Source organism: Vitis riparia, chromosome 17 (genome assembly GCF_004353265.1).
Source record: "Vitis riparia cultivar Riparia Gloire de Montpellier isolate 1030 chromosome 17, EGFV_Vit.rip_1.0, whole genome shotgun sequence".
NCBI lineage: Eukaryota > Viridiplantae > Streptophyta > Magnoliopsida > Vitales > Vitaceae > Vitis > Vitis riparia.
This window is the reverse complement of record NC_048447.1, coordinates 8,846,365-8,977,551: the sequence shown is the minus strand read 5'-3', so window position 1 is coordinate 8,977,551 and position 131,187 is coordinate 8,846,365. Positions and strand designations below refer to the sequence as shown.

General features: G+C 34.7%; 9 protein-coding genes and 3 pseudogenes across 9 annotated transcripts; 6 read left to right on the top strand and 6 right to left on the bottom strand.

The window, feature by feature from the left end:
* Window positions 1-14,690: 14,690 nt before the first annotated feature.
* On the bottom strand, window positions 14,691-17,491 carry LOC117903975. The gene is made up of 4 exons (XM_034816502.1): window positions 17,009-17,491; window positions 16,084-16,202; window positions 15,837-15,955; window positions 14,691-15,545 (listed from the first exon to the last, which is right to left on the bottom strand). Exons 1-4 carry the CDS (start codon window positions 17,268-17,270, stop codon window positions 15,323-15,325), a joined length of 723 nt encoding a protein of 240 aa, XP_034672393.1. The 5' UTR covers window positions 17,271-17,491; the 3' UTR covers window positions 14,691-15,322.
* A 10,829-nt stretch (window positions 17,492-28,320) lies between these two features.
* Window positions 28,321-31,474, top strand: LOC117934403 (ferric reduction oxidase 8, mitochondrial). Its single transcript, XM_034856062.1, has 8 exons — window positions 28,321-28,515; window positions 28,700-28,793; window positions 28,868-29,110; window positions 29,187-29,424; window positions 29,512-29,839; window positions 29,942-30,200; window positions 30,320-30,996; window positions 31,095-31,474. The coding sequence occupies exons 1-8, from the start codon at window positions 28,362-28,364 to the stop codon at window positions 31,277-31,279; spliced, it is 2,178 nt and encodes a 725-aa protein (XP_034711953.1). The 5' UTR covers window positions 28,321-28,361; the 3' UTR covers window positions 31,280-31,474.
* Window positions 31,475-32,470: 996 nt separating this feature from the next.
* On the bottom strand, window positions 32,471-34,725 carry LOC117904831 (L-type lectin-domain containing receptor kinase S.1). The gene has a single exon (XM_034817602.1). The coding sequence runs from the start codon at window positions 34,499-34,501 to the stop codon at window positions 32,522-32,524; it is 1,980 nt and encodes a 659-aa protein (XP_034673493.1). The 5' UTR covers window positions 34,502-34,725; the 3' UTR covers window positions 32,471-32,521.
* A 15,637-nt stretch (window positions 34,726-50,362) lies between these two features.
* Window positions 50,363-51,400, top strand: LOC117903933. The gene is made up of 2 exons (XM_034816442.1): window positions 50,363-50,602; window positions 50,703-51,400. The coding sequence occupies exons 1-2, from the start codon at window positions 50,449-50,451 to the stop codon at window positions 51,173-51,175; spliced, it is 627 nt and encodes a 208-aa protein (XP_034672333.1). The 5' UTR covers window positions 50,363-50,448; the 3' UTR covers window positions 51,176-51,400.
* Window positions 51,401-53,330: 1,930 nt separating this feature from the next.
* On the bottom strand, window positions 53,331-55,566 carry LOC117904284 (anaphase-promoting complex subunit 15). The gene is made up of 2 exons (XM_034816810.1): window positions 55,367-55,566; window positions 53,331-53,764 (listed from the first exon to the last, which is right to left on the bottom strand). The coding sequence occupies exons 1-2, from the start codon at window positions 55,508-55,510 to the stop codon at window positions 53,609-53,611; spliced, it is 300 nt and encodes a 99-aa protein (XP_034672701.1). The 5' UTR covers window positions 55,511-55,566; the 3' UTR covers window positions 53,331-53,608.
* A 15,523-nt stretch (window positions 55,567-71,089) lies between these two features.
* On the bottom strand, window positions 71,090-73,173 carry LOC117904068 (annotated as a pseudogene).
* A 7,116-nt stretch (window positions 73,174-80,289) lies between these two features.
* Window positions 80,290-81,720, bottom strand: LOC117904067. The gene has a single exon (XM_034816591.1). The coding sequence runs from the start codon at window positions 81,718-81,720 to the stop codon at window positions 80,290-80,292; it is 1,431 nt and encodes a 476-aa protein (XP_034672482.1).
* A 3,920-nt stretch (window positions 81,721-85,640) lies between these two features.
* Window positions 85,641-87,724, bottom strand: LOC117904066 (annotated as a pseudogene).
* Window positions 87,725-91,539: 3,815 nt separating this feature from the next.
* On the top strand, window positions 91,540-97,950 carry LOC117903998 (C2 and GRAM domain-containing protein At5g50170). Its single transcript, XM_034816530.1, has 9 exons — window positions 91,540-92,367; window positions 93,314-94,522; window positions 94,649-94,831; window positions 94,917-95,200; window positions 95,346-95,462; window positions 95,817-96,079; window positions 96,191-96,365; window positions 97,127-97,399; window positions 97,487-97,950. Exons 1-9 carry the CDS (start codon window positions 92,019-92,021, stop codon window positions 97,697-97,699), a joined length of 3,066 nt encoding a protein of 1,021 aa, XP_034672421.1. The 5' UTR covers window positions 91,540-92,018; the 3' UTR covers window positions 97,700-97,950.
* A 1,510-nt stretch (window positions 97,951-99,460) lies between these two features.
* Window positions 99,461-103,425, top strand: LOC117905233 (protein MAK16 homolog A-like). Its single transcript, XM_034818184.1, has 9 exons — window positions 99,461-99,663; window positions 99,758-99,867; window positions 100,099-100,217; window positions 100,317-100,414; window positions 101,294-101,381; window positions 101,497-101,631; window positions 101,723-101,831; window positions 102,293-102,435; window positions 103,105-103,425. Exons 1-9 carry the CDS (start codon window positions 99,602-99,604, stop codon window positions 103,147-103,149), a joined length of 909 nt encoding a protein of 302 aa, XP_034674075.1. The 5' UTR covers window positions 99,461-99,601; the 3' UTR covers window positions 103,150-103,425.
* An 11,974-nt stretch (window positions 103,426-115,399) lies between these two features.
* Window positions 115,400-119,743, top strand: LOC117904641 (plant intracellular Ras-group-related LRR protein 9-like). Its single transcript, XM_034817341.1, has 3 exons — window positions 115,400-116,314; window positions 118,468-118,634; window positions 118,761-119,743. The coding sequence occupies exons 1-3, from the start codon at window positions 115,568-115,570 to the stop codon at window positions 119,398-119,400; spliced, it is 1,554 nt and encodes a 517-aa protein (XP_034673232.1). The 5' UTR covers window positions 115,400-115,567; the 3' UTR covers window positions 119,401-119,743.
* A 4,402-nt stretch (window positions 119,744-124,145) lies between these two features.
* Window positions 124,146-128,642, top strand: LOC117904065 (annotated as a pseudogene).
* The last annotated feature ends 2,545 nt before the right edge of the window (window positions 128,643-131,187 follow it).

Genomic DNA, 131,187 nt, shown 5'->3' with positions numbered 1-131,187 from the left:
AAAAATTGAAGGGAATTACGTAAATATATTTGTAAAATGACTTAAAAGTCCTCGCTTGGTTTGGTTAATCTCGGTTTTGATGATAACAAAACATTGTTTAGAACTAATTATTATATTTTAAGTGTGATTAGGCAAGATGATTTCCAAAGTGGCAATTACAAAGACATATCAAGCCAAAGAGAAATCATGAAGAAGAAGACCACCTCAAAGAGAAGTGTTTTTCAAGACTCAAGCTTCATAAGATCTCTTTGTAAGGTTGTTGGTGCACTAGGTTTTTTCATGCATTATATTCTTTACTTATGCACCAAAATCATCCAAGAATTAATTCATTTTAAATCCTTTTAAAATTGGATGATTTCATGTTTTCAATTAAAACCTTGTGTCAAATATTTTCCAAACTTGTTTTAAAGGTTTTAAGTTGAAAAAGTTGGGTGTTGAGCCAAAAATGGCTCAACCGGTTGAACCGGTATGAACAGTAACCGGTTGAACCGGATGAACAGTAACCGGTTGACCCCCAGCTCAACCGGTTGAGGGGTATGAACAGTACCCGGTCGACCGTTCGAAAATGCAAAAAATTTTCTCTTTCTTCCGAAACGGTTGTTCAACCGGTCAAGGTTGAACCTCGTCCGGTCGAGGTCCGGTCAAGGTCCGGTCAAGGTCCGGTCGAGGCCCAACGGTCACCTGCCAAGCATTAAATGCTAACGGCTAGTCAACCGGTCGACCCCCAGATCGACCGATCGAACCCCAAACGACTAGTTTGACTTTTTTCTTCTATAAAAAGACTTCAATCTTCATTATTTTAAGAGCTTAACCTTCCTAAACCTTTCTTGAATATATTTGAGCCTTTGAAGAAGTGTTTTGAGTGCATCATTATTCCAAAACTTGCATATCATTAGTGCACCATTCAATCCTAGTTTCTTGTATCATTTGAGCTTAAAGCTTTTGTACTAGAATTTTGTGAGATCTTGTAATTGTAAATCTTTGAGAGGAATTTTTCCAAGAGTGTGGTATCTCTTGAGAAGTGTAAAGGGTGTTTAGAGCCAAAAGTCCAAGAGGGTGGATTGGAACTATAATCCAATTGTATTGCTTGAAGGCTTGGTTTGGAAGCCTTGAATTAGTGGAACCTTAAGCTTGGGATTGAAGTTAGAGGAGAGTGGATGTAGACCGGGTTGCGTCGAACCACTATAAATCTTGTGTTTGCATTCTTTCTTCCTTACTCTTTTAATTTATATGCAATTGTTTTTATATTGTTTATTATATATACTTGCATATAATTATCTCTTACATTCACTTAGTTTAAATTTGCAAAAAGAGACCATCACCCTATTCACCCCCCCTCTAGGGTGATTACCATAGGTTGGATTAGCCTAAAATTCATAACAAATAAAATATTGACAAATTTAAAACCCGAAAAAGCCATTTGGAAGTCCATTTTGGAAAAATTAATCCTCATTTTATACACTAAAATAATAACTCAATTACTAGTCGCAATACCATTTTTACCAATGCTGTATTTTACATTCTTAAACTACCTTCCCTTATTCATTCTCTCTCTCTCCTCTCCCCTTTCTTTTTCTCGAGCACCCATTTTTTATATATATTTTCAAATTTACCCTCCGATTAGTTGAAAATAGGTTCCTTTACTTTTTTTCTTATTTGAACGATGTGAGCCTCCCAATTTTTTTTTTTTTTCGTTTTCTTTTTCTTTCCCCACTTCCAATAGGTTCATTCTCACATTCTCACCAAATTAAATTAATTTTTATATTATAATTAAATAAACTATTTTTTTATACTTAGATTTTAATTAATTTTGTACAATAATTCTCATATTTTTCCTTATTTTTGAAAGTCTACTTAATTAAAAAAAATTAACTTTATTTTTTAAAAGTATAATTCATTTATTCATTAATTTTTTTATTTTCTTTATTAAAATTTTATTTTAATATAAAATAATGCATTAAAATAAATTATTTTTAATATAAAAATATACTCACCTATAATAATTAATAATCTAATAAATAAATAAATAAATACAAATATTTTAAATATATATATAGATAATATTTTATTTTGTTTTGCATTCATAATATTTTTATTTTTATATTTATAATTTTTATATTATGGATCTCATTTTTCATATTTTTATAAAATATTAAACATAAATTTAAAAAATAAAAAAATAAAAAACACCATCTACATGTGTTGAAACTAAATTTTCTATTTTCTTCAAAATAAAAACAAAAAAATATTTAAAAAAAATACTAACTTACCTTTAATTTTATTTAACAAAAAATTAGTAATGATCATTCTTTAAGAATATTTGAAGGTATGTAAAATTAAAATTTTAAAGTGTTTGCATTAAAATTTTAAATATAAATTCACAATTCCCATCATAATAAATTGATATTAAAAAAAAAAAAGGAAAAACTAATATTTTTTATTAAATATGTAAAAAAAAATACATTTTGTTTAATTAAAAATTTAAATCATTAAATTTTTTTATTTTAATAAATAATGTTGGTAAAAAGTAAATTATGTATAATTTTTTTCATATTATTTAATAATTATTGTCAAAGTTATAGCAATGACAATAAAAGACTTAATAACTATTACATCTTGCTATTTACAATGATATTTTTAGTTATTAAAGTTGTTACTTTTGGGTAAAAATAAGATTACTATATGTAGTAGCATATTTGATATAGAAACGGAAATGGTGATGGATGATAAATAAGTTAATATATATTTATATCACTACACTTTTAATTATTAACATTGATACTTTTGGGTAAAAATTATGTTATTATCTCTAATAATTATGTTATTATTAGAGATAATTATGTTAATAAATAAAATAGATTTAAAATTAATAAATTAAATTTACATGTTTGTTGAAATGCATTTCACTTATTTTCCTTCTTGCATAAAGATTAAATAATTTAGAAATACATAGATTTGTAATTATTTTTAATTATACTTGATTTTTTATATTTTTTATAGTAAAAAAATATTAGAAAACTATTTTATTTCTCAAACCAAATATAATCCTAATTTTAGAAATTTTGAGTTATGCAATTAGATTGATGCAAGGAACAATTTTTTTAGTTGATAGACAATGGATACAGATAAGATCCATGGTAGGACCGAACCGACCGAAAGGGCTAACAATTGAGTCGGCAGGGCCATTGAACCGCCATCAAATCGGATGACCTGACGGTGGAGCCGTTGACTCGGTGAACCGGGTCACAAGTTCCAGCCTGAATTCATTTGGTTCCAAGAAGGGCCATAGCCTTGGGCAAAAATCAAGCAAGTGGGTCACTCGCTCACGCGCGAACAGAGTCTGGGCAAGCTAACAATATAAAGATATTTTATTCCCCATGTCATTCCAATGTGGTGGTCGCCCCTCACACGCGAACGCAGCCTGGGCAAGCCAACAATATAAAGATATTTTATTCCCCATATCATTTCAATGTGGATACCTTACGTAAACATTTACATGTCAGCTTAAAAACAGAAGATTCTACCCAATAATTTTTTTAATATTATAAAATAATAAAATATATAACTTTTAATATATGTATAACTTTCAATAAATAACTTCATATTTAAATATTATATATTTTTTATTTAATAAAATATTAAAATATTAACACATCTATATATTAATACGATAATTTAAATATAAAAAATTAAATATTATTTATTTTTAATTTCTTTATATATTTAATTTTTTTTATAAATATTTTTAATTTTAATAGTAAATAAATTACAATGTCATAAGTGTTGCTTTCCTAAATCAATGGATTTATTTGTTAAATTTGCATGATCCATTGAATATCATGTGACTTGACAAGTCAAAAGACCTTACATAAAAGTAAGGGAAACTACCATTGGAAATGACAGTTTAAGCATTATTTTCTCTCTTGTTTCTCTCAAACATTCTTGCCTTGATGCATTATAATAATTTCAAATGAGGGTCGCTTTATCATTCCTATAAATGCCCACTATTAACTAAAAATGACTAGGATAGATGTGGGCACTTGGGTAGCAAGTTAACCAAGTGGACATTCTCGAGCAACAAAGTGATCGGGTAAGTAGTATATCTCAAGCGGTGTCGGTCTAAATGGTCTTGTTTGTGAGTCAATCTAGTAGTCGTTACACATCGTAAAGGAGTGAATGATTGAGTGTTACACATTAAATACATAATAAAAGGGAGTCATGAAAGCAAAAGAAACGTTATAGTTTTCCTTCGATAAAAATGACATCATAACTAGAAGCAAAGGTATGTAATCTGATCCTTGAGGAAGCAATATTGGAAGGGTCTACCTGGATCACATTCGAACACACCTTTTTTGCAAGTTCGTTAAGAACTGCAAGAGTGAGGAAGTTGCTTGAAAAGGGAATTGTAGATCGAGAACCAACAATTGGCGCCATCTATGGGAACTTCGAACAAAGCCATCACCACAAAGGCTGAAAATAACAAACACAACCTTCAAAATTGGTACCAAACCTCAATATATTGTGCAACCTTTGGGACTAGATGAAAGGTTCATTGCCTTTCAAGCAAAGATGGAGAAAAGATAGGAAGAGTATGAGCAACGCATACAATCCCATCTTTAACATGTTGATTAATTAAGAAAGGAAAAAGAACAATTGTGAATACAAGGGATTGGAAAACAATACTTAAATAGGAGAAGTCATTGCTCAATCAGTTGGACCATCCTTGAACCATCCCAAAGCAAAGCAACTAAATTCTACCACTAGGTAGATAACATTCACCTTAAGTAAATGATGACTTATTTACCACTGACTTTCCTTTGTCATTAAAAGTACAAAGATCTTAAATGAAACAACCAATCAACAAAAATCATTTAGATGAAACTACTAGTACCTGTGGACCCCGCATTTTTAATGATGCGTTCCCACTTGATTCGGCGAGACTCGCTTTTTGTTATTTGGGTGAAAAATATGATTTTTAGAAAAGACTTGGAGTCGTCACTTACTTTTATTTATTTTTAAAGGGGAAAACAAGTAAGAATAAAACCCCTAAATAGACTCCTGATTTTTTTTGGAAAAGCTGTCTGCGAAAAACCTGAGTCTGGGTTCGGGGATCAGGTTACTTATTAGGAAGGTACGGTAAATACCGTAACACCCCTCTAAGCCCAAAAAAAAAAATGGGTCTCTACTAAATAAGGTGAACCAGACATGATAATTAACTAGAAGATCAATGGATACCAAAATGATTATAGTTCAAAAATAAGTCATGATGACGAAATGATAAACGAAGTGAGAGTGAGAGTGTACCTTAGTAGTAGGTAATAAAGCGCTGTCATGAAAATAAGGTTAGTGTATAATGACAAGTGTAAAAAATCTCATACAAAACCAAATCAAAATCAAACAAAATGGAGAGCACAACTTACTTGAATTATTTTCGAAAAAAATGTTATGAATGTTGGGCCCCCACCAAAGCCCAATTAATTTTTGCTATGAATTAATTCTCATAAATTCCATCATTTTGGAATTATGAAAACTTATTCATTTTTAAATAGAAAAATTTGAAAAGAGGAATTTTGAAAATCAAATTTGAAATTTCGGAAGTGTGGAATTTTATTTTATTTTTTTAAAAAATAAAAAATAAGTTTGAAAATTTTGGAAATCTCTTTGAGAATGGTATTTCAAAATAAATAAATAAATAAATAATTAAAAATAAAAAAATAAAAAATGAATAAATAAATAAATTTTGAATTTTGGAAAATGGGAATTTCGAGAATGGAATTTTGAAAAATTAAATTAAAAAAAATTGAAAATTTGGAAGGATTATTTTGATAAATGGAATTTCGGAAAATTAAATTTTAAAAATTGGAAATTTGGAAAATTGGGACTTCGAGAATGGAATTTCGAAAAATTAAACTTAAAAAATATGAAAATTTGGAAGATTATTTTGAAAAGAGAAATTTTTGGAAAATTGGAATTTTGGAAAATTATTTTTTTGAAAATCGAAATGTGAAGATCGGAGTTTTGAAAATTATATTTTGACGCACGAGAATAAAAAAAATTAAAAAAAAAAAAAGGATAGTTCGTAGTCGGTGGGATTTGCATGCCAATGATGGTCACGCAAAGTATAGGCCTGGGATGGAACATTTTATAACATAATAATGATAATAATAATAATAATAATAATAATAGATTGATCTCAACCTTACATACTTTAATATTATTTACACATGAAGTATTGAAAACTGACAACTGGAATATTAGAACATAAGAAAATTAATTAAGGGAAACATTAAAATAAATTGACAACTAGGGGTATTAAAAACCTAAATTAATGAGGAACAACCAAACTAATGCTAGAGATAATAAAAAAAACATGAAATAATTTTGGTTCAATTAGAATGAATAATTGGAAAATAATAAAAACTAACATATAAGGATATTCAAATCCCAAACTAATAAGAAGCAAATAAAAACTAAAACCTTAAGATTTAAAGAAAATTATTGACCAACAATGGATCAACTGAAATATCGATTAATAATTCAAAGAGCAATATGTATCAACATGGATCAACCCAAACCAAAAATTCAAGAAGCAATATATACTAACATGAGTTATTAAAATCAACAATTAAAAACTCCTAGGTATATACAAATTATCATAGGCCATCAAATTTAAAAACTAAAAAAATTCAAAGGACTACAAAGAATTAACATGGATCAACCAAAAATAATAACTAATAATTTTAATGACAATGCAAATTAACCCGGATCGATAAAAAATAAGAATAAAAATTTAAGGAGCATTATAAATTAACGTACATATTTAAAAATTAACAACAAATGATTTTATGAAAATGAAAAAAAATACTAATAATAATAATAATATTGAAATAAAATAAAATAAAATAAAAATAAACAAACAACATTTCACGAATATTATAAAGCTACATGGATATTAGTTTTCATTTGTTTCATTTTAAATTTAAAACAATACAAACCAAAACACCATGACCGACCACTTCCACTTTGATTTTTAATTAAATGAAACAAACCACTAACATACTTGAAACATCTCATGGCTGGCCATATATTGTATTCTCCTTGATTTATCAATTTAAGAAAAAATAGAAACCATCAAAGCACTAACTCATGCACACATCCACATATTTATATTCCTTTGATTTATTTAAGATTTAAAAACCTAAAACATCAAAGCACTAACTCATGCACATAGCCACATATTTATATTTCTTTGATTTATTCAAAATTTAAAAACCTAAAACATCAAAGCACTAACTCATGCAAGCCACACATTTATATTCCTTTGATTTATTCAAAATTTAAAAACCTAAAACATCAAAGCACTAACTCATGCATGCAGCCACACGTTTATATTCCTTTGATTCATTCAAAATTTAAAAACCTAAAACATCAAAGCACTAACAACTCCATTAAGTGGTTGTACACTACCTCCAATTCATCTATTGTTTTGTAAAATTCAAAGCAAGCATTACATCATCTCACAACCGACATATATTTTCAATCCATTTCATCGATTTAAAAAGGAAAAAAAAAAAACAAATAACATCAAAGCTTTGCTAACCTCAACACAATCATGAAAACATGCACTAAAGTGGCTGAAATTCCTCCAAAAATCAAGCATCAAAACCACACCAATGTGGCAAAATGGAACAGCACGTCTGCAACTTGTTTCTCCACAGAATTTATTCACTAACACACGACCATTATATGTGTGATTCTCCACAAAAATACAACCATGGAGATTTGACAGAAAGAATCTCTACGCATCCATGAATCCTTCATGCATTAACCATAAAAAAATGTAATAACCAAAACCACTACACATTCATGAATTTTTTATGGAGTCTCATAAAAAATACTCCATTCACCACTACAAAACTAACAACCACAATGTTCCATAATTCAGTTGTGAGAAGAACACTCTATGCATGACCACCATATCCCCATTGTTTCATTTTTAAAAAGCATTAAATATCAAATCCACTAGCATGATCTCCACTCAAACACCAACACGACATGAATTTCAGCCACATAATAACCAATTACACTTGTATTTATTTTCTCCATTAGCGCAGCAAAGCGGGTTCACATGAAAGTGGTTGTATTCTCTTTTAGATCTCCACATGAAAACAATTGCATCCTCCATTAAAATATTAACTCAATGTGCCGCCAATTTCAGCCATAAAAAAATAAAAAATCTACTAACCTACATGCATGGTTTCTAGTAAATCAACACTGTTGAATCATTCTATTTCTCTGTCGCATTCAAACACGAGAACATGCGGCTGCCACTTTCCAAAAAATCATTCCCTCATTAACAGAAAGTATTTCCACCAAAATCATCCAAACACACTCATACCCGAGGCATTGTATCCGGAAAAAACACATGGTGGTAAACCACCTGATGCACACTTTCGATTGACAAATAAACATCCAAGAACAACATGCAATGAATGAGGAATAGGGTAATAACTAAAATGAATAAGATATCTGCAATAGTCATACCTCAAGGTGCTTCTTTGATTCTACTCCTCCTCTGTTTTGCTTCTTCCTTGTTTTACTTCTCAAAACTCACTTTACTGAAACCTCTCTTTCTACCCAAAAAGATCAGAAAATCTCTTCCCCATGTCAGTCATTTCTTCCTTCCTGTGTTGTCTCTCTTTGCCTTTCTCTCACTCTCGTCTCTCTATTTTTCTCATCTTCCAATCTCCTCTTCTTTCTTTCTTTCTTTTTTTCTCTGCTTTTTCCTTCTTTAAATCCGAATGTTTTTTTCTTCAAAACCCTTTCCTCTCCCTTTCCAGACTTCCCTTACAGCTTCCCATGTAGCTCCAATTTACCGCAGCCTCTTCGGGAAACACCCTTCCCACTTTTCCTTTCTCTCCAAGAAATCCCTTTTTCTACTCTTCCTTTCTTTGTTTTAAAAATAACAACTTTTTAATCCCCATGCTTCTTGCTGGCTTCCTAAGTATCAATTTTGACTTTTAATTTTTTCCATAAAATATCTTTTTTTCCTTCTTATTTTTCTTCTTATGTAGTCCATTGACTCTCCTTTTCTATTATTATTTTTATATATATAATAAAAACAAAGTAAATAAGGCAATAAAAAAACATAATACAAAAAAAAAAATGAAAACAAAATGACACAGTAAAAGCATAATATAACTAAATAATAATGGTACTAAGAATAACAAAGGTAAAGATAAAAAATAATAATAATGATTATAATAATAATAAGGATAATAATAATAATAATATTGATAATAATAAAAAAAACTAATAATACTGGTACTAATAATTATAATATAAGATCCCTAGTCACTTGCAATTTTCTGAAAATAAATAAGTGGATCAATGAACAAATAAAGCAGGAAAAAATAAATAAATACCACGCGCACATAACAATAATCTAAATATTAAACTAAAACACAAATGAAAAAAATAAGATAAAATAAAAATAAAAATAGAACATCAAGCTGATACAATTAAACATCGAAAACTCATCTTAGGCAATCCAAATAAAATAATAAAGAATTATCAAGCTAAATACTCACCTAGTCTCAAAAATTCATCAATCAAGAAACTAATTTTAGAGAATTAAACTTACAAAATAATAATAATAATAATAATAATAATAATAATAATAATAATAATAATAATAATAATAAAATAAAATAAAAAATAAAAAAAATCTAAGTGACCTGGGTGACCTAAGTGGAAAGTGCCCAGGTGAATTAGGTGGAAACTAAACCAAGAAGGTGTCCAAGTGATAAATAAAATGTGCTAAGTGACTTAGGAGTGTACCTACCGAGCCAGGTGTATCTAAATGGGCCTAGAGTGCAAAAGTGGGGCCTAAGGTGGTGCCCAATGGGTCATCAGATAATTATTATAAAGTATCAAACGGACACGTAATAGAACATGTGCTAGTAGGACAAAATAGAAGGTCTACAGTACCACCAAGGAAAAGCCCTCTCGAGAGTGTACACAAGGCCCCAACACAACCACTACACCAAGGGTGTGGTCTAATATCCCATGTAGTGACAGTCTTCAAAATCCTACATAAAATGTTTGATCGGAACAATTGCTCAAAGAGATAACACATGAAGCGCCCTTAGAGACAATTTGTAGGCGTCTTGACGACATGTTGTCCACTCCGTTTGGCGCCTACATAATAAACTATGAGTCACCAAGGGGATTCTTAGTCCTAAAGTTCACCATGTATGACGAGACAAGCGACCATTTTGACCACTTAATGCACCATAAGCAGGTGATGACTCTCGATGTTAGGAATGACATGTTATTGTGCGAAATCTTTCCAGTCAGTTTACATGGCCCAATGTTGTCTTTGTTTCATTGGCTGCCTTATACTCCATCTACTCATTTAAAGATATTTCTAAAGCTTTTGTGACACATTATCCATGCTCTACTCGACAAAAACAAAATGTGAGCAAGTTGTAGAGTATAAAGATGATGGAGAACAAATTCCTATATGATTTCATGAAGAGATTTAGGTAAACAATCTTACAAATGGAATCTTATAACATGGACGTGATCCTATAAATCTTCAAGAGAAGTATTAACATGGGCACACCCTTTTTTGAATCAATTGCCAAGAAACCACCGATGACGACGAATGACTTGTTCTGAAGGGTTGATAAGTACCTCCTTTGAGGATTGATAAATACTTTGCAATAAGTGGAAATACTTTATAACAACCTATTTCTTTGATTATTAATTTATTTTGTAATTAAACTCCATAACAAAATGGAGTGGCAGAAATAAGATATTTAACTCTAATTGACATGGTGAGATCTATGATAAGGTCCTCAATACTTTGTGCATCATTTTAGGGATATATCTTGGAAACTATAAGATATCTTGTTAACCTAGTTCCATCTAAATTGGTACATTTGACTTCTATGAAGATGTGGACAAGTCGTAAACCTGTTTTACACCATGTTTGCATATGGGGTCTCTAACACACATGTTGAAACCAAAGGTAGATAAGTTGGAATCAAGGTTAGAAGTTTGCCAGTTTATAGGTTATCCAAAAGGAATGAGAGGTTATTACTTTTACAATTAGGTTGACCAAAAGTGTTTGTGATTACAAATACTAAATTTCTAAAAGATAACTATATGATAAGTAATAAATCTGGGAGTGATGTTGATTAGAAAATGCTAGATGAGACTCCTATAATAGCATAAAATACTATGGATCTAGTACCAACTATTCCTAATATTTCTAGTACACTAATGCCTTATCGTAATAGGAGGGTTGTCATACAACCAAACCAATTGATGTATTTGAGAGTCTTTTAAGACAATTCTAGAGGAACATGAGATCAATCTCATGGGTTATGATGAAGCAATGAGCAATGTGGATGCATATTTTTTGGCAATGAGTTATGGAGGTACATTTATAATCTGTGTATTTCAACAAAGTTTAGGAACTTGTAGAAACACTTGAAGTAATAAAACCCATGGGGTGCAATTGGTTCTATAATAGGAAGAAAAGATAGATGGAAAGATTGAGGCATGTAAGGCTAGTCTTGTAAAAGCACCTGAGAAGACCTTCTTATTGGTAGCCATGCTTAAGTCCATTAGAACACTCTTTTATATGGAAGTTGAATATGTTATAGCTTTTGAAGCAGCCAAGGTAATTGTTTGGCTTAGGAACTTCCTCATGGCACTTGGATTAGTATTCTTGGTTGTATCACCCCATGACATTGTTTTATGACAATAATGGGGCAGTGACACAACCTAAAAGAACCAATAAACCACTAGAAAGGCAAACACATTGAGCGAAAGTACCATTTGATTCGTAAAATAGTGCACAAGATTGATTTAATGGTGGAGAAGACACCTTATGTGGAGAACCTAACAAATCCTTTCACTAAGACTTTGTCAAGCAAAGTCTTTTGTGGTTATAAGGATATATGGGTCAGATGTGTTCCCGATTTGTTTTAATGGTAGTATGCTTTGAGGGCTAGTAGAAGATTATTAGGATAAAACCTTTAAAAGCATGACATAATGTAACATTTATTAGATTTATTATTTATTTAATGAAGATTTCAATTCCCCTTTTAATTTATCTACTCCATGCATTACACTTAGTGAGCATTTTGACCTAACATATTTTGCATTGTACATGACTTGAGTATTTTAGGAATTACACAAAAAAATCTAAGTCATGGGTTCCTTGCAAGTAGATAATTAATTCACAATTTTATCATGGACTTAAGTAATCTATTTGAGGTTATAGTGACTATCTCCAAATCGGAGGGATAAGTAGTCATCGAGATGGGTTTCCTATGGTGAATGCACTAGTGCGTAGGGTTATACATTGAACAAAACCTATGATCAGTCATAATGTTTAGTTATCGGATAGTCATAACCTTACCAAACTACTATATTGCATTATCTCTCAACTTTGAGAGAATACAAAACTTGTGCCAAATTTGTAGTGACTTTGATTTATGAGTAAGACTATAAAGTGGTCATATATTCATATGAATTAGATCACTGTTGATGGAGGATAGTGGCAATATGTATTCTTAATAGAGGTACCATGATATCTCATGGAGATTGAGATAGTGTGTTTGATTTGAGCAATAATATGTGCTCAAATGACACATATAAGATATGATTTATACAATATAAAAAACTCAAATTGATGTTAAGACCTTAGTTATCGATCTAACTTCTATTTTAAGTCTAATTTCAGGTTTAAGGCATGGAAATAATATTAAATGCAAAAGTCATTCTCAACCAATGAAGTAAAAGGGGTTAAATATGTAGTGTCCCCTTAGGTATTTTAAAGAAGTGCATTTAGGAAATCTATGATTGTTGTAGTTACTTAATTACAACTTGACATATGCTTTTTGGGAGTTGGAGTATGTTGATCACACAATATAAGGATCTAAGACATAAGGATTGTAGAGTTAATTTTGAAAAGTTGATAACATTCACCTTGTTAGATTATGAACACCAGTTTATAGCAAGCCTGTATAATATGGATAGTAAGTCATAAACCTGAGCACTTGTGTCTCATTATAATATATATATATATATATATATATATATATGAAGTGTAGTTAACTTTCTATAATTAACTCTCTATAGTAAGATGTTGAGTCAATTTCATAATTGGATTTTGAAAAAGACAATATATGCCTATGGGTCTTAGTGATCCTCACTTAAACTTGTATTCCTTGAAGACATGATTTATGAGGGTTATTTGAGTTTTTTATTCACTTATGTGCATAAGGATATTTTGGTAAATATGTAAGATTGCACATGAGCTTATGAATGATATTTCTAGACTGGATTAATTAATTAATCCAATTAGGCTAGTTGAAGAGGCCCAAGGCCAAGATGAAATAAAGTCACTCAAGCCCATTTGAAGCCTATAGATACCTTTATTAAGGTTAGAGCTTCAGTCTTTTGACAATCTTGCTTCCTATCCACTTTAAAAAAGAAAAGAAAAGAAAACTCTAGCCACCACCAACCCTAGAGAAGATTCCACCCCTCTAATGCTGAGATTCAAGGATAAAGTCATCATGGCACAAGATCAGTGGATTTGCAAGATCTACAATGACTACCCCATCTTGAACACTTTTCTTCATCAACATGATTTTATCTAGGAACATTTAGATCTAAGGTAAAACACTTCTCTACTAAATCCAAAGTTTTTATGTACGTGTACATTTGCTTCCATTGCCAGAATCTAAAGAGCCTATGAAGAATTGCATGCACCCTAACTAGTATAAGGACAAGAATGGAGTAATTTAGATTTCCCTACAAACATCCCAATGAAAAGAGGACTGATTTAGGGTATAGATATAAAGAGTGGAGAAACATGAGATATTTCGAGACATAATAGTTATATCTATCATTTTTATCTTCTACAATATTCTTTATAATATGGTATAACAATTTTATTTTATCCATAGATGTAAGTAATATTGGTCAAACCAAGTTAAAACCTTATATAGGTTTATTCAGTTGATTTTATTTTTATGTTCTTAACACTAATATATTAGAATTCAGCCCACATAATGGAATTAGATTACTGGGAAGCTTTTCCCCATTCTTGATAGTCCTCTCATGCCAGTAGCTTGTGTGCTCAACTGCAAGTAGATGGATTAAGTTTCTGATCTCTCAGTTCTTATACAAGGGAATAGGCAGACAGTGAGACATTGACTTTTTTTTATTGATTCCTAAGGACTAATGGATCTTACTTTGTTATCAAGACATCTAGACAGGCTGGTCTTCATACCATCTCTCCCAATTAGTGCTTTGAATCATGCATTCTCCTCTCTCTTTCTATCTTGAACTCGAAAACTTTGATCTGCAGTGTGGAGTTTGTTGCTATATCTTCCATGCTGGTTTGGGCTTTTGACTGTTGCTCCTTGTATAACAACAATGTCAGTGAAAGGAGGTTGCATCCTTCAATCCATCCCTTCCAAACTTTCTGAATAGTGGCCTTCTCGATGCTAGATGGTTTTTATGCGACTACTGTAAGATTTCATCTTTGGTGGTTGTCTTAGAATCTTTGAAATCTTCAACTTCAGTCCTATACTCGATGAGAAGGAGTGCATAAACAGAATCATTTAAGAACTACAAGGGACAGATGAATCATGAAAAATGTTCCATGCAGAAAATATGTTAGGCTCATTTAAAAAACCATGCCAAAAATTAAGGAATTATTTTGGTTTCACAAATCCTGAAGTCCCCCCTTTGAATGATTTTTTCTGGGAAGAGTTTCTGGGAAAGGTAGAACCATCACAGAAAACACTGATGTTAGTATCACAATGTCAACTAAGAATCGTTCAGAGAAGATTTATTTTCTCATGAGATTAATGGGACTCTTGCACCAGTTATCGATCACTTCCAAGTTCTGATCAACCACCAACCATCAGGACTGAAATCACCCTTCATTGATACTGCAGTTGGGTTTTCATGTTCCGTTGATCCACATATATTGGGGTGTTGCAAATTACTAACAGAAACAGTTCTGGCTTCCGTTCTGTTTACATCATGATGAGCTTTCATTCTCACCAGCTCAGTGTGATGGTTTAAAGTTACGTCTACTTATGGTTTTCATGCAGGTCATTAGCAGAGGCACTCGTGTCTTTGAGCCTCTTGAGATGGCTTTGCCTTCCCTTTCTGCATCTGGTAAATGGTGAGGACTCCTGTGTGATATGTTGTTGCTTCTGTAAACTGTATTATTCTTTTGAACTGTGTTTTTTACAACATCAAGATATGCATTTTCGAGTAACAATTTTCAGTTGAACTTGCCTGAAAAGCAAGCACACTCAAAGAAATTCCTTTCAGAGTTTCGAGTAGTTTCTGGTTTACGGTGACTGGATGCTGGAGATGAATGAACCAGCTCTCCTATCTGCTCACCGTCCAGAACCTTCTTTCCATCAAAAACAATGGTGACCTCACAAAATTCAGGTGCATTCTTCTGGATGAACTCTCCCGTTCCCAGTTTTTTCCAGGATCGCCTAAAAGGAAAAAAGAATTAAACCCTTAGACGGCTAGTTCTACTGATTCTAGAGGTATGATCCAAAATGCAGTGAGAAAAGAGAGCTATACTAGTTAATTGTTCAAGCCCAGGGCTTAACACACCAAACCAAGATCAAATTTCAAACTCAGTATTGGCCTTTTATCTGCTTGCTCAGGTTATATACATTTATAACCTTTTGCTTGATAAGCTTTTCTTGTGATCATTTGCGTTCAGTGACCATGATGTATTTTTCCAGGAACTGACTCGGGAAGAAAACAGGAAATCATACCTTGGGCAAGGCGGCCTTTTGGTTCCTATAACAAGGTTGGTAATGTTTAGGACAGGAATAAGATCAAGAATTGCTTTGGTTGTCGTGTTGCTCTCTAGAAGCATTGTGTCCACAGTCACCTGTAACATGAAAATATCAATCAATCATCAATCCATCCAGCAAAGTTTGTGAGAGAACCGAGAAAAAGAAAAGAAAAGAAAAGAAAAGAAAAGAAAAGAAAAGCCTTCTCACACACACAAACACACACCTTGGCATCAGTACACAATCGAATGTATTTCTGCAAGAGATTTCGCCTCCTGTTATTCTCCTCATTGATATAAACTTTCAGCTGTTCTTTGCTCAATTGGCTTCTAGACAGTCTTCCAACTACATTGAACATTTCAACCCAAAAATCTAGTTAAAAGAACAGTAGTGCAGAAGGTGATTCCAGGCAAGCTAAATAAAGCCCTTTTTTTAATTGGTGGGGATCTAGAACCATGAAAGTATTGCTGGAATTGACTCAAGGAAATGCCCTCAATTCAGATGAAAAACTGTACTAAAGCAGTGGCATCAAGCCGTGGCTTCAAATTTGGGGCAGACAGCATGTAGTTACAGGAGTACCATAAAAAGTCCAAATTTGTAAACAAGAAGTTCCGTGCATATCCTTCTCATTGAAAATTCTTAAATTTCGTTAACGTGCCAACTCAGTGCACTAGGAATTCTGAGACAGTTCTCAGAAATGTTTGGCCAGTTAGGCAATCCACAGGTTTTACACCAGATTAATCCTATTAGTCAATCGACTAATGAAGATGCTGAGGGGAGGTGGCTTGGCCAGCCATAAATCTCATACTTATCACAAAACAGCATATTTTTCTTTGAATTACATGTAGTTCACCTAACATGACCATGTCAATGGATTTCCAGGTGTGTCTGATCTGGAACCAGTATCCAGACCACCACACTAGACTTTAACACCCGTCAATTTTTTCTCTTTTGTTTCAAAGGTCAAATCATCATTACTGTTTCATTAATTTCAAAAGTTTCATGCTGCATCATTTCAACTAAAATTTCATTGCAAATTGGTCAGCAGGAACAGCCTTGTTATGCTAAAATTAACATCTAGAATTCAGAAAATACAGAGGAAAAAATAAAAAAGAAAAAGAAAAAGAAAAAAAAAAAGTTATTGATGTTACCAGGTGTAGAGATGTATGTTTGGGGAGGGAAGACATGAACAAGGAAAATCCGAGCTTGGGGAGAAACAGAGTGATCTAAAGCCCATTTCAGAACATCCAAGTCATCCCTGCCAACTGCCACATACACATCCTTAAAGCCTCCCTCTCTGCTGCTTGTAAAACTCTTGCTATCCTCTCCAATCTCCACTATTTCTGGAGACTTCATCGGCATGCTTTGATATTGCCACTCTTCAGCCTGCTTCTTGTAATTCTCTTCCTCCATCTCTCTCCTTCCTTCTCCCTTTCTCTCAACAAAAAAGGAAAGCAATATATTAGAGAGAAAGGGGGTCAAGAGCGAGGATTTCAAGAGTGGGGGTGCTTAACATATTGGCAGTTTTTGAAGGAAAGAGTCGTTGCTCTCTAGGCCACAAAGAAAAGGGAAAAGGGAGATTCTTTTGTCAAGGGGCTTGTTGGCTTTTGCTATGTCACAATACAATATGGCCTTCTCTTCCTTACTCTTTTATCTGCCTTTTATTATTAAAAGAATGCTGTTGCTTTTCTCTGCTCCATGCTGTCTAGTTTTTAGTCCTTTGGCTTGACTTTTATTTTGAGAAAGGAGCATCTTCTGTATCATCCACATATCTGAAAGAAGAGCCACTTAAAGACCCTATACTTAGGCACATGCACCTGTAAAATTCCTCGTTAAAAAACAATGCCTATGGATCTCCTTTCCATACACCTAGTGGGGATTAGGAACTTTTCACTATCCATACTGATTAATTAACTGAACTCTTCCCCTTTAGCCATATATGAATGTGTTCTAAGACAGAAAATGAATACCTTGGAGATGGGGTGTGTAGCACACAGATGACTCTAGCAAGTTACAAAGTCAAAAAGATTGAAACTTCTTCATCATCCCTCTAGTGGCGAGTATGGGAAAAAGGAACCGTCTATCATGCAAAACACAATGCATTGTTGGACCAAGTACAGTAGCTCCAAAGGGGGATTGGATTCATTGTATTATTTGTGATGTGAGTCAGGATTTTTGGCTTTTGATTCGATGTTGAGAGGGCAAAATCAAGTATGGAAACTAGGCTGGTGGCAAGGTCAATTATTAAATTGGAGCAGGGTTGTTAGAATTTATCCCAAATCCCCAGAAAAAGGGCAAGAGGATTTCCTGCTAAGTGGTAAGTCCACTACCAAATGTGATTCATACCCTTGTTACTTTTGAGATACTAGACAAAGAATTAACAACAGAAGACGAGGAAAAAAAACAGACTTGTTCAACCATCATGCTACTGGTTTTTTTCGAATTTTCTATGGGGGTGTCTCTTTCTCTAATGAACCATGGGCATGCCGGTGCATTTGAATAAACCATAGGATGTAAACAAGTCATATTTAAATTTTTTACACATATAGAAGAACGTCAGGAGAATTGAATCCAAACCTACCCCAATGCCGTCCTACCCCTTCAGCACCTGAACTAAGGCCCAGTGCTGGATTTGAATTATTTCTAACAACATCAAGTTGCATAATTGTGATGCTAACTGACAAATTATCTAAGTCCTTTCACAGCTTTGAATAGATCAGCACACATGGTTTTGGAAACAACTATTATTAAAAAATAAATTCATTATCAAGAGGCCGACACAACTGTATCAGAGGATCGCCTACGTTACAATTTTTTTTTATCAGCTTACAATCCTTGGCCTTGAACATGATATGGACTCATCTAATTGACCAATGCAAAATAAAAAATTATCTCCTAGATGTCAGAATGTGATAATTGACCTGCATGTATGTTCATACTTAACCTCTCTAGATTAGTTGATTGTCTGATCAAATAATTTTAACAAAGAGATGAGGACTAGCTAGTCAGCGCTTATTTTCCTTATTCTTCACCATATGCTAAAGTGCGGTCAAATTTACTACTAAACGAAAGACGGAGAAAATGTTTGGGACATCAAATTCAACAATACATTGATATTTTTTGTTGTCTTGTATCTGTCTTTTAGAAAGAAAATTGCATCAGTTCCATGTTCTAGGACCACACGGTTCCTTTTATTCAGTCTTTTTTAATGCTCTGTCAACGAGAAATGGGAAGGGGCCCTGTGATTGAGACTATGGAAAGGGTTTAGTGCTGCGGGACCGTGAACCCCTATCGAAATCAAAATACTTCAGGAAGAATACATGTATAGAGGAATTTAGTACTTACCTTTAATCCACATGGGTTGAGGTCCCCTCCCATCTCTTAATTGGCCGGCCAGTTTACTCCCATGTAAGTTGAATGGAACTCGGTTGGGGACTGGTTATACAAAAAATCAGTTTGTATAATCAAGTTCAGCTTTAATCATACAATTTTCATATACTTTTTTTTTTTCCAAATTTCAAAGCATGCTCAAAAGTTTCCAACAATTTCTCAAGATGATGGATACTAGAATTCCCCTCCAGGTTCTACTGCCATAGATGCCAATAAGCAAATCTCTGAGAACTTCAACACTGCTGCAGCCATTGCCAGTAAATCGTACAGTTCTACAAGAATCTTCATGACATGTGGAAGAGTGCCAGCAGTAAAGGCCTATGTATACTGAATGACAGAAGCTGCACTGTACCATTACTAGTAACTCATACAGTTCCACAACCCCACGTGTTTTCTGTGAACCTTGGCTACTATCTGTACTCATCTTCAGCAAAAAAGCAAGGTTGGGATTGGAGGTGATAAATATGGGTCCTCTTCATCTCGACGGACAAAGGGAAGGCCTGGGAAGTTGAGGATTGAGAAGTAGTCTCTCTCTAGGAACAAGGATCCTCGTTAGGAGAAGGTAATTTCTTGTTGTCATAAAGCAGTGAAAGGGAATCGATATGGTATTAGGACATGGTAGATGGAGAGGGGCTGAGGAGAGAAGCAACATGAAATCTACCATTTGAACGGTTCCCTCAGGAATCCAAAGAAGGGGTGGAAAGAAATGAAAGATGAGGGCGAAGGACTAAAGTCGCCAAGGAGTATGCAGTTGGTTTCTTGCTTAAATCAGCTTGTGTTGGTGATTTTACCAGGAGAGGAAATAGCTAATTTTGTTCTTTAGTCCTGCTTATTGTCATTTTGGAATCCTATCTACTTTCACAAAGTGGATTTTTACTGTATATAGTCTCTTATAGTGTTCATATTTGGGCCCTCTCCTCTATAAGTATATTTGTTGAATTTTGAACTTTGTCTTAGTATTTGCTGGAATTTGAATTTTGAAGTTAAATATTGCAGTTGGAGTCTTGCACAAAATCTGCAACATCCAAATATTTTCTTGTTTTTATTTGGTCAAGATTTGATTTCTATTTTATAGGAAGTAGTTGTTTGTCATCTAGTAGCTTGATTTTCTATTATTCTAATGTCATTTTAGTTACAAGCTCATGTATAAATTCAGCACTCATCATCAATTAAATGTGTGTTCCAACAACCCAAAATATATATTCTGCATAAGTATTTAATCTAAGATCAACATTGTGGTATCAGTAGAAGTTATCTTGAGGGGCCAGTGAGTTGAGTGAGCCTGAATACCTTGAGAGTGCCTAAACACCTAAAGACCCGTGAGGTAAGTGAACCCAAAACACCACGAGTAAACCCAAACACCTTCTAAAATCATCTAGCAATGGAGGAGTCAAGTCTCACAGTTGCACCATCAATTCTTGATGGAGACAATTATGAAACTTGGGCTATTAGAATGACAGTTCATCTACAAGAACTTGATGTTTGGGAAGCAGTGGAAGAAAATTATTAAGTTCCTCCCCAGGAAGCTAATCCAACTATGGCTCAAATGAAGTTGCATAAAGAAAGAAAGACAAGAAAGGCTAAAGCGAAGGCTTGCATGTTTGCTGCAGTTTCACCATCAAAATCATGAAAATTGATTCAACTGCAAAAATTTGGGAGTATCTCAAGGAGGAATACAAAAGAGATGAAAGAATCAAGAACATGCAGGTGATGAACTTGATTCGAGAATTTGAAATGAAGAAAATGAAGGTGTCTGATGCTGTTAAAGACTATGCTGCACAACTTCTTTCAATAGCAAACAAAGTTAGGCTGCTTGGAAAAGAATTTTCCAATGAGAAGTGTTAGAAAAATTAGGCTAATCCAACCTATGGCAATCACTCTAGAGGGGGGGTGAATAGGGTGATGGTCTCTTTTTGCAAATTTAAATTATGTGAATGAAGAGACAATTATATGCAAGTATATAATAAGCAATATAAATACAATTGCATATAAATTAAAAGAGTAGGGAAGAGAGAATACAAACACAAGATTTTATAATGGTTCAGCGCAACCCGGCCTACATCCACTCTCCTCTAGCTTCAATCCCAAACTTGAGGTTCCACTAATTCAAGGCTTCCAAACCAACCTTCAAGCAATACAATTGGATTATGGTTCCAATTCACCCTCTTGAACTTTTGGCCCCAAGCACCCTTTACACTTCTCAAGAGATATCCCACTCTTGAATAACCCCTTAAGTGATACCCCACACTTGAGAAACTTTCTCTCAAAGATTTACAAATAAATGGTCTCACAAAATCCTAGTATAAAAACTTTAAGCTCAAATGATACAAGAAAACTAGGATTGAATGGTACACTAAAGATATGCAAGTTTTAGAATAATAGTGCACTTAAAAACACTCTTCCAAAGCTCAAATATATTCAAGAAAAGTTTGGGAAGGTTAAGCTTTTTAAACAATGAAGATTGGAGCCTTTTTATAGAAGAGAAAAACCAAACTAGCTGTTTGGGGGTTCGACCAATCGAGTTAGGGGTCAACCGGTTGACTAGCCGTTAACATTAAATGCTTGGCAGGTGACCGTTGGGCCTCAACCAGACCTCGACCGGTCCTCGACCAGACTTCGACCGGGAAGAAAATCACCTTGACCGAGAATAGAAGGCCACTGGGAGAGAAAAAAACTTTTTGGCATCCCTCGACCAGTCCGCAACCGGACGAGCACAACCGATCAACCGGTTCCTCAACCGGTTCAACCGGTTGAGCCATTTTTTGGCTCAACAACCAACTTTTCAACTTAAAACCTTTTAAAACAAGTTTGAAAAACATTTAACACAAGGTTTTAGTTGAAAACATGAAATCATCCAATTCTTAAGATATTTAAAACGAAATAACTATTGGATGATTTTTGTGCATAAGTAAAGAATGTAATGCATGAAAATCCTAATGCACCAACAAGCATACAAATAGATCTTATGAAGCTTAGGTCTTGAAAAACACTTCTCTTTGAGGTGGTCTTCTTCTTCATGATTTCTCTTTTGCTTGATTTGTCTTTTGTGATTGCCACTTTGGAAATCATCTTGCCTAATCACACTTGAAATATAATCATTAGTTCTAAACCTTGTTTTGTTATCATCAAAATCAAGATTAACTAATCCTTCGTTTCACAAGAAGATTGTTCAAAAGATATTGGTTACACTTCCTAAGAAATATGAAGCTACAATTTCCTCTTTGGAGAAAACAAAGGATCTATCAACTATTAGCTTGACAGAATTATTACATTCCTTGGAGGCTGTGGAACAAAGAGGACTCATGAGACAAGGAGATACTATAGAATGAGCATTTCAAATAAGAATGCAGAAAAATGCAGGCCATAAAAATGGAAAGAAGAACAAGAAGAACAACAACAACATGCCAAGCAGCAACAACCAGAAAAATGGAGTTTTTCCACCTTGTCCTAATTGCAAGAAGACAAATCATTCTCCATAAAAATGTTGGTGGAGACCAGATGTAAAATGCAACAAGTGTGGTAAACAAGGACATGTGAAGAGGATTTGCAAAAATCAACAGTAGGAAGAAACTAGTGCAGCAGTTGACCAATGCTAGGAGGAGCAATTGTTTGCAGCAACGTGTTTTGCTAATAAAAGTACCTCTAAAAGCTAGCTTGTGGATAGTGGTTGTACAAATCACATGACAAATGATCAAGATCTTTTTAAAGAACTTGATAGAACAACTATTTCCAAAGTTAGAATTGGAAATGGTGAGTTTATTCCAGTGAAGGGCAAATGAACGATTGTTATTGAAAGCCAAATAGGTTTGAAACTCATTTCTAATGTTTTGTTTGTGCCTGACATTGACCAAAACTTACTCAGTGTTGGACAGCTCGTTGATAAAGGATTTAAAGTTTATTTTGAAGATATGAATTGCATTATCAAGGATGCTGAAGGCAAAGAGATGTTTAACATAAAAATGAAGGGCAAGAGTTTTGCCTTGAATTTATTGGAAGATGAGCATGATGATGTTTTACAACAAGATAGCACAACAATGCTTTGGCATAGAAGGCTCGGACACTTTCATCAAGATGTTGTGCTCTACATGAAGAAAAATCAAATAGTTGAAGGACTTCCTGACTTAGAAAAAGATCTTCTGATATGTGCTACTTGTCAATATGGGAAGCAAACTAAACTTCCATTTCCAAAGAAAACATCCTCGAGAGCAACCCAAAAACTGCAACTGGTGCATACTGATGTTGGTGGACCTCAAAAAACACCATCCTTGAAAGGGAGCATTGTTCACCAGCTCACTGCACCATATAATTCACAACAAAATGGAGTCGTGGAGATGAAAAATAGAACGATTTTGGATATGACAAGATGCCTTCTACATGAAAAAGATCTGCCTAAAAAATTTTGGGCTAAGGCTACAAGTACAGTAGTATATTTGCTGAACAGATTGCCAACAAAAGCGTTAAAGAAGCAGACCCTTTTCGAAGCTTGGTTTGGTTATCAACCTAAAGTAATGAATTTGAAAACATTCAGTTGCTTATGTTTCTCTTTCGTTCCTAAGGTGAAAAGGAACAAGTTGGATAAATAATCAGATATGGGAATTTTCGTCGGATATAGTAACACTTCAAAGGCTTATAGAATTTACTTACCACAAACTAATAAAATTGTGGTGAGTAGAGATGTCAAGTTTTTGGAAACAGAGAAATGGAGTTGGGATGAAAAGATGCAGTAGTATAATGATGAAAATGTTGATGAGCTTCCAGTTAGAGGTACCCGAAAACTCCCTAATATTTACTGTAATGTTACTGTCCTTGAACCAGCAAGGTTTGAAGAAGCAATCGAAGATGAAAAATGGTGGGCTACAATGCAGGACGAGCTGAATATGATTGAGAAAAACAACACGTGGGAGCTGGTGAACAGAACTTCACACAAAAAAACCTATCAAAGTTAAATGGGTTTATAGAACCAAACTCAATCCTGATGGTTCTATAAACAAGTATAAGGCAAGGTTAGTTGTTAAAGGTTATGAACAAATGTTTGGTGTGGATTTTTTTGAAACTTTTGCACCGGTAGCTTGTTTGGACACAATTAGAATGTTGTTGGCAATTGCAGCACAAAAATGATGGAGGATTTATCAGTTGGATGTGAAGTCAGCCTTTCTAAATGGCTATCTAGAGGAGGAGATTTTTGTTGAACAACCAGAAGGATTTTATGGCAAGGGAAAAGAAGATAAAGTCTATCTTCTAAAAAAGGCCTTGTATGGCTTGAAACAAGCCCCAAGAGCTTGGTATAGCAGAATTGATGTTCATCTGCTAACCTTAGGCTTTCAGAAGAGTTGGAGTGAATTTACTCTCTACATCAAGAAGATTAAAGAAGATATTCTAATTGTTTCTTTGCATGTTGATGACTTGCTTGTAACAGGAAACAATGTGGGGCTGGTCAAGGAGTTCAAGGCTAAAATGAAGCAAGTACTAAAAATGACAGACCTTGGAGAGATGACTTATTTCTTGGGAATAGAAGTACATCAGTAGCAACATGATATTTTCATCTATCAGAAAAAATATGCAAAAGAAATATTGAAGAAATTCAGAATGGAAGAATGAAAGCCTACATCAACTCCTATGAACCCAAAAGAGAAGTTTTGTAAGGAAGATGGTGTTGAAAAGGCTGATGAAGGACTTTTTAGAAGCATGATCGGATGCCCAATGTACTTGATTGCAACAAGACCGGATATAATGTACGTCGTGAGTCTACTTTCGAGGTACATGCATTGTGCAAGTGAAATTCATTTTCAGATAGCAAAACGAGTGATGAGATATGTTAAAGGTATAATTGATTATGGTATTAAGTTCAGTCAAGTTAAAAATTTCATTCTTCATGGATATTCCGATAGCGATTGGGTTGGATGTGTTGATGATATGCGAAGTACTTCAGGCTACTGTTTTAGTTTTGGTTATGGTATATTTTCTTGGAGTTCAAAGAAACAAGAAGTTGTGGCTCAATCCATGGCTAAGGCGGAGCATGTTGCTGCTACTGCTGTTGTAAATCAAGTTTTATAGCTTAGGAAGTTGTTGACAAATCTGGACATGAAGCAAGAAATGAGTACCCAAGTGTTTGTTGACAACCAAGCTGCTATATCTATTGCCAATGACCCAGTTTTTCATGGAAAAACAAAGCACTTCAAGATTAAACTATACTTTATGAGATAGGTGCAGAAGGAAGGAGATGCATAGCTAGTCTATTAATGCAACACGGAGAGTCAAAATGCTGATATATTCACTAAACCTCTTCCTAAAGCAAGGTTTGAGTTTCTTCGTGGAAGACTTGGAGTTTGCATCTACTAAGTCAAGGAGGAGTGTTGAATTTTGAATTTTGCCTTAGTATATGCTAGAATTTGAATTTTGAAGTTAAATATTATAGCTGGAGTCTTGCACAAAATCTGCAATATCCAAATATTTTCTTGTTTTTATTTGGTTAAGATTTTGTTTCTATTTTATAGGAAGTAGTTGTTCATCATCTACTAGCTTGATTTTCAGCTATTCTAATATCATTTCAGTTACAAGTTCATGTATAAATTCAGCACTCGTCATAAATAAAATGTGTGTTCTAGCAGCCCAAAATATAGATTCTGCATAAGTGTTTAATCTAAGATCAACAATATTGACACTCTGTTCTGTCAATCCTTCTGTGAAACATGAGCGAGATCCTGAACTCTAGAAACAGGAAGTAACACTGCCGAAGAAATCAGATATGGAGGAGGCTAAAGTGGTAACATCAACAGAAAGATTTTACTGCAGGCAAAGTTTCTTTAGCTCAACTTTCTGTGGTTTGCAACCTATATTCTCAGCTGAATATCTTAACTGTCTAATGCACATCTGACGGTCGTAAGCTTGACAACAGACTGTTCAATGCCTATGACTCATTGAAGAAGTAAATTCCCCTGCCTAATAGACTTGGTTGATGACCAGTAGGTAATGAAGAATCTGTCACTTTAGTTTTAATCTATGTTCGTCTCTCAGACACTCAGCAGAAAACCATCCCATGTGTGATCTGTGTTATCCATTCGTACATCTTTGATTTTCTTCCTTCTTCACCCTCTCTTTTAGCCCTCCTAGTGTGCTAAACTGTTGTGATATTATGTTGAGTCTTGTAAGGATGATTACTTGTTCCCAATCTCATCCCAATACACTGGAAATCCTATGCAGGTCTTCTGGGTGATAGCAACCGGGCTTCTCCTCTACCAAGTTGTAAGATGGAATGGAAGTGACATGACCTGATTGGATGGGATAAAACTGCATAGCAATCCACTTGATTGTGGACCATCAATGGCATGTTTAGTTCTCAATTATTTAGTTTTTGACAAGCACCATTGCTCTATGTGTGCCATTTCTGTGAGCTCGACTGGTCTAAAATTACAAAGGGCCACACTTGTGCATATGCATACAAGAAGACGCGCACTAATGTTCCAGAACACAATTCAAACAGAAGTATGATACTTACACTCTGTGTCTATATACTTGGACTTCCCATTTAGATTACAAGTCTATAATCATGGAAAGGCAGACCTTGAGAAAAGCTTTAGTGAAGAATAAAGATCAATGTGGAGAATTTGCAGTGCATCCCACATTTTAGGAGATGCCCACTTAATGTTAATGGACTGCCCTGCCTCCTTTATCTTTGTATGCCTTCTCTCTTAGTCATGGTAATTAATGAATCTATCAAACTTCTATTAAAGAGAACAGGAATTTATCTAGTAAAGAGAACAAGAAACTTTACAGATTTTGATCTATGGAACAGTAGCTAGCATCTATTCAGATTGCTCTACTGGTATTAGCGATGGATACTTATTATTGCAAGGAAGAAAATTTAAGCCCAATGATTATTCAAGTTTTTCACAAAGTCATGGTACCTTTGTGTCATCCCACGTTTCCATGAATTCGTGGTTGCCTAAACAAGTGGCTAGCAGTCCCTCCTCTTTAATATTTTCCTTAAAATGGTAGATGACATGAAGAGTTGTTTAAGAGTGAGGTTTGACAAGATTAAGAATCTACTTTTTTTTCATTCCCATTTGAGTAAAATGACATATTCAACTAACTACTTGGTCAGTTGGTCGCTTTTTCCTCGAAGTGGTAAATTCCTTGAATTTTTTCTCTTCTAGCTGAAGTACTAAAACCGATTTTCAAATTATTTTCAGCCCTCTAAAGTTGGGACTGCAGGCTGCTTCAGATTTAGCATGTGGGAATTGAACCAAGCATATATCATCATTGTTTTGCTGAAGAAGCAGCCTGCGCTTAGTTCCTTCACAAGATCTAATGCAATCCAGTCCACAAGTAAGAACACTCTTATCACTTACTATATTCTATTAAGTCATCTACAGATGACTCCACCAACCACTTGGTGGTGGAGAAAATATAGAATCTTAGAAATTAGGTTCATAGTGAGTCCGGATCCAATGACCTTCAGATGATTCTATCATGGATTTGGATTCAATTGCTTCTTCAACTTTAACCAACAATTTGCAAGATGATTGCAGTTTTAAGGTACAGGTACAGGTCTAATCTCCACAACCAAAGTATAAGACAAACAATGAAAAGGAAGGAATTGTGTGGGGGTGGACCAGAAAGTCCACCAAATGAATGAGGACCCCATTATCAGTGAAAAAGATGAAGATAGCGGAAAGCTAAAGCCACGGACCAGCTTATGACACCTTTCAACAGTCTGAGCCGTCATGTATGGAAATGCAAGATGTTTCTGTCGTCATTTCCCATTAACATTAATCTCATCAAAGCCATTTTGCTACTTCTCATTTATTCAAGGGAATAAAACCTGAAATGTTCAAAATGCAGAACTAAATACCCGACGTGCATCCTGTTTAGATATGGCAGAGCATACTAGAGAAGTCTTAAGTTGACCGTTTCTTTGCAAAATTGCGCTATCGTTTTCCCACTACAAGGAAGTGACTCTGGAAGTGATAGGCACTCTGAAACGTGGTGGGGTCTGAGTGAAATGTTTCGTCCTCTTAGCCACCGTCAAAGTCTTCAAACCTCTATATAAACAAATCCTTTTCATTCTAAATGAACTCAAAAAAATGCTCTCTACAGCAATTTTAGACACTAGACATGGCAAAAGCTACTCTTCTGATTCTCAAATTGTTGATGATCCTAATATGTGCTGGTTGGATTACTCTCTGGATCCTGAAGCCCACCCAACTGTGGACGAAGAAATGGCATACTGCTGAAGATAGTGCAAGAACCACAGTGTTTGGGTACTATGGTATGAAAATTTCCCCTGAAATCTCATCTACAGAGATTCCACATGCTACTGAATTATCCTTTTTTTTTGTCATTTTTATTATCAGACTATGGGAAAAATAAAAAAGGGCCATGAAAATATGCATTAATTACAAAAACAAACGCTGCTTTGTAACAGTACTGATTTTGTGCTGAATCATTTGCAGGTCTTAATTTTGTTGTATATACCTTTCCTGTTATTGCTCTGGCTGCAATTGGATTTGTTTACTTGGATTTGCAGTCTAGAGAGTCAAGAAGAAGGTAAGAAACAATTGTTTTATTTCTGTTAATTCACTGTCAATAGAAATCTTATTTCTTTTGAATTTTGGTGACAGACAAGCAAGAAGATCACCCTCAGTTCTTTCCAATCCCCTCGTTGTTAACAGTTACCTGGGTGTTCTATCAGCCCTTGAGATTTTAGCAGTGTCCCTCTTCTTCCTCTATCTGGCATGGACTTTCTATGTTCACATCTCCAATGATTTCGAGAAAATGGTACCAGCCAAATCATTGAAGTCCTACTCCACCATCTCCAATGCTGGCAAGAAGATGACCCCAGCTGAATCATTGAAGCTGAATACGTGAGTACCGCTCTCAGTCTGACCCTAAACAATACATGCATGAATCGCCATCATCAATGTTTCTTTTGTGTTTCAGGCGGCAGTTCAAATTCCTTAGGGTGGCAACGCGATTTGGTTTGCTGGCAGAAGCCTGCCTGGCTCTGCTACTACTGCCTGTCTTAAGGGGGATGGCCTTGTTTCGGTTTGTTGGGGTACAGTTTGAAGCATCAGTAAGATACCATGTCTGGCTTGGGACTGCAATGATATTTTTTGCCACTTTTCATGGTGTGAGCACCCTTATTGTTTGGGGGATCAAAGACCGGATTCAGGATGAGGTGATTCCAAGTCCATCTCTGCCTTCTAATACTTGTCTGCAGTACTTTTGTATCAAGTGTTTTAACTCCATTCTTCTTAAACAACAGATGGGGAAATGGCAGAAAACAGGCCGGATTTATCTAGCTGGGGAGATTGCTCTCGTTACAGGCCTAGTTATCTGGATTACGTCACTTCCTCCAATAAGGCGGAAACGGTTTGAAATCTTCTACTACACTCACCACCTGTACATAGTCTTCCTACTATTCTTCTTGTTCCATGGTGGAGATCGTCACTTTTATATGGTTTTTGGTGGGGTTTTTCTGTTCGGCCTTGACAAGCTACTTCGAATCATACAATCAAGACCACAGACTTGCATCCTCTCAGCAAGAGTATTCCCCTGCAAAGCTATAGAGCTTGTTGTAGCAAAAGATCCAGGTAAACTTTTGAATCATTTTCAATTGCAAAAACATCACATAAAATTGATCAAACAGTTCTCCCTCAGTCCAATTTTTTTTTTTTTCTACAAATACATCACAGGATTGAAGTATGCCCCAACAAGCATCATATTCATGAAGATACCAAGCATTTCCAGATTTCAGTGGCATTCCTTCAGTATAACTTCCAGCTCAAACATTGATGATAATACTATGTCTGTCATAATCAAATGTGGAGGATGGTGGACAAACTCCCTGAGTGACATAATACATGCTGAGCTAGACTCAGGTTCCAATCAGATGAAGTGCATCCCAATTGCAATTGAAGGCCCTTATGGACCTGCCTCACTGGACTTCTTAAGGTGTGTAAAGGGGGTGGTCATATGATACTGCGATTTTCGGTTTCAGCTACCTCAGTTTTGGAATTCATAGGATAACAATTGGCTAGATAATCCAACATTCTTTTGGTGATCTTTTGCAGCTATGACAGTCTACTTCTGGTAGCCGGAGGAGTTGGGATAACCCCATTTCTGAGCATTTTGCAGGAAATTACTTCCACACAGAGCAGCATCAGATATAGATTCCCCAGAAGAATTGAACTTATATATATTATGAAGAACTCCCAAGATATATGTCTGTTAAACCCGATATTGCATCTACTCCAGAACCAGTCAGCTGAACAATGGCATCTAAAGCTAAAAGTATTTGTAACCCAAGAAGAAGAATGTGGTGCAACCATAAGAGATCTTCTGAATGGGTTTTGTCAAGTCCAAGTAGTAAACTTTGCCTCAAAATGTTCGAGTTATGCAGCAAATGGACTTGAAAATTTGCTTTGGATGGCTGCCATGGCTGGGCTTTCCTCAGTCATGTTCCTTGTTTTTCTTTCTTCTCTCAACCATGCCTTTCTTCCTTCCCAAGATAAGTCCTCCAAAGAGAAAAGCCCTTCTTGGGTTGCTGACATACTTCTCATATGTTCCTTCATCATAGCTATACTATGCAGCACCATAGTGGCAATTGTCTTGAGATGGAGAAAGCTGAGAAGAGAGATTCCACCAGTCTCTCAAAAGGAAGGCAAAGCCAAGGAGGGTTTGATGGACACAAGGGGCACTGCTCTTGAGGAGCATGAAATCCATTTTGGAGGAAGGCCTAATTTCCAAGGTACCACCATTTCATAGTCCTCCCAATTTTTCTTTTTTCTTTTTTTTCTTTTTTCATTTGCTCGACAGAGATGGTGTTCTAACATGTTAATTGAACAGATGTTTTTTCCAAGTTTCCAAAAGAAACTGGTGGATCGCATATAGGAGTCCTGGTTTGTGGCCCAGAAACAATGAAAGAATCAGTGGCATCAATATGCAGTCAAACCTCCCAATGCTGCAACATGGGAAATGATCAGAAAAGGAAGTCAAATTTCAGTTTCCACTCCCTCAACTTCACACTCTAGTTGAAACATAGGCGTATATTCCTATACTCCTGTCTTTATATCACATGAATAAAAGTTGGGCAATGGGTAGTTGCTCCTTAGGCTTTCACATAATGATGGTTTCTTGCCTTCTATTTCAGCCATGTTAGCATGTCATTGTAACACTGTTCTGCAACAAAAATGTGTAGTACATTGAAATTTGCAACTTCTGATAAATCATATATGTGTTTCATCTGATAAGGATGCATACCCACTGCCAATCAATTAGGATAGGTCCAGTGGTTGAAAACTTTTTAGCATATTCTCCAAGTGAACCCCACCCTATCCCTTCTTTTTCCAAGCAAGGAAAGTGCCTGAGATGTTAGTATCATCATTGTAGGACAACCGCATGATGCCCTCTGCTCCTACAATTGGACATTGGGTAAGACACCCCATTCAACAATTTGCCCAACTATCCAGGCCATTTTGTAATAAGGGGGTGCTAACAAAACAAGCAAAGAGCCCTATAGAAAAAAAAAAAAAAAAAAAAAAAAAAAACCCAACTTGCTACCAACCTATGATGAATCATAATGGTAAGACAGGTAACCAAACAAAAAGCTTGGTGTCACATCTATTATGGATTGGCTTGAAAGCATAATTTTCCCTTCTGTTTTTTTTGCTTTTTTTGGTCCGTACCTTAAACTTTGACTCTGCATAATAAAAATACTACACGTACCTTAAGGAGCATACATTTCATAGGTGAGAAAGGAAGACGAAGCTGCTGTAAATGGCTGCTCCTCCACAAAGTCTAAGATGGATTGATGTTTGTTAATGAATGTTCTGTAGAAGGGGTTTGGTCCTTGCCCACCAAAATGGACTTTCCAAGAAAGCTGTTGTGGAATTATATATATATATATGCAGACATGCCTATGTGCTTTACACCCTGTTTGATTTCTACCATCTTTAGTTTAATTTAAAATATAATTAAAAATATTTTAAATTTTCAAACAAAATTTTATTTTATAAAATATAAGAGAATAGTTTTTAAAAACTATTCTTAAAAATTGTTTTTTAAAATTATTTTGACCAAATAGAGCCTTACTTTTCATAATGAACGTGGCAAAAATATTGAACACCCAAACAGTATCTTATATAATTTCTTTTACAGAAATGAAAAAATTAAAAATATATATACACATTATGTCAATACAAAATCTAAAAAGAAAAAAAAAATTGTTTTATAAAATAAAGAAATCAAAATTTATTAAAATTTTGTTATTCACATCACACAGTGGACTGGAGCGGCGGCTCCTCTGCGTTCGTATCACCGCCACTGCAACCAACACTTTCACCTGCTTGCGCCAACTCCGACAACACGGCAGCCGGAGCGGCCGCGGCCTCCTCGCCGACCAACACCGTCACCACCTCCTTCATGGTCGGGCGGTGCTGTGGATCAGGGTGGCAACAAGCCAATCCCAGCTTCAAAACTCTTTCCATCTCCTCCACCACGTACTGGCCGGCGATCCTCTTGTCCGCCGCTTCACAAACCCTCCCATCCAGATACTTCTCCCTCACCCAATCGATCAACACCTGCTCCTCCTCCGTCGCCCACGTCTCTATCGGCCGTCGCCCGCATGCGACCTCCAGTACCACCACTCCAAAGCTGTAGACGTCACTCGCCGCCGTCGGCGCGGTCACCGTCGCCAGCTCCGGTGCCAAGTACCCGAGTGTGCCCACCACTCTCGTAGTGTTGGGAGCCGCGCCGTGCTCGTAAAGCTTCGCGAGGCCAAAGTCTCCGAGTCTGCCTCGCATCTCTGAATCCAACAGGATGTTGCTTGATTTGATGTCTCTGTGAATCACCACCTTGTCCCAACCCTGGTGGAGGTAGTTTAACCCCTCTGCAACGTCGGCGAGGACTCTTCGCCGCCCTTCCCAGCCCAGTAGCGTCTTGGGGTTGTCGAAGATCCACCGATTGAGGCTGCCATTGGGCATGAAGTCGTAGACAAGCATCAATTCATTGCCTTTTCTGCACCAACCTCGCATTTGGACGAGGTTTATGTGTTGAAGTCTGCCCATGCTGGAGATCTCAGCCATGAATTCTCTTAACCCTTGCTTCGAATCGTGGTTTACGCACTTCACAGCTACTTGGGTGTTGTTGGGGAGAGTTCCTCTGTAAACCCTGCCGAACCCACCCAGCCCCAGAAGCTCATTCTTGGAGAATCCATCGGTGGCTTGCTTCAGCTCCTCGTAGGAGAATCTGTGCGGCCAGTACTCGAGCTCCCAGTCTTCAATCTCATCTTCCTCTTCTATCTTGGTCTTCCTCCAAAACCAGTAACCCCCAGATAAACAGATGAGGAGAAACACAACAGAAGCTATTGCGATTCCTGCAATTGCCCCAGCTGACAATGAAGATGAAGCCGTTTCAGGCGAGAAAACTGGGAGATTCGTGGTATTGATATCTGCAGCAACTCCAGTATCGCTCAAACTCCATGCTAAAATCCTCTGCGCCTCAACCCAGTTGGTCTTCGATGCAGAAAACCCCACATACATTTCCGTTGATACATAGTTGGCAATCTTTGGATTTCTGTAACTGATCAAAGGCCTAGATGGTTTGGACACTGCAACAGGAGCAATTGTGACATTGATTTCGAATTGGGGTCCATCGAATTCAATCCAAGCTCGTATATTCTGGCCGTTCCGCATCTCCACCGCCACAAAATCGCCGGAGGAATTATAGTATCCGGCCGTCTGAGTACCATCTGATTCAGATTCAATGTTATTAAGGTCGATCCCGACATGATTACCATCTATGTCGTTGAATTCCGGGTTCTGACCGGTATCGAATTCAACAGCAAGCAAAGGAGCAACGGAAGGAACGGTGGCATTGGAAAAAAGGCCGAAGTATTGGCTGGCGAGAGCTCCAGGAGGTGAGGTGGAGTTGGAGAGGACGAAAGCGAGGCCGAAGCCGGGACTGTCACTGATATCAGGGAGGATAGAGAAGACGAAGGAAGTCGAAAATGAAGCGACGGCGGTGGAATTCGAGGTGGGTTTCATGGTGAGTCGAGTTGGGTAGAAGACTCTCCCGAAGGAGAATTGATTCGAATCATTAGTCAATCGGATAACAGAACCTTCAACTCTGGCATCGTTGATGAGCTCGAGGTAGGAAGCATCGGAGGCATTGAAGGAGTTGTAGAGGAAATTAACAGACAAAGAAGGTGAAACAAAGAGGAAGGTGAAGAGAGGAACCAGGAGAAGGGGCAACATGCGTGCAGATTCCGGTGGCGGAGAAGTCCTCTCGCCGGCTGTTAGATCTGGTGATTTGGTTGCAGGTGTGATTTGGGCATAATATGGTCACCTAATGATTAATGACAGCTTTTCTCATCCATTAATGTCTCTGTGTTTGGCAGTTGCGAAAATCCATTGGGCTGGACTAGAAAGCTTGCAGGCCCAAATAAAAAACCTTTGACTAGTTCCTACTTTCATTCAATTCCAAAAACAAAACAATCGTCATCAGGAAATTACAAATCTAGTAACGTTGACTACAGCAAAGCATGGATTTGATTTTCATATTTCAAATCATAAAAATCAAACTTGGAAATTTCAGATGGGGCAACAGCGTTGTCCATTTCAGACAATGCTGATTTGGATGGATTGGCTTCTTTAAAAACTCCTTACTAAATGAGACTTTCCTTGGGCTTGGATCAAGTCCAAGTTCCCAAATGGCCCTGGGGCGGGCCTAGACATTAGACCCCAAGTCTTTAGTGGGTAGATTGTCCTCATCCATTTGACCATTCAGCGAAAATTGTATAAATATTTTCATTTAAATTCTAATGAGTCCTCTATTGGACTTGGTCGTGGCCCTTATTGGGCTTGGACTACAATTAATTTTGTAGGGACCGTAATTAATGCAATAGATTGGACTTGGTCTGAGCTTGACCGACTGGTTTGGGCTGGGCTGCTCTGTTCTTTCCGTATCCATCGTGTGCAAAACACCCCATTTTCTGATTATTGACCCAGATTTTTTCAAGATAATGATTTTTAAATAATAAAATTATTAGGTTATGTTTGGATCCCAAAAAATTTAAGGAAAAATAAATAAATTTAAAGTCGTTTTGACTTATTTTATATATTTTATATAAAAATTAAATAATTTTAAAAAGTATAACAATATTTGATTTTTTATAGTATTTTTGTAATATAAAATCAATAATTTATTTTATTTTCTTAATATTTGATCTCACGAGTAAGATTTTTCCTCGTTTTAAATGGCGACCATTGAAGTAGGATGTGTTTGGATAGAAAACCAATTAAATAGAGTAACGAAATGATACGGTATGCAGTTGGACCCTTAAAAGATTGATTGGAGAAATATATATGGTGTGAAATTACGTGTGTGTATGGTCTTCCTTTCTCTGAATGTGATATAAATGGACCAATCTCTCCTTAGCAAGCTTTCTAAGTCTAATTGGGGTTCACAAAACTTGGTGCTGGCTCAAACGAGCATGACGTATCTAGGTGCCATGCTAGTTAACCATTTATTATGATAGGGTATGAGATATCTTGGTATCACTTATTAAAATATCACAATATTTTGATGATATATTGCCGAAATATCGGTGTATCCATACATATGGATACAATATTTTCAATTGAAATATCGATGGCCAACACGGGTCAAAGCTCAATAAAATAAGTTGTTGTGCTTATCAAAATGGGTTATTTTGTTGCTGCTTGCCCTTTGTTAATTATCATACACCACGTGTGTGTATATATATATATATATTAAAAGTTTTCATACATACAAAATTAAACAACGAATCGATTATAATTATTTTATAAGTAAATAATTTGTTTTTATTTAATTAAGCAGTAAAAAGTTTTTAATATCATTAATATGTTAATTAAATATTAAAAATTTATATATTTAATACAATTAAATTAAATATATCATAATTTTAATATTAAATATATTTTTAAATTAAATATATTATAATTAAATATCACAATATTATTGTTCAACAATATTTTATGTAATTTAATAATTAATATATATATATATATATATATATATATATATTAATTTTTTCGATAAAATAACTTTAAAATATTTATTATACTTCTAATTTTATTTATAAGAGTTTTGTTTTATATTTTTATAAGTTTTAATTAATTTTAAATTAATTGATATTTTATATCAAAATATTAATCGATATATCCATAAAATTAAAATACGTATCAATTATAGACGCTCAAAAGCTGGAAAATAAGTCATGATAATATTTTAAGTTAATTGATATTTTATGGTAAAATATTCATCGACATATCTCATGTATATATATCCGAATATGGTCTCCCATAGTTTATCTACCCCTTGGCAGGTCTCAAGATAAACTATGGGAGACCATATTGGGAGATATTTTATTTTCATGGAGTAAGAAGAGAGGCAAGAAAGTCAACCGTGCCACCTGAACATGATTGAGTGATTCATAATTTCATATTATAAATGTCTTGTGATTCACATTATAAATGTCTTGTCAAATGTGATGACTCATGAGATGGGTTGGAGATAGGGTTGAAATAAGAGAGGTTAGTGTAACTCAATTTGACGCGTGTATTTTTAGCCTCATCTCAAATACCCGGACAACTGTAATTTAATATAAATCTCATTTAATAATTTAATATGTATTATTATTCTTTTTAGATTTTTAAAAGATTTTTTTTTTGAATTACACTCAGATTAGTTATTAACTTGATTAACCTTTTTTAAAAAAATATTTATTTAAAGTAATATTAGATTGATGGGATATAATATGAAATAGGATAAAAGTTAAATATTATATCATATCCCATGTTATAATTGATAATTATATTAGATAAATTATCTTATCATTTATTATGCATATCTTATGTTCAATCAAATATGAGATAAAGATAACTAACTAGCTATATTATTCATTTTTTTATGATATATTAACCTTATAAGATATATATATCATGTATCAAAAATATACTTTTTATCAATTTTATTTTACTTTTTTAATATATTTATTTTATAAAATAAAATTTTTTGTTATAAATTAAATTTATGATTAAAAAAAATATAAAAAACTATTTATAAAGTTTAAACATTTTAATCATTGATATATATATATATATATCCAATGTATTAATAGTATTGTATCTCATAGGATATAATATTTTAGGATATACATATCTTATCCTATCCTACTAACTAAACGTAACCTAAATATATAACTTATGATAAAGTATTTATTGCATTACACTTATAGGGTGTTTGGTATGTGAGAATGAGGAGTGAGAATAAACATTTCATTCTTTCTCTCCCTTATTCCTATTAGGATAAATTTATAAAAGTAAGAATTAAATAAAAAATAATTTCAATAAAAATCAAATCTCACTTATAAGTGAGATTTCAATTCTTCGGTGATATTCTAATTTATTCATCACATAAAAAAATATAAAATATTTTAAAATTACTATTTTACCCTTAAATTTCATTCATCGAGCCCCTTTCATCTCATAATAAACTTTTTTGTTTTTTAAAGGAAAATTGTGCTTTGAACCAATTAAGTCTATAAAACCTATCCATTTAAAGCCCAAGACCCGGCTAAGTATGAAAATCGAAAACAATGATATTGAACTTCAATATTTCCCAAAATGTCATTTGTTGATTGTGAAAAAACCAAAACACAAAATCCAAGTTAAAAATCATATCAAAAATTTTTTTTTTCAAAAAAAAGAAAATAAAAATAAAACTCTTCAAAATAAAAATTGAAAGACGATTTTTTTTTTAAATAAAAGTAGAAAAAACCAATTTTATAATAAAATTGAAAAGCAATAAAATAAAATAAAATAAAATCGAAATTCCCTTTTTCTTTTAATAAATCTTTTTTTTTAGGAATTTGAAATCACTTTTTTTTATAATAAATTTGAACTTTTTTTATCTTAATTTTTATATTTAATTTAAAATATTTTTTTAGTATAAAACGGGGATAACTTTTTTTAAAAATAAATTGTAATGCTTTTCTAAATAAATTTGAGAGCTTTTTTTTTTAAAAAAAACATAAATTATTATTTTTTTAAATATTTTCTAATTCAAATAGAAATTGGTTTTTGTCAACAAAAAAAAAAGATTGAAAGATATTTTGTAAATAATATTTTTTTTCTATTTAATCAAATAAAAAATTAGGGTCTTTTTCAAGTCAACTAGCTAGATTTTTAAAATATCTCAAGTTTTATCTTCATGAGTATTTTTGTCTCTTATAATTTCATATCCTTCTTGTCAATTATGTCACTTATATGTACTTAATGTGAATTTCCATTAGGTCCAAAACATAATTTTTTTTTTTAATCTTATTCTTTAGTAACAAAAAAAGTTCTCAAAATTTATTTATTTTAAATAAAAAAAATTATTTTACATTATATGTAAAATTATTATTATCAATTTATTTATTTTTCATTTATATCCCTTATTATTATCAAATATTAGAATGAAAACAAATAATTATTTCAATCTTGAATTCCTAAACTAATCCAAATACCATAAATGAAATCACTAAATTCATTTTCATTTACCCAAAAAAAAAATGAAAACAAAATATTTATTTTCATTCTTTATTCCTGTGTACCAAACACCTCAATGAAAAACAATTAAATATTTTTATTACACGTGATAAATTTTGGATTGACGAACATTACGTGTTCAAATTAAATTTGTGTTATACAAAACATTCATTGATTTTAAAAACCCAGAAAATTTTGTTTTCTTGTGAATTATTGTATGTCCAATGCAATCATTTTCTGGCAAACTGAGTGCAACAAAGGATTTTTTTTTTCAGTGACCACTTCAGAAATGTGATTGGTGCATGAACATACTGAAAGATAACATAGATTTTTTTGCATCCAGGGGTTTGAAGCTTTGTATCAAAATACAAAGAGTGGACACCAACATACAATGTGGGTCCATGGATTTTGGATAGAATTTTGTTTTCATGGACCACCCTCCATACTTCCCAATACAAAAAGGAATCTAATCTGCCCCCACACTTCACTCTCCAACAGGAGACATTCCCAAGATAAGCCTCTCAAAAGAAAAATGACACAGATTCAATACCTGTGGCCATGAACACAAGATGTGGTATTTGAGGGCCATCCCCACCAACACCCCCACACATTTCTTTGCTTCTTGGTCTGAAAATAAACCATTCACTTGTATTTGTTTGGATTTTGGAGGAGAATGATGAACTCTGTTGCCATTCAAAACTGAAGGTCCTTTTCACTTGGGTGCAGCGCCCAATCTACCAGGAAAAGGAAAATGGGTCAAAAGATTTCGGATTCTACCAAATTTAAACCAAAATTAGTGGCTTGTAAGAAAATCCATATAAAATATAATTAATTGGTTAAATTGATTATCATAAAATAATTTATTTTTGATATAAATGTCCTTAACTATTTCAAGTATTTGCACATAAATTTTAAAAGAAATAGTTATTTTTATCAAAATATGACCAAAAAGGATTGGAGGGTTAGATTTTCAAATTGGGTTTTTTCACGACATGTTTAATCAAATAACCCAATAAAATATATAAAAATTTGGAAAAGCTTTTTTAAATAAATAAAAAAATCATTAAATAAATACCGAGTTTGGAAAATATAAATTTAATACATTTATCTCAAAATAATTGAAAATTTGCACGCTTGTATGATAAAAGTACCATATTTGACTACATAAATAGTACAATGTGTATGAAATCATACTTTTCAAAAAAGAAAAAATCATTTAGAGATTTACATGTCTTATGCTCTAAAAAAGTGAAATAAATTTGAAAAAAAAAAAATTATGTGAAAGAAAATATTAAATTTAGAAATATATATATTAAAAAAAAAAAAAGTGGTTTTTTGCCTTCTATTTCTTGATTTTTTTTTTTCATTAACATTTTCTGTTACTTTTGAAGGGCTTAAGTAATTTTTATTTTTTTTTATTTATTTTGTATACAAGGTCAATCTTAATCTTACTCCACTAATATAAATAGCCTACTTAAGGAAGAAGTGCTAAATTTAGGAATCAAGAAGACAAAAATTTATTATAAATTTCTATTTTTTTTTTATAAATATTTTGGATATGGAAGATGGTTGAAAGGAGTAATCACTAAAATTAAGGGGAAATTAAGAGGTGTTGAGGATAAAGAATAGGTTGGATTACTATTTCTATCTGGTTATTAAAGTACTTTTACATTTCAAAACATGAAAAAAAAAATTGAGTCAAGTTCGGTCAAGTTACCTATCAAGAAGATATGGTGATAAGTCGTATTACCCTTCTAAACCCTAAATAAAGGTTTCTACTAAGTAAGTCCAGATAATTATGATAATTGATTGATTAATATATGGATACCAAAGTGATCATGATAATAATAAGGAATAATAAATAAATCAAGTGGAGATATAAGCGTACCTTAGCAACTAACAATAATATGCTTTAAGAGGAAATAGGGTTAATGCACGATGATAAGCATGAAATATCTTATGTGTATCATAGAGCAAGGGTAAATAAACCATTTATTCAATAAACATGATAACCAAATTCAATCAAAAAGGAGTATATCATGTATGTTGGGGATTTTAAAGACCTAAAAAAAAAAATTCTAAGGATGAATTTTTGAAAGCTAGGATTATTCGAATGGAAAGTAGATTTTAATACCTAGTTCAAAACATACAAATTCACAAGGAAATGAAAAATGCACACAAGAAGAGGAAATATGGTAGCTGATGCAACTAGAGAAGTAAGGCTGAGTGTAGGCAAGCATATAACTTGGGCCTAAATATTCTAAAGCTGCACATCTATGATCAACTTTTGCTTTTGTAGTTTGGCTAACTATTGTTTTAATTTGTTGTTTTCCATAGGCAATATAACATAAAGTTGAAGCAGATAAGCAATTATGATCACCAATCCCAATTCCATGGTTCTATTGATAACTTTTTTACTTGCTAGAACTCTTTTGGCAACCAAAAACATGTTTATTCCCAAATTGTTCAATGCCATTCTCATCCAAAACAATTTTCCTTGAACCATGATCGAGGGATTCTCTTCCTTGTCTTCAAATTGATAAATTGTAGTTTTTTCATTCATCCTTTCATTCGTTCATGTACAGAGTATATATAGAGGGTAATCACCATTCTAAGAATGGGAAATAATGATACAAGGAAATAATGATATAAGGAAATAACAACTAATATCCTAATATCTCAACTTTCCTAATATCTCAATATTCCTAATATCTTAATATTCCTAGTATCTCAATATTCCTAATATCTCAATATTCATAATATCTCAACTTTCCTAATATCTAAACATTCCTAATATCTCAACACTAAATGATATAAGGAAATAATGATATAAGGAAAGCATTCCTAATATCTCAACACTCCCCCTCAAGTTGGTGCATAGATGTCACACATGCCCAACTTGTCTAAAAATTTTGAGAACACTTGACTTGAGACAGCTTTAGTAAGGATATCGGCCAATTGATCTTCTGATCGAATCTTAGGCAATTCCACAATCTTATCATCCAACTTTTCCTTAATGAAGAATCTATCCACCTCGACATGCTTTGTACGATCATGTTGTACTGGATTATAAGCAATATCACATGCGGCTTTATTGTCACAAAACAATCGGATTGGTTACCTAGATAGGTAACCTAAATCCTGTAAGAGGAGTCTTAGCCATAATGCCTCACAAAGTCCTAGAGCCATACCTCTAAATTCCGCTTCTGCACTTGAACGAGCGACGACATTCTGTTTCTTACTTTTCCATGTCACAAGATTACCACCTACAAAGGTAAAGTAACCAGATGTAGATCGCCTATCATCCACTGCACCAGCCCAATCAGCATCAGTATATACTTCTATACTCTGATGATCAACATTTTTTGTGAATAAAATTCCCTTCCCAGGAGCATTCTTCAAATACCTCAAAATACGCATGATTGCATTCATATGTTGTTCTCCAGGATTATGCATGTATTGACTCACTACACTCAATGCATAAGCAAGATCTGGTCTTGTATGAGCTAAGTACATTAATCTCCCCACAAGTCTTTGGTATCTTCCCTTATCGGTTGATACTTGATTAGGCTCAACACACAATTTCAGACCTTCTTCTATTGGTGTATTAATAGGTTGACATCCCGACATTCCAGTCTCCTGTAAAAGATCTAAGACATACTTTCTTTGAGACAGAAAAATTCCTTCACTTGATCGAGAAACTTCAATCCCAAGAAAGTATTTCAGAGGACCTAGATCTTTCATTTCGAATTCTCTAGATAGATAATTTTGTAGAGCTTTTCTTTCTTCAGGATCATTTCCTGTAACTACCATGTCATCCACATATACGATGAGTGCCGTAATCTTACCATGTTGCTTTTTTAGGAACAAAGTGTGATTTGAATTACTTTGACGATAGCCAAAAGCTCTCATTGACTTTGTGAACCTTCCAAACCATGCTCTCGGGGATTGCTTCAACCCATACAATGACTTCTTCAATTTGCACACCTTCTGACATTGCTTTTCTGACATCATGCGTCCTGGTGGAAGATCCATATATACTTCTTCAGATAACTCGCCATGCAAAAAGGCATTTTTCACATCAAATTGTTGTAATGACCAATCTAGGTTTGCAGCTAAAGACAGTAATACTCGAATTGTGTTGATCTTAGCTACAGGTGCAAATGTCTCTGTGTAGTCAATTCCATAAGTTTGAGTGTACCCTTTTGCTACCAGTCTTGCTTTAAATCATTCAATACTACCATCTGCCTTGTACTTCACAGTATAGATCCAACGACACCCAACTGGCTTCTTTCCTGGTGGACATTCTACGAGTTCCCATGTTTCATTCTTCTGCAATGATTTCATCTCTTCATTCATGGTTGCTTTCCACCTTGGATCAGCTAAGGCTTCCTGCACACTGTTAGGAATAGCTATAGTAGATAATTGATTTACAAATGACTTATTTGATTCAGACAAACGATGGGTAGACACATAGTTGCTCATGGGATATTTGACTTTAGTAGACAATTCAGGTTCATATGTGGGTTTAGGAATACCTCTATTATGACGATGTGGTAACCGTTTCATGAATGGATCAGGCTCCAAATTAAGAACACCCTCAACAGACGACGATTGGTTTGGTATTTCAATGAAGACATCTTCAGACCCAAATTGTTGACCACTCATATCCAACTCACCCACTTCCTGGTTCACTAGTTCAGATTGTCCAGATTCATCTTCCTCAGAAATATGATAATCATAATCGAGAGTCTGAATTTCCTTATGGTACTCCCCCTGAAGTTCAGACTCGGATGAAAAATACATTGAATTTTCATGAAACACCACATCCATTGTAATATACAGATGTCGAGTTGGAGGATGGTAACATCGATATCCCTTTTTGTGCAATGCATATCCAACAAACACACATTGCAATGCATGAGAAGTTAACTTGGTGCGTTGGTGCTTGTGTAGATGCACAAATGCCATACAACCAAAAACACGAGGAGGTAGATTTGGGACGGTTGGGGCAACTACGACATTAGTAAGAGCTTGGAGAGGTGTTTGAAAGTTAATTGAGCTAGAAGGTACCCGATTGATCAAGTATGCGGCATATGTGATTGCTTCTCCCCAATAAGATATTGGTGTTTTTGTTGCTATCAAGGAAGCACGAACAACCTCTAACAAGTGTCGATTTTTTCGTTCAGCGACTCCATTTTGCTAGGGTGTATTGGAACAAGTAGTCTGATGAATGATGCCATGTCCTTCCAAATACTTTTGAAGATCAGAACTTTGATATTCTCCACCATTATCACTACGCAAAACCCGAACCTTTGCATTGTATTGAGTTTCAATCATTTTATGAAATTTTTGAAACAACAAGTTCACTTCATCTTTGGTCTTCATCAAGCATAACCATGTCATTCTGGTACAATCATCAATAAAAGTAACAAACCAACGTGAGCCACTCAAAGTTGGGACTTTGGATGGGCCCCAAACATCAGAATGTATAACCATAAAAGGAAACGGACTTTTATTCAAAATTAACGGAAACGAAGCACGATGACTTTTAGCCAATTCACAAATATCACAACGGAAACCAGAAATATTACTCTTTGCAAACAAACTAGGAAACAATTTTTTTAAATAACCAAAGGAAGCATGTCCCAGACGTCGATGCCACAACCAAATTTCAGACTTTTTCTTCTCCCCCTCAGATCCATCTGCCATCAAGGCTTGTTGCAACTTATTTGAATCCTTTGACTGCAAGTCCAAGTAATAGAGTTTTCCCCGTTTAATACCACAACCAATCGTTTGTCTTGTTTGGATGTCCTTAATCACACAAAATTCAGGCCAAAAAATGACAATACAAGATAAGGCTGTAGTGATTTGAGAAACTTACAAAAGATTGTAATCTAAAGATGGAACAACTAAAACAGAATCCAAATTCAAAGTATCAGTAAGAGTTAAGGATCCTTCCCCAATAACTGGGGTTGTGTTACCATTGGCTGTGGAAACAATTTTTTGTGAGGAAGGTCTAAGGGGTGAAACCTGTCTAGAATCAAAAGTCATATGATCTGTAGCACCAGAATCAATTATCCATGTACTATTAATAACAGGTGTAAAAGTATTTAAAAACTTACCACCATGATCAGTAGCGGCTACCAATGCAGAGGCTTTCTCAGCAACATTAGCCTCTGTTTTTATTTCGGCAACAATTGCAGTCGAGGTTTTCTTGGAATCCTTCTTTCGTTGATCACGATTATTATAATTAATAACAAAGTGTTGATAGCCTAAACATGATCTAAAGGTCCATGGTTCAAACCCTCGGTTCCTTATTGTTTTCCTGGTCATACCAAGAGTCGTTGCTTTGAAATTGTGGGATATCCAGACTGGTGGGACCAGTCTTATTGCAGTGAGTGCATTTGAAGGTTGACTTATCAATATTAGGGCTTGTCTTAGGATGGTTGATCGTTGTCGGACTACCATAGCGACAAAATATCCAGGATTTCAGTTCCATGGCTCTGATACCATCTTCAAATTGATAAATTGTAGTTTTTTCATTCATCCTTTCATTCGTTCATGTACAGAGTATATATAGAGGGTAATCACCATTCTAAGAATGAGAAAGAATGATACAAGGAAATAATGATATAAGGAAATAACAACTAATATCCTAATATCTCAACTTTCCTAATATCTCAATATTCCTAATATCTTAATATTCCTAGTATCTCAATATTCCTAATATCTCAATATTCATAATATCTCAACTTTCCTAATATCTAAACATTCCTAATATCTCAACACCTTGAACCCTTTCACTTCTAGATCCATGAGAACAAAGCCCAAAACAGTCCTTCTCTAGTATTTGTTCTCAAACTTTCATTCTATTTTGCCAATTTAGAAAGTAAATCAACCTCTTCTAAGAGCCTTTCTTTTGTTCATAGCCAAAACTAAAGTGTTATCCTTCAGGACTTTATCTAATCCTTCTTCACGACATCATAACACTACTGAATTAGTTTTTTTTTTTTTTTTTTTAATATCTAGTATTTAGCCATTGGAACTCTTCCTCAGAAAACACTCTACATAGAGTAGTCCTTTCTAGTTCTCCACCAACTGCATTATGTCTTTCAATGAGCACAGGAGGGCACAATCCCTACTAGCTTATTTTTCACTGTACACAAATTGTACTCTATAAGCATCCATCTTTAAAACAGATGTTGAGAACTTCCCCAGTTTCCCTGATAGTATTAATGGTAATGAAATCATGGATCGCTGTCACGCCCAATCCTTCCACTTCGGCACCGAGATCTTCACTGAAATTGTCACCAGGGTCGATTTTTCCTCCACTCCCTTCAAAGTCTTCACCGATTCCAAGACCATCTTGGCCGATGTCATCATCCTCGCCACCGGTGCCGTTGCCAAGCGCTTGCCCTTTCCTGGCTCCGACGACAGTTTTAGTGAATTTTTTTTTTCCCTTGAATTTTCCATGGATAACCAACAAGAGAAAAAATTTATATTCCTTTATTTAGCTTTTTCTTTCCTTCCATTTTTCCTTCCAATTTTCTTTCTTTCGCATTTTCCGAGAACCAAACATAGCCTATGGGTTTTAGAATCCATTTTTGATTTGATTTTTGTTTTCTGTTTCTTCTCAACACTTTGTTTTCTCATCCATGCTTGAAGCCAAGGATATGCAATCAAATGTATGTACTATGACAATCACCAAACATAGGAATAAAAATATAGGAGAGAACTTTAACAAAAACAAAGTATGCTCAAAAGAAACAAACCATTAAACAAGACCACATCTCATGTTATTGTCAATGGATTTAAACAGTTGAGACAAGCAAAGAGTAGTGACATAATTAATCAAGTATTAAACTCAAAGGCAATTCGTACTTTAGTTGTTTTACGGGAGAAATTGAAGAAAACAAAATCTAACCAAAATATAGCAACTATGAGAACAAACTCATATTTAGTAGAATTCTGCACAATCCAACAAACTAACAAAGAGATGAAAATAAACAATGATAATAAGGAAAAAGAAACTTGGAAAACATGAAATTCTTTACCTTGGAATCTCTTCTTCTTTCTTTCATCCGTTGTTCATTTTCTTTTGTTTACTCTGATTTCTCCTTCCTTGCTTTCTGAAAAATCACAACAAAAACCAACTCTCATTCCCTAACCCTAGAAAAAACATAATGTTCCTCATAGCTCAAACCCTCATTTTTCTCTCCGTTTCTTTATTTTCTCGCCAAAAAAATTCCCCAAAAAATGAAAGCTAAAACTTCTAGAATAATCTCATCTCAAGATAGAAATTGAAGGTTTTTTTTTTCCTTCCTAATTTCCACGTGATTTGTATACTCCTAGAATTGTTTAGAACACATGGTTTTAGAAATTAGACTTGACCAATCGGTCCGATCGACGGTTGGTCATAGTTTCGATTTGGTTCAGTGCTTTGAACCGTCCAGGCTTTGGACCAGCACCAAACTTCCAGAATCAGCGATTAGACTTATGAACCAATTGAACCGATCGGTTCAAGGCCTGAATTGAACGGTTCAACAATTTTTTTTTTTTATAATCAAAATGATACTGTTTTAATACTTTTGGCATCAAAACGATGTCGTTTTGGCTTACTGTTTCCCCTCAACAGCCCTAGCCTTTTGCCTCCCCAACCTTCAATAACCCCATGCCCCCAACCTCCAGCAGTTGTTTCCCCTTGTGGTTCTCTACCCTCATCACGCTGGAGCCGACGCCTCCATCCGACAAAGATGTTGACGTCGTCGACAGTCATCTCCCATAGTAAGTTGCTATAGTTGCAAAGTTCCTGGTTCCTACATTTAACATTTTTATTTTTAATATTTAATGCTTTATTTTTTTTATTACTATGAAACCAAGGTTTGGTTAATCTCTGTTTTGATGATAACAAAACAAGGTTTAGAACTAATGATTATATTTCAAGTGTGATTAGGCAATATGATTTCCAAAGTGGCAATCACAAAGACAAATCAAGCCAAAGAGAAATCATGAAGAAGAAAAAGACCTTAAAGAGAAGTGTTTTTCAAGACTCAAGCTTCATAAAATTTCTTTGTAAGATTGTTGGTACACTAGGATTTTCATGCATTACATTCTTTACTTATGCACCAAAATCATCCAAAAATTATTTTTTTTTAAATTTCAAAATTGGATGATTTCATGTTTTCAACTAAAACCTTGTGTCAAATGTTTTCCAAATTTGTTTAAAAGGTTTTAAGTTGAAAAAGTTGGTTGTTGAACCAAAAACAGTTCAACCAGTTGAATCGGATAAGTAACCAGTTGATCCCCTAACTCAACCGGTCGAGGGGTACAAAAAACCTTCTCTCTCTTCTAGAACGATTAACCGATCAAGGTGTGAACAGTAACCAATCGAGGTCCAACGGTTACTTGTCAAACATTAAATGCTAACGAAGTTAATGATAACGGAGTCACCTGCCAAGCATTCGGTTAATCATATGACTTTTAAGTCTTCAATGGAGAGTAAGACACATAATCTATAAAAGTTCTATGCTAGAATGAATGTAATAAAATTGTCAACTTAAATTATGTTGCTTAACACGAGCTAAATTAAGAAATAATCAACCTAACCTACTAATATAGGGTATTCTATTCCATTTCTAATCCGAGTTATTTGACCCAAATTCAACTCAACCTCATTTTTTGAAGTTAAGGTTAAGTTCAAATTAGGAGTTTAGATTAGGCATGAGTTAGTCAGATTCTATGATTCAAAATCATTCACAATGTTTTTTAAAAACAATTGTTTTTGTATATTTATATAAAAATTTCAATAATAAATAGGATAACATTTCAAGATAACAAAAGCAAAAATAAATTTATATATCTTTTTAGAAAATGAAAATGCATGTCATATAATTATAATTTAATATTTATCTTTTTTAAAAAATAAAAATGAATATTATTATATAAAATGAGATGCATTTTAAATATAACAAAAATATTAAATTAGATTATTCGGGTTGCCTGAACTTTTTAGTCTGGTTTTAACCCAAATTGAGTTAAAATTGAAAAAAAAAAAAAAAAAAAAAAAAAAAACCTTAACTTCAACCCAATCTAAGTGTGCATTTGGTAACAATTTTAGGAAGTGTTTTTAGCTTTTTTAATATTTGAAAGATAAAAATTTTCAACTGTGCTCTTAAGTGTTATAAAATGATTTTCCAAACCTACTTAAATTGGATTGGATTTAAATTAAAACTAGTCAATTTTGCAAAAGTTGTACCCCAACAAGATTTTACATTTTCAAAATCTTAATTTTTTTTCAAAATTTCAATACCTGATTTATGTTCGATGGTGGAACATGAAGTATAACCCTTTTTTTTTTTTTTTTTTTTTTTCATTTTTAGCAAGTTTTAATGGTTTAATGAAAAAAAATGGTGAGAAGGAGATTTCTTAAAGATGAATATAAATGGAATTAAAAAGTAATGCAATAACAGATCAATATAGAGGGAAAACACATTGAGTGACGATCCACTAATTTAATCCCCTCATTTTTAAATTAATATGGTAAGATAAAAATTCCATAAAACAAACAAAAAGTAAAAACAAAAATAACGCAATCATTTACTTAAGTATTATATTTGTGCATTTTTATCATCCATAAATTTGAAAGCATTGAATAATTTGGCAAAAAAGTGAGACATTTGAAAACGTGGTGGGAGCAGTTGTTACTAGAAGGCCTTGTTTGGGATGATTTTTATTTCTAAATTTAATTAGAAACTAAAATTGAAATGGAAATAAATAAATAAATAAATAAATAAATATAGAACCAACTTATTATATAAGTTCAAAGACATAATTTTTTATACAATGAAAAAAAAGTTACTTGGATTTTCTTATTAAACTCTTTTTAAATAATAAACTTTTTCCGTAAAATTATTCAAATTCATCAAGAAAATCATGGCAAAAGAAAATGAAATTTTAACTTTTATAAAGTCAATTCAAAAACATAATTTAATCATTATTTGTTAAAATAACATGTGGGAATATTTTGTAGAAGAAGTTTGACAGTTTAAGAGGGTATTTGATAAAACTTAATATTTGTAACTTAAGGATTTAAGTTAATTTTGAATTAAATTATATTTTGACTTAAAACTTATTATTTAATTTTTAATTTAATTATTAAAATTAATAAAATTAACTATTTTTAAGATAAAAAAGTAAAAATAAAGATATGGATTTTAGAATAAATTAACAATTTTTATTTATTATCTAAGTTATTTTTTATTTTAAATCATGTTATTAAGTTATAAAACAAAATATTTAATTTTATTAAAAAAAGAAAAAGAAAGAGGGAATCAAATTGGGGGTGGCGAAACCGCGGATAGGGCGCAGGAAGGTGATGTGGCACGGACCACGGCCACCTACTGGCCCGCTAATTCTTCGACTGAAGGAAGGAATATTCCAGGTATAGCCGCAGTGGCATCTTTACCAAGGGCCTTGTCATTCTAGGAAACTCCCCATCTTTTCCCTTTCCTTTTTTTCCTATATATACTGCCCCCGCACTCTTCCTTTCTAGCGGTTCGAGAAAACTTGAACCGCGACTTCTATCGCTCCCTCTCTTTCTGTCTCTTTAAAAGTTTCCGATTAACATGGGAGGGGATCTTGATTCCTCCAATAACAGAATCATAAAGTTTCTCTACAGCTATGGCGGCAAGATTCTTCCTCGTCGCATCGATGGCAAGCTGCGGTACGTAGGTGGACATACTAGGGTTCTTGCTGTGGATCGATCTATTTCGTATGCAGGTTCGTGAATCGTTGTGGTATTTTTGGATTTGATTTATGGATTTTTTTTTTTTTTTTTTTTTGGAGGATTGGGAGTGAGATTTGATTTTGAATTGTGCAGAGCTGATGGTGAAGTTAGGGGAGTTGTGTGGATCGTCGGTGACTTTGAGGTGTCAGTTGCCTAAGGAGGATCTGGACGTGTTGGTTACGGTCACCAGCGATGAAGAACTCGCTAATGTAATTGATGAATACCATCGGGCTTCTTCGTCGTGTTGTAAGATCAGAGCCGTTCTTTCGCCGCCCAAATCTCTCAAAACTATTTCTCCGGTTTCATCAACTACGTCCAGCGTCGATTCCTCTGATTTCAGATCGATTACCGCAGTCTGCGCTCATCGATCAGCCTCTCCGCCTATGCTGGCTCACCGTTATCCTGGTCCTCGTTCAGTATCTCCGACTACGACGGCGCATAGATGGTCCACCCGTATCTCGCCGCCAATAGAGAATCCCCTCTATGCCCGCTGGGATACGGCGAAGCTCTGTTACAATTCCTATCGCAATCCCTGTGACGTTGGTGGAAGCCATAGATATTACTGAATAAGTAAAGAAAACCAAAAGTCGATACCAGTATATGAATAGAATTTGAGAAAATGATGAAGAAAAATATATAGAGAAGTTTTGATACAAATATTTGTAATTCTGTAAATGGTTTGAATTGTTTGTTTATTCAGATTGATGTATTGAACTGAGAGTTGGAATTGATTCGCCGAGAATTTGGGGAGTACATGCTATGAATCGTCGATATTTAATTCCTGAAATTCGTACTATGAGCCACTTGGCAATATTCTTGTGGGAGACGCACCAGGTTCCAAACACATCTTTTGCCAACACGTTTTCACTTCATTCAAAAAATTTATTTAATTGAATTCTATTAATTAATTTGGTTTGTCATATTTTTTTTGTTGAATTATATTAATCGATTTGTTTTTATTTTCCTTTCCAGGTGATGTATAAAGAGGAGTTTCCTTGAAGGTGCAGAAGACTCTGGAAGTTGAAACTTCTTAATTAGAAGAAAAATATCTTATTTATAAATAAAGAAATATTCACAATTTATTGACTTCGACCCTACAAGCTCCAATCTTACGTCTAGGAGAAGGAAAGTGGACCAAAACGAAAAAGCAAAAATTAAAAATTAATAATAATAATTAAGTTTTCTCCAATAAATTTAAATTTAATAAAAATTTTCTCAAAATTTCTATATTTATTTATTTTTTCTCTATTGAAAAATCTAAAAAAATATACAGGTTTTGTTTAAAAAAAATTTTTAATTAGAATAAATACTAAAGGAAACATTTACTCAGCTTCCATTTCTTAGCTGGCTCTATGTTTGAATTAAGAAATTTTCAATTTCATGATAATTTTTAAAAAAGAAAATTTGATAAGAAAAATAATTTTATCATATTTAGTTCCACCATAAAAAAATACAAAAAAAAGTTAAATATAATTAAAATTTATAAAAAAAAATTATATATTTTTATATAATAAAAGAAAATAAGTAAAATAATTTTGAAAAAATATTTAAAAATAATTTATTAAATTTGAAACCTTTTTATTTTCTACTTTTTCTCTTTATTTTTTGTCTTCACAATTTCCCTCAAATTATGGGGAACCAAACATAGCAGAGACAAGTGGAACGCACCGAGAGTGTGAATGAGAGAAAAAACCTTGAAAATTCTGCACAAAAGCAAATCCCTTGGGAGGGAGTTTTCGGCGTCCCACTTCCAAGGGTTTGGCCTGGTCTCTACAACATGGACGACACAAATTTAAAGTACCACCCACGCAGATTGATTCCCATTCTGAAAATGTCAATGTCCCCTTCACACCCTAACAACTTTTCAAGCTGCCGTTTGGGATTTGAATTCAACCCCAGGTGGCATTCAATAACATTAGCGTATAAACTGAGGCACACGGGAGAGGAATTCCATTCATTTAACTATGTAAAGTTCACTACCATGCGCATGAAGCAAGGGAATAAAATAAAAGAATGTTCTTCTATGTAGTCAAGACTGATGCACATGGAATATAACCAGTACAGCTTCTTAAGACAGTTTCCTGTGATGGTCAATTCCTCTCTGCCAGTCATGGCCATGCATCCACACTCTCATGGTATTCTACTGAAATCTACTCTGCAACTAGAATATAATTTTCAACTAATGGTGTCTTACCATGGAGGTGAGTCATGTTTAGAAACTAAAACAAGGCTGTTCAAGTTGAATCCCAAAGAGTATTGGTAGCATTCCTTAAAGAAAAACCGCGGCATGGAAGGTGACGACGACAATAAACAATACCAATAACCAAATTTCATCTAGACGCTCTTTTTGCTCTTTTTTTACTGGGATCATAAGGATCCCTTCAACGCTGCACAAAGAAATGGCAGAAACAACAAATACAAACACAATCGAAACATGGCTCATAAAGCAGATCTCTTAAGGAAGCATAAAGAAATCATTGAAAAAGGAAAATCCAGACAGGGAAGACACTATAGCAAATGAGGTGTAGATCAGAAACCTACGTATCGAGGTTTTGCAAATCAGTCCTAGTTCAAATAACCAAACAAGGACATTACACCTTTGTTTTGCCCCATCAAGAATTCATTATCTTCCCAGAATAACTTGTGTGAATGTCAAACGATGGTGGAGCATGTGGTTCTCAAGCAACCATCAATAGGCCTTGTAGGGAATTATTAAAGATATTCAGGCTGAATTCTTTCCTTATTCCATTTGTCAAACCAGAGAATGCGAAGAATTTGAATAAAATGTATTCTCTACAGAGCATGCCAATAAAATGACATAAATTCAGTGCACAACAGGAGGACAGAACTCCAGTTGACAATCATGCATTTTAATAAAGTATATGCAAATAAACATGAAATTATATGCAGATTGATATTATCCTTGATGCCTTGGAAGTGCAAGTCAGGATTCATAGTTTTTTTAACAAACAGATAAATGGGTATTAGTGACACCAAAATCAACCGGTCTCCTGTTCAAACTCATCACCTTCTGACTCTTCTGCATTGTCAGGATCATCATCATCTGCATCATTGTCCAAGTCTTCTTTATCATTATCAGCAGCAGGTTTCCCAATCACAACTAGGTTGCTATTTATCTTTGTAATTTCATTACACTGCCAAAAAAAAAAAAAAAAAAAAAAAAAACCAAAGATTCACATAATGTCAACAACAAACCAGCTGAAAACAGGGAGAGCACCGATAACTTGATGGCAATCCATCCCTTTAGATCCCTTTTAAGTAGGGTTATAACTGGGTGGGTTGTAACTAGGTGAGCCCAACCCATCCCAAACCCAACCCGAAAAAGTGCAAGTTTGGGTTGAGAACCTAAGATTACTTTGGGCTTGGGTCGAGGCTTCACGCCCAAGCTCAACCCAAAACCTGACCTCACACATACACAAATACATATATAAACATTTTACATAAACTTTAAGTCAATGTTACCATATTTTTAAATTTTGAACATTAATATTTTTATTAAATATAATAATTAATTTGAAATTGTGATCACTTATACATAATATTTGATGTCGTAGGTCTATATCATTATAATCGCCATTACATCCAACAAATGAATTTAAAAACATAAGATGTATAAAGTATCATAAGAGCGAAAAATCGATGAAAATTTGTAGTAATTATAAACTCATAGCAAATCTTAATTCCTATTCATATCATTTTTTTCATACATTAAATTGTGATCACATTATTTTCACATATGTTGCAAGTTGTTGTGTTTATAACATATTTTAATTTATACTATAAATGCATTATTTTGTAAAACTCATTTTTTTTAGTAATTCATAGTTAACTAGCTATGGAATTGATATTACAATGAAGATAGTATATAAACTTTTAAAACAAATTAATCATTCATTCAACCCATGCAACAAGAACACCCCACCCAAATCAGACCAAATCAATTTTCACTTGAAAATTTCCAACCCGATGTGAGTTTGGGGTTGGCTTCCAACCTACCCAAATTGGAGCCCTAGTTGTAAAGGTCCTAATAATTTCAATTCCTGAACTACTTAATCACAGAATTGTAATACAAGACTCGAATCCTAAATGGAATTCCTCACTCCCAGTATAACCCAAATGTGATAACCGAGCTCGATGATCAAGTATAGGCTTATATAAATCTTGCACCCCTAGTACCATAGAAATTCATAGCCGGGATCAGCATCAAAGCTCCTCGATATCTTAACTCTTTATGTGAATGTGATATAAGTTTGCTACGATCTATTAAAGTTATCAAATCTACTCATGCAACCAACTCAATGAATCATTTTAATCTCTTTACAGCAAATCAAAACAACAATGAAACCAAACAGACCTAGCATATTTCGACAATTTGAATTTTCCACTGGTTGATCTTTTCATACAGTTGAGCTAAAATTGAATTTCACCAAAATTTACACTAAATTCAAATCCGCCAATTTGAAAATTTCAATTTCACCACCAAAAGTCACATTTCCTCGACAAGATCAGATAACCCAGACACTAATTCTCATTACAGAGTAAAATAAACCATAGCCCTAGCAGCACAAGCAAACAACAATATTATATTTATGAGAAAAATTAGGGATGCATATAGCACCACTTTCCCGAGAAACAAACGGACACAAAATGATGCAATGAAAACCGAATTACGTGGGAGGGCAATTAGAAAAAGAAAAAAAGAATGAAAAATGAGAGAGAGGGTTTAGGGATTTGACCTTGTCATCGAAATCGGACTCTTCCATGGCGAGAAGAAGCTCGTCGCTGTGGGGATGGGGCCACTGGGAAGGCAAGAGAAAGGAGGTGGGAATGGTATTCGTCGACCATGGATACTGCGTCATATAGGCCGGATACTGCAACATTCTGTCTCTCTCACCCCTGCTCTCTGCTTTCTCCACTCTTCAGTGAAAAGAAAAAAAATAAAAATAAAAATGAGGTTGTTTTTGGATCTCTTCTCCGAGACCAGATAAAAAATTCGATTTGTTTTTAGTTATTTCCATTCCATTTTTTAAAAAATAAAATTATTTTTAAAATATCATAAAACTATTTTTTAAAATAATTTTTTAAAATAATTTTTAAAAATAATTATTTTATATTTTCTAAATAAAAAGCATATTTTGGAGGTTAAAATGTTTTCCACCTTTTTTTTTTGTTTTTAAATATCAATATTTTCAGAATCGGACTTGTCATTGAACCGAAAAGTTACCGGTTCATGGTTCATCGGTCGAACTGGTGGTCAAACCGCGGTCGGACCGATGACATCATAAATATATAATTTATATATTATTAAAATTAAAAATAATTATAAAAATTTTAAAATATATATGAATATATCAAATTAAATCATATTAATATTTTAAATTTTATTAAATGAAATGTGTATAATATTTAAATGTGAATATATTAAAAATGAAAATTTTAACTAATTTTATAATTTTTAAAAATATTATATTATTTTTATTTAATATTATAAAAAAATTTAAAATCCAATATATATTATTTTATTTGGCATATCAAATATCAAATCGCTTGTAGTCAAGTGGTGTCTAGTTTACTTACAAAACCTGAGTTCCACTTCAAATCCTCTTGGCTGAATTGTTACAAAGGATGCCTATAAAAGGTATCCTCGTTGAAAGCCATAGCACCATCCCATCTTGTGGGCTTAAAGATTCAGCCCACCTAAAATGTTTGGGTGGGTATGGGCTTTGTCACCAAGACATGGCCTAGTATGGTTTTTTGCCAATGGCCCAGTATGGTAATTTGCCTAAAATTTTATACAATGGGGTCTTATGCTTGCAAAATGTTGGGCTAATTTGAACCGTTTAGTTCATTTAGAATCGTTCGGTTCATTTTGAACCGTCCGGTCCTACCGGTTCACTGGTCAGACTGCTGATTTAGGCGGTTCATGACCGGTTCAATGTCTAAACGGTTTGATAGGGTAAGTCGGACCGGATTGGCGACCGGTCGACGGTTGGACCGGCCGGGCCGGTCCGGTCCGATTTTTAAAACATTGTTAAATATTTCTTAAAAATAACTTTTATGTATCATATTTTATTTTTAATCATTCCTAGTGTAATTATTTAAAAAAAATGATTTAAGATAATTTAAATATATTTTTATAGAACATTTTATTTTTAAAATAGCTTTCTAAAAAACTATTTTTTATATAAAAAAAACACAAATTATCAAACCTGTTTTCAAGTTTTAAAAATAATTTACTATTTTTAAAAACAAATAATTATTTTTAAAAACAGCTAAACAATTTCAAATATACTTTTTTTTTTTTAGAATCATTTTCAAAAACATATTCCTCAGTTAAAGTAAATAATTAAAATGATGAATTCAAAAATTCATGGTTAGTTATATTTTATTTATTTAAAATCAAATTTATCTTTATAAATTTGAATTTCATTTTAACATTTTTTTCTTAATTACTTTCATAAAATTCCCTTTTTAGTTAGATGATAATTGAGGGAAAAAAATTCTTTTATACCCTTATTTGGGAAAAAAATAGAAAATAACAACTCACTTATTTTAAATCAAATTTATCATCACAATACTCGTTTTTTGGTTGTTTATAAAAAACAATGATTCTTGTATGGAAATTGTTAGCCCAAGAGTTTTTCTAATTGTATTTTGATGATAACAAATCATGGTTAAGTAATTAATTGGTTTGTAAGTGTTAGTTTGAAAATTCATCAAATGACCAAATAGATGCAAGATCAAGACTTTTGGAAAACCTTTAATCACAAGAAACATATGTAAGATAAATGCATGGGTGCACTTAGTATTTTCATATTTTTTCATGAATATTTAAAAACTCGGTTTATGCATTAAAGTTACATTTCCATCAAAAGTCGAGTTTTATCAAATGAACCTTAGGTAAACCATTTCAAAATTGATATATTAATTTGTCTAAAGACCTTACCTAAGTGTTAGAAAAGAAAAGAACTAAAAAAAAAAAAAGATAAGTTTTCAGGCCAAAAAAAGGTGAACCGGTGAGGCGATGGCCAACTAGCTCAACCGGCTAGGGTACCAGTCAACCCGTTACGCTTTCCCGATCAAGGTCCAATTAAGAAATGCAAAAAATATTCTCTCTATTCCAATAGCCTTTCTTTCTCGATCGAGGCCCAGTCACCGACCATGCATTTAATGCCCAACGGTTAGTGAATTGATTGACCCTCAACTCGACTAATCGAGGCTGCTATTTGGCATTTTGGCTCCCGATGCTAAAAACCTATAAATTGAGAGCTCTACTTCATTTATGAGCAAGAGAACACATGCATTTATTTGTTTACCTATTTGTTCTTGCCTCAAAAGCTCTCATTCTTTCTTTGATACATTAAACCTCCATTTGCATATTCCTGAGTGCACCATTGTGATTTTTTCTAGCTTTTAAGTTGTATTTGAGCCCTTATTGAGTTAGGTTAAGGGATTTAAGCTTATTATTTGAGTGTTAAAAGCTTCAAGTGAGTAAAGACTTGAAGGGATTGTGTAAGAGCTCATTAGAGACGAAATCCAAGTGTAAAGGTGATTAGAAGCTTGGTTGAAGCTTCAAGTATAGTGGAATCCAACTCGATTAGGAGCTTGAGGAGGGTGAACAAAGGCAAGGAAGTGTCGAACCACCATAAAATTTGAGTTTTCTTTTTCTAACCTTATCTCTTTATATTTGTGCTTCTTTTGCAAAAACGTATTGTGTTTGAAAAAGAATTTTTAAAACCCCAATTCACCCCCCTCCCCCCCTCTTCTTGGGTGTTTTCTCTATTAAGATTAGTCTTTATTTTCTTAATTGATATCAGAGTTAGGTTTCTTGTTTAAGACTTAATCATGTAAGAGGAAATGACTAATCCATCAAACTCATCTCACATTGAAAGTTTTGCAGCTAATAGACCTCCATTTTTTACAAGAATCGATTATCCCTATTGGAAAACTAAAATGATTGGTTTTTACAATCAACCGATTTAAACTTATGGGATCTCATTGAAAATGACCCAACTTTTCCTTCAAAACTATTTGATGGAGTCATGGTTCCAAAACCCAAGCAAGAATGGGATGAGCATAATACAAGAAATTTCCAATTAAATGTTAGGGTCGTTTATAATTTGCAATGTGCTATGGATAGAAATGAATATAATAGAATTTGTCAATGCAAATCGGTTAACAAATTTTGGAGATTACTTTAAATATCTCATGAAGAAACAAATCAAGTTAAAGAGTCAATAATCAATTTACTTGTTCATAGTTATCAATTGTTTTTTATGAAAGATAATAAAACTATTGTTGAGATGATTACTAGGTTTACCGACATCTTCAATGGTCTTAAAGCTTCAGGGAAGACCTACAAGGAATCGAAGAAGGTGATGAAGATCTTGAGGTCACTTCCATCAAAGTGGGATACAAAGGTCACCGCAATTTAAGAAGCCAAAGACTTGACCAAGCTACCTTTAGAGAAGCTTATAGGGTCATTGATGACATATGAGATCAATTTGGCAAAAAAACAACAAGAAGGGGAAGACAAAAGAAAGAAGAGCATAACTCTCAAAGCTATAACTAAGGAAGAAAAAGAAGTTGAAGAAGAAAAACAAAGTAAAGAAGATGAAGACTTAGCCCTCATCATAAGAAAGTTAAACAAGTTCATGAGAGGTGAAAAGTTTAAAGAAAGAATGTTCACTTCTAGAAGATATTTCTTTAAAAAAGAATTTTCATCCCATGGTGACAAGAAGAAATAGGAGAAGAAAAAGGACTTGGTGTGCTTCAAGTGTAAGAAATCGAGACACATTAAATATGATTGTCCTTTCTACAAAAGTGAAGCTAAGAGGAGAAAGAAGAAGACAATGACGGCCACTTGGAGTGAGAGTGAAGATGAATCCTGATTACTACTCAAAAAGTGCTATTTCATAGCTTGTAATTAACTCTTTTAACCACTTTTGAGTAGTAGTTATTTTCTTTTAACCCAATTAACATGTTAAGGACCCTTGCAATCAATTCGAATCAAATTGTGTAAGTTTTGGTGTTTTTGATAGCTTTTTGATCACCAAAGCAATATGAGATTGAGGAGAGTTATTTGGAATCCATGGCAAAGCAATGAAGAGCTCAAATTCATGAAGAACCAAGCTTTGGAGCTCCATAGCCCTTTGCCAAAGTCGTTCAAAGTATGCATGGAAAGAACAAAGGAGAGAAGCAAGGAGAGAGGAAAAACAGAGTGAAGAAAACAGAGGACAACAGCTGCAGTCTTCCTTCGCACTTTTGGAGCACTTCCCGAAGTCCATTTTCTACATGCTATATACCATTTCAAATCTTAGGAAGTCAACAATCCAATGCTTCAAACGGCATGCAATTTGGAGTCGAAATGAGGAAGTTACAGCCGTTGGAAGCCGATCACTCTAAGCTGAAGGAAGATTTTGCAAAGTGCTGCGAAATCACCCTTTTGTTGCGAGATATTTCGCAGCCTCTTTGCACAGTGCTTTGGAATTCCTCTTGAAGTTTCACGACGTGATGGAGGCCAAACACCACAAAATGAAAGCTAATTTCGCAGCGGTGTGGAATCAGCCATTTGCTGCGAAATGATTTCGCAGCCCTTTTTGTGCATCTGCGAAATCTCGCAGACCTCATTTTGCACAGTGCAACGGTCCTGAAGCTTCCCGATAGTTGTGCACCGACTCTTTTAGATTTTTTCTTCTAATATTTTTGTGTCTAAATTTCCATTTTCTCCTTGTATTCAGCCACTCATGTAATTCCTTAGCTAGAAAGTATCCAAGGAAGGGTAAATTACCTTCCTATATAAACTCCCTTACATCCATTGTAAAATATATAATCCATCATATAATATATCATATATAGAATCAACGAACAGAGCACTTGCTCTGTTTTTCCTATATATTTGTGTTTTCTCGTTAGTTTTCTTTCTAGCCAATCAAACTTTGAGGATTTTTCCTTAGAGGATGAGAGGCTAGGCTCTTCGTCTCTTGGAGTGAAGAAAGCCGGGTAAGTTCCCTCATGCATAAATTGGAAGTTTTGTTGTTTTAGTTTTTAATGAAAAGAAAGTGTGATCCGTTGATGGTTTTTATCTTTTTAGTTAACTTAAAACGCCTTTAAATCACCTGGGCCAACACTTGGTAAGGCAAGTGATCTCCGTCCATGAAGATTCACTAGTTTACCCCTTGCGAGCCTCTGGGAGGTGACTTGAAGGTAGGATTTTCTAGAATTGCCAACACTTGGTAAGCTTTTGAACTCCAATGAGACATCCATTAGTTATCTCTTGCGAGCTTTTGACGGGTAATCCAAGGTTAAAGATCACCTTGAATGGCAAGTGCTAGGTGAGAGGTATGAGTCATTACAAGGTGCATCAGTGAGAGGGATTTAGTGTTTGAACCCATTAATGGGAAGCATCTGTACAACACCGGTTGGAGAAGGAACTATATGTTAATTCTCTAATGCGAGGAAAAGAAACAAGTGACCAGAACTCCCTTTTTGTATGAGGAATCTGAGCCTAATGATCTGAAACTCCAAGAAACACTTTTCTTTGTAAGTAAAATTAGTTACTATTTTTTGTTAGCTTAAAACCAACCTTTTTCCACCAAAGATTTTGTTTTCTTTTAAAGCTAACCTTGAAATGAAAAGGCACCAATTCAGCTTTGAATTAATATCATTTGTGAAGTGAAAACCCATCCCAGTGAACGATCCTAGAGCCACTATGCTATAGTAGCTTTGTCTTTGCTACCCTAGTATATGGTGTAATAGGTTATAAATTTTGTTGATTAATCCCTCAATCAAGGAGCAACAGCTGGACACGAATCAGCCGAAACATCAATTAGACATGAATCAAATCCTCCGAAGACGAATAGGGGAAAGAAGTGGCAAACATGTATTTTATGGCAATAGATGAACTTGATGAGGTAAACTCTAACATTAGTGATGAAGATATACATGATACTTTTCAAGAATTGTATGAGGATTTTGAAAAACTTGGTTTGAAAAATATTTTTCTCAAAAAGAAAGTTCAACAACTTGAAAAAAAACTTGGAGAAGTAAAATAAAAAATTTCAAATGTTGAGGATTCTAAAACTTATTTTGAAAAAAGAATGAACTTTTAAGAAAGAAAAATGAATGGTTAACCTCCTCTCTTTTGGTTTTCTCTTGTGAACAAAAATCTTTTGAAATGATCCTAGCTAGCCAAAAATGTATTTTTGATAAACAAGGGCTAGGATTTAAATCTTTAAAGAATCAAAAGTATTTTAAGAACTATTTTGTAAAGGAATCCACAAGTGCAAGTCCTTCCACTACTTGCAGCTTTTGTGGAAGAAGATGACACATTAGAAGCACATGCCCTTTAAGAAATGGTTTTCAAAAGAATTTAAATGCAAAAGCTAAAAAGATTTGTGTTGAAAAATCTAAGGTCACTAACCCTTAAGGACCCAAGAATATATGGGTACCTAAATTAACTTGAGTTATGTGTTGTAGGGTTCAAAGAAGGATAAGTGGGTCTTGGATAGTGGATACTCAAGACACATGACTAGAGATGAATCCAAGTTTGCTTTTCTTACAAATAAAAATGGAGGATATGTTACATTTGGAGACAATGCAAAAGGAAAAATCATTGGTCAAGAAAATATTGGTAATAACACATCTTCTCTCATTGAAAATGTTTTATTATTAGATGGTTTAAAACATAATCTTTTAAGCATTAGTCAATTTTGTGACAAAGGTAGTAAAGTAATTTTTGAAGCATCTCATTGCATTATCAAAGACATTCAAAATGACAAAACCATCTTCATGGGTCATAGATGTGAAAATATTTAATATTTCAAAGTATGATGGTCATGATAGATGTTTTTCAAGCATGCATGATCAAAGTTGGTTGTGGTATAGGAGGTTGGGACATACTAATATGGACCTCATTTCCCAACTCAACAAAGATGAACTTGTTAGATGGCTTCCCAAAATAAATTTTCAAAAAGATAAAGTTTGTGAAGCTTGTCAAATGGAAAAGCAAATCAAAAACTCTTTTAAAAACAAAAACTTCATTTCCATAACTAGACCACTTGAGTTATCACATATGGATTTATTTGGTCCCTCTAGGACACCAAGTCTTAAAGGAAAGTCTTATGCTTATGTTATTGTGGATGACTTGTCTAGATACACATGAGTCTTGTTTTGAAGTCAAAAGAATGAAAACTTTTATAAGTTTTCAAAGTTTTGCAATAAGATTCAAAGTGAAAAAGGTTTTGCAATTATTTGCATAAGAAGTGATCATGGGAGAGAATTTAAAAATGTTGATTTTGAAAATTATAGCAATGAGTATGGAATTGACCACAATTTTTTGACTCCTAGAACTCCTTAACAAAATGAGGTAGTTGAAAAGAAAAATAGAATCATTCAAGAGATGACAAGAACCATGCTAAATGAAAACAGCCTACCAAAATATTTTTGGGCCGAAGCGGTCAACACCTCTTGTTATGTTTTAAATAAAGTTTTATTAAGGCTCATTCTTAAGAAACTCCCTATGAGCTTTGGAAAAACAAGAAACTCAACATTAGTTATTTTAAAGTCTTTGGATGCAAATGTTTTATGTTAAACACCAAAGACAATCTTGAAAAAATTGATGCAAAATTGGATATTAGAATTTTCCTTGGTTACTCAACTTCAAATAAATCTTTTAGAGTTTTCAACAAAAGAACCATGGTTGTAGAGGAGTCCATTCATGTTATTTTTTGTGAATCTAACAATTCTCTCTAAGAAAGAGAGAGTGTTGATGATGATTTAGGTCTGGAGACCTACATGAGAATATTGCAAATTGAAGATAAAAGACAACAAGAAGAAAATGAAGGGAATCCCAAAGAAGAAAGGTCACCGTATGCACTACCATCTCCTCAACAAGTGCAAGGTGAATCAAGCCAAGACCTTCCCAAAGAATGGAAGTTTTCCATCAATTACCCACAAAATCAAATCATTGGCAATCCATCTAGTGGGATAAGAACTAGATCATTTTTTAGAAACATTTGTAATAATCTAGCTTTTATCTCTCAAATTGAGTCCAAAAATACAAATGATGCTTTAGATGATGAAAATTGGATGATTGATATGCAAGAAAAGTTAAATCAATTTGAAAAAAGTGAAGTATGGGAATTAGTACCAAGACCTTCAAATCAAAGTGTTATTGGAATTAGATGAGTCTTTAGAAATAAAATAGATGAAAATGACATAATTGTTAGAAACAAAGCAAGGTTAGTAGCCCAAGGTTTAATCAAGGAGAATGAATATATTATAAAGAAACCTTTGCCCCCGTAGCTAGGTTGGAAGCCATTAGGATGCTACTTGCCTTTACATGTTTTAAAGACTTTATTTTATATCAAATGTATGTGAAAAGTAATTTTTTACATGTTTTTATAAATGAATAAGTGTATGTTGAGAAACCACCCGGTTTTGAAAGTTTTAATTTTCCTAACCATGTTTTTAAACTTAAAAATACACTTTATAGTTTGAAACAAGCACTTGAAGCATGGTATGAAAGATTGACCAAATATTTTTTAGAAAACGGTTTTAAAATAGGTAAAATCGACACAACTCTTTTCATAAAAACCAAATAAAATGATATACTTTTAGTTCAAATATATGTTGATGATATCATTTTTGGTGCTACTAATATCTTTCTTTGTGAAGAATTTGCCAAGTGCATGCAACTAAAGGAACTAAAGGAAGAAACCTTCATCAATCAAGCAAAGCATATAAGAGATCTTCTCAAAAGGTTCAACATGGAGGAAACCAAGACAATGACGACTTTAATAAGTTCATCTATCAAGCTTGATAAGAATGAGAAAGGTAAATCCATCGACTCCACTGTGTATAGAGGCATGATAGGCTCTTTGTTGTACTTGACCGTTAGTAGACCCGATATTATGTATAGTGTATGCTTATGTTCTAGATTTCAATCTTGTCCTAAAGAATCTCACTTAAGTATCATAAAAAGAATCCTTAAATATTTGGAAGGAACAATGGACATAAGCTTATGGTATCCTAAGTGTGATAACTTTGAATTAATTAGTTTTTTGGATGTCGATTTTACCAGTTGTAAGGTTGAAAGACAAAGCACTAGTGACACTTGTCATTTCTTAGGACACTCACTTGTTTCATAGTATAGAAAGAACCAAAATTTGGTAGCTTTCTCAATGGTAGAAGTCGAATATATAGTAGTCGGTTTATGTTATGCACAAATTCTTTGGATAAAACAAACACTTGGTGATTTTGGTTTGTCTTTTGAGCATGTACCTATTAAATGTGATAATACTAATGTTATAAGTATATAAAAAAATCTTGTGCAATACTCTAGGACTAAACATATAGAGATTAGACATCATTTTCTTAGAGGTCATGCACAAGAAAATGACAAAACACTTGAATTTGTAAGCACTAAAGATCAACTTGCCAATATCTTTACAAAACCTTTAAGTGAAGAACAATTTGTTGACATTATAAAATAATTATGGGTGATTTCTTTATGATCTAATGCTTGCTTATGAATGTTTGATGTCTATGCATATTGATTACTTGAATTTCATGTCATATGCATCACATAAAACATCATATAGACATATACTTAGCAAATAGTCAAATTTTCACCAAAAATCAAAATTCTCTTGGCATTGGGCATAAAAAATTAGGGAATTCAACTAAAAAAGACAAGATGGTGATTAAAAAAATGAAAAAGTGAGCAAAAATGGAAAATTAAAAGGCATTGACTAGACGGTCAACCGGTTCATTGGGGCTGGGAATTTTAAGAGTCTCTCGTGTTTCTTGTCTATACTATTCTCCTTGGTTCTTCAAAGGTTTTTACTAATTTTGGCTTGGGAGACTGATTTTGGTGTGTTTTAGACTAATTGACCTAATTTTAGGTGAGATTTGAGGGTTTTGAAGACTAGCATTTCTGATTTTAGCCTTGTTTCTTCTTCTTCGATGTATCACAACCAGTTTCGATTGGACTCCGTGCATTTCCCGTGTGTCACAACTAGTTTAGGCTCGATTTTGTCCATTTTTCGTGTGTCTTGGGGTTCGACGTAAGGTGTCACCATTATCTTCTCATTGCATTATCTTCCATGGTCCTTAGACGAGAGCATGTAGCCTCCAGGGCACAAAGGAAGTGCCCATTTGAGGCATCACAGTTAGAGGCACGCCGAAAGACGCGTTTTGACAACGCCTTGTTTAGTACCATGGAGGAGTACTAGTGGTACAAGCATCATTATGCTCAAAAACAGATAGTTCCAGGAATAAACATCAATTTTCCTTAGTTTCAACACTTTGGATTTGAGGAATTGTTCACTAAGATGGGCTGGTCATCGATTGTTACAATTTTTGAGCTGATTTTTTTTTACACTGGTACGAGCATTCTACTTGAGGGCAACTTATGGCATGGGTGACCCGATCATATCCATTGTTAGAGAAGTTGAGATTCGCCTAGACTCGAAGAGCATTTGTCATATCTTTAATATTGCTCTTGTTAGACTTAGAGTATACGACTCCAAGATATGACCCATTGTGTCAGGATTTGAGCCTAGAGAGGCTATTTAGATGATTTATGGACTGCTAGATGCCCATGGGATGGGCAAGCCATCAGCACACAACTTGACAGTCATCAATAGAATGCTACATCATATGTTGTGCTTCATTTTCCTACCATAGGGTGGAAATCGAGATGAGGTCTCCTATTACAAGGCATTCCTTATAGATTCCATTTTTACTGGGAAACGGATCCATTTGGGATATCTTATAATGATGCACATGATTGCATGTTGCAAGAGCACCACTCGAGTACTCTCCCATGGTCGTTTCCTTTCTTAAGTATTGAAGGATGCTAGCATTGACCTTAGTAGAGAGATGAACTTTTAAGGCTCCCAGTACATATGATACATATGATGATCAGTCCATAGGGTGGATGAAATTTGAGAAGGCTCCAGATGGTACTTAGATTAAAAAAGTAGATAGAGCGCAACCATGGGGACAGGGATAGGCACACATTAAAGTTAAGGAGGAGGTAGAGATGAGGGATGGGCAAGCCATTAACACATAACTTGACAATCATCAATGGAATGCTACATCATATGTTGTACTTTATTTTCCTACCACAGGGTGGACACCGAGATGAGGTCTCCTATTACAAAGCATTCCTTATAGATTCCATTTTGACTAGGAAACGAATCCAGTTGGGATATCTTATGATGATGTACATGATTGCATGTTGTGAGACCACTACTCGAGTACTCTTCCATGGCCATTTCATTTCCTGGGTATTCAAGGATGCTAGCATTGACCTTAGCAAAGAGACGGACTTTGAGGCTCCCAATACATATTATACATACGATGATCAGTCCATAGGGCAGATGAAATTTGAGAAGGCTCCAAATAGTTCTTAGATCAGAAAATAGAGAAAGCGCAGCCATAGGGACAGGGACAGACACACACTAGAGTTAATGAGAAGGTGGAGATTAGGGAGATGGAGGGTGAAGTGGACCTTTAAGGTGGACTAGATCCTCAGAGTAGCCACCAGAGAGGGTTTGAGCTTGATATTCCCCTACTTCAGATAAAGGTTATTTCACGGACCGGGGGTGTTTAGTTTGAGTCCACTTTCTCTGAGTTGATGATGACTGAGTTGGATAACCATAAATCTCTATTTTACCAAAATATTTAAGTCTAATACTTAGTAGCTCTAGCCAAGAAAAATCAAAGAAAAAACTACTACCGCTTTGATAGTATTATGGGTATCGTCCTCAGGGATTGACTTATGGGATTTGTCAATACTAGAGTAAATGAATTGCTTTTGTTTGAATCCTAAAATGGAAAACCATATGTGAATAAAGTGAACCTAAGTAAAAGAAATTAAATTAATAACAAAATGGATATTGATTTTTAATTCAATTGATTCAAGTTTGAGGATTTCCACAATCCAACTTAAGGTATATAAATAGAGAAAACAAAGGTTTATTAAATAAAGTGATCTTAGGGTTTTGGGATCCTTGGCTGTTAGCGATCAACTTGAGTTCTATAACTCATAATTGCATCTGAAACCTATTTTTTCCTTTTTAAAACAAATTCCTAAAACCACCAAATGAATGAGATTAGTTATCAGTTTAAGATTTTGACTTTTTAACCATTCTAATCCTTATAGCTTTGTTTTGGGGTAAATAACGATAGGAAAGACGAGGATAACCAATGATCAAGAATTACTAAGAATCATTAGTATCGGGTAATAACCTACCGTATCATTCCCTAAACTAATTCACAAGGATAGGATAAAAAAATTGATAAATTGTCAGCCAACAAATAATTAATCTCATTGTTATAATAATTTATCCATTGTCCCTATAGGTTTCCTAATCCTTAGGTTTTTATGCTTCAAACCCCAAGTTGGCTTCTTAGCCTCTCATGGGGATGACGTCACATTCACAATTCATAATATGGTAGAAATCCATAATTTGAATCAAATGAAACTAAAAACAATATATTTGATAAAGAAGAAGAAGAAAACAAACCAAAATTCTTGTCTTCTTCCATCTTCAATGTCAAACTCTCCGAAAAAAGTTCCAAGATCTCTAAAACTTAAAACTAAAAGAGTTTATATAATATCATCAATTACCTAACATGTGACACACTCTCATTGGCCACTTATAACAAAATAATTACTTAAAAATGACTAAAATAATAATAAAATAGTAATTTCTAGTCATGTGGGCTCCACTTTAGGCGGATGGAGTGCCCTAGATGCGATTCCCAAGTTAGAGGAGGTGAAACATCAAAGTGGTAGTGGGTGAATTTGAAATTGGGGTAATTTCGAATTGGATTTCAAATTCATAAGTTCAATTTCGAAATCATTTCGAACTAGTTCTTCAGCTTTGCATAGTTGTCTTTAAATAGCCATAACTTCTTCATTTTACCTTCATTTGCACACTGTTTGAAGCGTTGGACTCCTAACTTTCCGAGCTTCAAAACAACATATAGTATGCCTAGTACCTACCTAGCTTTATGAAAAAAACCAGACAAACTCTTTTTGGAGCCAATGGTAGAAAACTTGTTATTAAGTATAAGCTGTCGGATGCTCATATTTGTAACCAAGGCATTTGCATTAAGCAAACCTTCATTCTTGTTAAAGACCTTAAGGAGAAATCTCTCTTTGGAGTCCCTTTCTTAAGCTCTATCTTTCCCATGTGGGTAGATGACCAAGGAATAAGAACTAAGCTCTTAGATAAGGAAATACTGTTTGAATTTACCAATCCACCTAGAGAAAGAAGTATAAACACCATAAAGGATCAGGTGATTAAGGGTAAGGAAAATCATGTTTATATCTTAAAACAAGATATTGCTCTGGTTGAAAGAGAAGATCAATTGAAGGTTAAGAAAACTCAAGATGCCATAGAAAAATTTGAGAATAAAATTATTGGAGAAGTTTGTTCTAACATTCCTTGTAATGCCCAAGTTTTTTTTTAGGGGTAATTTAGGAAATTATTAATAATAATTAAATTAAATAATTAATTAATTTAATAAAATGGAATAGGGTAAAAATGTAATTTTACGAATAAATATCTTAGGTATAAATTAGAAATTTTATTCTTCCTATTATTTTCTGAATAGCGCTCTGTGGACCCCGCATTTCGGGCTCAATGCGTTTCCCACTCGAATGGCGAGCTCGATTTTTTATTTGAAAATTTTGATTTTTATTGATTATTTGAAAATGACTTGGAGTCGCCACTTATTTTTGTTTTATTTTTAAAGGGTAAACAAAATAAGAAAGAAAAACCCTAAGTGTGACTCCTTATTTTTGGAAAAGGTGGTCTGCGAAAAACCGGATCGGGTTCGGGGGTCAGGTTACTTATCGGGAAGGTACAGTAAAGACCATAGCACCCCTCTAAGTCCCTAAAGTCGGGTCTCTACTAATAAAATGAAGCTTACATGGCAGTCAATGTGGAAATCAATGAATACTCGAATCAATCATGCACGTATGAAAGTCGAAAAATGCATATGAATTAACCAGAGTGAGAGTGAGCGCGTACCTGGGCAACGAATCATCATGCGCTATCAAGGAAAAAGGTTAGTGCACAATAAATAGCATAACATAGCTCACATGTCACTAAATTGAGTGCAAAAATCATCAAAGGCACGCATGACACTTCACTCAAAATTCACTTTTATTTTAAAGAAAATTCATTTGATGTTGGGCCCCCACCAAAGCCCGTTTTATTTTTGAGTGAATTAATTTCGTAAATTCTATAATTAAGAATTACGAAAATTAATTCACACTTATTTTAAAACATTTAAAAATCATGAAGAATTCGAAAGTGGCTCGCCGAAAAGAAAATGGCGGCCAAATTTTATTGAAAAACGGATTTTTGGAACCTAAACGAAAAATGCTAAGGATGGGAAAATTTGAAAAGTTAAAGCTATTTGAAACTGGGATTTAGGAAATTTATTTTTAAAGTCAAAAGGAATGAATTAGGGAGGATGACACGTGGCCTTAAGTTGGCCATGCAAAAGATGGACGTTCAGTCCATGCATAAGTAGAAGAAGATGGGGTTAGAGACCTTTTCACAAAATTTGATGGAGGTCGCGCTGACCCCAAGTCTGCTACATACTGTTGGTTTGGTATCTCCTGATCCTTCTTAGGCACACCTCTTCTCTGTGTCAACACCTGGCCTCCTTCCTTTTTAGAAGGTCTGTCTTTTACTTGTTTCCTTGATCGGCGAAGGATCTCCAAAACTGATTCAGCTGATGCAATGTCCACGGACGAGCCAGGAATTCTCTTCTTGGTACCTTGAGACTCCCCTTTTGAGGTTGAAGATTGTATCTGTCTGAAAAGAGCAATTATCTCATCCTGATTAGATGACTTTGATGAATTACCATCAGATGACGGCGATGTCTTATTTTTATCCCTCTTTTTTGTTCTTCCTGAGATATGATTTTTTTGTGGGGAAGCCGTCCTCTCTTGTTTCCATCTGATTTTGTGCTTGAAATGGTTAATGGAATAAGGTCCCTTCGGGAGGCAAAGGGCGAACATCCATCTGCAATCTCTGTCGAATTCAACAAGCTGTCTAAGGCGGATGAATCCAGAGCAGGAAACTCTTTAACAGCAGCAGGAACAACATGTCCAAGTTTCACAGCATCATCATGGCTTGGTGCCTCAATGTTAAGGGGAAGAACAAGATTGTGAAGGGAGAGACTGAACAACAGGGAAATAAGGGCCTCCTGTAGGATACAGCATCTCCTGCCACGATTGATCATGCTTTGGAATTGCACCAGATGAGACATTGCCCAATGGAGGTGATAAATTTTCTGATGCGCGTGGGGAGATTGAGGTTGATCAGGATATCCATCATTAAATGGATGAGGAAATTGACATCATCCGTCACCTCTGTTTCTCAGTCAGGATGCAGAACTCTTCCCCAATAAATCTGCAACTGCAATCACAGGTGCCCCACTACTGCCAGTTCCTCCACCTTCTTCTGCCTAGACCATGATATTGGTGTCTTTGTGAAAGGTTCAATTCCAGCATAATTAGGTGGTAATATCTCAACTATGTGGACATCATCTTTCAGTGCCTTTATGAAGTATTGCCAATCAAACGGATCCTTAACGTCACTGTCATCAACCCAATAGGATGTGCGATCAAGTGAAGGAAGAACCAGTGTTGCCTTCATGACCTTTGTAATGGCAACCATACCCAGCAAACTTCTTATCCAAGATCATCTGGGACAACTTCTTCTCCACATGATCTATAGGCAGCTCAAACAGCTCAGCAATATGGGCAATCTCAACCCTTGAGAAAGGCTCAATCAACGTGTACAGATTCCGCTCTAGCAATTGTTACAAAAGTAGCGGCCACAGTCCATTAATGCCATCATTGTCCCACGGGTCAACTTAGGACTTTGAGAATACTGAGAAGAATTATCAAAGGAAGAAAACTCACTATCCTTCTTTCTTGCATCATTGGAACCCAAAAGATCCTGTTTCTAACCTTGAAACTTGGGTCGGTCTTGGAGGTGGATGGCTAGAGCCAAACCCAGGAACTAATGGTGGAGGCCCTAGGATCTGTGTTCCCATTGTACTCTCATGACGGGGAGGCATCCAAGCAAAAGATCCCCTGTCCACTTGCATGCAGCTTCCAGCAGGATTACTAAACTCTGTCCATAAATGTGAGCTTCCAGTCTGATTAGAAGATTGCGATAGCAGCTGACTTGGAAGTGGTGGCTGTGCCAGAGCCTATTTGTGACGAATGCTGGTGTTGGAAAGCTGGCATTGATGGAAGTCTAGGATGCAGAGGCAAATGGTGGTTGCAGCGGCATATGTGGAAGGAATCAGCAGCTTGGATTTTATCAGGTTCATAAGGAGTATGAGCAACTTGGAGCTGAGTATGAGCTGACTTTAAGGAAGAGATGTTCATAAAAAATCTTGGATACCAGGGCTTCTAGTGCTTCCAAAGTCTGATTAGTGGCCTCTTCCATGGGTTGGGGGTGAACCTTCTGGCTGTTGCTATGGCAAGTCTTATCATTTTTGAGGAAATGAACCCTAGCAACACCATGATGGGCTCGGGTGTACTGGATTTTGAGGGCATTGATGTAGCAATCAGCAGCCAAATCTAATATCCCACAGTCAACGTACACACTGTCGGGACTGTTCAGAGTTCGACCTTTGCGAGACCTATTTGAGGGACACTTTAAGGCATCTTCAAGGAGTGAAATAACAGTTGATGAGCATGATGGATCTTGGCTAAAATCAGCCAATGCATGAGCTTTCAAAAATAAGGCCTCAAAAGACCTTTTAAGGCTAATAGACTCCTCTGCTTTCCGAAGCCCTTCCTCACAATGACCTGTATCATATAAGATCCCTCCCTCATATACTAGACATTCATGTTCATTAGATGCATGTTGACGGGCAAGCTATGGACTTCGCATGACTGCTTCTGGGTAGTTCAACCTCATGAGGAACAAAGGCTGTCTGAAAGTAAAGAACACCTTTTGCAGCATCAGATTTAAGCATCTGGTAGATAACAGAGAGGGACCCGATATCATCAACTGAAGACCATCGATCATACAACTGTAGCCAGCAATCTGCTGTTGTCTAACTCTCAACATGCACACGTACAGACATGCGAAGTTGGGAGGCTGTGACTCGCCCTTCAAACACTTTATAGTCTAGGGAGAGCGTAAGAATTATCTGAACATCACAAAGTGCCGCTTCATAATTCTCAACCGCCATATAGAAACAAAACCGGAGTTCCAAATATTCTAATGCTAACTTGAAACCTAGGACCCGATTGATTTCTGTAAGAGTAGCTTCCTCATTCTATCATACATTAAAGAGGAAATACCTCAGTGTTCCCATACCTGCTAGACATTTTCATTCCTTTCCCACCAGTCCACCACATCCAGGATCGTCATCTTCTTAGCACATGGGAACCTCCCAATCAAGGATGATTTCAAGGTGTCATTGACAAGGTTGAAGTTACTGAATTACTTGAACTCTGATTTATTCCTGTAATCTGTATCATCTCGCCTATGAGGGCGTGTATCCTTGCAGGGCTTAGCAGCTGAACCCAAACCCTCTCACTCACTCACAGCCCATGCATAGAACAAGATCCAAAAAAAAAACCGAGAAAGTAACCACAACAGAGAGGAAACCATGGAGGCAGAGCATGAAAGAAAATAGGTAAAAATATCTTCAAATGGGTCTTCACTTCACAGGTCATCAGTGAGCCCTCTGTTTAGGTGAGAAAGACTACCTCACATGCAACTATGTGTGTTTCCACAATAGAAGCAAGGCATCTTAAGGTTAAAATGAAAAAAACATGAATGCGGGATTATATCTCAAGAAGCAGCCAGTGGCATTCATTATCCACCCCAAGCAAATAAATGAATATTCAAATATTAACAATAAACACAAGAGAGTGATAAACAACCAAAAACAATTAACAAGCCTGTAGCCTTCATACCTGAGAAGATCCCTTTCCAGCAAGACTAGCCTGACTCCAAGTTCCTCCGAGACTGCTCACCTTCAAGCTGGTTTTCTTCCTTCCTCTGCTTGAATGTCTCCTTTCAAAAATATATCCCCTTCTTCAAGCTTCACCCTCAAAAATCCTTCAAACCAGCAAGCTCCCTTCTCTCAAAATATCTCTCACCCCCCCACAGCTAAACGAATACCTCCCCTCAAAACTCCCCCCAGGACCTCCTCTGTTCTTCCCCCTCTCCTCTCTGCAAAACACGTCCAAAAAAAGCCCTCCCTACTGCAGATACTCTCCTTTTTTCCATATCTCAAACGGCCAGGACCCAGACCAAGCAGCTGGCCCCCCGCTCCTCTAACCGTCTGCAGCTTTTTGCAGATTCTTTTGGACAGGTGTCGACCTCCAATTGGCCATCAAAAACACCACTCTGGTGCTCCAACAGCCAATCAGAGATTGACACGTGGCCACCCTAGATGGCCACACCTGTCAAAAATGGCTACACCAAAGCAAGCCCAGAATGGGGGTCTACAAATATGCCCCTCTTCGGTAGAGTTCACAAGTGTAAGGAACATGAACAATGGAGTGAAAAGAAATTGTGAATAGTGAGTGGAACGAAGTGAACTCTACCGAAGAACTAAGGAGACCCCCATAGGGACACTAGTGAAACACAAACTCACTCAGGCTAGCAGAAGAACACAAAAGCTCTAATCCTAAAAGAAAAACATATCTCAGAGAGCCTCGGAAGCTACACTAAGGATCCAGGCTCCCTCTAAAATGTCTCCAAAAGTGACTCGAAAAACCATATCAAAGATGAGTAACGGTCGAACCACCCTGGAGTACGGATAAGAACGCGTCTAAAGGAGACTACTCTATGTGGACTACGAGATGAATATGCAATAAGCACAGGGTAACTAAATGAGGAAAACTGAGGACGAATGCAAAACCCTAAGGTAAGATGTGCAATGCCAGAGAATATGAATGCTAGGAGCTGCGACTCTGGATGACGGGACTGACCCTAAACGCTAAACTGAGAAAATAATAGCTCTGGAAGCCAAACCAAAAAGCTAACTCTAAACGCTAAACTAGAAGGCCCATAGGTGAAGACCTACAGTGGTGATACAATAAAAATGCCCATAGATGCCTGATCTATGGTGATGAATCTCTCAAAGGCCCACAGATAAAAATCTATGGTGGTGATAATCTCGAAAGCCCAAGGATGAAAATCCATGGTGGTGAAATAACTGAAATGCCCATAGATGTCCGATCTATGGTGGTGATAATCTCGAATGCCCAAGGATGAAAATCCATGGTGGTGAATATGAAATGCCCATAGATAGAAAATCTATGGTGGTGATAATCTCAAAAGTCCAGGGATGAAAATCCATGGTGGTGAAATAACTGAAATGCCCATAGATGTTCGATCTATGGTGGTGATAATCTCGAAAGCCCAAGGATGAAAATCCATGGTGGTGAAATAACTGAAATGCCCATAGATAGAAAATCTATGGTGGTGATAATCTCGAAAGCCCAAGGATAAAAATCCATGGTGGTGAAATAACTGAAATGCCCATAGATGTCCGATCTATGGTGGTGATAATCTCGAAAGCCCAAGGATGAAAATCCATGGTGGTGAAATAACTGAAATGCCCATAGATGTCCGATCTATGGTGGTGATAATCTCGAATGCCCAAGGATGAAAATCCATGGTGGTGAATATGAAATGCCCATAGATAGAAAATCTATGGTGGTGAAATAACCGAAACAAAGGGGGATGCCCTAGGTGATAACTCGTAAAGATCGACAAATGTGCCTGACAACCATGAAATCAATACGAGACACGGCAAACCCAAAGAGAGGGGGTATGCCCCAGTAGAAAAGCGCTGAAGGGGGTATGCCCCAGTGTGACGACTCGGAAAGATCAAGAAGTGGATCAAGTGGTGAGAAAGTCCTCAAAAGGTCTGATGAACTCAAGGATGGGGGTATGCCCCAGTGTAAGATAGTAACCAACATAAGATACAGAATGTCACCAAACAAGACACTCTGGGATATGCTCAATGATGATGCAGTGAAAATATATACATAGCCTCAATGAACCAATGCTAAAACAAGTCCAAGCATCACTGAAACTATGCTGACGAAGCAAAACTAAAATAATGGATCAAACAAATGTTGACCAAAACTCTAGGTCCGACATGTAAGCAAATCAAAACACGACATGTCGACTATCAATCATGAGAATATCATCACAAATACATCAACAATCTAATAGGCCCTACCATCATGGGAGATGTTGAACCTAATGTCCAAAGGCATGTGAAAACTCAACCAGAAAGCTCAAGACTAGTCTGCATCTTTCTCTGATCAAGAGAATGGGATAAGGTCAGGTAAGATGATGAAATATGTAGGCTCAAAAGATGTAAGGCTCTGATAAGATGGGTGCAGGTATAACGGTGTCCAATGAAGGATGTATGGGTGTGTATCAAAGGAGGACGGGTACCCAAGTCGGACCAAGTATGCTGAGAAGACTGAGCCCAGGGTGCCAACAACTCTATGATCCATCGAAAGCAACAATCATAAACAGGAGATGGAGTCTCAATGTCAAAATCAGCAAGGTGGCTATGGCCCAGTGTGAATGCATCATCTCCGGATGGGTAAGCTCTCAGTACAGAATGATCTCTGGAAAGTAAGCGTCTGGTATAAACTGTCATCTCACAAAATCTATCAGCAATGAGTAGGCTATGCCCGAGTGTAGGCATCTCCAAATCAAACATCGATGAGATGAGTGCAATCAACCATACATCATCTAATCAAAATGAATCTCCGCTCCTCAAAGTCATCATGGTAACATGAAGAGAGCATCTGACCTCCTCTAAAGAAAGAGCATATCCCAATGTGAACTGATATCTCTAAGATCAACCGCCAATGAAAGGGTTATGCCCCAGTATAGGGCAAACCCTAAAATGACTAAACTCTACTGCATGCACTCATAAGTGTCCGTGTCCTGATCCGATCATCTCAAAAATATGTCAACAGTGATAAGAAGGCTATGCTCTCATGATCACATCAAAGAAATCACCTAATCATATCTCGTACTCCAATGTGAAATGAATCTAATCGCCTCCAAGGAACAACTATGCCTAAAAGCCATCATGGATCGAAAGGGGTATGCCCCTGTGTAAAGTACACCATATGAAATGCGCCAATCATGCCTCATGCTCCAATGTGAAAAAGGATATCTGATATCCTCCGAGGAATGGACATGGCTCAAAAATCTGTCATCCACTGAGAAGAGTATGCCTCGACATAATGGTCATCCAATAGAAAAACTCTCTGAGATGGCTATGCCCCAGTATAGGGTCATACCATAACTCCTGGTCCATCACGATCAGAATGCTCTCGAATCAATCCCGAGTATCGCTCACATAAGAGCTGTCAAACACAATGTGTGATGTCATGGCCTCAGGGTGGTCTTAAGACTCAGGACGTAACGAAGGCTAGGGTGATAGGGTGATAGAAATGAAGGGAAACTAGGCCCAAATACCCAATAATCAAAACCCATGCCCTCATGTATAAAATGCAACATGTATAGAAAATACCGTGAGCCATGAACCTGAAGATGCCTACTATGAACATGGTAACAGTGATAATGCAATGAAGATAAACCGAACTGATGACGAGATGTATAATAATGGTGTAAAGAGAGTACCAAACCCGAAAATGAGGTCACTGTAAGAAAAGAATAAGAGGTGAAATAAAAATAATGAATCAGAAGTGAAAACGAGGATGATGATGAAGCATAGAATACGAGAACGAGTGATGATCCACTCAAATCAAATATGAAAGGAGGTCACGTCAATAACGAACATAATAATGGAATGGACAATGACCCAAAGCTCCTAAGAGAAGGCCACTCATCTCGCTCTCAAAATGTACGACAAAATGAATACAACGAATAAAAGGGTCTCGGAAAGCTCACATACGAACTCCTATCAATAGACATATCCAACAAAGCGACCCTCGAACACTAATATACACATACTCAATGATAGAGAATAATACACACATGTGCCTTCCTTTTTTTTTTTTTTTTTTTTTTTTTAATCTTTTTTTTTTTTTACATATATACAAATATACATACTCTGAACGCAAACCAAGAAAGATCTAAAGACGAAGTAAAAATGGATAAACATGCTCTCAAATGCCAATGTAGCATAAACTCTCTCTAATGATGTGACCCTCTCAAGCCAAGGATCTCTGGATCAACGTCCGTATGATAGATAGTGGAAATGACGTGACTACCGTCCATGTAATGAACCGAGGGGGATCACCACTCGGGGGTGGGAGAAAGTGATGCAAAACGAGCAACAGATAGGATAAAGGACACAATCGATGAAGTGTGATGAAATGCAATGATGCAATGATAGGAAAAGATAATGAGAAAGATGCGCCCCTCGGTCCAAGGCTCATGAAACTCCTAAACAATGCATGCATACGCTGAAGGGCCCCTATCCCGGTGCAGAAAGTAAGCAAGGCTATAAGAAAGAAACGGCTATAACGCTCATGCGAGGCTCAATGGGCTAGCAATGGTCTATATGTATCAGAAGGGGAATAAAGGGATATAGCTAAACGAAATGATGGCCACCCATCCTGCGACCACGGTCTCATACATCATGTTCTCAAGCCCTCAAATGACCAATACTAAAGATCGATGTCCATCTGATATAACCACGTCAACCCTCTAGAATCATGCACCAAACCGTACTCCGAATGCCCCATAATAATCTCAAAGATGATCCTATCAAAGCAAAGTGAACGACGATCTCATCGGGCACGACTGCCCATCACAAGCCAACTCTCATAATACGATATCAATCTCTATACTCACGGCAAAATAAGTGACAGTCTCATCAAGCAATCGACCCATCCACATATCGTAAACCACCCAAAGATCATAAGATAACCCTCGCCATGTGAAATCAACCCTGGGCTCAAACTCCTCACACTCTACCTGGTCGAATCAGAGAGGGGATGTGAAGGGCTAGAAAAATCGAGGATGGAAATGTCATATAATGGTCTCAAAGGTGATGCTGTGCAAAACTCGTAATGGATGGATGTAGGTCAAAACAAAAGCAAGGTATGGGAAGTGAGCAAGATACTACTCTGATCATAAGAAGATGTGTCACAGTCTCGAACTCTCTAGGTCAAATCTCTGATCCTAGGCTAATCGGCTCAATATCCTCCATGATAGGTCAAGCCTCAAGATCACAATGTGCAAGTGAAAAGACGTCTCAAGTCAAAAGAACAACACATCATATCACAAAACACAAAGATACGTCCATAAAAGAAAATGCATCAAATGGGATAATCCGATGAGTACATCATGCAAAAGAAGGATAACAAAGACAATACTCAAGAATCGAGTTATAGTCTCTAAAAGTCAAAAGCAAAACAAGACTAAACAAACAAAAACAAAAACGGTGACTGGTCCTGTCATCACATCTCTGGCCATAGAAGGAACAAAATCTGAGCACCACTGTACCAAGGTAAGCCAATCATGAGTCAATCGCCCAAGTCAATAAGATCAGGGACTGCTGGTGAAGGAGCGTCTGCATGCATGGCCTGAGCTGAGGTAGGAATAGGAAACATGTCAGACTGAGGATGCCCAAACGTCCCAGAATCAACAATGTCCTGTATGGCATGTCGCAGGGCAGTGCAACGATCAGTGTGATGTCCTACTGACTGATGGTACATACAATATAAATCAAGTCGAAACTGCGAAGGCACAGGATCCGGAAGTGCCCTAGGAGCCAAAGGAGCCAAAAATCCCATGGCCTGGAACGTCTCAAAAGCTCTACTCAAGGGTATACTCAGATCTGAAAAGTGTCTCCGACATCGTCGATGAGGGTGAGGTCGCCCCTGAGGAACTGTAACGACCGGAGGGCCACGACCCCGGGATGGAGGTCGTGTCAACGTAGCCAATGAAATGGATGAGGAATGTTGCTGGAGCACTGAATGTGGGCGAGGTCGTGGATGTGAGGCACCCAAAGCAACAGGTGCCGGTGAAGTCGAGTGTGGAAATGAAGGCGTCGCTACTCCTGGAACTCCTCTCGATGACGATGGATACTCTGACAGAATAAGCTCAATCCTCTCAACTCTCCGTGTTAAATCCACCATCATCCCGTAAAGAGTAGTAAGAGTAATGGGTGCGATCTCGTCCGACATGGTGAACCTCAACTGAAGAAGTCTAATCTCAATGTACTCTGAAAATATCATAACCATCATGCCATCAATCTCTACTCGGGGACCAGTCACGACACTAAAACTGTCTAAGACTCTGAAACAAACACATGCAAGAGACAAAAACAAAGCAACACAAGATGCTACCCAAGATAACAACACATAATATGCATGATACGAAACAATGACAATAATAAAAAGAAGACAGAAACACATACCCAAGAAAGTAACAACATCACTAAGTGAAATGAGAGTACATCATGCAAAATAATAAGACAATAAGGTCTACTCTCGAAACACAGGGTACGAACTCGAATCACTAACTATAAAACAAGACTCAAATACAAAGCAGATGAGAACAAAAACTCAAATGACCGACTAACAATGTAGTCCCAAGATACACCAACAAGGTGTGCAATATCAAAGTGTCTAGTGAATATCAGTGCCCTGGGTGTCCAAAATGCGATGGTATAAGCCCGAATGAGGAGGAACCGCATGCGTGGAACAAACTGGAAGGGAATCAGTAGTCATATCTGAATCAAGATCAGTGTTTGTAGTCGATAAGGGGAAGCTAACCGCACCACTGTCAATAAGATCCTGTATGGTATGACGTAGAGAAGCACAATAGTCAGTACGGTGGCCTGCCATCTGGTGAAATGCACAGAACTCGTGAGCACGAAAACGCGGAGGCAAGGTACTCGGGAGTGGCCTAGGGGCCAATGGTGCTAAAAAACCAGTAGCTCTGAGTCGCTCAAAAGCTCTATCCAAAGGCATCCCCAAATCAGAATAAGTCCTCTGACGTCGCCGATAGGGACGAGACTGCTCATGCCGTGGGATACTAGTCTGTGGACGCTGAAACTGAAATAAAGGTCGCACCGTGGCAGTATGAGGATGCACAGAAGGGCACTGCTGAACTGACTGAGGATGACGATGTTGTAAGGGCGGGAAATCACTCCTGGGTATCTGCAATGATCTCGCATAGGGATGATAACCAAGTCGTCGATGCTGAAAATCCGCAGAACATACGCCTCCATAGCTCTCAGATGATCCACCATCTCCTTTCCCCTCAGTATCCGGAGAAGGAATAATATCTGACCATAATCCTCTAGAGATGCCATCATCTACATCGAACAAAGCCTGAACCAATGATCTGAAATCCTGGAATGGGACTCCTGTCAGATGTCGAGCGAACCTAGGATGCAAACTCCTCAAAAACATGCTCATCTGATCTCTCTCGGTAGGTCGCTCAATCATCTCCGCGGCCTTCTCCCTCCAGCGGGAGATAAAAGAAGAAACAGACTCATCTGATCCCTGTCTAAGAAACTCAAGCTCTCTACGTGTAATGCTCGTATCACCACTGAAGGAATACTGTCTCAGAAACTCCCGTGCTAAGTCCTCCCAAGTTCTCCGACGAGATGTCTCTAATGAAACGTACCATCTCCGCGTCATGCCGCTCAATGACAATGGGAACAAGGTGAGCAACTGTGCCTCATCTAGACCAAGGGCCCTCATAACCGTGCTATAAAGTCTGAGATGAATACGAGGACATCCAACACCAGTATATCTCTCTATATCAGGCATCCTGAAACCGACTGGCAAAGTGGCCACTGGCACGTCATCAGGGTCATCCAATGAAATCATCTCATCAGGATCTCTCATCTGTCCAATCCTCCGCTCGAGTCTGTCCATACGAGAATGAGGATCCTCAATAATGGTAACTGGTGTGACAATGGGTGGAATGATAGTAGCCTGATCATGTGAAGGCTGTGTAGCTGGCATCTGAACAGGTATAACAGGTGGTGTCACTATATCAGATGGCGTGTCCTCGAGCACTACACGTCTACTCTGCTGAGTATCCATCCTCTAACTCAAACTGGTCAATGCCCCCTGAATCGAAACCACAGAAGCGATAAGCTAACCAATCGAAACTGACTATGAATCCGTCTATAGCAACTCAGAGATACGAATCAACCTCTATCCCACTCAACCCAGGGCACTGAACCAAGACTGGGACTACAAATAGACTCATACAAAAGAACCCAAACAAAACGACTCAAACACGACTCATGCAATGACACAGGATGCAACGAACAATGACCAACGCATGATACAATACAACCAATACATGACAGGGTGTGATACACAATCCTATGGTGACAATCAAATTTTGGATGTACGATAGAATCTCTAGAGTCACATGAGTGTCTAGTGTGAGATAACCACAAATATGACTAAAGAATTTCTATCGATGATCCAAAAAACGATCGAAGTGTGAAGAAAGTGAATGAGGTGTGAAGAACAACGCTATCACGAGATCGATGCTCAATATATAACAAAATATCTTTGATTCAACCTTCAACTCGAGCTCCATAAGAGAGAAAATGATAAGGTGATCAAGGCGAATCTCCCGAAAAATGTGTGAATATGAAAATGTGCCTTTCACCTTTCTGTAATGAAAATATGAGCATCGAGTCGAAAATCGAACCAAGGATCAAACAAAGAATGAGGTACCAAGCCCGTGATAAGTGTACAGTGTAAACAGATGATCATGAACATATCCCAAAGTATCGAGTGAGTGACAACAAAGTGAAGAGGTGTGTCGAGCCAAGAAATGCGAACGAAAGCCCTAAGGAGAAAACATGCCAAACTCATCAAGTGGAAAACACAAACTAAGGCGACAAGACAAAAGGTGATCCAACCGTACTCAAACTCATACCGATCTCCAAGCACTCTCAACTGGAGACTAAAAAAAAAAGAGGGAATACTGGATCCGAACTGTAACTAAAGAGGCTCTGAAGGCCCTCAGATGCACCCACGTGTAGGGAGGGAGTCCTAATCGAAAGATTTACAGCTCAACCTACGAGGTGAAGGTGGCTCTAAATGGATATGGGTGGACTTTAAAAATCCCTAGCAGAAGCGATCATACCCTCCGGCGGTATGCAGCCCTCTGCACGCCTCCGAAGAGACGGGGCGCTTCCATGCAAGGTGGTCATCACCTCCACACATGCACTACCTCGACATCCCAGGGGGTTTCCTATGGTGAAATCTCTCAAACTCTCAACGCTCAATAGTCAACTAGAGTGCACAGTGATGGTGTGGGTGCATCCGAAAACCCTATGAATCTAGAGCAGAAGAGGAAACACACTGGTCGCACAACTATCCATGAAACCTAGCTCGGGGCTATACAGGTCTTCAATGATCGGACTCCAATCAGCATCGATATGTAGGTCTCCTCCAGAATGCTCCCGTACATAGATATAGCCCCTCGCTAGACCCTACTCCTAATCTCTGGCTCAGTCAGAGAACAAGCACACAGAAGGCCTCACACTTGCAAAAGTGAGAACCGAAATGAAGGAAATGACCGATACCAAGAGAGTTGGAGGTAAGGGGATAGATGTGAGGCCCACATGGACAAACAACATGCAATCAAGCAAGATGAGGGCAGTCATGCAACACGCAATCAAGCAAATCTCAGATATATCATCATGTACACACAAGATAAGCGAGAACATGACAATCAAGACTGGTGATACAAACATCATGCTCAAAGATGATCAAAATAATATACAAACCAATGGATCAGCATGTCGAGCCGAGTGATATACAGTGGTGAGTGTATGCGTGTGAAGTGATCAGAACAAGCATGGCAAAATCAGAATCAATGTGCTAATCGATGCAATAAGATCAATCATCAATAATCCAACATGTCAATGTCTCAAACGAATATATCAATGAAACACAGAAGAAATCATGGCATCGGAATCCTCAATCAAGATAAATCAATCAACACAATCGACATGTCAAAGTCTCGAGTGGATATCAAACCCGAGCATGCATCAGATATCCTCAACGTGCAATCAAGAAATGAACATCCACTGATCGTCTAATCAAATGCCACGTCGGCTTCACTCTAAGTTCAAGCTTGACCCTCTAAATGATCCCCAGTGGAGTCGCCATTTTGTGGACCCCGCATTTCGGGCTCAATGCGTTTCCCACTCGAATGGCGAGCTCGATTTTTTATTTGAAAATTTTGATTTTTATTGATTATTTGAAAATGACTTGGAGTCGCCACTTATTTTTGTTTTATTTTTAAAGGGTAAACAAAATAAGAAAGAAAAACCCTAAGTGTGACTCCTTATTTTTGGAAAAGGTGGTCTGCGAAAAACCGGATCGGGTTCGGGGGTCAGGTTACTTATCGGGAAGGTACAGTAAAGACCATAGCACCCCTCTAAGTCCCTAAAGTCGGGTCTCTACTAATAAAATGAAGCTTACATGGCAGTCAATGTGGAAATCAATGAATACTCGAATCAATCATGCACGTATGAAAGTCGAAAAATGCATATGAATTAACCAGAGTGAGAGTGAGCGCGTACCTGGGCAACGAATCATCATGCGCTATCAAGGAAAAAGGTTAGTGCACAATAAATAGCATAACATAGCTCACATGTCACTAAATTGAGTGCAAAAATCATCAAAGGCACGCATGACACTTCACTCAAAATTCACTTTTATTTTAAAGAAAATTCATTTGATGTTGGGCCCCCACCAAAGCCCGTTTTATTTTTGAGTGAATTAATTTCGTAAATTCTATAATTAAGAATTACGAAAATTAATTCACACTTATTTTAAAACATTTAAAAATCATGAAGAATTCGAAAGTGGCTCGCCGAAAAGAAAATGGCGGCCAAATTTTATTGAAAAACGGATTTTTGGAACCTAAACGAAAAATGCTAAGGATGGGAAAATTTGAAAAGTTAAAGCTATTTGAAACTGGGATTTAGGAAATTTATTTTTAAAGTCAAAAGGAATGAATTAGGGAGGATGACACGTGGCCTTAAGTTGGCCATGCAAAAGATGGACGTTCAGTCCATGCATAAGTAGAAGAAGATGGGGTTAGAGACCTTTTCACAAAATTTGATGGAGGTCGCGCTGACCCCAAGTCTGCTACATACTGTTGGTTTGGTATCTCCTGATCCTTCTTAGGCACACCTCTTCTCTGTGTCAACACCTGGCCTCCTTCCTTTTTAGAAGGTCTGTCTTTTACTTGTTTCCTTGATCGGCGAAGGATCTCCAAAACTGATTCAGCTGATGCAATGTCCACGGACGAGCCAGGAATTCTCTTCTTGGTACCTTGAGACTCCCCTTTTGAGGTTGAAGATTGTATCTGTCTGAAAAGAGCAATTATCTCATCCTGATTAGATGACTTTGATGAATTACCATCAGATGACGGCGATGTCTTATTTTTATCCCTCTTTTTTGTTCTTCCTGAGATATGATTTTTTTGTGGGGAAGCCGTCCTCTCTTGTTTCCATCTGATTTTGTGCTTGAAATGGTTAATGGAATAAGGTCCCTTCGGGAGGCAAAGGGCGAACATCCATCTGCAATCTCTGTCGAATTCAACAAGCTGTCTAAGGCGGATGAATCCAGAGCAGGAAACTCTTTAACAGCAGCAGGAACAGCATGTCCAAGTTTCACAGCATCATCATGGCTTGGTGCCTCAATGTTAAGGGGAAGAACAGGATTGTGAAGGGAGAGACTGAACAACAGGGAAATAAGGGCCTCCTGTAGGATACAGCATCTCTTGCCACGATTGATCATGCTTTGGAATTGCACCAGATGAGACATTGCCCAATGGAGGTGATAAATTTTCTGATGCGCGTGGGGAGATTGAGGTTGATCAGGATATCCATCATTAAATGGATGAGGAAATTGACATCATCCGTCACCTCTGTTTCTCAGTCAGGATGCAGAACTCTTCCCCAATAAATCTGCAACTGCAATCACAGGTGCCCCACTACTGCCAGTTCCTCCACCTTCTTCTGCCTAGACCATGATATTGGTGTCTTTGTGAAAGGTTCAATTCCAGCATAATTAGGTGGTAATATCTCAACTATGTGGACATCATCTTTCAGTGCCTTTATGAAGTATTGCCAATCAAACGGATCCTTAACGTCACTGTCATCAACCCAATAGGATGTGCGATCAAGTGAAGGAAGAACCAGTGTTGCCTTCATGACCTTTGTAATGGCAACCATACCCAGCAAACTTCTTATCCAAGATCATCTGGGACAACTTCTTCTCCACATGATCTATAGGCAGCTCAAACAGCTCAGCAATATGGGCAATCTCAACCCTTGAGAAAGGCTCAATCAACGTGTACAGATTCCGCTCTAGCAATTGTTACAAAAGTAGCGGCCACAGTCCATTAATGCCATCATTGTCCCACGGGTCAACTTAGGACTTTGAGAATACTGAGAAGAATTATCGAAGGAAGAAAACTCACTATCCTTCTTTCTTGCATCATTGGAACCCAAAAGATCCTGTTTCTAACCTTGAAACTTGGGTCGGTCTTGGAGGTGGATGGCTAGAGCCAAACCCAGGAACTAATGGTGGAGGCCCTAGGATCTGTGTTCCCATTGTACTCTCATGACGGGGAGGCATCCAAGCAAAAGATCCCCTGTCCACTTGCATGCAGCTTCCAGCAGGATTACTAAACTCTGTCCATAAATGTGAGCTTCCAGTCTGATTAGAAGATTGCGATAGCAGCTGACTTGGAAGTGGTGGCTGTGCCAGAGCCTATTTGTGACGAATGCTGGTGTTGGAAAGCTGGCATTGATGGAAGTCTAGGATGCAGAGGCAAATGGTGGTTGCAGCGGCATATGTGGAAGGAATCAGCAGCTTGGATTTTATCAGGTTCATAAGGAGTATGAGCAACTTGGAGCTGAGTATGAGCTGACTTTAAGGAAGAGATGTTCATAAAAAATCTTGGATACCAGGGCTTCTAGTGCTTCCAAAGTCTGATTAGTGGCCTCTTCCATGGGTTGGGGGTGAACCTTCTGGCTGTTGCTATGGCAAGTCTTATCATTTTTGAGGAAATGAACCCTAGCAACACCATGATGGGCTCGGGTGTACTGGATTTTGAGGGCATTGATGTAGCAATCAGCAGCCAAATCTAATATCCCACAGTCAACGTACACACTGTCGGGACTGTTCAGAGTTCGACCTTTGCGAGACCTATTTGAGGGACACTTTAAGGCATCTTCAAGGAGTGAAATAACAGTTGATGAGCATGATGGATCTTGGCTAAAATCAGCCAATGCATGAGCTTTCAAAAATAAGGCCTCAAAAGACCTTTTAAGGCTAATAGACTCCTCTGCTTTCCGAAGCCCTTCCTCACAATGACCTGTATCATATAAGATCCCTCCCTCATATACTAGACATTCATGTTCATTAGATGCATGTTGACGGGCAAGCTATGGACTTCGCATGACTGCTTCTGGGTAGTTCAACCTCATGAGGAACAAAGGCTGTCTGAAAGTAAAGAACACCTTTTGCAGCATCAGATTTAAGCATCTGGTAGATAACAGAGAGGGACCCGATATCATCAACTGAAGACCATCGATCATACAACTGTAGCCAGCAATCTGCTGTTGTCTAACTCTCAACATGCACACGTACAGACATGCGAAGTTGGGAGGCTGTGACTCGCCCTTCAAACACTTTATAGTCTAGGGAGAGCGTAAGAATTATCTGAACATCACAAAGTGCCGCTTCATAATTCTCAACCGCCATATAGAAACAAAACCGGAGTTCCAAATATTCTAATGCTAACTTGAAACCTAGGACCCGATTGATTTCTGTAAGAGTAGCTTCCTCATTCTATCATACATTAAAGAGGAAATACCTCAGTGTTCCCATACCTGCTAGACATTTTCATTCCTTTCCCACCAGTCCACCACATCCAGGATCGTCATCTTCTTAGCACATGGGAACCTCCCAATCAAGGATGATTTCAAGGTGTCATTGACAAGGTTGAAGTTACTGAATTACTTGAACTCTGATTTATTCCTGTAATCTGTATCATCTCGCCTATGAGGGCGTGTATCCTTGCAGGGCTTAGCAGCTGAACCCAAACCCTCTCACTCACTCACAGCCCATGCATAGAACAAGATCCAAAAAAAAAACCGAGAAAGTAACCACAACAGAGAGGAAACCATGGAGGCAGAGCATGAAAGAAAATAGGTAAAAATATCTTCAAATGGGTCTTCACTTCACAGGTCATCAGTGAGCCCTCTGTTTAGGTGAGAAAGACTACCTCACATGCAACTATGTGTGTTTCCACAATAGAAGCAAGGCATCTTAAGGTTAAAAATGAAAAAAACATGAATGCGGGATTATATCTCAAGAAGCAGCCAGTGGCATTCATTATCCACCCCAAGCAAATAAATGAATATTCAAATATTAACAATAAACACAAGAGAGTGATAAACAACCAAAAACAATTAACAAGCCTGTAGCCTTCATACCTGAGAAGATCCCTTTCCAGCAAGACTAGCCTGACTCCAAGTTTCCTCCGAGACTGCTCACCTTCAAGCTGGTTTTCTTCCTTCCTCTGCTTGAATGTCTCCTTTCAAAAATATATCCCCTTCTTCAAGCTTCACCCTCAAAAATCCTTCAAACCAGCAAGCTCCCTTCTCTCAAAATATCTCTCACCCCCCCACAGCTAAACGAATACCTCCCCTCAAAACTCCCCCCAGGACCTCCTCTGTTCTTCCCCCTCTCCTCTCTGCAAAACACGTCCAAAAAAAGCCCTCCCTACTGCAGATACTCTCCTTTTTTCCATATCTCAAACGGCCAGGACCCAGACCAAGCAGCTGGCCCCCCGCTCCTCTAACCGTCTGCAGCTTTTTGCAGATTCTTTTGGACAGGTGTCGACCTCCAATTGGCCATCAAAAACACCACTCTGGTGCTCCAACAGCCAATCAGAGATTGACACGTGGCCACCCTAGATGGCCACACCTGTCAAAAATGGCTACACCAAAGCAAGCCCAGAATGGGGGTCTACACGCTCCTTTTCACATAATTCCAAAGAACGTAAGGTTGGGGTTGAATTTCAGGGTTTGAAGAACAGATCTCCATAGGTAAGATTCTAACCTCTAGTTTAATATTTAGATTCATTGGTTAATTTCAAACACATTAGATATCTTTTGGAAAACCCAAATATAGATTTGGGTTAGTTTTTTTTTTAATTTGTTTTAATATCAAAATAGGGAAACTTTAAGATTTTGATTTATTGTTGGAATTTGGAAGATCTTAAGTTTTTTTAAATGAAAAAAAAAATTCCTTGGAAGGTTTCGATTTTAGGCTAGGGTTAATTTTATTTAAAAAAAAAGAGTAAATAAATATATTGTTATTTGTGGCTGAAGGATTAGAAAATATTAAAAAATAAAAATAAAAAATAAATAAAGAGGAAGGAACGTGTGTGCACTGGAAGATAGAAAAATGGTGAGGAGAAAAAAAAAAAAGAACGCGTGTGCATTGAAGTTAGAAGAATGGTGGAAAAAAAAAAAGTTGCATGTGTGTGGGAATGAAAGATAGAGGAAGGAGAAAAATAATAATATTTATAATAATAAAAGATATGCATGTGGAGTGTGTGAGTGGGTGGATGAAAATAATAATATTATCAATAATAAGAAGCATGCATGTGGAGTGTGTGAGTGGGTAGATGATACGTACATATTTATATATATTACAATGGTAGTTGTGTTTGGAAAATATGAAAGTGGTAGAATAAACTATGTATAAATAAATAAGGTGAAATACAATTTAATTAAATTTATAGTATTATAATTAGATTAATGATAAATATTAAGTTAATAAGTAGCATAAAATTTAATTAGTGAAATAAATTGTAGTTTAACTAAATTATGTTGTGTCCCAAGAAATAAATTAAAAATAAAAATTAAGTTTTATATGAATTAGAAATTTATTAATTTTCTAAAATAGGAATAGATTAAATTATCTTTCATAATTAAAAACATTAATTTGAATACCTAAAATTTTAGGATTGTCAAACCTATAATTTTAGATAAATAGTAATGATTATTTATCTTATATTTTGTTAGGTGAAAAGTAGATTTTTAGGATTATTTTTCTCCAAAGTTTTTGAGAACTTCTTTTAAGGTAAGGGAAATTAATATAGTTGTTTTTTTTTTAGAAACAAATTTTATATACATCATTTGGAAACGTTTTGAGTTATTATTCGTTTTATGCATGGATATAATAGTTGACATTTACATTTCTTGGTGGGGAATGTAATTGATTTGGATCTTATCCTCTAGGGGTTTGGTTAGAGGTTACTAGTACTAGTAGTGTTTGGTTCCGTCCACTTTAAAGGAACAATTTGAGGCTAGCCACCTGTTTGAAAAGTCTCACCTAATTGGGCACCATTTAATGTTTGATAACCAGAGTAAATAAATAATTTGAATATTTTGATCGAATTTGATATGAAAATGCTTGAATTAGAAATGAAAGTGTACAATTAAAAGTTTTGAATGTATTGGCAAAACTGACTCAAAAGTTTATGAAAATAATTAGTTATAATATCTTTTATTTTGCAAGTGAACTTGAAATATTTGATCCATGGATTGCATTAATGTTCCTTATTGGGCTTTGAACTCATTCCCTTTGTTGATAATTTTTTTCAAGTACCCTTAGTTCGGGCGAGGAGTGATGGTTAGGTCGGGAAATGGTCATCATTAGGATTTTGCTTAGGATGTTATTTTTGGACATTGTTAGTTTATAAGTTTATGTTCATTTGGATTATTTGGTTTTTGAAAGCTATTTAGATATTGAGCTTTTAAATATTTTTTTATAATAGTTTGAAGTTGAGATTTTGATATTATGAAAATTTTGTTAGCACTTGCATTATTTGAGTTTGCAATCTATTGGATAATGGATTTTGGTTGATGAATGCTTAGTTTTAAAGTTGAGTTTTGAAGATTTTAGAATTTTGTTCTGCTACTCCGAACAGATATTCGGTATTAGCTACTTTCAAACCTTTTAAAGCCCTATTTGTAGGTGTCCAAAGGGTTTTGACATTATATTACAGCTCCATTGACATGGATGATCTGGCATGTCCAAAGTTTTTAACATGAAGTATCTGCTATGGGCCCAACACTCAATACATGGTGTAGTTAAATTTCTAGAAAGATTTTTAAGCCCCCTATAAATGGAAAGGAGGAATTGGTCCCAGAATGGTGTTGGGTAGAATTCTAGAATTTTTATTTGTTGGTATGAATAGGAGACAATTGTTTGATTGAATTGGCGCATATATAAATACGTACTTGGGAAAGAAAAGGTATGTTGTGGTCGAATTGGGGTGGCCTCCCCCAACCAACTCCCCCTCGTAAATGGTATAGAGGGTCTGTCCATTGTAAAGTATGATGAGGAGAGATGGATGATTCCTTGAATTCGGTCAGACAATATAGAATTTTATAATAAAATCATCATTTATTTTATATCATTTAAAATACAAATTAAATATATTATAATTTTAATATTAAATATATTAAATCAAATATCATAATATTATTATAAATTATTTAATATAATTTAATAATAAATATATATTTATAAAATTTATATTTTTTATCGAAACATTGTATATTATTATAAATATGATAAATTATATATATATATATCAATTTTTTTTATAAAAATAACTTTAAAATATTATTATTATTTATTATATTATTTTTTTAATATTTTTATGAGTTTGGATGAATTTTAAGTTTCTTCTTAAAATAAATTTTCATCCTTGGTTTTACCAACAAAAATCGCCCTACCTCTCGATGGCAAATGCCATTTCGCTTTTCCCACACGCAACCCGAAGGCGGTGCGTGTGCGGGAGGCTGTCATTCCATCGAACCAAACCCAAAATACAGACCAAATCATGCTTCAACGTCACCTTGTTGCTTGTTACTCCCCAAACTTTCACACATGACACAACTACTCAAGAAGATAACTCCCACGATTTCCAATAAATGCAGATTGATTTCCCATTTACAGTAAAGCCCAAATCCCACAACCAAAATGGTCAAAATCTTCCCTGGCGCCATCACCCACAAGCTCGGATCAAAACCAAAACCGTTTGGGAAATTGAATTTCGAATACCAACACTGTACAAAACAACATTGCTGAGATAACCGTCTTCTAAAGTAACGACTCTCACTCCCACACCTTTCCGTTCTCTGCGTGTCACTCTGTTTTCCCATCCACGTTTTCTCTAGACTTCTCTCCTCCCCATATTCCACCACCTGTTAAAACCAGCATTTCGTGCTTTTTGGGTGCTAGTTTGTTTGCAAGTATTTGCAGGAATGAGGCTTTATGCGTACGTGTTGGAGGGTAGGGACTTGTGTGTGGAGGACTCCTATGTGAAGCTTCAGCTGGGGAAGTTCAAGTCCAAGACTAGAGTGTTGAGGAGGAGCAGAAACCCGGTTTGGAATGAGGAGTTTGCGTTCAGGGTTCATGACATGGGTGGTGAGCTCATTCTCTCTGTACTTCACCATGATGATGACTCCGGATTCTTCAACTCCTCCAATGAATTAGTGGGTCGTGTTCGTATTCCTGTTTCGGCGGTGCTAGCAAAAGAGAATCAGACCTTGCCGCCCACTTGGTTTTCTCTTGAAAGGGGTAGAAGTGGGAAATTTATCAGCAAGGAATATGGTTAGTTTTTGTTTTTGTTTTTTATTTCTGTTATTTTTATTTTTTTATTTTTGGTGGTTATACTGTCTTCAACCTTGAGTGGAACAATTGCATTTGTTGTTGAATTAGGGGCATTTCCATGTTATTAGGGTTTATATAATTATGAAAAATTGGAGCCAATTCCATGCCTAATAACAAGAAAAAGGAATGACAATAAGCACTGTGACATTGTTCGGTTGAATTCTGAAAAGTGTGTTTGTATAATGTTTTTATACACTGGATTTAAATGCTGGATTTGTGGATACTGTATATAGTTGAATGAAATTTGTATTCTGTGAAGAAATTATGAATCATGGAATTCCCTTCCCCCCCTTCCCATGGAAATTCAGTTGGTTTCATTAGGTTTTGAGTAGGGTTTGGAACAACCCCATTTGGTTGCTAAGTCAATTTTCGTTTCTTTACATCGTTAAGCAGTGTGAATTGAGGCTGATGATTCGGAAAACTTGCCTATAGTGGTTCCATTATTGATTGCCGACTTCCCTCACATGAGGTTGTTTTAATTCATTTTCTGGAAAGAAAGTAGGCAACTGCTTTTGAATTGAGCTCTTTTAGCTTGGGTTTTCATTGTATTTTTCCTCAAACAAGGGGTCTTTTTAGGATCATCATTCTAGCTTTTTAGGGATTAATAAGGGTTCATTTTTAGCACCTTTCTTCCTTCCCCTTGTTAATTTCCAGAAAAATAAAGGAGTCTACTCTTAATAAACTTGATGTGAACAATGATAATTGAAAGTCATTACAAAAATATATAAAACAATACTCACCATCATTGGCAACCTTTGGCTCAGTTTCTCATTGAAAGCTGTCTCACAGCATTAGAGGCAGTACATACTTACTGATTTGTGCTTTGCTTCGGTGTTGTGATACTTTTCCATTCCATATTTATGAAATCTTGACCTACCCCAAGCAGGGAAAATTCTTCTTACTATTTCTCTGCATGGAAGAAGTCAAGACACTACTGCTGATCACCCCCAATATGCACATTCAAGGGTCAAAACTAGGGACTTGAAAGAATGGGAAGGACTAGTTGAATCTGAAGATATTGTCAGCTCCAAGACTTCAACCTGGAAGGTTCCAGAAGGGAAACAGTTGATGAAGGCTATTGCGAGCCGCTTAGAGAAGCTGCTCGGTAAGAATGAGGAAACCTCAAAAATGGATGACTCCTCAGAGGTATCCAGTATACCTTCTGATTATGAGGATTGCATCGAGGAACAACGACCCTCCTGTTGTAGCTTTGAAGAAGCTATTGAGTTGATGCAGTCTAGGAATGGAGAACAAGAAATGCCAGAGAACCTGCAGGGGGGCATTCTTCTTGATCAGACTTATATTGTGGCATCTAAAGTTCTTAATATGCTTCTCTTTGCACCCAATTCACAGTTCAGGCAAGATCTGGCAGAACTTCAGAGAACAACAAACATGAAAGAGGGGCCTTGGACTTGGAAATCAGGGGAGTTGTCATGTTTAACACGAGTTGTTAGCTATACACAAGCTGCAACGAAATTAGTCAAGGCTGTTGACGCCTTGGAGGAGCAAACATATATTAAAGCAGATGGTAGAGAATTTGCTGTCTTGGTAAATGTGGATACTCCAGATGTTCCATATGGAAATTCATTCAAGGTTAAGTTGCTTTACAAAATAATGCCTGGACCGGAGCTATCTTCAGGAGAAGAATCCTCTCATCTTGTAGTGTCCTGGGGTCTGAGCTTTTCCCAGAACACAATAATGAGAGGCATGATTGAAGGAGGAGCTCGGCAGGGATTGAAGGAGAGTTTTGACCAGTTTGCAAATCTGCTTGCTCAGAATTTTAAGACACTGGGTTCCATAGATTCATTAGACAAAGATCAGATGTTGGCAACTTTGCAAACAGAGCCACAGTCAGATTGGGAGTTGGCAACTGAGTACTTCTGGAATTTCACTGTAGTTTCTGCCTTTTTTATGGTCATTTATATCCTGGTGCACATTCTACTCTCTGTTCGTAGTGAACAACAAGGTTTGGAATTCAGTGGTCTTGATTTACCTGACAGTTTTGGGGAGCTTATCACTTGTGGAATTCTAGTCATTCAATTGGAGCGTGTTTATGCCATGATATTACATTTTGTGCAAGCTAGATTCCAAAGAGGTAACATGCTATACAACTTCAAATTTATATTCTCAATTTCTTTGAATCTGATTCAGCTTCATACTCTGAGTCACTTATTCCTGTAACCTTTTACCAGGATCTATTCTTATTGTCCATCTATTACAGGAAGTGATCATGGTGTCAAAGCCCAAGGTGATGGATGGGTGCTTACTGTTGCATTGATCGAGGGGATTAATTTAGCTTCCTTGGATTCAACTGGGTTGTCAGATCCCTATGTGGTTTTCACCTGCAATGGTAAAACAAGAACAAGCTCTGTCAAGCTTCAAACTCATGATCCTCAATGGAATGGTATGCCTTTCGTTTTGATTAGTGTTTTTTTGACATTCTTTTATTATCATCTCCCTATCCTTGGCTCACTGGATTAGTCTTGCAGAGATACTTGAGTTTGATGCTATGGAAGAGCCTCCTGCAGTGCTCGATGTGGAAGTTTTTGATTTTGATGGCCCATTTGATGAGGCAGCCTCACTTGGACATGCTGAAATCAATTTCCTAAGACATACTTCTACAGAACTGGCAGACATGTGGGTCTCCCTTGAAGGAAAGCTTGCTCAGTCATCACAGTCAAAGTTACACTTAAGAATTTTTTTGGACAATAACAATGGAGTTGAAACAATTAAAGAGTATTTAGCAAAGATGGAAAAGGAAGTTGGAAAGAAGGTAAATGAACAATTGTTTTTTTTTTTTCTGTTTTGTAGTAATCTATGTTGGAATTTGCAATCTTGATGGTGTATAGATATTTTTTGCGCTTTGATTTTATTCCTCAGAATAACATAAACCTAACTCCATTCTGGGTACTTTCCAGATAACCCTCCAGTCACCTCACAGGAATTCAACGTTTCTGGCACTGTTTGGATTGCCACCAGAAGAATTTCTTATCAATGACTTCACATGCTACCTGAAGCGAAAAGTGCCTTTGCAGGTGCTACTAATGGTTATGGCTATCATGTTAACATGAACTCTTAAAATTGGTCATTTTAGTAGTTTTTAATGTTGACTAAAGGATACAGTAAAGAATTCAACCTGCTAAATGAAGGCATTCATGTCCTCATTATAGCAACCCTTGAGGAAGACAAATACAATCATCTAAATGCTTGCAAAAACAAATGGCCCCAATTCTAAGTGGTCTGTAGACAGCAATGGCAGATTTTCATGCTATGTGCAAACACCTGAGTTAACATGTTTCATTTAAAATTATAAATAGTATTGATTACCTGATTTACTTTCTTATGTTCGAGTTTCCATGGTTTAAGGTTGTGATGGTTTTTTGGTGCAGGGTCGACTCTTTCTGTCTGCAAGAATTGTTGGGTTTTATGCCAACTTGTTTGGACACAAAACCAAATTTTTCTTTCTTTGGGAGGATATTGAAGATATTCAAGTTCATCCCCCATCCCTAGCATCTTTGGGTAGCCCTTCGCTGGTGATAATTCTGCGGAAAGGTCGAGGTCTTGATGCTAGGCATGGTGCAAAGTCTCAAGATGAAGAAGGAAGGCTGAAATTCTATTTTCAATCATTTGTGTCGTTCAATGTAGCCAGCAGGTAGCATTGTTGGATAATGTTTCACTTGGTACTCAAAAATGAATATGGTTTTCTTATTTCCATGTTATTTTTATTTATTGAAGGGTTCAACTAAAAGTGTTGTACTAACAGGACGATTATGGCCTTGTGGAGAACAAGAACATTGACCCCAGAGCAGAAAGCACAAATTGCAGACGAGCAGCAGGATGAAGATGGGAGTTCTCTTGTTCTTGAAGACCCTGGATCTGTTTTCAATGTTGAAGAGGCAAAGATGTCCAAAGTTTACTCTGCGGAACTCCCTATTGATGTAAGTGGCTTATTCTCTTCCCAATTGCTTCTCCATTGCTTTGTTTAGTCTTATGGGATATTTGTTTTGTGGAAATTCATCCTTTGGCTTATTTTCACCATAAAAAAAATTGCTGAGATAAACAGAGAAACACAAAAAGATGGGAGTAAATGTGCTTCTTCAAATTGCCATCCACAGCCACAGGTGAAGGTGGGCAGAGAGAGCTCCATTGTGGAGATTCATATGGTACAAGAACTATGCATCAAGATGCCATGAGCTGGGGTCCATATTAATCATAAGCCTGGATATACAGACTGGAGATTGATTTCAAACCTTAAAATACCTAATATGTTTCTACTTTAACTGAACTACTGAATTTGGCATTGGACACTCCTACACTGCCGCACTAAAGCTATTACTCCAACCCACCACATGAACTGATATCCACAAAAACATAAGAGAAAACAGAAGCTCTCTACCCCTAAGCTTTTTTCCTTCCCTCACCCCTCAACTCACAAAACTGAAAAAAGAAAAGAAGAGGCCTAGTTCCCACTAGGTACCTCACAGTTTGGTCTTTATCAACCAAAATCAATATGTACAGTCTTTGGGATAGGGTTCAAGGTGTTCCACACCCTCTTTTTTTTCTTTTTCTTTTTTTGTGCTTATCGGAAGGGACTTCTCCTTGATTCTGGTACTAGGTTCATTTTTATCTCAGGTGCATTTAGTATCATAATTTATTGTATCTGTTTTTTGGCATTGAATCTTTGCTGGCGATGGTGCAGATAAAATCACTGATGGAAATGTTTGATGGAGGAAACTTGGAGCACAAAATTATCGAAAAGTCAGGCTATCTAAATTACAAGGCTACTGGTTGGGAAACTGTAAAGCCTGACCTATATGAACGACATCTCTGTTTCAAATTCAACCGCCATGTCTCAATCTTTGGAGGGGAAGTTACCTGCACACAGCAAAAATCTCCTATTGGAAATGACAATGGTTGGATTCTGAATGAGGTTATGGCTCTACACGACATCCCATTTGGTGACCATTTCCGGGTAGGTGACCGCAACTTGGACATCCATTTGATTTCAGATTCCTTCTTTTACTGTTGGCAGTTGCAAATCTTCTTCTCTTCCATGCAGGTACATTTTAGGTACCAGATTGAGAACTTTGGCCTTGCTCCTGGTAAATGTAAATGCGATGTCCACATGGAGATACTGTGGCTGAAAAGCACGGTTTTCCAGCAGAGAATCACTAGAAACATAACCGAAAAGTTCACGCGTAGATTGAAGGAAATGATTGAACTGGTTGAGAGAGAGGCTCTACTGAATTGCCCACAAGATAGTTCCCCCTGAAGTAAAGTGCAGAGTGGTAGCAATTGGAAGATGCTCAACTACTTCTGGTTGATAGTGTTCAAAGTTCACAGCCATCAATGGGGTTCACATTTTTTACTCTCTGCCTCATTTTTTGTATTCTAATGTTACGTGAATGTGATCATAAAGCATTCCTTAGTTGTGATTTTTACACTCTAAACCCGAAATCCTGTTTCAGAAATGATATTATCAAGTCCTTAATCCAATAAAAAATTGTGAACTAGTAAATTTTAGCTAATGGAACATTTTTCCATGATAGTTACTTTATTTGATGTTGTATTAGGCTCGATGAACTTTTCATCCGGACTAGTGAGTTTGAACATTTCAACATTGGTTTGTTTGATTACATTATTCATAGCTAAATTTAAGGTGAGATATAAAAAATTAGCAAACTTGTATTTTATATTTAAAATTAGCTAAATTTTAAAATATTAATACATTTATACTTATGCATAAAATAAAAATTAAATATTATTGATTTTTAATTTTAATAATATATAATAATATATTTATGAGTTGAACCGTGGTTCAATCATCCATTCAACTAATGAATTATGAACTATTAACTTTTTATGTTCAATAATCGATCCGATTATAAAAATATTGATAAGTAATATATATAAATCAAAGTCAATTGGTTTTAAAATTAGGAGCTTCTATTTTTTTTAATTAATTTTAAATTTTACAATACTTATTCATTATTTAATGTATAAATTACATCGTTCCTCACATAATTTTTGAGAATTTCTTCGAAAATAAGGTGAGGAAATTTAATAATCTAAATACGTGTCACTGATAATAAAACATGGGAAAGTTTGTGTTTATACGGAAAATATATGGTTTTGGAAACCCATATAACTGAAATATGAGTTTTAGTTGGTAATAAGAAAAATATTATAGGATTCATGCACTATTTACTGTTTATATTTTAATTTCCGAAATTACCCTTAAAGTCTCCTGGCGGAAAATTTTTTTTCTTTCTCTCAGGGGTTAAGGGTCTCCCTACCGGAAATATTTTTTTTTTCTCTTGGGGGCGCACAGCAGATCCAAAAAACACGGGGAGCCAAAAAAAACAATTTTTTTGGTTTCCCTCGGGGTTTTGCATGAATTTTCTCGGAAAGCAAACGAGGATGAATTTTCCCGGAGAACGAACGGGGGGTGGGGCGGGGCGGCGGCAGAAAACGATTGCAGGGGGGGTGGGGGACGGCGGCGGCAGATCCAGAAAACACGGGAGCAAAAAAAAAAGCAATTTTTTTGGTTTGCAACCATCCCGGAAAACGAATGCCAGGGGGCGGAGGGTGGAGGCGGCGGCAGTTGAAAACACGGGAGCAGGCGGCGGCAGTTGAAAACACGGGAGCAGGCGGCGACGACAAATCCAGAGAACTCATGGAGACAAAAAATGCAATTTTTTTGGTTTGCCTTGGGGGTTTTTGTATGGATTTTCTCGGAAATCAAACGAGGGTGAAAAAGAATGCGGGGGGAGATCCAGAAAACACGGGAGCCAAAAAAAAAAGCAATTTTTTTGGTTTGCATGGTTCCCGGAAAATGAACGGGAGAGCGGCGGCAGATACTAAAACTCAGGGAGGGAAAAAAAAAAAGCAAAAAATAATAATAATAATATTTCGAGGGTAATTTCGGAAATCAAAATGTAAACAGTAAATAATAATCTATAATATTTTTTTTATTACTAGACAAAACCCATATTTGAGTTATATGGTTTCAAAAACCATATATTTTTCATATCGAAGCATATAAACATAACTTTCCGACTCTTTCACAAAACCCTAAAAATCCAAAAACCCTTCCGGTTTTGGATCGAGGGCATTTTTTTCCCTTCCCTTCCTCCTATACAAACCAGACTTTCTTCTGGAATAGAGGTGAAAGATGCAACACGACGAAGTGATATGGCAGGTCATCAGGCACAACCACTGCAGTTTCATGACCAAGTAAACTTTATCTTCCTTCGTACCCTTTGTTTCTGATTATATTTTCATTGAGTCAGTTGATTCAATGTGGTATTTTTTCGGTGTTGTGTTGCAGAATCACAACTGGGAACTTTTGCCGTAATCCCTATAACGTAACTGGGATTTGCAATCGCAGTTCCTGCCCTCTGGCCAATAGTCGCTACGCCACAATTCGAGACCATGATGGTACGTGTTTTCCCCCTTTTTTGTAAATATAATTCATAATTTATTTGGTTAAAAATTGAAGGTTTTGGATTAGGGCGGACTGTACATTGTAGATCAAGTTTAGCAGACTGCTTGAATAGTTTTATCAGTCATGTGATTTATGGATTGTTTCCTCTTTATTAAATTTACTTCTTTAGATCAAAGCTGTATGTGGCTGACTATGTTAATGATTGGTCTCTGGTTCTTGTGCAGGAGTGTTTTATCTATACATGAAAACCATTGAAAGAGCCCATATGCCAAACAAATTATGGGAACGGGTTAAATTGCCACGAAACTACGGAAAGGCTCTTGAGCTTATTGACAAGCATCTAGTATTCTACTTCTCCTTGCAATTTCATAGGGTTTTTGTTTACTCTTTATCGAAGTTTTTGGAGGACACCGATTGCTTAATCTATATTTGGTTTTAACAGATGTTTTGGCCGAAGTTGCTTGTTCACAAAACAAAGCAGCGTCTCACTAAAATGACTCAGATGCGAATTCGCATGAGGAAGCTTGCATTGAAAACAAGGTCCATGTCTTCTCTTTTCAGTAACTCCTTTTGATATGTTTTACGTGAGATAATCATCACGATTTTCAACATTAGAGAAAATTGATTCTGTTGATAGCTAATATGGAACAGTTTATTAATTTTGAGTTGGTTTGCTTATTTATCTTTCTTTTTTTTTTTACCCTATGGCTAAATTTTGAAAATTGATTCATGATAAGTGAAGTACTCTAACAGTTTTTATGGAAATTTAAGTCATGAAGAGTGCTCCATAGAGGATTAGATATTAGGGAGAGTAAGCCCGTGTGTTAATAACCTATTTCATTCAACATTACACTAGTGGTTAAAGAACAAGCATTCTAAGGTTCAAGCCGGAAGGATGGAAAATGGATGTTATGGACAAAGAGATGCTATGATTAAGATATTTAATTAGAAAAGGTATCCAGTAGAAGTGAATCGTTGGTAAATATTTGCTCAAATGTGGGTAATTCAAAACTATGTTATTCAAAATTGTTATAATAAAATCATACACCGGCATGGTGTTACTCCATTACTAAATGGCAGCCATAACTGAGATGGAGTTTAAAAAACATCACGGTTAGAAAAATCATAACTAAGATGGAGTTTGAAAAACATTATGCTTAAGAAAAAAATGAAGTAATATGGTTATAAGGGAGAGGTTGGGTCATCGGTTTCTTCTTTAGGTTTATTTTACTTGAAAGCAGAGTTGCTGGTGACTTGCTGGAGTTTTAAGGTTATGTTATCGAGTGGTGCATGATTTTGCTTTCATTTTCATTTTTTTTCTTGATTGGTTTAACTGTTTATACATGCTGCTGTTCCGCATTGTGAGGATGAGTAAGTTTATTTCTGCACTTTGATTTGGCGTTGAATGTCATTGAACAGGGAGAAGATAATGACCACACCTAGGAAAGAGAAGAAGAGAGAGGCTAGAAGAGAGGAAAAGGCCGAAAAAGCTGCGGTTTTGGACAAGGTTATCATTCTTTGCTTGAGATAGATAGATATATATATATATATATATATATATATATATATATGTATGTATGTATGTATGTATGTATAAAGAATACTCACTAATACTTTTGCAGAGCATTGAGAAAGAATTGCTGGAACGTCTTAAGCGTGGAGTTTATGGTGACATATACAACTATCCTGTTAAAGAATATAATAAAGTTCTTGATATGGAAGGACTACAAGCTGCTAGTGAAGATGAAGAAGAGGAGGTAAAGTGGTTTAGGCTTATATATATATATATATATATCAAAACAATTTTTTTTTCTTTCTTCTATACTGAAGATCTACTATTGAAAGCAGGAGCCTGAAATTGAATATGTTGAAGGCTATGAAGAACTTGAAGAAGAAGATGATATTGAAGATTTTGGTGGCCCTGAGATTGATGAGTCTCTCAAGGATGAAGATCTCGGTAAATCCAATTTTATGTTTTCCTGTGCATTTGATGTTATAATGAAAATGCATAATCATCCTATATCTCCCCATAAATGCATGCAAATGATCACAGATACCTACATTTCATGACCAACCAGTGCAAATGATTTGTGTTGCATAAAAAGAAGTTGCAAAAGGTAATAATCTTAGAAAAAGAAGTGCAATAATGAAGTGGTGAAGAAAAAGTTGGAATAAAAAGGGAAAGAGTTGCAAAAAGTAGACATTTACATCCTCTTTATGCTGTCCTTGTCAATAACTAAACTGTTGATTCAATATAGCATGTCCTATGATAGGTGAATATCTGAAATTTAATCCACTTCTACCCATGACCACCCTTGGTACGTGACAACGCATCACTTCGATGCCAATGTGTAAGTTTGCATATAATAGGACAATATATGCTAGCCTGGCTCAAATACTTAAAAAGTAATATTGCAGATGATGATATGGGTGAAGATGATGAGGAGATGGATTTAATTGACCGAAAGAGAGTGAGAAGAGGATCTGGGTCAGCTCATGGAAAGCTTGACAAAGATGAACGAGGCGCAAATTTGAAAAAGAGACCGAGGGTACTTGTTGAGGTAAATATCTGTTTCGAATTATGCAAGTATGGTAACTTAAGATATGTAACCAGTCAACCCTGACGATGTTTCTTCCTTTTTAGAGTATGATTCTGATAATTTGTTTTTGTTTTTTTTGAAAATATTCTTAAGCAAGAGACCCGTATGCAATTTTAGTTCTCAGAAAATTTGAGGAAAAGAAAATAAAGAGGAAAAGTAGAAGCAAAATAAAAAATAAATTTAAAATCAATAAATTATTTTTATATATTATTTCAAATTCATTTATCCTATTTTAACATTTCTATAAAAAAATTAAGTAATTTGAAAATGCATAAGTTTCTAACTAATTTTCGTTATCTTTGACTTTCTTTACGATTTTCTATGGTAAAATCAAACATAAGAAAAGTATTTTTTCTCTTTAAAACTTTTCTGAAACCAAACAAGCAAGAGTGGTATGAAGTTGGACCATGTGAAGTGGTAGTATTATTGCCATCCATTACTCTAATTCAGATTGCTAGAGATCTCTGAGTCACTGAGCATCCAAATTCCCAGTGGTGTGAAATGATGATGGTCCTTGAATTTTACTACTTCGTTGTGTGATTAGTTTGATCACTTGAGTGTTGTCCAGCTAATTGAAGTCGAATAGTAAAAATAATGGGTTTTATTTTATTTTTTGAATATTTTCATCAGGTTGAACATGAAGGAACTGATGAAAGACAGAAGGCAATCCAATGAAGGAGCTTGTGATTTGGATCTTCAATCCACTTACAGCATGACAACAATTATCCTCATCAGTCATCACAGATCGATGAACCTTACCAAGGAGGGGGAAACAGCCAGAGAAAGAAAGAGTTTTGGATGCCTGTGACTAATATTAGTCCCAAGCTCGATTTTGTTAGGGGGTAATCATGAAAATGGTGATTGTATAACAATATGGAGTTGAAAATTATTATCTGAGGCCATTCAGTGTTGTGTGCTGTGATTCAATTCAGGAGTCTTCTGTTCTCGAAACAGTTTTTAAAAATTATTCTTAAATGTTTTATACAATAAAAGTCTATGGAATATTCGAAATGATTAAAAAAATGTTTTTGATGGTGCCATGTTTTCTAGATTTGCAAATAAAAAAATTGTTTTTTATTTTATGATGTTAAAATATGTTTTGAGGAGAGATGAGGTGGGTGGTGAAACACTAATAAATGGAATGGTGGGTGATGGGTCTAATTATATTACAATTGAATTTGCAAAAGATAGGGTTGACTCGATGTGATAATTATTGAAAAATGTCATTTATCTTTAAATAATTTTACTATTAAATATGTTTTCTATATTACCTATAAATAATTTTGAGATTATCAATAATATGCCCCATACATGATGATTAGGTAACAGTGCATATTTTATGTCCAAAAAAATTGTTTTTCACAACTATCAATGGGCTGTATAATAAAGTTTTACATGATAAAAATAATTTTATTATTTACTTGAATGGACTTGGAAATGATAAGTGTCATTGAAAGTTAGAATTTTCATAAAAATAATCTAATAATCTGTACATTATTAATCTAGTTTATTATTTTGTATTAATTATAAATTATTTTATATTATCACATCAATATGCTACATTCAATAAATTTGTCATTTTTTTTACTCCTTTAGTAATGGGGTTGAATGAAAAAGAAAAAATATATATATATATATATATATATATAAAATAAATTATATTATTTGAAATACACTTTTTTTTTTCAAAAAAATTGCAATTTTTTAGAGGATCTGGTAAAAAATAATAATTTTCAATATCTCATAAATAAAAACTACATCTTAAGATTATCATGTCGTTTTATATATATAACATATAATTAAAAACTTTGTTAACCTAATAAAATGAATAATTATTTTTTAGGAGCACTCATCAATAATATATAAATATTCAATTGAATAACATAGAACTATTTAATGAAATAACAGACAACTATTTGGTTGGGTAATATAACACGAGAAAAAATAAAACAAAAATAAATTAAATTATGTTGTAATATATTTTAACGTTAGTGTATTTGTATTATAAGTATAATGCATTTATGTCGTATTTATATTTCATTATAAAAGTAATTATTCTAAAAATGTTTATTCACACCTTATTGGTATTAACACATCATTATCGGTATATTAAAACCATTCACATAGTGCATTGAAATTGTTTAATAATTTATGTATATATAAAAAGAAAAAAGCTACGAGTCTTGTGAATTCAAATTAGTATTTCATTTATTTTTAGAAATGACTCATTATATAAGTATGTTATGAAATAGCTATGATCATACAAAGCTATCACTTTTATAAATAAAATAAAAAATTCAAAATTTTCCCAATTAGGTTTTATTGTAATTTATTGTAATGTATGTGTATTTATATTGTAATTATAACATATATTTTTCGTACCTATATGTGGACCCGCGTTTTTCACGTGCGTCCCAACTCAAATGGCGAGACTCGCTTTTCATTTATTTGTAAAAAATTGATTTTTAGAAAAAGACTTGACCACTTATTTTAATTTTTTTCAAAGAGAAAACAAAATAAGAAAAGAAACCCTATGTGACTCCTTATTTGGAAAAGATATGTCTGCACAAACAAAATCTGAATCCGGGGGTCAGGTTACCTATTGGGAAAGTACGATGATGAGTCGTAGCACCCTTCTAAATCCCTATACGTACGATCTCTACTAAACAAATTAAGGGAATAGTGACAATTAATTAATTAATTATGGATACCAAGAAAAATAATCATGCAAAAAAATATATACAAGTCATGGTGAAAATCAATATACACAAAAATAATGATGAAATCTAATTACAAGAATACACAAAATAAAAAACAAGATAATTATGCAAAATGATTTATTAAACTAAATAAAAAAAATATTAAAAAAAAATAGTTTTCAAGAAATTTCAAAGGATTTTATTAAAAATGATTTTGAATGAGTGATTTCAATTTATTTATTTTAAAAAAAAGTCAATTTATTTTTTCAATTTAGTTGTATTCAATTTTCAAAAAAGTTATTTACACTTATTATATCAAAAGAATTTATTACAAAATTTTAATTTGACAATAAAAAATTATTTTTACTTACTTTTACATAAATGAATGAATTTTTACAATTTTATTAAAAAAAAAAAAGTATTTCGATTTATTTTCATTTAAGAAAAGTGACTAATATGAATTATTAAAAAAAATATAACTTTATGTGCAAAAGAGTTTTTAATTAAAAATTAATTTTTGGGACAACTTTATTTACAAAATAATTTTTGGACAATTTTTATCAAACAGAGAAACTTTATTTACAAAATAAAAATTTTTGGACAATTATTATTAAAAACAAATTTTCAAATTCTTTTAAAGACAATTTTTTTTTGGATTTTTCTAAAAGAATTTTTCTATTTTTTATTAATAAAAAATTATTTTATTAAGAAGAATATTTTAAAATTATTATTTTATTAAAACATATTTACTCAATTATTCATATTATTTAAAAAAAAAATTTATTTGTTTGATATTTAATTTCGTACACACTCAATAAATATATACAAACAAATATTTACAGAAACCAATAAAAATAAAATCAAATAGTAGTGAGAAATAAAACGTATACTCAAACAAGCTTACAACAAGTTCAATCCTTTATTTACAACTTTTCGAGTTTCACTTTCTTCTGTGAAATTCCATACTCCACGTGTCATAAATCCGTACTCAGCCAACGAAATTGTAGAATGAACCCTTGCAAAAACAAAAATAGTATAAATGTAAATCTCCAAAGATGTACAAAATCTCAAACAAATATTTAAACTCAAATTCAAATTTCAAATTAGTCCGATAAATTTCGTCAATCAAGATGGACTCAAATTAACAAATATAACCCAATAAAAATATCTCACATGTCATACGCCCTAATCCAAACTTTCCAAGTTAATCACCAAAATACAACACAATTAGCCTTGCCCAAAATATTACAAAACAAAATAAATTAGGCCTAAATTTAATATCTCATAATCCAAAATAAACGAGCCAAAATCAATAAAATTGAAGTTCACAAACATGCCCACAATCCAAACCAATTACTATGCATACCAAAATAAAAAAATAAAGATAAAAAAATGAAAACAAAATAAAGTAAAAAGGAAATTTACTAATTTTTTTTTTAAGAACTATGGATGGTCGGATTGTTAGCTGGCAATGGCGGGAGTGGTTGGCCAACGGTGGGCGGCGGTGGCTAGTGGTGGTCGGCAATGGCGGTGAGGGTGGTGGATGGAGAGAGAATGGATATGGTGAGAGGAGAGTAGAAAATAATAATAGTAAAATAAAAAGAAATGAAAGAAAAGAAAATAAAAAGGAATCAAAAGAAGGGTGTTTGGATAGAGAGTAAGGGAGGGAAAATGAGGGAAATAAAGAAATGGGGGCTAGCCACTAGCGGTGTGTCGGCAGGTAGAAGAGAAAGGGGTGAAAAAAAAAATCTGCTCAACCCTATGGGAAGAAAAAAAATGAAAAAGAAAAAGAAAAGCTGAGAGAAGTGAGAAAAGAAAGAAAAAAGAAAAGGAAGAAAAGAAAAAGAAAAAAAAAATATACAAAATAATAAAAACTAATAATTAAATAGTGAATGGACAAAAAAATTCATATGTAATCGAGATTTAATTTTAAGAGTAAAATTGTGCTAAAAATTATGCTAAAAATTAATATAAAAATAAAATTGGGATAAATTTTAGGGTATACACTATATTTTATTATAAAAGTAATAATCTTAGAGATCACTTTTTATATCATATTAATATTCAATATATCATATATATTAACATCATCCACTCAAGGAGGAAAAAAAAAACACTATAGAAAAGAAAAAAATATAGGAAAATCATATAATTTTTAAAAAATTGTTTTATTATAAAAGACAAAAAAGATTAAGCATTCTGTATCATTTTCTCATTCTTTTTAGACCAACCAAATGAAAATTTAAATAGTCTATATTTCTTGAATTTAATACAAAAACATAATTTATCAATTTAAAATTAAATCTATATATATATGTGAAAAAAATCATCATTTTTATTATATAATTATGAAACTTGTTTTTTTTCTTAATAAAATTAAAAATTAGAATACAAAAATGAAAAAGAAAAGAAAAGAAAAGAAAAGAAAACACATTAATTTTTATTTTAAAAATATTTTTAGAAGTACTTTTGTTTTAAATAGTAAATATAAATAATAAATTATACTATATGTGGACCCCGCATTTCGGCTCATGCGTTTCCCACTCGATGGTGAGCTCGATTTTAATTTGAAAAATGATTTTTATTGATTAAGAAAATGACTTGGAGTCGCCACTTATTTTTGTTTTATTTTTAAAAGGGTAAACAAAATAAGAAAGAAAAACCCTAAGTGTGACTCCTGGTTTTGGAAAAGGTAATCTACGAAATACCAGATCGGGTTCGGGGGTCAGGTTACTTATCGGGAAGGTACGGTAAGGACCGTAGCACCCTTCTAAGTCCCTAAAGTCGGGTCTCTACTAGTAAAACGAAACAGTCATGGCAATTGATGAGGGAATTAATGAATACTCAGAATGATCATGCACGTGTGAGAATCTAAACATGCGTACAGAAAATGACCCGAGCGGGTGTGGATGCGTACCTGGGCTGTGATCTATAAAGCGCTATCAAGAAGTGAGGTTAGCGCACAATTAAAGAATAACTTCGAGCATGTCATAGTGCAGAATAAATCAATCATGTATCATAATCAAATCGATCTATCTGTCAATCAATTGATCAATCACATATGTGGGGCCCCCACCAAAACCCGTTTATTTTGCATGAATTAATATCACCGATTCTATTATTCCAGAATTATGAAAAGTTCATTCATGCTTGTTAAAGTCAAGAGGAGCAAAAGATTGTTTGAAAGCTAGAGTGGAATTAAAACTATTCGGGAGAAAATTAGATTTTTGAAATTTATTTGGAAATTAGAGTCTCGAAAATTATTTGAAGATTGGAGTCTTGAAAATTAAATTTAAGAATTGAAATTTCAGATATTAGATTTGAAAGAAATTAGAATTTTGGAAATCGGAAATTAGGTTCAGAAATTGGAATTTTGAAGAATTGTTTAAAATGGAATTTCAAAATAAATAACTAAAATAATAATAATTAAATAGATTAATGAGAATATTGGAATTTTCAGAAATAGAAATTTAATTCGGAAGTCGAAAATTTTAATGAATTGTTTAAAATGGAATTTTAGAATAAATAAATAAAATAATAATAATAATGAAAATAATGATTAAATAAATAAAACATGAATTTTGGAATTTTTTGAAATTGGAAGTTTTAGAGAATTGATTAAAAATGAAGTTTTAAAATAAACGAATGAACTATTAGTGATTAAATAAATTGAAGTGAGCATGGGAATTTTTGGGAATTGGAATTTTGATAAAATAAGTTGATATGAAAAACAAAATTTCAGAAATTGTAATTAAATTTAAACACTAGAATTTTGATGGCTTATTCAGAGATTGAATTTTAAAATAAATAAATAAAATAATGATCATTAAACCAATTGGTGTGAGAATTAAAATTTCAGGAATTAGGATTTAAATTAAGAAATTGGAATTTTGAAGATTATTAAAATGTTGAATTTTAAATAAATAATGATAATTAAATAAACTAATATGAGAATTAAAATTTCGGAAATTGGAATTTAAATTTAGGAATCGGATAATTTGAAGATTCTTAAAAGGTTGAATTTTAAAAATGAATAAATAAATAAAATAATAATGGAGAATTAAATTTTGATATTGAGAATTAAAATTTTGGAAATTGGAGTTTAAATTTAGAAATCGGAATTTCGAGGAGTAGTTTAAAGATTGAATTTTAAAGATAAGCAAGTGAATAAATAATGATGATTAAATAAATGGATGTGAGAATTAAAATTTCGGAAGTTGGGATCGGATTCGGAAGTCAGAAAATTAAGATTGTTTAAAGAAGGAAAACTTGAAATAAATAAATACAATGATAATAACGAATATAATGATTAAATGAATGAACGAGAATTTTGGAATTTCTTCAAATCGGAAATTGAATTTAAAGGTTGGAAAATTGGAATTGTATAAGGAAGGATATTTTGAAATAACTAAATGGGATAATATTGATAATAATGATAGTTGAAGTTTTTGAAAACTAGGTTTTAAAGATTGGAGCTTTGGCAACTAGATTAAAATTTTGAATCTTGACAATTAACTGTGGAAATTAAAAAAAAATATATATATATATATATATATATATATATATATATTCTAAAATGGAAACTTCAAAAATTAGATTTAAGAAGAGAACTTTGGACAATTAAACTATGAGAATATGGATTTTGAAAGTTAAACTGGAAAATTGCAACTATGAGAATATGAATTTTGAAAGTTAAACACTGGAAAATTGAAATAATAATAATAATAGTAACAATAAATGAACTTCAGGAAATTGAACTAGAGTGTGAATTTTTAATAATAACAATAATAATAATTATAATAATAATATTAGGATTTTAAAAGTTGAATTAATAATAATCATAATAATAATAAGATTTTGAAATAATAATAATAATAATAAGATTTTAAAAGTTGAACAAATGATAACATTGACAATGATAATAATAATAATAATAGTAATAATAATAATAATAACAATGATAAGATTTGAAAATTTGAACAAATAATAATAATGACAAAGATAATAATGATAATAATAATAGTTATAATAATAATAATAGTAAGGATAATAATAATTAATAATAATAATAGCAATAATAATAATTAATAATGGTGACATCCGTTAATAATCATAATAATAATAATATTCCGTTAATAATAATATCTGTTAACAATAATAACAATAATAATAATAATAACATCCGTTAATAATAATATCTGTTAACAATAATAACAATAATAATAATAATAACATCCGTTAATAATAATATCTGTTAACAATAATAATAATAATATTCGTTAATAATAATAATAATAATAATGATAATAATTAAAATTAATAATATCCGCTAATAATAATAATAAAACTAATGACAATAATAATAATAATAATAATAATAATAAAAATAGGGATATTAAACTATAGATTTTGGGAGTTGATTTAATAATAATAATAATACTAATAATAATAATAATAATTAATTGAATTTGAAGATTTAAATAATAATAGAGATGGGCTTAGGACCAAACGGGCTTAGGACAATGGCTACCAATTGAGCTCTTTAATGGGCCTAGGGTGGGGAGATTGAATCTCAAAGGAAGCTAGTGGGCCTTGGGCATCATGGTGGTGCATGGCATGGAGGGCCTCATCAGCATGCTTGGGCTGGGCTTCATCTTCATCCTAGCTCCCTCCCTGCGTCTGGCTGCTACACCTGGGAACCACCTTCTCGCGGCGGCAACAGCGGCGCGGTCCTGGAGCGAGTGCAGCGTGATCTCCACACGCCTGAAAATCTCTTCCCCCGTTTCGATAACTTGGCCATCGATGACCTCATTCCCACAACCAACAAGGAACAGAGCAACAAACAGGGGGAAGAAACCACAGGAAACAAAGCATGATTTTTATGTAATCAGGCTCAGAGATGAATTCATACATCAGGTGCTTATGGAAGGAGTTAGGGAAAACCAGAATAGAGTCAAACAGAGCACGTCCGCACACGGATAAATTCAGCAAAATAAACCAACAAATCCATGACATCCAAACCGACCAACAAATCACATCCCGGAATTAACAGAAGAAGTTAGCATAATAATGTCATAACGAATAAACATGGAGTTCACAGAAAATTTTACCTGAAAGTTTTCTTCTTGAGCAAGGTACCCTCGTCCTCCAACACTTTTTCCCTTCCTCCCTTTGCTCTGGATCCCCCCCTTTTTGCTCTTTCGTCGCGGTGCCTTCCAGCTGGTGTCGTCCCCCGCTTTCGATTTTCAGCCCCCAAAAAAAATCCAGAGGAGCCAAAACTCTCCTTTTTCTCTCTTTTTTCTCTCCCTTTTCTCTTTGTTGCAGCCAGCCTTCTCTGTCACCCCTTTTCCCTCCTTTCCAGCTGGTGTTCCCTTTCTTTACAAAACCTTTTTCCCCTCTTTCTCCTCCTCTCTCTTTCCGTCTAATCTGGCCGTAAAGGACCTGCCCATCTCGTCCTATGGCCGCCTTGTTTTGGCTGCCACCCCCAGCTCGTTCTCGGGTTCTGAAGCCGAGAGAGAGAAAGCCCAAAAGCAAAAGCAAAAGAGCATAAAATGATAAACTAAAAAAAGAAAAAAAAAAAAACCCTACTGCTGAGGGGGGTCTACACTATAATATTTGTAATAGTTAAACCCAAAAATTTGATTTAAAATTTGAATATTAATAATTATAATAAATATGGGGCTCACAAACCGTCCTAACAAAGCAAGTGAATGCTTTGGATTTTAAAAGATTTTAGTTGAAAGATATTTTAGATATTTAAGCCTATTATTATCCTTCCTCAGAGTTATTAAAAGAGACGATTTTTTTTTCCAGTAATGATCACATTTGTTTATTATTATTATTATTTTATTTATTTTTAAAATTTCATCTTCAAATAATTTTTCTAAGATTCCAATTTTCATAAACTTAATTTTCAAAACTCCAATTCTCAATTAATTTTCAAAACTCCAATTTCTTTCAAATTTTATTTCCAAAATTCATATTCATAATTTAATTTTCAAAACTTCAATTCTCAAATAATTTTCAAAATTCCAATTTTTTTCAAATTTAATTCCCAAAATTCCAATTCTTAAATTTAATTTTTGAAACTAGCTCCAATTTTCAAATGATTTTCAAGATCTCATTTTTCAAATAAATTTCAAAACTCTTGTTTTTATTTTTGCAAATAATTTTAATTTCACTCCGATTTTCAAATATTTTTTAATTCTACTACTTTTCATCATTCATTAGGATTTTAAGTTGCTAAAAATCCCATTTTTAAATAAACTTGCTGTCTTTCCTTTTAGGTAAACCTTTTTCTCAAATTTTCTTTGATTTTAAAATATTTTTTTTTGTTTTCCTTTATTTTTAATAAGCATGAATGAATTTTCATAACTCCAGAAACAATGAAATTTATGAGATTGGTTCATGCAAAATCAATTAGGCTTTGGTGGGGGCCCTACATATGAGTTTTCTCTTTTGATTGTTAGTTGTTATGCTTAATGAATATTGTTTGATCTTTATCTTGCTCTTTGATATGCATGTGATGATTTTATAATTGAGCTAATCTTGTTTCCATGGTAGCACACTATTAATTGCTGCTAAGGTATGATGTCATTCTCACTTCGCTTATTCTTATGCATGATTCGCTTTATTATTTGATTATTTCATTGGTATCTATTGATTTCTTAATCAATTGTGATGTTTGCTTCATTTTATTAGTAGAGACCCGTTTTTAGGGACTTAGAGAGGTGCTACGGTCTTTACTGTACATTTCCGATAAGTAACCTGACCCCCCAAGCTCTGATTTGGTTTTTCAGAAACCACATTTTCCAAAATAAGGAGTTATAGGATTTTCTTTCTTATTTCGTTTACCCTTTAAAAATAAAACAAAAATAAGTGGCGATTCCAAGTCTTTTCTAAAAATCATATTTTTCATCAAATAAAAAAACGAGTTCATCATCGAATGAAAGTGCATGAGTAGAAATGCGGGGTCCATAAAAACACATTACTTTTATTTTAAAAATATTTTTAGAAGTACTTTTGTTTTAAATAGTAAAATTAAATAATAAATTATACTATCATTATATATAATAATTGTAATAGTTGAACCCAAAATTTTGATTTAAAATTTGAATGTCAATAATTATAATAAATATGAGGCTCACACACATCATAAATGTTCTGACAAAGCAAGTGAATGCCTTGAATTTTAAAAGATTTTAGTTGAAAAATATTTTAGATATTTAAGCCTATTATTATCCTTACTCAGAATTATCAAAAGAGATGATTTTTTTTTTCTCCGGTAATTATCACATTTAAACCCATACTAATCATATAATTCTCCCAAAAAACAAGTGTGGTGGTGGTGGTGGGGGCTTGAGCAAAGCATTTTAAAAGCTTTTAATTGAAAGATATTTTTATTATCCTTCCTAAGAGTTATCGAAAGAGTCTAACTTTCTCGGTTTAAAACCATCCTATCAGATGATTCTCCCACAAAACAAGTGTGGTGAGGTGGGTGGGGCTTGAGCAGTTAATTGCTGTTTTCAAAGGGTCACATCCTTGTACGATGCTTAAGCCGAAGCAATCCACAATCCACGTCCTAATGGATTTTCTTTGAACTTTTTCTTTCATGAAGGGTAGAAGAAAGAAGAATTCTGGATGGATAAGGTTAGGCCCTGGCGGGGGACATTTAGTCCCTTTCCATGGACATAACTGTAATATTCTTCGTTTGTGAGTTGTTGCTTGGCCGCCTCCTTCCACTTGATCCCGTCACCATGCAACACTCCCTCCCATCGTCAACTTATCAAACTCCCATCTCACCACCATGCACACCATCGGAATGAATTTGACCACAATTATGGTTACCATTCTCCTTTGGAAACATATATATAAATTAAATTTTATTTTGTTTACATCAAAATTAAAATTTAGTAATAGTTATACAAAAAAAAAAAAAAAAAATCTTCTTATATAAATATAAAAATATAAAATATAAAAATTATAGAAGCAATATCTGGTGGACACATTCATTCCAAACCCATCTCGTTTAATCTAATTCTTGTTTATACCCTAAAAGATTATGATTTGTAACGTGTTTAGCAACTAGACTTTATATATATATAAAATATTTTATAAAAATATAAATTGCTGAAAAAAAATGGGTTTTGACTCATTAATTTGAAAAAATATAAAAAAAGAACTTCAATTTTTATAAATCAGTCTTATCTCTATCTATTTAAAAATACTTTAAAATATTTGTACTTTTATAACTATTTTCTGAAATACACTTTTACTTGATAATATTAAATAAAATTATTAAAAAAATTAATATATTATTTTAATTTGATAAAAATATCTTACAAATAAATATATTATAATTTTTTTTATATAATATGAAATACAAATTATTTTTGGAAAAAAAAAATGTCTAGATCATCAAGTGCTAAATAAAATCTATTTAATTCTCTAATTAATAATAATTTTATATCTTATTTTCTATAAATTCACTCATTCTTTCTTTTTTTAATAAAGTTGAATAAAAATTTTATTAGTTGACATCAATAATAAAATATGAAATTTTAAAAAATAAAAATAAAATTAAAACCAAAATAATTAAAAATCAAATATAATTAAAAAATAAAATAAAAATTAAATATAATTAAAACAAAAAAACTTAAAAATTAAAAATAAAATATTACTTTCCAACTCTTTTTTAAATCTACATTTTCTATTAGTATGATTTAGTAAAATAATAATTAATATTTTATTTTCATATTTTTAACTTTTGGTGTTATTAACGGACTAGTAAAAGATCCTTTTAAGAAATAATTATTTGACTTGTAAAACAATATATGTATTTTAAAATATTTTTAAGTGAATGAAAATAAATTTAATTTATCAAAATTGAATTTATTTTATTTTTATATTTTTTCAAAATAGCGAGTAAAAACCCACTTTTTTTTTTGAAATTATTTCATAAAGAATTATTTAATATTTAAACATAAATGAAAAGAATTATTGTTTAAAGTGATTTATTAGATATTTTAAAAAATTATTTTTAAATTTTATAAAATATTGAATTTTGTTAAACAATTATGTTGTTTTTGGAATAAATTGGAAGTGAACTTTTAAGCCATATTTTATTTTGATGTGGTCAATGACTCAATGAAAATTATTTTTTAAATTTTATGAGTGAAAGGTAGGGAGTAGGGAGTGAGGCAAGGTTAACCCTTCGGTTATGGCGTTATCCACGCGCGGACACCACTCTCCGCTATCCCAGAGGGCCGCAGCATAGCATAGGAGTTAAGCTTGGGAGAGCGTCTATCGATTTTCACGCCCTAAATCTCAACTGCTCTTAACACTCTCTCTCTACAAATTGTCGTTTTCCGCTTCTTCCCTTCTGCTCATCAACTATGGATCCAAACCCTAAAACCTTCCCGGTTCTCTCTTACGTCATGTCTCGACTTCCTAAACTTGGTTCCAAACCCCCCGCCTCCGACTCTTCCCAAATCGACATCGAGTCCGGTGATGTTGGTGCTTCCACCTCTGCCACCGGCGGATCTGGTGAGCTCGTCGATCAGATGCCTCACCTTAGTCACCCCAAAATCTTGGCCTCCATGACTCTTGCTATCTCCGACGTCGCCCAAACCCGATCTGTCCTCCAAACCCTCGGTGAACGACCTGATCACGAGGCAGTCGACAAAGCCAAGGCCAAAATCGTGGAAATCGACTCCCGACTGTCGAAGCAGCTCGAGGAAATCGTGCTCTCGCCTCGGCCGTCGAGCATCGAGCGGCTGCAGTTCAGGGCGCATCAGGCGGAGAAGGAGCAGGAATGCCGGCAGGCGGCGGAGAAGGAGAAGCAGATTTACAAGGCTGTGGTGCAGCTGGATGAGATGCACGAGGCATACGAGAAGTTGTTGAAGGAGGCAGAGGAGAGGCTGGTCAAGCTTTACGAGTCAGCATCGGCTTTTGCCGATGACGTGGAGCATTTGCCCGTGAAGGAGGAGACGAATGAGGAGGTTGTTGGGGTCTTGCAAGAGGCGTCTGGAAAAGGGTTAGAGAGAGTGGATCTATCTGGTCGGCGGTTGCGGTTTTTGCCAGAAGCGTTTGGGAAGATTCGTAGCTTGGTTGCGCTCAATCTCTCTTGCAATCAACTTGAGGTTAGTTTAGATCTTAAATTTGAATAATTTGTTTAGAACAGTTCAAGTGATCATACTCTTTATTGCGTGTGAAATGGATGGCTGATGCTGTAATTCGGTACTTCTTTTGCTTTGAGTTGATTGAATGCAACCATTTTTGTCGATCGGATTGTTATTTGCAATTATATGAATCAGTAAGCGTCCGTGTTTCACTGCCTGTTTGTCTGATTGAAAATTTATTATAGTCATTACTGGATTTCCTATTTCATAAGTAGGAAAATCCCGTTTTTCCCCTGCTCGTGAATGGTGTTCTTAGGCAGTTCAGCACTTATGCATGAATACAATTTGCCCAGTTCACTGGCATGACTCTTTTTCCGATTATACATGAAGCGAGATTCAAACACTAGACTTACCCCACCCCGCCTGTTTACTCCTTAGCCAAAGTACGGGGGCTTAATTAGAATTCATTGTTCTAGTCTACTATTGTCTGCATTTCGCTAGGGCATGTTTATTTTGTGAGAAACTTAACTAGGGGATGAATATCTCATTTCTGCGAATAAGATTCTCGGAGACAAAAATCTCATTTCTACTTATAAGATTCTCATGTTCTGAAGTACGCATGGTTACTTCTGCCTCTGTTGTATATGGAATATGTTCAAAATTAGAATGTTGTACTCATATAAGACATGGTATTTATTCAATGGAATGAAAAGGGGAATGTAGAGAGTTTAATTTTATTTTCTTCTGTATCAGTTCCTACGATATCCAAATGGTAGAATGGTAACAAATTTTTTGAGGGGAATCTTCAATTTCTGATTTAATCAAAATTAGAAGAGAATCTCATCCTCACTTCCAATTTTGAATTTAGATGCTGACCAACTAAACACACCCTTAGGGTTTGCTTGGCTCCTTGGAAATCCATTCTTTATTTATCAATTAGGAGTAATTTTCCATCCTAGTCTTGGATTGGTGGGGAAAAAGAAAGATGGCTAACCCCTGCAGGAGGGAACATTTCAGGGTATAGGACCCTTTGTCATGGGTGTAAAAGGTCCAATTGTTGTGCTGTGGGATTGGCTTAGAAATTTTATCTTGCTTGGTCTTGATTGAACTTAAGTTAAGCTCAACTTGCCTTCTTTCGGCTTCCTCCCTGCGTTTTAGGCCCTCTCACTGATCTCACTGACATAAAAGAATTAACAGATGGGTGTTGCAACTTCCTCTTGATTGGGTTCAAGAGATGCACAAAAGATTTGGACTTTGGAGTGATGGCTTTTGGTTATTATTACCATGTTTCTCTCTTTTGATTTAATTAGTTGGAATGGATGGACTTTGGGTTCCCTTTTATATATATATTTAATTAGTTGAGCACATTTCATTTATATGCTAGTTGTTGAAAGGGGCGATGCAGCAATCTGTTAGGCTAGATCATGTATGCTTCTTATGGATGATTCTTGCAAATTCTACAATGTTGTGATGCACAGATTATTTTTTCCCTTTTTTTTTTTAATGAGAAAAAAAAAATGCACAGATCCTTAGCTAAACATACATAGAACTATCCAATGTAACATGATATAGAATGCCTTCTGTTTGTCTGACCATCAAAATGCATGCCTAGATGGAAGTCTTGTTAGATTTGGTCACACCAAGGTCTCTAAATGCAGTTGTCATTTAGGGATCATTTAGAATTGTTAAAACCACTCTTGTTTATCATTGGTGCATGTAACTTTTTAAATACTGTGTATGAACTTCTATGTTGTTTTGTTTTACATTTATGCTTTGTTTTGTAGTTGAATGTTCTTTCTTTGTTATACATGTTTGTGTGTTTGTTGTGTTAAGATGTTTTTCCTTTCCCTTTTTATTTGTTGAAATTTCATTTTATCTTATAATAAAGGATATTTTAATGTAAAGTTATTCCTGCCCAACACCTGTACCTGAGATCAATATATATGTGTTTCTTTGTGTTTGGATGCAAATGTTTGTAGCATAATATGTTGGCAAAGAACAACTATTTGTGTGATGCAGACTTGTCCTTGCAACTATGGGATTATCAAATTTAGAAGAAAATTGATTTATTGAATTCACGGACTCGTTATGATGTGGAAAAAAATTATTTGGCTGAGGTTTTAGCTTTTCATAATCTCTTCCTGATATTTGGGGTTCCCATGTGAGGGAAACAGTTCATTCCTGATTCGATAGCTGCACTAGAAAATCTCGAGGAGCTTAATCTTTCTTCAAATCTTTTAGAGTTGCTTCCAGACTCTATTGGGTTGTTGGTTAATTTGAAGATCTTGGATGCCTCTGGGAACAAGCTGCTTGTCTTACCTGATAGCATTTGTCATTGCAGGTAATTTTGTTTGATCATAGACTTGATGTTCTCTTTTCAGATTTTGCTTCTCCCTTTCTTCTTTCCTCCCCAATCCCCCCCGCCTTTTTGCCGACCTATTTAGTTTTTCGTCTTGATTTGCTCCAGGTCATTGGTCGAGCTGGATGTGAGCTTCAACAACCTGACATATTTGCCAACTAATATTGGGTATGAATTGGTGAATTTAAAGAGGCTTTCAATCAATCTGAACAAGATCCGTTCCCTTCCCACTTCTATTGGTGAAATGAGGTCTTTGTGCCATCTTGATGCCCACTTCAATGAGCTCCGTGGCCTTCCATTTGCGATAGGGAGATTGACTAATCTTGAGACCCTCAATCTGAGTAGTAATTTCAGTGACCTCACAGAACTTCCTGAAACAATTGGTGATTTAACAAACCTGAGGGAACTTGATCTCAGCAACAACCAAATCCAAGCTCTTCCTGATACTTTTGGCCGGCTTGACAATCTGAACAAGCTCAACTTGGACCAAAACCCTCTTGTTATTCCCCCTGTGGAGGTTGTGAATGAAGGAGTTGAAGCTGTTAAGGTTTTCATGGCCAAGAGGTGGCTTGAGATTCTTGTGGAGGAAGAACAGAAGAGCTTGCTTGAGGTGAAAGAACAAACACAGACTGGTTGGTTGACACGCAGCACCTCCTGGTTGGGTGGTGTTGTTTCAGGTGTAAGCCAGAGTGTTTCAGGGTATTTAGGACCTGGTCCCAGAGACCCTTACCTTGATCAGCAATTATGATCTCAATGTGCTCTGAAATTTATTTTTTGAGCAACCACTTTCATTTGGATGACATGGCTTCCAGCAGCAAGCATGGCACATTCTCTTCTCCACTGTATTCAGTCTGTTTGAGAGAGTCGATTATCTAGCATTTTTTTTTTCCTTCAGTCCAATTCTTGGGATATGTTCATAAATTTTGCCAGAATAAATATGGTGTTTTTATATATGTATTTTTCTTGCTTTAGGCAATTTCTTATAGTTGCGCTGTACATCTACACGAAATGGAGTTTCCAATGTTAGCACCAAACAGTGTTGCAGTTGTTAATTTCAGGTTGAATGGATTAATCATGAAGTTTTCTTAATATTTGCAGCTGTGTGGCAATAATCTTATCTAACCTTATCTTCTTTTTTATTTTTTATTTATTTTTTTTTTTTATGGTTATTAGTAATTTAGGACAGGGATGAGGTTGGTCATGGTCATAAGCCATCACTTGGAAAGAAATATACAGCTGTCAATCAGGGTATTGGAACAGATTTTCACTTGAATGTTGTCTGCATTCCAGTTTTTTTCCTTCTGAGTGATTCCGACTGGGGGTGAGCTTTTTGCAACTTGCAGTATCAAAGTTTGATGGATGGGCACAATTGGTGAGGAAACAGCCAAAACCCTTTTTGACCATATCGTTTAGATGGTTGCATTTTCTTCCTCATGAATCTCACCATGGCCACTCAATTTTCTTCCAAAAGTGACAATCTTTATTTCTTAATCAACTTGCCATCCATGGGATTGGATTGAATAAAGGTGTGTTTTAGGCCAGTTTTTTTTTTTAAGAAAAAAAGAAGTTAAATTATTATAAGGATTTAATACCTTGTACATTCTCAATATATCGCTTATTTTACATATTGCTCAATCATGTTTAAAATCGAACACATTACATTCCAAGCTTTTTAGATGAAAATGTTCAAGTGTTGCGCACGAGACTGACTAATTAAGGGTAAATTTATAAATTCACTCACCCAAAAAACTCCAAGCAAATCTCTCCTTCCCTTGTTCGTCTTCATTCTTCATCGAAACCCTAACCCTAAAATCTTGATTCAAGTTTTATAGGTTAAAAATGAGGAACTCCAAAAGCAAACCGATGAAGTCAGCATTGCCAAATCTATTCATCAGTTTTTACAATTGGGTTTAATGGATGTTTTGGTTTTGACTTGCTGCCCTACCCCATGCACTGAACCCTACTTATCTAACTCCTGCCTACTCCCCATAGGCCATAACTACGGCATAATTTTGAGTGTTTGATACTGCAACCCAAGTTAAGAATCCACCTACGAAGTAGAAACAATATCAAATAAGAAAAAGGGTGGTTCAAGGCGACAATCTTATTAATGGCAGAGCACAGGCAACACGTCTCTCTTTCAGATATTACGTTTTCTTCTTTGCCTTCTAAGACTTTTCTTTTCCTCACTTTCTTTAAGAAAATGTGGATGGGGCCAATTGCTTGTTGATCCGGTTCAAAGTATGATGGAGTTGAGATTGTGATTTTTTGTCCAAAATTAACAAACAAAAAGTCATGTCATCTTTCCATAAGTTTTTATATTGATAGAAAAGACAACATATTGAAAAGAAAAGACAAAATTATTTTTAAAAATTTCTAACATTATTTCACCATTATTCTCTGAAAACAATTTTTAAAAACATAATGAAATAAACAACAATTTTTAACGAATAAGTACGAATTGTTTTCATTGATTTTTAAAAATAAAAGGAAATTATTGATCCATTTGATCATATTTTTTTAAACTTGTTTTTAAAAATAAAATTTAAAAAATATGACTTAAATATCCTTATAAATTGGGTTGCTATGCCAATTATTTTGAAAATTAACTGTCATCATTTTGAAATTCTATTCCTAATTTTTGTGTGTTGGTGACCTATTGAGGAAGATTGTGTTCTTAGAAGTATTCGAAAAGGTTAATAGCTACGTGAGTTAGGGAAGGTGAAGATGGGATGATTTCTTATTAATAACAAAGGGAAATTTTATTCTATGTTTATTTTTTTAAAAAAAATTTAAGAAAAGAAAAAGTAGATATGAAATATAGAAAAAAAAAAAAATGAAAGCAAATGAAAAATAGATTTAATTTTTTTTTTATATTTACTTTTTTTTATCTCATTTTTCATAAAATCATTTTCTTTAATTTTCTTGAGGTAGGATTTGATGTTTTTAACTCTCTTTAATGCAATAGAGTTTTTCACAGCTTTCTGCATTGGTTGGTTCAAGGGATTGGAAGGAGGCAGATTTTAAAAGAATTAGGTGGCATTTGTTTTTCATTTAATTTTAAATAAAAATAAAAATTAAATGATATTTAATATTGTTAAATATTAAGTTATTCATTCTTTTTAATATTTCATATCTATTAAGTATTTAAAAATAAAGAAAAATCAATGATTACTTTTAATATTTAAAAAAAGTCAAATATTTTATTTTCCTCTACTTAGTTAAAAATTTAAGGAATAAGTAATAAAATTTTAAAAATATTTTTTAAAAAATTAAAATTCAATTAGTAATATTTCTTGTACGATTTTTCTGAAAAAATCATTTTTAGAAAAAATATTTTAATTAAAAACACTTCAAATAGAACCGTTTTCAAATGCATTAGTGTATTTGATAGTATTTTTGTTTGAAATATTTTTAGTAATAAGTGTTTTTGAAATAATCAATTGTCAAGTGTATTTCTAGGAAGCATAACAAATGATTTTTCAATTGACACTTAACTTTTTTCAAAAGTGTTTTTATGCTAAAAGTACTTTTAAAAGCATTCCTAGCATAAAAAAAAAAATTAAAGAAAAATAAGGCATTTAACAAATTTATAAAGCATTTTTATAAAATTTGCTTATGGTGGATGATACATTTTTTATTTATTGATTGCTCATTTTCTCGAAAAAAAAAAAAAAGATACTTATCGTCTTTTTATTTTTAGTAGTTTATAGTTATAACGACTCACACCTAACTATGTAGATATTGTCTGCTTTAAGCCTAAATAGGCCTTGGACCCTCATGATTTTAAAACGTGTCTACAAGGTTAATAAGAACCCATACTTATATGGTGCCAAAAACTTTTTCCTCTTTCCAATATGGGATATCCATGCAAACACAATATCCTTGTTGTGTCTCATACGATTACGAGGCCAAACAGACAAACATCTCTTATGAGGCTAAACAAACTCCTCCACTGGAGTCAGGGATCAACTCTAGTACCATTTGTAATGACCCACTCCCAACTGTATAGATATTGTTCGCTTTAAGCCTAAAAGAGCCATCACAACTTTAAAATGTGTCTATAGGGTTAAGAGAAGCCTATTCATATTTAGCGTTAGAAACATTCTTCCCTATTTGATGTGGGATATCACAAACACCCCTTTATGTAGACACAATGTTCTCGTTGTGTCCCATGAGATTGCAGGGTTAAATAAACAAACATCTCTCATGGGGCCAAACAAACCCTCACATTGAGGTCAAAAATTGATTTTGATACCGTTTGTAATGACTTGCACCCAACCATGTATATATTGTCCACTCTAGAGCTAAAAGAACTCTCACGACTTTAAAACGTGTCTACATGGTCAAGAGGGACCTATGCTTATATAGTGTCAAGAACTTTCTCCTCTATCCTATATAAGATATCACAAATATTTGTAATAACTCGCACCCAATTGTATAAATATTGTTTGTTTTGGATCCAAAGAGGCTTTTAGGGCCTTAAAATGCGTCTACATGCTTTAGAGAAACTCATACTTATGTAGTGTTAGAAACTTTCTCCCCTATTTGATGTAAGATATCACAAACACACCCCATGTAGACACAACGTCATCGTTATGTTCCATGGGATTATAGGGTCAAACAAACCCCTACAACGGAGTCGGGAATCGACTTTGATACAATTTTGTAACTACCTCTCCACCCAATTGTGTAGATATTATTTGTTTTAAGCCCAAAAGGGTCATCAAGGCTTTAAAACGCTTTTATAGGGTTAAGAGGCTCTTATACATATATAACGCCAATAACTTTCTTTCATATCCAATGTGGGATATCACAAACACCCTCCTATGCAAACATAGTGTTCTCATTGTGTCTTATGAGATTGTGAGACCAAATAGACAAACACCCATCATAGGGCCAAACAAACCTTCACATCGGGGTCGAAGATCGACTTTGATACCATTTGTAATGACTCGCACCTAATCATGTAAACATTGTCTGCTTTGAGCCTAAAGGGGCCCTCACGACTTTAAAATGAGTCTACAAGGTTAAAAGGATCCCATACTTATATAACGTTAGAAACTTTCTCCCTTATCCAATGTGAAATATCACAAAAAGTATTCATGATCTCATCTAAAAATTAATTAATTATTATTGAGGTTAAGTTAAATCTATCATACTATATTCATGGTCATATTAATTTTATCTTAGGGTTTAATCATTCCATACATTAGTTTGATATCATCCTTATTTTGAGGCTCATCTATCCCTATGATTTATAGTCAGTTCATCTTAATTGAAGGCTTTTATAATGAGAGTTAACTATCTTACAACACATACTCATCTTAGAGCTTTTATGATCTCAATTCCAAGGTTTTTACAACATAAAGGGATGAGCTATTAGTAGCTAAAGTGCAAAAAGTAGTCCAATATAGCATGCATTTGGCAAGTATACTAAAAATATTTCCCATCCTCCATTTTCTTGAGATTTCAAGAACAACAAGGGCTCAGATGGACGGAGAAGGCTTCAAACGTGGTCTTGAATCTCCTCTCATTCCTAGGGATGAAAATGGTGTTGGATTTTGTGGAGAATCAACAAAGAAATGTTGTGATAAATCAGAGGCTTGGGCAGAGCTGAAGCAGCAAATGAAATTAGTAGGGTCTTTGGTTATGGTTAGTTTGTTGCAGTACAGTTTATAGATGATATATGTCATGTTTGTTGGCCATCTTGGGAGCTTTCTCTATCAAGTGCTTCCATCGCCACTTCATTTGCAGGAGTCACTGGTTTCAATTTCATGGTATAAGGCTTCTTCTACTCTTCTATGCTTACTTCACTACTACTTTGATTCTTTTGTGTAAAAGTTGGACTTGTTTTCATGTCGGTGGATTAAGTCACTAACAATGAAGTACTATAAGAAAAAAAAGATTATTATAGATTCTGTGTATGGGGTTATCAAATCCTAATTTTTTTCATCATTATGATTAATAATGAAGGAAATCAATTATAGAATCCTAGGTTATTAAGAGTGCGTTTGACAGTGATTCTAAAAAGTGTTTTTAGCCTTTCTAACACTTGAAAATTTTTATTTTTCAAGTGTTAAAAATGGTAAAAACATTTCTTAGAATCACTGTCAAACACACTCTAAATCTTAATGATCCTTTTAGGCAGAAAGAAAAGTTTTTTTTTTCCTGGTAGAAAGAGACTATGAGCTACCAATTTATTGAAAAATGAATATCAAATCGAAACTTTATAACATTTCTAAAAAAATTTGGCCTCTAAATCATAGACTCTATGCAACATTCTTTATAAAATATGGTCACTTATAAGTATGATCTCTGAAAGATGAATCTTAATGATAGAACACACCTAAAGGAGGGGGGAGGGGGGAGGAAGGTGAATAGGTGTTTTAGACCAATTTAAAAGTTTTCCAACACATGTTAACAAACCTTAACAATTTTTACAATTTTTTCTTCTCTTTACAAACTATAAGAAACACAAATTAGAAAACACATGGAAATATGAATGCAACAACACACCCCAATAAGAATAAAATGCAATTCACATGCACATGTTTCAAGACTCCTCAACAAAAACCTTAAAACAGTTTCTAATTAATAACAAGAGCATGATATCTCAATATTCCTATGATAAAAAATCATAAATAGCTTAAAAGGCAACTCATATCGGGTTTATCTCAACATTCCCAGAAATTAGATATCCAAATTATTAAAGAAAGCTAAAACTGAAAATGAAATGAAAAGGAGAATTAAAGACAATGAGGCAACACCAAAATTTATGTGGAAAACCTTCGAAGAGATAAAAACCATGGGCCTACAATCAATTGAAAATGTCCACTATGAAGAACAAAAGCTGAATACAAGGTTTTACCTAGCTCAAGCCTATCAATCCTTCCTGGATTACTTGACTAGTACCTTTCACTTTTAGTTTCTCACCTTCTTCTTTCAGAGCACACTTGGAGTCCACACCAAACTCAATCTCAATCTTTTCTTGAATCCACGCAAGAAGAAAATGAGTTTTTACACAAACCCAAAAGAATAAGAGATGAATGTTTAAGGAATCAACTCATTTTTCTTTTTAAAAATTCATTTAAAAATTTTCTTGGAAAACTTGGACGAGATTTTCTTAGTATGCAAACAACCTCAAAATGGTAAGGAATGAGGAGCTCTCTCTCACGACTACTACAATCTTTCTCATCCAGAAATGAGAAAAATTTGATTTTAAATGAGAATGAAACCCTTAATCCAAGGGTTGAGAAAAGATCTAAAAAAGAAGTTATTTGGATTGATCTACCCCTACACTTGGATCAATCCAGAAATAGGGGAACTTACAACTTTTACCAAAAATTATTTCTCTTAACTTCTTTTACATTTTTTTAAATAATTCAAGGCAACCAACATGTTGAAAAACATGATTGATTTGAATTCATTCAACACACACTCGGCTACATACCTTGGCCTCTTAGCAAATCCAAAGTCTTAATCTTCAAATGTCAAGTAGTCCGAAGAAGAATTGGAAAAACCGAGTTAGAAGACACTCAGAAATTTTGTTCGGAATTACCAACCTCGCTAAACACTCACAATCTCCATGAAAGAAAAGTTAACTCTTCCCTTAGATCTTACTTTGATCATCTCATCTGAAAGTTCTATTAGTGTTGATGACCCATCCTTTGACTTAAGAGTGGGCATTGTTGCACCCCAACATACGAGATTTTCTACTAACCCATCTTCCAAAGTTTAGATTAATTTATGTACATATGCTTTTGGTCTTTATGTATGTTCAGAGTGGATCCTGTCATTTTTTCTTTGTCTTGGTTCATTAAGAAAATCTTTAGGCCAAGAATTTAGATAGATAAATAGATACATACATACATACATAGTCGAAAAAGTCTAATATCTTAACTCTCATTGTGAATAGCTAAGAATGGGAAGTCCACCAGAAACATTCTATAGACAAGCCTATGGAGCAAAACAATATCATATGCTAGGTATATACATGCATAGGGCTCTACTCGTTCTTATGCTAATGTGCATTCCAATAGCATTCATCTGGGCCTATACAACTCAAAATTTCAGAATGGTTGGCCAAAACTCGAAAATTTCAATGCAAGCTAGAATTTATGCTCGTTGGTTTATCCCTAGTATTTTTGCTTATGGCATCCTTCAGTGCCAACTCAGATTTCTATAGGTTCAAAATAATGTGTGGTCATCAACAATTAGTACTAGATTTACAAGTTTAGTTCATATCCTCATGTGTTGGACTTTGGTTTTCAAAAATGGCTTTGGTAATGAGGTGTTGCCTTGTCCAATGCTATATTTTAATGGATCAATGTGTTGATTTTGGGAATTTATATAAAGTTTTCGCCTGCATGTCCAAAGACTTGGACAGGATTCTCCAAGGAGGGCATGAAGAATCTCCTTAGCTTTATTAGATTAGCAATTTCTTCTACTCTTATGGTCTGGTGAGTCTGATTATTTCCCGTACCATAAAATTATCCTTTTACAATAACATCAAAGCTCCTCAAAGTCATACAAAAATTTCAAATACTTCTGTTTAATCTAATTGTACCCATGCCTTGTATTAGCTTGGAGTTCTGGTCATATGAGTTTTTGGTTCTCATGTTTGGACTTTTTCCCAACCTAAATCTAGAAGCATCAATGATGTCAATCAGGTTTGTGTTCCATATATCCTAGATATAGATAAAGCCTCATAGAATCATGTAAATTGCCTTTAACTCAATTTCATTTGATGTATGAGTCTTCCATTGCTAACACCAATAATTTATCCCCCAGTCTAAACACAAGCTCAGTGGTATTCAGAATTCCCTTTGGTTTTGGCAGTGCAGTGAGGTATACTTCTAGTGTGACATGATCATATGATAATTCATTGCCCATACTGTTTTAAATTTATTGTGACCATTCTCTATTTCTTGGCTCTAAAGCATGAGAGTTTCAAATGAATTAAGTGCAGAGAGACCACAAGCTACGCAAATTGCAATACAAGTTGTGATATTCCTAGCCATTACAAAGGGCTTATCACTAAGCCTACTTGCAGTTGTTGTGTGAGGTGTGTGGGGATATTTGTACACCAATGAAGAGGAAGTTGTGACATATCTAGCATCCATCATGCCCGTTCTTGCTATATATAACTTTATGAATGGAATCCAAGGCGTGCTTTTATTGTAGTATGTGGCTCATATAGAGTGAAAGACACATGGAGAAAAAGGGCAAATACCCTTTTATGTAACCCTAATTGAGATATAGTGAAAGTCTTATTTCTTATTCATGTGGATGTAGACAATTTGCTGAACCACGTTAAATTTGTGTGTTTTCTTTTCATTTTTCTCTAAATTTTCACCAAGAATCGTTGCATGAAAATCAACAACTTTTAGGTCTGATCTTGATTCTATCATCCAACATTAGCTCCCATCTGCATTGAAAGCCATAAAAAGAATAAAGTAATAATTCATTATTTTCTAGTACTCTTTTCCTATTAAAATAGAACAATTTTTTTTTTTTTTTTTATGAGTTTAGTTATGAATATCACAAAAAATTGATCAATATGTATTACTAGAGGATGTGGTTAGCAGAAGATTGGTGCTTTTATAAATGTTGTTGCTTACTACCTTGTGGGTATTCTTTCAACAATCATCCTCACTTTTGTCTTGTCCATTGGAGGAAAGGTGTGTAAAAGTTTCATTTTCTTAGCAAGCACATATATTTCCATCCTTGTCTTATTGATGCTCATTTTCTCCTACATGGGCTTTGGATGGGAGTGGTCTACAAGCATTGTTGCTTTTAGCCATTACCATGAGCACGAATTGGGAACAAGTATGATCTTACTCTTTCGTTAATTCAATCACTAGGATTGTCTATATTTAGATGTTTTCCTTTTAATGGTTTTTGCTTCACTTTTCTCATGCAAGGATGGTTAGGGATAAAGTGAATGCTTCCAGTGTCCTATTAGAATGTAATCATCAAGTTGTTTAATTCATTAAATTTGGAGAATATCAATAGTTCCAAAACTAAGCTACCTAGTGGAGGATACTTTATGATCCAAATAAGGATTTGTTGTGATTCGGTAAAATGATCAAAGCATCAACCAGAACATCAGTTTCCCCAGAAGCCCTTCTTTTTTGGTAGTGATGGTATAATGTTGTCCTTAACTCCAAACTAAGAAGAAAGACTATGTTTGAGTTATCAGCAAGGAACTTATTTTGTATTATGAAATCTTCGAGTAAATTATGTTGGGGTTGATAATGACTCATAAGGGGTATCCTTTTCTTATTGCATATATTTTTCTAATGCAATAAGGACTTTTGAGGTTTATATTTTGGAGGTTGATTCCATAGTGGCCTATATTTTTTAGGTAGGAGAATGCCATTTTGCACCGTCTTCAATTGCCACTTTGAAACATAAAAGTCAGAAAGACATAAAACAAATGCTTTCATCTAGCAAAGAACAATACTTGTATTGAAATGTGATTGGAATAATGTCTGTCCACTAGTCTAGAATTATATATCAGTTCAATATTTCACTCAATCTATTCAAAGATCAAAATTGAATTGGAATAACTTTTTCATCATTCTCCCTATATTTTCAATCTAGTTTGAGAAAATTGATGATCTAACAATTGTTTACTCTCGTCCAATTCCTGGGAAATGTTCATAACTTAGTGCCAGATGATCAGGGTATGTTGTTGTGACCACAGTATCTTGTAAATCGGTTATGACCATAGTTTGAAATATTAGTAAATACGGATATATTGGTACTAAGATTTTATGGATATATCGGAAATATTGGTGGATATTTTGACAAAAATCTTGGTAAAGTGAAAATTATTTAAAATTCATGGAAACATTTAGAAAAACTAAAAAAAAAAATGATAAAATAAATAAAAATACATGTGTTAAAATTATTTTCTAAGTGTAATTGAGATAGATATGATCAAATAGACAAATATCGGTAAATAAGGATAAGTTGATATTAATAATTTATTACTTATCTAATAAAACTAATTTTTATTTATAAAATATTCGAACTTCATTATTATTATTTTTTATATTTTAGTATTTTTTTGAATTTATTTATATTTTAAATATTTATATTTTAATTTTGAATGTTTTTTAAACGATGATGCATATATAATTTTTTGATATTTATATTTTTTATATTTAATTATCATATAAATAATATTAAAAAATGTTTGTTAAGAAAATTGTAATGATTGTTTTTATACATTTATTAATTAAATAAATAAAATTTAAAGTAAAATAATTATAATAAATTAATTTTTTAATAATGAATTTTAATAAATTTATTGTCAACATATATTAGTAAGTGTGAACTTGGCCCAGTGGTAACCAAGCTTGAACCCAAGTATTTTGGCTTAGGTTTGAATGCTCGACACTGATAATCAATGTGGAATATCGTGTCGGTTTGCCCCGATAAACAAAATATCATAGATATTTCATTGAAAAATTCTGACATTTCAAACCATGGTTACAACTTTGGTTATTTGAGTTGTTTTATTTCCCTTCTTTGGGGCTACAAATTCACATGGCATAAGCCCACAACTTATCATGCTTGTCCTTGGGCTTAGGAACACTAGAAATGCTACTAGCTTCTCAGTCAAGAAATTATTTTGATGCTGAGCAACTCTATTTTGATCTGTAAGTTTCCAACTGTCATTCAACATGCTTTGTAGGAAGGAGCGAATGATTAGGAAATAAATGAAACACTTCTCCTATCTTTTTTATTCATCAGGTATAAACCTACCCACTAGTCACAATGACCTTGCATGAAAAGATCAAATGTGTTATCTATTGAGTTTTGACCCAAAATAGAATATTTTAAAAAATAAAAGTAAAAAAGCAAACAAATTTCCAAAATAATGTCCAATCTAGTGCATTTATGCCACGTAGGAGTCCAGGTCATGAAACCGTAATCACCAATTACAGTTTTGATTTTTTTTTTTTTTAAATCAGACAAAACCGTAGTTACCAACTACGGTTTTATATCATTTTAAGCTCCTTTCCCTTTTCGATTAGGTTTCTTACCTTTAGGGTTTTGCCTTCTTATTCGTCATTTCCTTTATCTCTGGTTGCATCTGGTTGTCTTTGGTTCATTCTTGACTCAAATTCAATATTTTCCAAATTTTCATCTTGTTCTGTTATTGATCATGTAAGATTTATGAGTTTTTTAGTTTATGTAAATTTTATTTTTTTAATTTTTAATTTTTGTAAATTTGTTTGGTTTTCACGTATTTTAGTTTGTTGTTGTATATGTGTTTGGTTTCTAATTTTATTTTCATCTTGAGCTTGATAGAAATGTGTTTGGTTATTTTATTTTATTTTCATTGTGAGCTTGGCAGAGAGAAAAAGGTTTTCTTTTGGTAAAAAAAAAAAATGGATATGGAATGGGGGGCCACCATGATTTTTTATTTTATTTTAAAGATACCAAAAATGGAGGAGACCATTGTTAAGAACTCCAAAAATGGAGGAGACCACTATTAAAAACTCCAAAAATGAAAGAG

What these genes read in the sequence shown, in the direction of transcription:
- LOC117904284 (XM_034816810.1), bottom strand. Translation starts at nt 55,510, where the DNA reads ATGTTGCAGTATCCGGCCTATATGACGCAGTATCCATGGTCGACGAAT. An exon ending in AGTCCGATTTCGATGACAAG is followed by an intron (nt 53,765 to 55,366) that starts GTCAAATCCCTA and finishes TTTTTTTGGCAG; the next exon opens with TGTAATGAAATTACAAAGAT.
- LOC117904831 (XM_034817602.1), bottom strand. Translation starts at nt 34,501, where the DNA reads ATGTTGCCCCTTCTCCTGGTTCCTCTCTTCACCTTCCTCTTTGTTTCA.
- LOC117903975 (XM_034816502.1), bottom strand. Translation starts at nt 17,270, where the DNA reads ATGGAGGAAGAGAATTACAAGAAGCAGGCTGAAGAGTGGCAATATCAA. An exon ending in GATTGTGTACTGATGCCAAG is followed by an intron (nt 15,956 to 16,083) that starts GTGTGTGTTTGT and finishes TTCATGTTACAG; the next exon opens with GTGACTGTGGACACAATGCT. An exon ending in AAAAGGCCGCCTTGCCCAAG is followed by an intron (nt 15,546 to 15,836) that starts GTATGATTTCCT and finishes TTTTCCTTTTAG; the next exon opens with GCGATCCTGGAAAAAACTGG.
- LOC117903933 (XM_034816442.1), top strand. Translation starts at nt 50,449, where the DNA reads ATGGGAGGGGATCTTGATTCCTCCAATAACAGAATCATAAAGTTTCTC. An exon ending in TCGATCTATTTCGTATGCAG is followed by an intron (nt 50,603 to 50,702) that starts GTTCGTGAATCG and finishes TGAATTGTGCAG; the next exon opens with AGCTGATGGTGAAGTTAGGG.
- LOC117903998 (XM_034816530.1), top strand. Translation starts at nt 92,019, where the DNA reads ATGAGGCTTTATGCGTACGTGTTGGAGGGTAGGGACTTGTGTGTGGAG. An exon ending in AAAAGGAAGTTGGAAAGAAG is followed by an intron (nt 95,201 to 95,345) that starts GTAAATGAACAA and finishes GGTACTTTCCAG; the next exon opens with ATAACCCTCCAGTCACCTCA. An exon ending in AGCGAAAAGTGCCTTTGCAG is followed by an intron (nt 95,463 to 95,816) that starts GTGCTACTAATG and finishes TTTTTGGTGCAG; the next exon opens with GGTCGACTCTTTCTGTCTGC.
- LOC117904641 (XM_034817341.1), top strand. Translation starts at nt 115,568, where the DNA reads ATGGATCCAAACCCTAAAACCTTCCCGGTTCTCTCTTACGTCATGTCT. An exon ending in TCTCTTGCAATCAACTTGAG is followed by an intron (nt 116,315 to 118,467) that starts GTTAGTTTAGAT and finishes TGAGGGAAACAG; the next exon opens with TTCATTCCTGATTCGATAGC. An exon ending in GATAGCATTTGTCATTGCAG is followed by an intron (nt 118,635 to 118,760) that starts GTAATTTTGTTT and finishes GATTTGCTCCAG; the next exon opens with GTCATTGGTCGAGCTGGATG.
- LOC117905233 (XM_034818184.1), top strand. Translation starts at nt 99,602, where the DNA reads ATGCAACACGACGAAGTGATATGGCAGGTCATCAGGCACAACCACTGC. An exon ending in CACTGCAGTTTCATGACCAA is followed by an intron (nt 99,664 to 99,757) that starts GTAAACTTTATC and finishes GTTGTGTTGCAG; the next exon opens with AATCACAACTGGGAACTTTT. An exon ending in AGCTTATTGACAAGCATCTA is followed by an intron (nt 100,218 to 100,316) that starts GTATTCTACTTC and finishes TGGTTTTAACAG; the next exon opens with ATGTTTTGGCCGAAGTTGCT.
- LOC117934403 (XM_034856062.1), top strand. Translation starts at nt 28,362, where the DNA reads ATGGCAAAAGCTACTCTTCTGATTCTCAAATTGTTGATGATCCTAATA. An exon ending in GAATCATTGAAGCTGAATAC is followed by an intron (nt 29,111 to 29,186) that starts GTGAGTACCGCT and finishes TTTGTGTTTCAG; the next exon opens with GCGGCAGTTCAAATTCCTTA. An exon ending in TGTTGTAGCAAAAGATCCAG is followed by an intron (nt 29,840 to 29,941) that starts GTAAACTTTTGA and finishes AATACATCACAG; the next exon opens with GATTGAAGTATGCCCCAACA.
- LOC117904067 (XM_034816591.1), bottom strand. Translation starts at nt 81,720, where the DNA reads ATGGATACTCAGCAGAGTAGACGTGTAGTGCTCGAGGACACGCCATCT.